The sequence below is a fragment of the Phyllobates terribilis genome, unplaced genomic scaffold (genome assembly GCF_046119375.1).
Source record: "Phyllobates terribilis strain yellow unplaced genomic scaffold, ASM4611937v1 Scaffold_8__6_contigs__length_399053987, whole genome shotgun sequence".
NCBI classification, from domain to species: domain Eukaryota; kingdom Metazoa; phylum Chordata; class Amphibia; order Anura; family Dendrobatidae; genus Phyllobates; species Phyllobates terribilis.
The window spans coordinates 75,796,181-75,940,359 of record NW_027362768.1 but is presented as its reverse complement, the minus strand read 5'-3'; positions in this window follow the sequence as shown (position 1 = coordinate 75,940,359).

Below are 144,179 nucleotides of genomic sequence, written 5' to 3'. Positions count from 1 at the left end.
AGCGTTCCGATTTCAATTCCAGAGCGATTCGCCCGATGAATCCTTCATATTTAGTCGTTTTCAGCCAATTTTCTGAATTTTTGAAAATTTCACTTTTTTGTGAAAATATCCACTAAATAAGGGAATAATATGTGTGAGGGTATGCCAGGAGAGTTCCAAATGTGTGTGGGTAGAATATATATCCCACGGGGGTAAAATTGAAAAAAGTTGAAAAAAAATTTTTTTTGTACTTAGTCATTTTTCTGGCGTTTATCAGACTTTCAGATAGAAGAAATGTCAGTGAGCATTTCAATTTCAGTTCCAGAGCGATTCGCCCGATGAATCCTTCATATTTAGTTGTTTTCAGCCAATTTTCAGAATTTTTGAAAATTTCACTTTTTTGTGAAAATATCCACTAAATGAGGGAATAATATGTGTGAGGGTAAGCCAGGAGAGTTCCAAATGTGTGTGGGGAGAATATATATCCCATGGGGGTAAAATTGAAAAAAGTTGAAAAAAAAATTTTTTTGTACTTAGTCATTTTTCTGGCGTTTATCAGACTTTCAGATAGAAGAAATGTCAGTGAGCATTCCGATTTCAGTTCCAGAGCGATTCGCCCGATGAATCCTTCATATTTAGTCGTTTTCAGCCAATTTTCAGAATTTTTGAAAATTTCACTTTTTTGTGAAAATGTCCACTAAATGAGGGAATAATATGTGTGAGGGTAAGCCAGGAGAGTTCCAAATGTGTGTGGGTAGAATATATATCCCATGGGGTAAAATTGAAAAAAGTTGAAAAAAATTTTTTTTTGGACTTAGTCATTTTTCCGGCGTTTATCAGACTTTAAGAGAGGGGAAATGTCAGTGAGCATTCAGATTTCAGTTCCAGAGTGATTCGACCGATGAGTCCTTCATATTTAGTCGTTTTCAGCCAATTTTCTGAATTTTTGAAAATTTCAATTTTTGTGAAAATATCCACTAAATGAGGGAATAATATGTGTGAGGGTATGCCAGTAGAGTTCCAAATGTGTGTGGGTAGAATATATATCCCACGGGGGTAAAATTGAAAAAAGTTGAAAAAAAAATTTTTTTGTACTTAGTCATTTTTCTGGCGTTTATCAGACTTTCAGATACGGGAAATGTCAGTGAGCATTCCGATTTCAGTTCCAGAGCGATTCGCCCGATGAATCCTTCATATTTAGTCGTTTTCAGCCAATTTTCAGAATTTTTGAAAATTTCACTTTTTTGTGAAAATATCCACTAAATGAGGGAATAATATGTGTGAGGGTATGCCAGGAGTGTTCCAAATGTGTGTGGGTAGAATATATATCCCATGGGGGTAAAATTGAAAAAAGTTGAAAAAAATTTTTTTTTGGACTTAGTCATTTTTTCAGCGTTTACAAGACTTTCAGATAGGGGAAATGTCAGTGAGCGTTCTGATTTCAGTTCCAGAGCGATTCGAACGATGAATCCTTCATATTTTGTCGTTTTCAGCCAATTTTCTGAATTTTTGAAAATTTCACTTTTTTGTGAAAATATCCACTAAATGAGGGAATAATATGTGTGAGGGTACGCCAGGAGAGTTCCAAATGTGTGTGGGTAGAATATATATCCCACGGGGGTAAAATTTAAAAAAGTTGAAAAAAAATTTTTTTTTGTACTTAGTCAGTTTTCCGGCGTTTATCAGACTTTCAGATAGGGGAAATGTCAGTGAGCGTTCCGATTTCAGTTCCAGAGCGATTCGCCTGATGAATCCTTCATATTTAGTCGTTTTCAGCCAATTTTCAGAATTTTTGAAAATTTCACTTTTTTGTGAAAATATCCACTAAATAAGGGAATAATATGTGTGAGGGTACCACAGGAGATTTACAAATGTGTGTGGGTAGAATATATATCCCACGGGGGTAAAATTGAAAAAAGTTGAAAAGATTTTTTTTTTGGACTGTCATTTTTTCGGCGTTTATCAGACTTTCAGATAGGGGAAATGTCAGTGAGCGTTCCGATTTCAATTCCAGAGCGATTCGCCCGATGAATCCTTCATATTTAGTCGTTTTCAGCCAATTTTCTGAATTTTTGAAAATTTCACTTTTTTGTGAAAATATCCACTAAATAAGGGAATAATATGTGTGAGGGTATGCCAGGAGAGTTCCAAATGTGTGTGGGTAGAATATATATCCCACGGGGGTAAAATTGAAAAAAATTGAAAAAAAATTTTTTTTGTACTTAGTCATTTTTCTGGCGTTTATCAGACTTTCAGATAGAAGAAATGTCAGTGAGCATTTCAATTTCAGTTCCAGAGCGATTCGCCCGATGAATCCTTCATATTTAGTTGTTTTCAGCCAATTTTCAGAATTTTTGAAAATTTCACTTTTTTGTGAAAATATCCACTAAATGAGGGAATAATATGTGTGAGGGTAAGCCAGGAGAGTTCCAAATGTGTGTGGGGAGAATATATATCCCATGGGGGTAAAATTGAAAAAAGTTGAAAAAAAAATTTTTTTGTACTTAGTCATTTTTCTGGCGTTTATCAGACTTTCAGATAGAAGAAATGTCAGTGAGCATTCCGATTTCAGTTCCAGAGCGATTCGCCCGATGAATCCTTCATATTTAGTCGTTTTCAGCCAATTTTCAGAATTTTTGAAAATTTCACTTTTTTGTGAAAATGTCCACTAAATGAGGGAATAATATGTGTGAGGGTAAGCCAGGAGAGTTCCAAATGTGTGTGGGTAGAATATATATCCCATGGGGTAAAATTGAAAAAAGTTGAAAAAAATTTTTTTTTGGACTTAGTCAGTTTTCCGGCGTTTATCAGACTTTCAGATAGGGGAAATGTCAGTGAGCATTCCGATTTCAGTTCCAGAGTGATTCGACCGATGAGTCCTTTATATTTAGTCGTTTTCAGCCAATTGTCTGAATCTTTGAAAATTTCAATTTTTGTGAAAATATCCACTAAATGAGGGAATAATATGTGTGAGGGTATGCCAGTAGAGTTCCAAATGTGTGTGGGTAGAATATATATCCCACGGGGGTAAAATTGAAAAAAGTTGAAAAAAAAAATTTTTTGTACTTAGTCATTTTTCTGGCGTTTATCAGACTTTCAGATAGGGGAAATGTCAGTGAGCATTCCGATTTCATTTCCAGAGCGATTCGCCCGATGAATCCTTCATATTTAGTCGTTTTCAGCCAATTGTCTGAATTTTTGAAAATTTCACTTTTTTGTGAAAATATCCACTAAATGAGGGAATAATATGTGTGAGGGTATGCCAGGAGAGTTCCAAATGTGTGTGGGTAGAATATATATCCCACGGGGGTAAAATTGAAAAAAGTTGAAAAAAAATTTTTTTTGTACTTAGTCAGTTTTCCGGCGTTTATCAGACTTTCAGACAGGGGAAATGTCAGTGAGCGTTCCGATTTCAGTTCCAGAGCGATTCGCCTGATGAATCCTTCATATTTAGTCGTTTTCAGCCAATTTTCAGAATTTTTGAAAATTTCACTTTTTTGTGAAAATATCCACTAAATAAGGGAATAATATGTGTGAGGGTACCACATTAGAGTTACAAATGTGTGTGGGTAGAATATATATCCCACGGGGGTAAAATTGAAAAAAGTTGAAAAGATTTTTTTTTTGGACTTAGTCATTTTTTCGGCGTTTATCAGATTTTCAGATAGGGGAAATGTCAGTGAGCGTTCCGATTTCAATTCCAGAGCGATTCGCCCGATGAATCCTTCATATTTAGTCGTTTTCAGCCAATTTTCTGAATTTTTGAAAATTTCACTTTTTTGTGAAAATATCCACTAAATAAGGGAATAATATGTGTGAGGGTATGCCAGGAGAGTTCCAAATGTGTGTGGGTAGAATATATATCCCACGGGGGTAAAATTGAAAAAAGTTGAAAAAAAATTTTTTTTGTACTTAGTCATTTTTCTGGCGTTTATCAGACTTTCAGATAGAAGAAATGTCAGTGAGCATTCCGATTTCAGTTCCAGAGTGATTCGACCGATGAGTCCTTTATATTTAGTCGTTTTTAGCCAATTTTCTGAATTTTTGAAAATTTCAATTTTTGTGAAAATATCCACTAAATGAGGGAATAATATGTGTGAGGGTATGCCAGTAGAGTTCCAAATGTGTGTGGGTAGAATATATATCCCACGGGGGTAAAATTGAAAAAAGTTGAAAAAAAAAATTTTTTGTACTTAGTCATTTTTCTGGCGTTTATCAGACTTTCAGATAGGGGAAATGTCAGTGAGCATTCCGATTTCAGTTCCAGAGCGATTCGCCCGATGAATCCTTCATATTTAGTCGTTTTCAGCCAATTTTCTGAATTTTTGAAAATTTCACTTTTTTGTGAAAATATCCACTAAATGAGGGAATAATATGTGTGAGGGTACGCCAGGAGAGTTCCAAATGTGTGTGGGTAGAATATATATCCCACGGGGGTAAAATTGAAAAAAGTTGAAAAAAAATTTTTTTTGGACTTAGTCATTTTTCCAGCGTTTATCAGACTTTCAGATAGGGGAAATGTCAGTGAGCGTTCCGATTTCAGTTCCAGAGCGATTCGCCCGATGAATCCTTCATATTTAGTCGTTTTCAGCCAATTTTCTGAATTTTTGAAAATTTCAATTTTTGTGAAAATATCCACTAAATGAGGGAATAATATATGTGAGGGTACCACAGGAGAATTCCAAATGTGTGTGGGTAGAATATATATCCCACGGGGGTAAAATTGAAAAAAGTTGAAAAAAATTTTTTTTTGGACTTAGTCATTTTTCTGGCGTTTATCAGACTTTCAGATAGGGGAAATGTCAGTGAGCATTCCGATTTCAGTTCCAGAGCGATTCGCCCGATGAATCATTCATATTTAGTCGTTTTCAGCCAATTTTCAGAATTTTTGAAAATTTCACTTTTTTGTGAAAATATCCACTAAATGAGGGAATAATATGTGTGAGGGTATGCCAGGAGTGTTCCAAATGTGTGTGGGTAGAATATATATCCCATGGGGGTAAAATTGAAAAAAGTTGAAAAAAATTTTTTTTTGGACTTAGTCATTTTTTCAGCGTTTACAAGACTTTCAGATAGGGGAAATGTCAGTGAGCGTTCTGATTTCAGTTCCAGAGCGATTCGAACGATGAATCCTTCATATTTAGTCGTTTTCAGCCAATTTTCTGAATTTTTTAAAATTTCACTTTTTTGTGAAAGTATCCACTAAATGAGGGAATAATATGTGTGAGGGTACGCCAGGAGAGTTCCAAATGTGTGTGGGTAGAATATATATCCCACGGGGGTAAAATTGAAAAAAGTTGAAAAAAAAAATTTTTTGTACTTAGTCATTTTTCTGGCGTTTATCAGACTTTCAGATAGAAGAAATGTCAGTGAGCATTCCGATTTCAGTTCCAGAGTGATTCGACCGATGAGTCCTTTATATTTAGTCGTTTTCAGCCAATTTTCTGAATTTTTGAAAATTTCAATTTTTGTGAAAATATCCACTAAATGAGGGAATAATATGTGTGAGGGTATGCCAGTAGAGTTCCAAATGTGTGTGGGTAGAATATATATCCCACGGGGGTAAAATTGAAAAAAGTTGAAAAAAAAAATTTTTTGTACTTAGTCATTTTTCTGGCGTTTATCAGACTTTCAGATAGGGGAAATGTCAGTGAGCATTCCGATTTCAGTTCCAGAGCGATTCACCCGATGAATCCTTCATATTTAGTCGTTTTCAGCCAATTTTCTGAATTTTTGAAAATTTCACTTTTTTGTGAAAATATCCACTAAATGAGGGAATAATATGTGTGAGGGTAAGCCAGGAGAGTTCCAAATGTGTGTGGGGAGAATATATATCCCATGGGGGTAAAATTGAAAAAAGTTGAAAAAAATTTTTTTTTTGGACTTAGTCATTTTTCCGGCATTTATCAGACTTTAAGAGAGGGGAAATGTCAGTGAGCATTCCGATTTAAGTTCCAGAGTGATTCGACCGATGAGTCCTTCATATTTAGTCGTTTTCAGCCAATTTTCTGAATTTTTGAAAATTTCAATTTTTGTGAAAATATCCACTAAATGAGGGAATAATATATGTGAGGGTACCACAGGAGAAATCCAAATGTGTGTGGGTAGAATATATATCCCACGGGGGTAAAATTGAAAAAAGTTGAAAAGATTTTTTTTTTGGACTTAGTCATTTTTTCGGCGTTTATCAGACTTTCAGATAGGGGAAATGTCAGTGAGCATTCCGATTTCAGTTCCAGAGCGATTCGACCGATGAGTCCTTCATATTTAGTCGTTTTCAGCCAATTTTCTGAATTTTTGAAAAGTTCACTTTTTTGTGAAAATATCCACTAAATAAGGGAATAATATGTGTGAGGGTATGCCAGTAGAGTTCGAAATGCGTGTGGGTAGAATATATATCCCACGGGGGTAAAATTGAAAAAAGTTGAAAAAAATTTTTTTTTGGACTTAGTCATTTTTCTGGCGTTTATCAGACTTTCAGATAGGGGAAATGTCAGTGAGCATTCCGATTTCAGTTCCAGAGCGATTCGCCCGATGAATCCTTCATATTTAGTCGTTTTCAGCCAATTTTCTGAATTTTTGAAATTTTCAGTTTTTTGTGAAAATATCCACTAAATGAGGGAATAATATGTGTGAGGGTATGCCAGTAGAGTTCGAAATGTGTGTGGGTAGAATATATATCCCACGGGGGTAAAATTGAAAAAAGTTGAAAAAAAATTTTTTTTGTACTTAGTCAGTTTTCCGGCGTTTATCAGACTTTCAGACAGGGGAAATGTCAGTGAGCGTTCCGATTTCAGTTCCAGAGCGATTCGTCTGATGAATCCTTCATATTTAGTCGTTTTCAGCCAATTTTCTGAATTTTTGAAATTTTCAGTTTTTTGTGAAAATATCCACTAAATGAGGGAATAATATGTGTGAGGGTATGCCAGTAGAGTTCGAAATGCGTGTGGGTAGAATATATATCCCACGGGGGTAAAATTGAAAAAAGTTGAAAAAAATTTTTTTTTGGACTTAGTCATTTTTCTGGCGTTTATCAGACTTTCAGATAGGGGAAATGTCAGTGAGCATTCCGATTTCAGTTCCAGAGCGATTCGCCCGATGAATCCTTCATATTTAGTCGTTTTCAGCCAATTTTCTGAATTTTTGAAATTTTCAGTTTTTTGTGAAAATATCCACTAAATGAGGGAATAATATGTGTGAGGGTATGCCAGTAGAGTTCGAAATGTGTGTGGGTAGAATATATATCCCACGGGGGTAAAATTGAAAAAAGTTGAAAAAAAATTTTTTTTGTACTTAGTCAGTTTTCCGGCGTTTATCAGACTTTCAGACAGGGGAAATGTCAGTGAGCGTTCCGATTTCAGTTCCAGAGCGATTCGCCTGATGAATCCTTCATATTTAGTCGTTTTCAGCCAATTTTCAGAATTTTTGAAAATTTCACTTTTTTGTGAAAATATCCACTAAATAAGGGAATAATATGTGTGAGGGTACCACAGGAGAGTTCCAAATGTGTGTGGGTAGAATATATATCCCACGGGGGTAAAATTTAAAAAAGTTGAAAAAAAATTTTTTTTTGTACTTAGTCAGTTTTCCGGCGTTTATCAGACTTTCAGATAGGGGAAATGTCAGTGAGCGTTCCGATTTCAGTTCCAGAGCGATTCGCCTGATGAATCCTTCATATTTAGTCGTTTTCAGCCAATTTTCAGAATTTTTGAAAATTTCACTTTTTTGTGAAAATATCCACTAAATAAGGGAATAATATGTGTGAGGGTACCACAGGAGATTTACAAATGTGTGTGGGTAGAATATATATCCCACGGGGGTAAAATTGAAAAAAGTTGAAAAGATTTTTTTTTTGGACTTAGTCATTTTTTCGGCGTTTATCAGACTTTCAGATAGGGGAAATGTCAGTGAGCATTCCGATTTCAGTTCCAGAGCGATTCGACCGATGAGTCCTTCATATTTAGTCGTTTTCAGCCAATTTTCTGAATTTTTGAAAAGTTCACTTTTTTGTGAAAATATCCACTAAATAAGGGAATAATATGTGTGAGGGTACGCCAGGAGAGTTCCAAATGTGTGTGGGTAGAATATATATCCCACGGGGGTAAAATTGAAAAAAGTTGAAAAAAAATTTTTTTTGTACTTAGTCATTTTTCTGGCGTTTATCAGACTTTCAGATAGAAGAAATGTCAGTGAGCATTTCAATTTCAGTTCCAGAGCGATTCGCCCGATGAATCCTTCATATTTAGTTGTTTTCAGCCAATTTTCAGAATTTTTGAAAATTTCACTTTTTTGTGAAAATATCCACTAAATGAGGGAATAATATGTGTGAGGGTAAGCCAGGAGAGTTCCAAATGTGTGTGGGGAGAATATATATCCCATGGGGGTAAAATTGAAAAAAGTTGAAAAAAATTTTTTTTTTGGACTTAGTCATTTTTCCGGCATTTATCAGACTTTAAGAGAGGGGAAATGTCAGTGAGCATTCCGATTTAAGTTCCAGAGTGATTCGACCGATGAGTCCTTCATATTTAGTCGTTTTCAGCCAATTTTCTGAATTTTTGAAATTTTCAGTTTTTTGTGAAAATATCCACTAAATGAGGGAATAATATGTGTGAGGGTATGCCAGTAGAGTTCGAAATGCGTGTGGGTAGAATATATATCCCACGGGGGTAAAATTGAAAAAAGTTGAAAAAAATTTTTTTTTGGACTTAGTCATTTTTCTGGCGTTTATCAGACTTTCAGATAGGGGAAATGTCAGTGAGCATTCCGATTTCAGTTCCAGAGCGATTCGCACGATGAATCCTTCATATTTAGTCGTTTTCAGCCAATTTTCTGAATTTTTGAAATTTTCAGTTTTTTGTGAAAATATCCACTAAATGAGGGAATAATATGTGTGAGGGTATGCCAGTAGAGTTCGAAATGTGTGTGTGTAGAATATATATCCCACGGGGGTAAAATTGAAAAAAGTTGAAAAAAAATTTTTTTTGTACTTAGTCAGTTTTCCGGCGTTTATCAGACTTTCAGACAGGGGAAATGTCAGTGAGCGTTCCGATTTCAGTTCCAGAGCGATTCGCCTGATGAATCCTTCATATTTAGTCGTTTTCAGCCAATTTTCAGAATTTTTGAAAATTTCACTTTTTTGTGAAAATATCCACTAAATAAGGGAATAATATGTGTGAGGGTACCACAGGAGAGTTCCAAATGTGTGTGGGTAGAATATATATCCCACGGGGGTAAAATTTAAAAAAGTTGAAAAAAAATTTTTTTTTGTACTTAGTCAGTTTTCCGGCGTTTATCAGACTTTCAGATAGGGGAAATGTCAGTGAGCGTTCCGATTTCAGTTCCAGAGCGATTCGCCTGATGAATCCTTCATATTTAGTCGTTTTCAGCCAATTTTCAGAATTTTTGAAAATTTCACTTTTTTGTGAAAATATCCACTAAATAAGGGAATAATATGTGTGAGGGTACCACAGGAGATTTACAAATGTGTGTGGGTAGAATATATATCCCACGGGGGTAAAATTGAAAAAAGTTGAAAAGATTTTTTTTTTGGACTTAGTCATTTTTTCGGCGTTTATCAGACTTTCAGATAGGGGAAATGTCAGTGAGCATTCCGATTTCAGTTCCAGAGCGATTCGACCGATGAGTCCTTCATATTTAGTCGTTTTCAGCCAATTTTCTGAATTTTTGAAAAGTTCACTTTTTTGTGAAAATATCCACTAAATAAGGGAATAATATGTGTGAGGGTATGCCAGTAGAGTTCGAAATGCGTGTGGGTAGAATATATATCCCACGGGGGTAAAATTGAAAAAAGTTGAAAAAAATTTTTTTTTGGACTTAGTCATTTTTCTGGCGTTTATCAGACTTTCAGATAGGGGAAATGTCAGTGAGCATTCCGATTTCAGTTCCAGAGCGATTCGCCCGATGAATCCTTCATATTTAGTCGTTTTCAGCCAATTTTCTGAATTTTTGAAATTTTCAGTTTTTTGTGAAAATATCCACTAAATAAGGGAATAATATGTGTGAGGGTACCACAGGAGAGTTCCAAATGTGTGTGGGTAGAATATATATCCCACAGGGGTAAAATTTAAAAAAGTTGAAAAAAAATTATTTTTTGTACTTAGTCAGTTTTCCGGCGTTTATCAGACTTTCAGATAGGGGAAATGTCAGTGAGCGTTCCGATTTCAGTTCCAGAGCGATTCGCCTGATGAATCCTTCATATTTAGTCGTTTTCAGCCAATTTTCAGAATTTTTGAAAATTCCACTTTTTTGTGAAAATATCCACTAAATAAGGGAATAATATGTGTGAGGGTACCACAGGAGATTTACAAATGTGTGTGGGTAGAATATATATCCCACGGGGGTAAAATTGAAAAAAGTTGAAAAGATTTTTTTTTTGGACTTAGTCATTTTTTCGGCGTTTATCAGACTTTCAGATAGGGGAAATGTCAGTGAGCATTCCGATTTCAGTTCCAGAGCGATTCGACCGATGAGTCCTTCATGTTTAGTCGTTTTCAGCCAATTTTCTGAATTTTTGAAAAGTTCACTTTTTTGTGAAAATATCCACTAAATAAGGGAATAATATGTGTGAGGGTACGCCAGGAGAGTTCCAAATGTGTGTGGGTAGAATATATATCCCACGGGGGTAAAATTGAAAAAAGTTGAAAAAAAATTTTTTTTGTACTTAGTCATTTTTCTGGCGTTTATCAGACTTTCAGATAGAAGAAATGTCAGTGAGCATTTCAATTTCAGTTCCAGAGCGATTCGCCCGATGAATCCTTCATATTTAGTTGTTTTCAGCCAATTTTCAGAATTTTTGAAAATTTCACTTTTTTGTGAAAATATCCACTAAATGAGGGAATAATATGTGTGAGGGTAAGCCAGGAGAGTTCCAAATGTGTGTGGGGAGAATATATATCCCATGGGGGTAAAATTGAAAAAAGTTGAAAAAAATTTTTTTTTTGGACTTAGTCATTTTTCCGGCATTTATCAGACTTTAAGAGAGGGGAAATGTCAGTGAGCATTCCGATTTAAGTTCCAGAGTGATTCGACCGATGAGTCCTTCATATTTAGTCGTTTTCAGCCAATTTTCTGAATTTTTGAAAATTTCAATTTTTGTGAAAATATCCACTAAATGAGGGAATAATATATGTGAGGGTACCACAGGAGAATTCCAAATGTGTGTGGGTAGAATATATATCCCACGGGGGTAAAATTGAAAAAAGTTGAAAAAAATTTTTTTTTGGACTTAGTCATTTTTCTGGCGTTTATCAGACTTTCAGATAGGGGAAATGTCAGTGAGCATTCCGATTTCAGTTCCAGAGCGATTCGTCTGATGAATCCTTCATATTTAGTCGTTTTCAGCCAATTTTCTGAATTTTTGAAATTTTCAGTTTTTTGTAAAAATATCCACTAAATGAGGGAATAATATGTGTGAGGGTATGCCAGTAGAGTTCCAAATGTGTGTGGTTAGAATATATATCCCACGGGGGTAAAATTGAAAAAAGTTGAAAAAAATTTTTTTTTGGACTTAGTCATTTTTCTGGCGTTTATCAGACTTTCAGATAGGGGAAATGTCAGTGAGCATTCCGATTTCAGTTCCAGAGCGATTCGCCCGATGAATCCTTCATATTTAGTCGTTTTCAGCCAATTTTCTGAATTTTTGAAATTTTCAGTTTTTTGTGAAAATATCCACTAAATGAGGGAATAATATGTGTGAGGGTATGCCAGTAGAGTTCGAAATGTGTGTGGGTAGAATATATATCCCACGGGGGTAAAATTGAAAAAAGTTGAAAAAAAATTTTTTTTGTACTTAGTCAGTTTTCCGGCGTTTATCAGACTTTCAGACAGGGGAAATGTCAGTGAGCGTTCCGATTTCAGTTCCAGAGCGATTCGCCTGATGAATCCTTCATATTTAGTCGTTTTCAGCCAATTTTCAGAATTTTTGAAAATTTCACTTTTTTGTGAAAATATCCACTAAATAAGGGAATAATATGTGTGAGGGTATGCCAGGAGAGTTCCAAATGTGTGTGGGTAGAATATATATCCCACGGGGGTAAAATTGAAAAAAGTTGAAAAAAATTTTTTTTTGTACTTAGTCAGTTTTCCGGCGTTTATCAGACTTTCAGACAGGGGAAATGTCAGTGAGCGTTCCGATTTCAGTTCCAGAGCGATTCGCCTGATGAATCCTTCATATTTAGTCGTTTTCAGCCAATTTTCAGAATTTTTGAAAATTTCACTTTTTTGTGAAAATATCCACTAAATAAGGGAATAATATGTGTGAGGGTACCACATTAGAGTTACAAATGTGTGTGGGTAGAATATATATCCCACGGGGGTAAAATTGAAAAAAGTTGAAAAGATTTTTTTTTTGGACTTAGTCATTTTTTCGGCGTTTATCAGATTTTCAGATAGGGGAAATGTCAGTGAGCGTTCCGATTTCAATTCCAGAGCGATTCGCCCGATGAATCCTTCATATTTAGTCGTTTTCAGCCAATTTTCTGAATTTTTGAAAATTTCACTTTTTTGTGAAAATATCCACTAAATAAGGGAATAATATGTGTGAGGGTATGCCAGGAGAGTTCCAAATGTGTGTGGGTAGAATATATATCCCACGGGGGTAAAATTGAAAAAAGTTGAAAAAAAATTTTTTTTGTACTTAGTCATTTTTCTGGCGTTTATCAGACTTTCAGATAGAAGAAATGTCAGTGAGCATTCCGATTTCAGTTCCAGAGTGATTCGACCGATGAGTCCTTTATATTTAGTCGTTTTCAGCCAATTTTCTGAATTTTTGAAAATTTCAATTTTTGTGAAAATATCCACTAAATGAGGGAATAATATGTGTGAGGGTATGCCAGTAGAGTTCCAAATGTGTGTGGGTAGAATATATATCCCACGGGGGTAAAATTGAAAAAAGTTGAAAAAAAAAATTTTTTGTACTTAGTCATTTTTCTGGCGTTTATCAGACTTTCAGATAGGGGAAATGTCAGTGAGCATTCCGATTTCAGTTCCAGAGCGATTCGCCCGATGAATCCTTCATATTTAGTCGTTTTCAGCCAATTTTCTGAATTTTTGAAAATTTCACTTTTTTGTGAAAATATCCACTAAATGAGGGAATAATATGTGTGAGGGTAAGCCAGGAGAGTTCCAAATGTGTGTGGGGAGAATATATATCCCATGGGGGTAAAATTGAAAAAAGTTGAAAAAAATTTTTTTTTTGGACTTAGTCATTTTTCCGGCATTTATCAGACTTTAAGAGAGGGGAAATGTCAGTGAGCATTCTGATTTAAGTTCCAGAGTGATTCGACCGATGAGTCCTTCATATTTAGTCGTTTTCAGCCAATTTTCTGAATTTTTGAAAATTTCAATTTTTGTGAAAATATCCACTAAATGAGGGAATAATATATGTGAGGGTACCACAGGAGAATTCCAAATGTGTGTGGGTAGAATATATATCCCACGGGGGTAAAATTGAAAAAAGTTGAAAAAAATTTTTTTTTGGACTTAGTCATTTTTCTGGCGTTTATCAGACTTTCAGATAGGGGAAATGTCAGTGAGCATTCCGATTTCAGTTCCAGAGTGATTCGACCGATGAGTCCTTTATATTTAGTCGTTTTCAGCCAATTTTCTGAATTTTTGAAAATTTCAATTTTTGTGAAAATATCCACTAAATGAGGGAATAATATGTGTGAGGGTATGCCAGGAGAGTTCCAAATGTGTGTGGGTAGAATATATATCCCACGGGGGTAAAATTGAAAAAAGTTGAAAAGATTTTTTTTTTGGACTTAGTCATTTTTTTGGCGTTTATCAGATTTTCAGATAGGGGAAATGTCAGTGAGCGTTCCGATTTCAATTCCAGAGCGATTCGCCCGATGAATCCTTCATATTTAGTCGTTTTCAGCCAATTTTCTGAATTTTTGAAAATTTCACTTTTTTGTGAAAATATCCACTAAATAAGGGAATAATATGTGTGAGGGTATGCCAGGAGAGTTCCAAATGTGTGTGGGTAGAATATATATCCCATGGGGGTAAAATTGAAAAAAGTTGAAAAAAAAATTTTTTTGTACTTAGTCATTTTTCTGGCGTTTATCAGACTTTCAGATAGAAGAAATGTCAGTGAGCATTCCGATTTCAGTTCCACAGCGATTCGCCCGATGAATCCTTCATATTTAGTCGTTTTCAGCCAATTTTCAGAATTTTTGAAAATTTCACTTTTTTGTGAAAATGTCCACTAAATGAGGGAATAATATGTGTGACGGTAAGCCAGGAGAGTTCCAAATGTGTGTGGGTAGAATATATATCCCATGGGGGTAAAATTGAAAAAAGTTGAAAAAAATTTTTTTTTGGACTTAGTCATTTTTCCGGCGTTTATCTGACTTTAAGAGAGGGGAAATGTCAGTGAGCATTCAGATTTCAATTCCAGAGCGATTCGCCCGATGAATCCTTCATATTTAGTCGTTTTCAGCCAATTTTCTGAATTTTTGAAAATTTCACTTTTTTGTGAAAATATCCACTAAATAAGGGAATAATATGTGTGAGGGTACACCAGGAGAGTTCCAAATGTGTGTGGGTAGAATATATATCCCACGGGGGTAAAATTGACAAAAGTTGAAAAAAAATTTTTATTGTACTTAGTCATTTTTCTGGCGTTTATCAGACTTTCAGATAGAAGAAATGTCAGTGAGCATTTCAATTTCAGTTCCAGAGCGATTCGCCCGATGAATCCTTCATATTTAGTTGTTTTCAGCCAATTTTCAGAATTTTTGAAAATTTCACTTTTTTGTGAAAATTTCCACTAAATGAGGGAATAATATGTGTGAGGGTAAGCCAGGAGAGTTCCAAATGTGTGTGGGGAGAATATATATCCCATGGGGGTAAAATTGAAAAAAGTTGAAAAAAATTTTTTTTTTGGACTTAGTCATTTTTCCGGCATTTATCAGACTTTAAGAGAGGGGAAATGTCAGTGAGCATTCCGATTTAAGTTCCAGAGTGATTCGACCGATGAGTCCTTCATATTTAGTCGTTTTCAGCCAATTTTCTGAATTTTTGAAATTTTCAGTTTTTTGTGAAAATATCCACTAAATGAGGGAATAATATGTGTGAGGGTATGCCAGTAGAGTTCCAAATGTGTGTGGGTAGAATATATATCCCACGGGGGTAAAATTGAAAAAAGTTGAAAAAAATTTTTTTTTGGACTTAGTCATTTTTCTGGCGTTTATCAGACTTTCAGATAGGGGAAATGTCAGTGAGCATTCCGATTTCAGTTCCAGAGCGATTCGCCCGATGAATCCTTCATATTTAGTCGTTTTCAGCCAATTTTCTGAATTTTTGAAATTTTCAGTTTTTTGTGAAAATATCCACTAAATGAGGGAATAATATCTGTGAGGGTATGCCAGTAGAGTTCGAAATGTGTGTGGGTAGAATATATATCCCACGGGGGTAAAATTGAAAAAAGTTGAAAAAAAATTTTTTTTGTACTTAGTCAGTTTTCCGGCGTTTATCAGACTTTCAGACAGGAGAAATGTCAGTGAGCGTTCCGATTTCAGTTCCAGAGCGATTCGCCTGATGAATCCTTCATATTTAGTCGTTTTCAGCCAATTTTCAGAATTTTTGAAAATTTCACTTTTTTGTGAAAATATCCACTAAATAAGGGAATAATATGTGTGAGGGTACCACAGGAGAGTTCCAAATGTGTGTGGGTAGAATATATATCCCAGGGGGGTAAAACTGAAAAAAGTTGAAAAAAAATTTTTTTTGTACTTAGTCATTTTTCTGGCGTTTATCAGACTTTCAGATAGAAGAAATGTCAGTGAGCATTCCGATTTCAGTTCCAGAGTGATTCGACCGATGAGTCCTTTATATTTAGTCGTTTTCAGCCAATTTTCTGAATTTTTGAAAATTTCAATTTTTGTGAAAATATCCACTAAATGAGGGAATAATATGTGTGAGGGTATGCCAGTAGAGTTCCAAATGTGTGTGGGTAGAATATATATCCCACGGGGGTAAAATTGAAAAAAGTTAAAAAAAAAATTTTTTGTACTTAGTCATTTTTCTGGCGTTTATCAGACTTTCAGATAGGGGAAATGTCAGTGAGCATTCCGATTTCAGTTCCAGAGCGATTCGCCCGATGAATCCTTCATATTTAGTCGTTTTCAGCCAATTTTCTGAATTTTTGAAATTTTCAGTTTTTTGTGAAAATATCCACTAAATGAGGGAATAATATCTGTGAGGGTATGCCAGTAGAGTTCGAAATGTGTGTGGGTAGAATATATATCCCACGGGGGTAAAATTGAAAAAAGTTGAAAAAAAATTTTTTTTGTACTTAGTCAGTTTTCCGGCGTTTATCAGACTTTCAGACAGGGGAAATGTCAGTGAGCGTTCCGATTTCAGTTCCAGAGCGATTCGCCTGATGAATCCTTCATATTTAGTCGTTTTCAGCCAATTTTCAGAATTTTTGAAAATTTCACTTTTTTGTGAAAATATCCACTAAATAAGGGAATAATATGTGTGAGGGTACCACAGGAGAGTTCCAAATGTGTGTGGGTAGAATATATATCCCAGGGGGGTAAAACTGAAAAAAGTTGAAAAAAAATTTTTTTTGTACTTAGTCATTTTTCTGGCGTTTATCAGACTTTCAGATAGAAGAAATGTCAGTGAGCATTCCGATTTCAGTTCCAGAGTGATTCGACCGATGAGTCCTTTATATTTAGTCGTTTTCAGCCAATTTTCTGAATTTTTGAAAATTTCAATTTTTGTGAAAATATCCACTAAATGAGGGAATAATATGTGTGAGGGTATGCCAGTAGAGTTCCAAATGTGTGTGGGTAGAATATATATCCCACGGGGGTAAAATTGAAAAAAGTTAAAAAAAAAAATTTTTTGTACTTAGTCATTTTTCTGGCGTTTATCAGACTTTCAGATAGGGGAAATGTCAGTGAGCATTCCGATTTCAGTTCCAGAGCGATTCGCCCGATGAATCCTTCATATTTAGTCGTTTTCAGCCAATTTTCTGAATTTTTGAAAATTTCACTTTTTTGTGAAAATATCCACTAAATGAGGGAATAATATGTGTGAGGGTATGCCAGGAGAGTTCCAAATGTGTGTGGGTAGAATATATATCCCACGGGGGTAAAATTGAAAAAAGTTGAAAAAAAATTTTTTTTGTACTTAGTCAGTTTTCCGGCGTTTATCAGACTTTCAGACAGGGGAAATGTCAGTGAGCGTTCCGATTTCAGTTCCAGAGCGATTCGCCTGATGAATCCTTCATATTTAGTCGTTTTCAGCCAATTTTCAGAATTTTTGAAAATTTCACTTTTTTGTGAAAATATCCACTAAATAAGGGAATAATATGTGTGAGGGTACCACATTAGAGTTACAAATGTGTGTGGGTAGAATATATATCCCACGGGGGTAAAATTGAAAAAAGTTGAAAAAAAATTTTTTTTGTACTTAGTCAGTTTTCTGGCGTTTATCAGACTTTCAGACAGGGGAAATGTCAGTGAGCGTTCCGATTTCAGTTCCAGAGCGATTCGCCTGATGAATCCTTCATATTTAGTCGTTTTCAGCCAATTTTCAGAATTTTTGAAAATTTCACTTTTTTGTGAAAATATCCACTAAATAAGGGAATAATATGTGTGAGGGTACCACAGGAGAGTTCCAAATGTGTGTGGGTAGAATATATATCCCACGGGGGTAAAATTTAAAAAAGTTGAAAAAAAATTTTTTTTTGTACTTAGTCAGTTTTCCGGCGTTTATCAGACTTTCAGATAGGGGAAATGTCAGTGAGAGTTCCGATTTCAGTTCCAGAGCGATTCGCCTGATGAATCCTTCATATTTAGTCGTTTTCAGCCAATTTTCAGAATTTTTGAAAATTTCACTTTTTTGTGAAAATATCCACTAAATAAGGGAATAATATGTGTGAGGGTACCACAGGAGATTTACAAATGTGTGTGGGTAGAATATATATCCCACGGGGGTAAAATTGAAAAAAGTTGAAAAGATTTTTTTTTTGGACTTAGTCATTTTTTCGGCGTTTATCAGACTTTCAGATAGGGGAAATGTCAGTGAGCATTCCGATTTCAGTTCCAGAGCGATTCGACCGATGAGTCCTTCATATTTAGTCGTTTTCAGCCAATTTTCTGAATTTTTGAAAATTTCACTTTTTTGTGAAAATATCCACTAAATAAGGGAATAATATGTGTGAGGGTACCACAGGAGAGTTCCAAATGTGTGTGGGTAGAATATATATCCCAGGGGGGTAAAACTGAAAAAAGTTGAAAAAAAAATTTTTTTGTACTTAGTCATTTTTCTGGCATTTATCAGACTTTCAGATAGAAGAAATGTCAGTGAGCATTCCGATTTCAGTTCCAGAGTGATTCGACCGATGAGTCCTTTATATTTAGTCGTTTTCAGCCAATTTTCTGAATTTTTGAAAATTTCAATTTTTGTGAAAATATCCACTAAATGAGGGAATAATATGTGTGAGGGTATGCCAGTAGAGTTCCAAATGTGTGTGGGTAGAATATATATCCCACGGGGGTAAAATTGAAAAAAGTTGAAAAAAAAAATTTTTTGTACTTAGTCATTTTTCTGGCGTTTATCAGACTTTCAGATAGGGGAAATGTCAGTGAGCATTCCGATTTCAGTTCCAGAGCGATTCGCCCAATGAATCCTTCATATTTAGTCGTTTTCAGCCAATTTTCTGAATTTTTGAAAATTTCACTTTTTTGTGAAAATATCCACTAAATGAGGGAATAATATGTGTGAGGGTATGCCAGGAGAGTTCCAAATGTGTGTGGGTAGAATATATATCCCACGGGGGTAAAATTGAAAAAAGTTGAAAAAAAATTTTTTTTGTACTTAGTCAGTTTTCCGGCGTTTATCAGACTTTCAGACAGGGGAAATGTCAGTGAGCGTTCCGATTTCAGTTCCAGAGCGATTCGCCTGATGAATCCTTCATATTTAGTCGTTTTCAGCCAATTTTCAGAATTTTTGAAAATTTCACTTTTTTGTGAAAATATCCACTAAATAAGGGAATAATATGTGTGAGGGTACCACAGGAGAGTTCCAAATGTGTGTGGGTAGAATATATATCCCACGGGGGTAAAATTTAAAAAAGTTGAAAAAAAATTTTTTTTTGTACTTAGTCAGTTTTCCGGCGTTTATCAGACTTTCAGATAGGGGAAATGTCAGTGAGCGTTCCGATTTCAGTTCCAGAGCGATTCGCCTGATGAATCCTTCATATTTAGTCGTTTTCAGCCAATTTTCAGAATTTTTGAAAATTTCACTTTTTTGTGAAAATATCCACTAAATAAGGGAATAATATGTGTGAGGGTACCACAGGAGATTTACAAATGTGTGTGGGTAGAATATATATCCCACGGGGGTAAAATTGAAAAAAGTTGAAAAGATTTTTTTTTTGGACTTAGTCATTTTTTCGGCGTTTATCAGACTTTCAGATAGGGGAAATGTCAGTGAGCATTCCGATTTCAGTTCCAGAGCGATTCGACCGATGAGTCCTTCATATTTAGTCGTTTTCAGCCAATTTTCTGAATTTTTGAAAATTTCACTTTTTTGTGAAAATATCCACTAAATAAGGGAATAATATGTGTGAGGGTACCACAGGAGAGTTCCAAATGTGTGTGGGTAGAATATATATCCCAGGGGGGTAAAACTGAAAAAAGTTGAAAAAAAATTTTTTTTGTACTTAGTCATTTTTCTGGCGTTTATCAGACTTTCAGATAGAAGAAATGTCAATGAGCATTCCGATTTCAGTTCCAGAGTGATTCGACCGATGAGTCCTTTATATTTAGTCGTTTTCAGCCAATTTTCTGAATTTTTGAAAATTTCAATTTTTGTGAAAATATCCACTAAATGAGGGAATAATATGTGTGAGGGTATGCCAGTAGAGTTCCAAATGTGTGTGGGTAGAATATATATCCCACGGGGGTAAAATTGAAAAAAGTTGAAAAAAAAAATTTTTTGTACTTAGTCATTTTTCTGGCGTTTATCAGACTTTCAGATAGGGGAAATGTCAGTGAGCATTCCGATTTCAGTTCCAGAGTGATTCGACCGATGAGTCCTTTATATTTAGTCGTTTTCAGCCAATTTTCTGAATTTTTGAAAATTTCAATTTTTGTGAAAATATCCACTAAATGAGGGAATAATATGTGTGAGGGTATGCCAGGAGAGTTCCAAATGTGTGTGGGTAGAATATATATCCCACGGGGGTAAAATTGAAAAAAGTTGAAAAGATTTTTTTTTTGGACTTAGTCATTTTTTCGGCGTTTATCAGATTTTCAGATAGGGGAAATGTCAGTGAGCGTTCCGATTTCAATTCCAGAGCGATTCGCCCGATGAATCCTTCATATTTAGTCGTTTTCAGCCAATTTTCTGAATTTTTGAAAATTTCACTTTTTTGTGAAAATATCCACTAAATAAGGGAATAATATGTGTGAGGGTATGCCAGGAGAGTTCCAAATGTGTGTGGGTAGAATATATATCCCATGGGGGTAAAATTGAAAAAAGTTGAAAAAAAAATTTTTTTGTACTTAGTCATTTTTCTGGCGTTTATCAGACTTTCAGATAGAAGAAATGTCAGTGAGCATTCCGATTTCAGTTCCACAGCGATTCGCCCGATGAATCCTTCATATTTAGTCGTTTTCAGCCAATTTTCAGAATTTTTGAAAATTTCACTTTTTTGTGAAAATGTCCACTAAATGAGGGAATAATATGTGTGACGGTAAGCCAGGAGAGTTCCAAATGTGTGTGGGTAGAATATATATCCCATGGGGGTAAAATTGAAAAAAGTTGAAAAAAATTTTTTTTTGGACTTAGTCATTTTTCCGGCGTTTATCTGACTTTAAGAGAGGGGAAATGTCAGTGAGCATTCAGATTTCAATTCCAGAGCGATTCGCCCGATGAATCCTTCATATTTAGTCGTTTTCAGCCAATTTTCTGAATTTTTGAAAATTTCACTTTTTTGTGAAAATATCCACTAAATAAGGGAATAATATGTGTGAGGGTACACCAGGAGAGTTCCAAATGTGTGTGGGTAGAATATATATCCCACGGGGGTAAAATTGACAAAAGTTGAAAAAAAATTTTTTTTGTACTTAGTCAGTTTTCCGGCGTTTATCAGACTTTCAGACAGGGGAAATGTCAGTGAGCGTTCCGATTTCAGTTCCAGAGCGATTCGCCTGATGAATCCTTCATATTTAGTCGTTTTCAGCCAATTCTCAGAATTTTTGAAAATTTCACTTTTTTGTGAAAATATCCACTAAATAAGGGAATAATATGTGTGAGGGTACCACAGGAGAGTTCCAAATGTGTGTGGGTAGAATATATATCCCAGGGGGGTAAAACTGAAAAAAGTTGAAAAAAAATTTTTTTTGTACTTAGTCATTTTTCTGGCGTTTATCAGACTTTCAGATAGAAGAAATGTCAGTGAGCATTCCGATTTCAGTTCCAGAGTGATTCGACCGATGAGTCCTTTATATTTAGTCGTTTTCAGCCAATTTTCTGAATTTTTGAAAATTTCAATTTTTGTGAAAATATCCACTAAATGAGGGAATAATATGTGTGAGGGTATGCCAGTAGAGTTCCAAATGTGTGTGGGTAGAATATATATCCCACGGGGGTAAAATTGAAAAAAGTTAAAAAAAAAAATTTTTTGTACTTAGTCATTTTTCTGGCGTTTATCAGACTTTCAGATAGGGGAAATGTCAGTGAGCATTCCGATTTCAGTTCCAGAGCGATTCGCCCGATGAATCCTTCATATTTAGTCGTTTTCAGCCAATTTTCTGAATTTTTGAAAATTTCACTTTTTTGTGAAAATATCCACTAAATGAGGGAATAATATGTGTGAGGGTATGCCAGGAGAGTTCCAAATGTGTGTGGGTAGAATATATATCCCACGGGGGTAAAATTGAAAAAAGTTGAAAAAAAATTTTTTTTGTACTTAGTCAGTTTTCCGGCGTTTATCAGACTTTCAGACAGGGGAAATGTCAGTGAGCGTTCCGATTTCAGTTCCAGAGCGATTCGCCTGATGAATCCTTCATATTTAGTCGTTTTCAGCCAATTTTCAGAATTTTTGAAAATTTCACTTTTTTGTGAAAATATCCACTAAATAAGGGAATAATATGTGTGAGGGTACCACATTAGAGTTACAAATGTGTGTGGGTAGAATATATATCCCACGGGGGTAAAATTGAAAAAAGTTGAAAAAAAATTTTTTTTGTACTTAGTCAGTTTTCTGGCGTTTATCAGACTTTCAGACAGGGGAAATGTCAGTGAGCGTTCCGATTTCAGTTCCAGAGCGATTCGCCTGATGAATCCTTCATATTTAGTCGTTTTCAGCCAATTTTCAGAATTTTTGAAAATTTCACTTTTTTGTGAAAATATCCACTAAATAAGGGAATAATATGTGTGAGGGTACCACAGGAGAGTTCCAAATGTGTGTGGGTAGAATATATATCCCACGGGGGTAAAATTTAAAAAAGTTGAAAAAAAATTTTTTTTTGTACTTAGTCAGTTTTCCGGCGTTTATCAGACTTTCAGATAGGGGAAATGTCAGTGAGAGTTCCGATTTCAGTTCCAGAGCGATTCGCCTGATGAATCCTTCATATTTAGTCGTTTTCAGCCAATTTTCAGAATTTTTGAAAATTTCACTTTTTTGTGAAAATATCCACTAAATAAGGGAATAATATGTGTGAGGGTACCACAGGAGATTTACAAATGTGTGTGGGTAGAATATATATCCCACGGGGGTAAAATTGAAAAAAGTTGAAAAGATTTTTTTTTTGGACTTAGTCATTTTTTCGGCGTTTATCAGACTTTCAGATAGGGGAAATGTCAGTGAGCATTCCGATTTCAGTTCCAGAGCGATTCGACCGATGAGTCCTTCATATTTAGTCGTTTTCAGCCAATTTTCTGAATTTTTGAAAATTTCACTTTTTTGTGAAAATATCCACTAAATAAGGGAATAATATGTGTGAGGGTACCACAGGAGAGTTCCAAATGTGTGTGGGTAGAATATATATCCCAGGGGGGTAAAACTGAAAAAAGTTGAAAAAAAAATTTTTTTGTACTTAGTCATTTTTCTGGCATTTATCAGACTTTCAGATAGAAGAAATGTCAGTGAGCATTCCGATTTCAGTTCCAGAGTGATTCGACCGATGAGTCCTTTATATTTAGTCGTTTTCAGCCAATTTTCTGAATTTTTGAAAATTTCAATTTTTGTGAAAATATCCACTAAATGAGGGAATAATATGTGTGAGGGTATGCCAGTAGAGTTCCAAATGTGTGTGGGTAGAATATATATCCCACGGGGGTAAAATTGAAAAAAGTTGAAAAAAAAAATTTTTTGTACTTAGTCATTTTTCTGGCGTTTATCAGACTTTCAGATAGGGGAAATGTCAGTGAGCATTCCGATTTCAGTTCCAGAGCGATTCGCCCAATGAATCCTTCATATTTAGTCGTTTTCAGCCAATTTTCTGAATTTTTGAAAATTTCACTTTTTTGTGAAAATATCCACTAAATGAGGGAATAATATGTGTGAGGGTATGCCAGGAGAGTTCCAAATGTGTGTGGGTAGAATATATATCCCACGGGGGTAAAATTGAAAAAAGTTGAAAAAAAATTTTTTTTGTACTTAGTCAGTTTTCCGGCGTTTATCAGACTTTCAGACAGGGGAAATGTCAGTGAGCGTTCCGATTTCAGTTCCAGAGCGATTCGCCTGATGAATCCTTCATATTTAGTCGTTTTCAGCCAATTTTCAGAATTTTTGAAAATTTCACTTTTTTGTGAAAATATCCACTAAATAAGGGAATAATATGTGTGAGGGTACCACAGGAGAGTTCCAAATGTGTGTGGGTAGAATATATATCCCACGGGGGTAAAATTTAAAAAAGTTGAAAAAAAATTTTTTTTTGTACTTAGTCAGTTTTCCGGCGTTTATCAGACTTTCAGATAGGGGAAATGTCAGTGAGCGTTCCGATTTCAGTTCCAGAGCGATTCGCCTGATGAATCCTTCATATTTAGTCGTTTTCAGCCAATTTTCAGAATTTTTGAAAATTTCACTTTTTTGTGAAAATATCCACTAAATAAGGGAATAATATGTGTGAGGGTACCACAGGAGATTTACAAATGTGTGTGGGTAGAATATATATCCCACGGGGGTAAAATTGAAAAAAGTTGAAAAGATTTTTTTTTTGGACTTAGTCATTTTTTCGGCGTTTATCAGACTTTCAGATAGGGGAAATGTCAGTGAGCATTCCGATTTCAGTTCCAGAGCGATTCGACCGATGAGTCCTTCATATTTAGTCGTTTTCAGCCAATTTTCTGAATTTTTGAAAATTTCACTTTTTTGTGAAAATATCCACTAAATAAGGGAATAATATGTGTGAGGGTACCACAGGAGAGTTCCAAATGTGTGTGGGTAGAATATATATCCCAGGGGGGTAAAACTGAAAAAAGTTGAAAAAAAATTTTTTTTGTACTTAGTCATTTTTCTGGCGTTTATCAGACTTTCAGATAGAAGAAATGTCAATGAGCATTCCGATTTCAGTTCCAGAGTGATTCGACCGATGAGTCCTTTATATTTAGTCGTTTTCAGCCAATTTTCTGAATTTTTGAAAATTTCAATTTTTGTGAAAATATCCACTAAATGAGGGAATAATATGTGTGAGGGTATGCCAGTAGAGTTCCAAATGTGTGTGGGTAGAATATATATCCCACGGGGGTAAAATTGAAAAAAGTTGAAAAAAAAAATTTTTTGTACTTAGTCATTTTTCTGGCGTTTATCAGACTTTCAGATAGGGGAAATGTCAGTGAGCATTCCGATTTCAGTTCCAGAGTGATTCGACCGATGAGTCCTTTATATTTAGTCGTTTTCAGCCAATTTTCTGAATTTTTGAAAATTTCAATTTTTGTGAAAATATCCACTAAATGAGGGAATAATATGTGTGAGGGTATGCCAGGAGAGTTCCAAATGTGTGTGGGTAGAATATATATCCCACGGGGGTAAAATTGAAAAAAGTTGAAAAGATTTTTTTTTTGGACTTAGTCATTTTTTCGGCGTTTATCAGATTTTCAGATAGGGGAAATGTCAGTGAGCGTTCCGATTTCAATTCCAGAGCGATTCGCCCGATGAATCCTTCATATTTAGTCGTTTTCAGCCAATTTTCTGAATTTTTGAAAATTTCACTTTTTTGTGAAAATATCCACTAAATAAGGGAATAATATGTGTGAGGGTATGCCAGGAGAGTTCCAAATGTGTGTGGGTAGAATATATATCCCATGGGGGTAAAATTGAAAAAAGTTGAAAAAAAAATTTTTTTGTACTTAGTCATTTTTCTGGCGTTTATCAGACTTTCAGATAGAAGAAATGTCAGTGAGCATTCCGATTTCAGTTCCACAGCGATTCGCCCGATGAATCCTTCATATTTAGTCGTTTTCAGCCAATTTTCAGAATTTTTGAAAATTTCACTTTTTTGTGAAAATGTCCACTAAATGAGGGAATAATATGTGTGACGGTAAGCCAGGAGAGTTCCAAATGTGTGTGGGTAGAATATATATCCCATGGGGGTAAAATTGAAAAAAGTTGAAAAAAATTTTTTTTTGGACTTAGTCATTTTTCCGGCGTTTATCTGACTTTAAGAGAGGGGAAATGTCAGTGAGCATTCAGATTTCAATTCCAGAGCGATTCGCCCGATGAATCCTTCATATTTAGTCGTTTTCAGCCAATTTTCTGAATTTTTGAAAATTTCACTTTTTTGTGAAAATATCCACTAAATAAGGGAATAATATGTGTGAGGGTACACCAGGAGAGTTCCAAATGTGTGTGGGTAGAATATATATCCCACGGGGGTAAAATTGACAAAAGTTGAAAAAAAATTTTTTTTGTACTTAGTCATTTTTCTGGCGTTTATCAGACTTTCAGATAGAAGAAATGTCAGTGAGCATTTCAATTTCAGTTCCAGAGCGATTCGCCCGATGAATCCTTCATATTTAGTTGTTTTCAGCCAATTTTCAGAATTTTTGAAAATTTCACTTTTTTGTGAAAATTTCCACTAAATGAGGGAATAATATGTGTGAGGGTAAGCCAGGAGAGTTCCAAATGTGTGTGGGGAGAATATATATCCCATGGGGGTAAAATTGAAAAAAGTTGAAAAAAATTTTTTTTTTGGACTTAGTCATTTTTCCGGCATTTATCAGACTTTAAGAGAGGGGAAATGTCAGTGAGCATTCCGATTTAAGTTCCAGAGTGATTCGACCGATGAGTCCTTCATATTTAGTCGTTTTCAGCCAATTTTCTGAATTTTTGAAATTTTCAGTTTTTTGTGAAAATATCCACTAAATGAGGGAATAATATGTGTGAGGGTATGCCAGTAGAGTTCCAAATGTGTGTGGGTAGAATATATATCCCACGGGGGTAAAATTGAAAAAAGTTGAAAAAAATTTTTTTTTGGACTTAGTCATTTTTCTGGCGTTTATCAGACTTTCAGATAGGGGAAATGTCAGTGAGCATTCCGATTTCAGTTCCAGAGCGATTCGCCCGATGAATCCTTCATATTTAGTCGTTTTCAGCCAATTTTCTGAATTTTTGAAATTTTCAGTTTTTTGTGAAAATATCCACTAAATGAGGGAATAATATCTGTGAGGGTATGCCAGTAGAGTTCGAAATGTGTGTGGGTAGAATATATATCCCACGGGGGTAAAATTGAAAAAAGTTGAAAAAAAATTTTTTTTGTACTTAGTCAGTTTTCCGGCGTTTATCAGACTTTCAGACAGGGGAAATGTCAGTGAGCGTTCCGATTTCAGTTCCAGAGCGATTCGCCTGATGAATCCTTCATATTTAGTCGTTTTCAGCCAATTTTCAGAATTTTTGAAAATTTCACTTTTTTGTGAAAATATCCACTAAATAAGGGAATAATATGTGTGAGGGTACCACAGGAGAGTTCCAAATGTGTGTGGGTAGAATATATATCCCAGGGGGGTAAAACTGAAAAAAGTTGAAAAAAAATTTTTTTTGTACTTAGTCATTTTTCTGGCGTTTATCAGACTTTCAGATAGAAGAAATGTCAGTGAGCATTCCGATTTCAGTTCCAGAGTGATTCGACCGATGAGTCCTTTATATTTAGTCGTTTTCAGCCAATTTTCTGAATTTTTGAAAATTTCAATTTTTGTGAAAATATCCACTAAATGAGGGAATAATATGTGTGAGGGTATGCCAGTAGAGTTCCAAATGTGTGTGGGTAGAATATATATCCCACGGGGGTAAAATTGAAAAAAGTTAAAAAAAAAATTTTTTGTACTTAGTCATTTTTCTGGCGTTTATCAGACTTTCAGATAGGGGAAATGTCAGTGAGCATTCCGATTTCAGTTCCAGAGCGATTCGCCCGATGAATCCTTCATATTTAGTCGTTTTCAGCCAATTTTCTGAATTTTTGAAATTTTCAGTTTTTTGTGAAAATATCCACTAAATGAGGGAATAATATCTGTGAGGGTATGCCAGTAGAGTTCGAAATGTGTGTGGGTAGAATATATATCCCACGGGGGTAAAATTGAAAAAAGTTGAAAAAAAATTTTTTTTGTACTTAGTCAGTTTTCCGGCGTTTATCAGACTTTCAGACAGGGGAAATGTCAGTGAGCGTTCCGATTTCAGTTCCAGAGCGATTCGCCTGATGAATCCTTCATATTTAGTCGTTTTCAGCCAATTTTCAGAATTTTTGAAAATTTCACTTTTTTGTGAAAATATCCACTAAATAAGGGAATAATATGTGTGAGGGTACCACAGGAGAGTTCCAAATGTGTGTGGGTAGAATATATATCCCAGGGGGGTAAAACTGAAAAAAGTTGAAAAAAAATTTTTTTTGTACTTAGTCATTTTTCTGGCGTTTATCAGACTTTCAGATAGAAGAAATGTCAGTGAGCATTCCGATTTCAGTTCCAGAGTGATTCGACCGATGAGTCCTTTATATTTAGTCGTTTTCAGCCAATTTTCTGAATTTTTGAAAATTTCAATTTTTGTGAAAATATCCACTAAATGAGGGAATAATATGTGTGAGGGTATGCCAGTAGAGTTCCAAATGTGTGTGGGTAGAATATATATCCCACGGGGGTAAAATTGAAAAAAGTTAAAAAAAAAAATTTTTTGTACTTAGTCATTTTTCTGGCGTTTATCAGACTTTCAGATAGGGGAAATGTCAGTGAGCATTCCGATTTCAGTTCCAGAGCGATTCGCCCGATGAATCCTTCATATTTAGTCGTTTTCAGCCAATTTTCTGAATTTTTGAAAATTTCACTTTTTTGTGAAAATATCCACTAAATGAGGGAATAATATGTGTGAGGGTATGCCAGGAGAGTTCCAAATGTGTGTGGGTAGAATATATATCCCACGGGGGTAAAATTGAAAAAAGTTGAAAAAAAATTTTTTTTGTACTTAGTCAGTTTTCCGGCGTTTATCAGACTTTCAGACAGGGGAAATGTCAGTGAGCGTTCCGATTTCAGTTCCAGAGCGATTCGCCTGATGAATCCTTCATATTTAGTCGTTTTCAGCCAATTTTCAGAATTTTTGAAAATTTCACTTTTTTGTGAAAATATCCACTAAATAAGGGAATAATATGTGTGAGGGTACCACATTAGAGTTACAAATGTGTGTGGGTAGAATATATATCCCACGGGGGTAAAATTGAAAAAAGTTGAAAAAAAATTTTTTTTGTACTTAGTCAGTTTTCTGGCGTTTATCAGACTTTCAGACAGGGGAAATGTCAGTGAGCGTTCCGATTTCAGTTCCAGAGCGATTCGCCTGATGAATCCTTCATATTTAGTCGTTTTCAGCCAATTTTCAGAATTTTTGAAAATTTCACTTTTTTGTGAAAATATCCACTAAATAAGGGAATAATATGTGTGAGGGTACCACAGGAGAGTTCCAAATGTGTGTGGGTAGAATATATATCCCACGGGGGTAAAATTTAAAAAAGTTGAAAAAAAATTTTTTTTTGTACTTAGTCAGTTTTCCGGCGTTTATCAGACTTTCAGATAGGGGAAATGTCAGTGAGAGTTCCGATTTCAGTTCCAGAGCGATTCGCCTGATGAATCCTTCATATTTAGTCGTTTTCAGCCAATTTTCAGAATTTTTGAAAATTTCACTTTTTTGTGAAAATATCCACTAAATAAGGGAATAATATGTGTGAGGGTACCACAGGAGATTTACAAATGTGTGTGGGTAGAATATATATCCCACGGGGGTAAAATTGAAAAAAGTTGAAAAGATTTTTTTTTTGGACTTAGTCATTTTTTCGGCGTTTATCAGACTTTCAGATAGGGGAAATGTCAGTGAGCATTCCGATTTCAGTTCCAGAGCGATTCGACCGATGAGTCCTTCATATTTAGTCGTTTTCAGCCAATTTTCTGAATTTTTGAAAATTTCACTTTTTTGTGAAAATATCCACTAAATAAGGGAATAATATGTGTGAGGGTACCACAGGAGAGTTCCAAATGTGTGTGGGTAGAATATATATCCCAGGGGGGTAAAACTGAAAAAAGTTGAAAAAAAAATTTTTTTGTACTTAGTCATTTTTCTGGCGTTTATCAGACTTTCAGATAGAAGAAATGTCAGTGAGCATTCCGATTTCAGTTCCAGAGCGATTCGCCCGATGAATCCTTCATATTTAGTCGTTTTCAGCCAATTTTCTGAATTTTTGAAAATTTCACTTTTTTGTGAAAATATCCACTAAATGAGGGAATAATATGTGTGAGGGTATGCCAGGAGAGTTCCAAATGTGTGTGGGTAGAATATATATCCCACGGGGGTAAAATTGAAAAAAGTTGAAAAAAAATTTTTTTTGTACTTAGTCAGTTTTCCGGCGTTTATCAGACTTTCAGACAGGGGAAATGTCAGTGAGCGTTCCGATTTCAGTTCCAGAGCGATTCGCCTGATGAATCCTTCATATTTAGTCGTTTTCAGCCAATTTTCAGAATTTTTGAAAATTTCACTTTTTTGTGAAAATATCCACTAAATAAGGGAATAATATGTGTGAGGGTACCACATTAGAGTTACAAATGTGTGTGGGTAGAATATATATCCCACGGGGGTAAAATTGAAAAAAGTTGAAAAAAAATTTTTTTTGTACTTAGTCAGTTTTCTGGCGTTTATCAGACTTTCAGACAGGGGAAATGTCAGTGAGCGTTCCGATTTCAGTTCCAGAGCGATTCGCCTGATGAATCCTTCATATTTAGTCGTTTTCAGCCAATTTTCAGAATTTTTGAAAATTTCAATTTTTGTGAAAATATCCACTAAATGAGGGAATAATATGTGTGAGGGTATGCCAGTAGAGTTCCAAATGTGTGTGGGTAGAATATATATCCCACGGGGGTAAAATTGAAAAAAGTTGAAAAAAAAATTTTTTTGTACTTAGTCATTTTTCTGGCGTTTATCAGACTTTCAGATAGGGGAAATGTCAGTGAGCATTCCGATTTCAGTTCCAGAGCGATTCGCCCGATGAATCCTTCATATTTAGTCGTTTTCAGCCAATTTTCTGAATTTTTGAAAATTTCACTTTTTTGTGAAAATATCCACTAAATGAGGGAATAATATGTGTGAGGGTATGCCAGGAGAGTTCCAAATGTGTGTGGGTAGAATATATATCCCACGGGGGTAAAATTGAAAAAAGTTGAAAAAAAATTTTTTTTGTACTTAGTCAGTTTTCCGGCGTTTATCAGACTTTCAGACAGGGGAAATGTCAGTGAGCATTCCGATTTCAGTTCCAGAGCGATTCGCCTGATGAATCCTTCATATTTAGTCGTTTTCAGCCAATTTTCAGAATTTTTGAAAATTTCACTTTTTTGTGAAAATATCCACTAAATAAGGGAATAATATGTGTGAGGGTACCACATTAGAGTTACAAATGTGTGTGGGTAGAATATATATCCCACGGGGGTAAAATTGAAAAAAGTTGAAAAGATTTTTTTTTTGGACTTAGTCATTTTTTCGGCGTTTATCAGATTTTCAGATAGGGGAAATGTCAGTGAGCGTTCCGATTTCAATTCCAGAGCGATTCGCCTGATGAATCCTTCATATTTAGTCGTTTTCAGCCAATTTTCTGAATTTTTGAAAATTTCACTTTTTTGTGAAAATATCCACTAAATAAGGGAATAATATGTGTGAGGGTACCACATTAGAGTTACAAATGTGTGTGGGTAGAATATATATCCCATGGGGGTAAAATTGAAAAAAGTTGAAAAAAATTTTTTTTTTGGACTTAGTCATTTTTCCGGCATTTATCAGACTTTAAGAGAGGGGAAATGTCAGTGAGCATTCCGATTTAAGTTCCAGAGTGATTCGACCGATGAGTCCTTCATATTTAGTCGTTTTCAGCCAATTTTCTGAATTTTTGAAAATTTCAATTTTTGTGAAAATATCCACTAAATGAGGGAATAATATATGTGAGGGTACCACAGGAGAATTCCAAATGTGTGTGGGTAGAATATATATCCCACGGGGGTAAAATTGAAAAAAGTTGAAAAAAATTTTTTTTTGGACTTAGTCATTTTTCTGGCGTTGATCAGACTTTCAGATAGGGGAAATGTCAGTGAGCATTCCGATTTCAGTTCCAGAGCGATTCGCCCGATGAATCCTTCATATTTAGTCGTTTTCAGCCAATTTTCAGAATTTTTGAAAATTTCACTTTTTTGTGAAAATATCCACTAAATAAGGGAATAATATGTGTGAGGGTACCACAGGAGAGTTACAAATGTGTGTGGGTAGAATATATATCCCACGGGGGTAAAATTGAAAAAAGTTGAAAAGATTATTTTTTTGGACTTAGTCATTTTTTCGGCGTTTATCAGATTTTCAGATAAGGGAAATGACAGTGAGCGTTCCGATTTCAATTCCAGGGCGATTCGCCCAATGAATCCTTCATATTTAGTCGTTTTCAGCCAATTTTCTGAATTTTTGAAATTTTCACTTTTTTGGGAAAATATCCACTAAATGAGGGAATAATATGTGTGAGGGTATGCCAGTAGAGTTGCAAATGTGTGTGGGTAGAATATATATCCCACGGGGGTAAAATTGAAAAAAGTTGAAAAAAACATTTTTTTGTACTTAGTCATTTTTCTGGCGTTTATCAGACTTTCAGATAGGGGAAATGTCAGTGAGCATTCCGATTTCAGTTCCAGAGCGATTCGCCCGATGAATCCTTCATATTTAGTCGTTTTCAGCCAATTTTCAGAATTTTTGAAAATTTCACTTTTTTGTGAAAATATCCACTAAATGAGGGAATAATATGTGTGAGGGTACGCCAGGAGAGTTCCAAATGTGTGTGGGTAGAATATATATCCCATGGGGGTAAAATTGAAAAAAGTTGAAAAAAAATTTTTTTTGGACTTAGTCATTTTTCCGGCGTTTATCAGACTTTCAGAGAGGGGAAATGTCAGTGAGCATTTCGATTTCAGTTCCAGAGCGATTTGACCGATGAGTCCCTCATATTTAGTCGTTTTTAGCCAATTTTCTGAATTTTTGAAAATTTCAATTTTTGTGAAAATATCCACTAAATGAGGGAATAATATGTGTGAGGGTACCACAGGAGAATTCCAAATGTGTGTGGGTAGAATATATATCCCACGGGGGTAAAATTGAAAAAAGTTGAAAAATTTTTTTTTTTGTGCTTAGTCATTTTTTCAGCGTTTACAAGACTTTCAGATAGGGGAAATGTCAGTGAGCGTTCCGATTTCAGGTCCAGAGCGATTCGCCCGATGAATCCTTCATATTTAGTCGTTTTCAGCCAATTTTCTGAATTTTTGAAAATTTCACTTTTTTGTGAAAATATCCACTAAATGAGGGAATAATATGTGTGAGGGTACGCCAGGAGAGTTCCAAATGTGTGTGGGTAGAATATATATCCCACGGGGGTAAAATTGAAAAAAGTTGAAAAAAAATTTTTTTTGTACTTAGTCAGTTTTCCGGCGTTTATCAGACTTTCAGACAGGGGAAATGTCAGTGAGCGTTCCGATTTCAGTTCCAGAGCGATTCGCCTGATGAATCCTTCATATTTAGTCGTTTTCAGCCAATTTTCTGAATTTTTGAAAATTTCAATTTTTGTGAAAATATCCACTAAATGAGGGAATAATATGTGTGAGGGTACCACAGGAGAATTCCAAATGTGTGTGGGTAGAATATATATCCCACGGGGGTAAAATTGAAAAAAGTTGAAAAAAATTTTTTTTTGTGCTTAGTCATTTTTTCAGCGTTTATCAGATTTTCAGATAAGGGAAATGTCAGTGAGCGTTCCGATTTCAATTCCAGAGCGATTCGCCCGATGAATCCTTCATATTTAGTCGTTTTCAGCCAATTTTCAGAATTTTTGAAATTTTCAGTTTTTTGTGAAAATATCCACTAAATGAGGGAATAATATGTGTGAGGGTTTGCCAGTAGAGTTACAAATGTGTGTGGGTAGAATATATATCCCACGGGGGTAAAATTGAAAAAAGTTGAAAAAAATTTTTTTTTGTACTTAGTCATTTTTCCGGCGTTTATCAGACTTTCAGATAGGGGAAATGTCATTGAGCATTCCGATTTCAGTTCCAGAGCGATTCGCCCGATGAATCCTTCATATTTAGTCGTTTTCAGCCAATTTTCAGAATTTTTGAAAATTTCACTTTTTTGTGAAAATATCCACTAAATAAGGGAATAATATGTGTGAGGGTACCACATGAGAGTTACAAATGTGTGTGGGTAGAATATATATCCCACGGGGGTAAAATTGAAAAAAGTTGAAAAAATTTTTTTTTTGTGCTTAGTCATTTTTTCAGCGTTTACAAGACTTTCAGATAGGGGAAATGTCAGTGAGCGTTCCGATTTCAGGTCCAGAGCGATTCGCCCGATGAATCCTTCATATTTAGTCGTTTTCAGCCAATTTTCTGAATTTTTGAAAATGTCACTTTTTTGTGAAAATATCCACTAAATGAGGGAATAATATGTGTGAGAGTACGCCAGTAGAGTTCCAAATGTGTGTGGGTAGAATATATATCCCACAGGGGTAAAATTAAAAAAAGTTGAAAAATTTTTTTTTTTGTACTTAGTCATTTTTCCGGCGTTTATCAGACTTTCAGATAGGGGAAATGTCAGTGAGCGTTCCGATTTCAGTTCCAGAGCGATTCGCCCGATGAATCCTTCATATTTAGTCGTTTTCAGCCAATTTTCAGAATTTTTGAAAATGTCACTTTTTTGTGAAAATATCCACTAAATGAGGGAATAATATGTGTGAGAGTACGCCAGTAGAGTTCCAAATGTGTGTGGGTAGAATATATATCCCACAGGGGTAAAATTAAAAAAAGTTGAAAAATTTTTTTTTTTGTACTTAGTCATTTTTCCGGCGTTTATCAGACTTTCAGATAGGGGAAATGTCAGTGAGCGTTCCGATTTCAGTTCCAGAGCGATTCGCCCGATGAATCCTTCATATTTAGTCGTTTTCAGCCAATTTTCAGAATTTTTGAAAATTTCACTTTTTTGTGAAAATATCCACTAAATGAGGGAATAATATGTGTGAGGGTACGCCAGGAGAGTTCCAAATGTGTGTGGGTAGAATATATATCCCATGGGGGTAAAATTGAAAAAAGTTGAAAAAAATTTTTTTTTGGACTTAGTCATTTTTTCAGCGTTTACAAGACTTTCAGATAGGGGAAATGTCAGTGAGCGTTCCGATTTCAGTTCCAGAGCGATTCGCCCGATGAATCCTTCATATTTAGTCGTTTTCAGCCAATTTTCTGAATTTTTGAAAATTTCACTTTTTTGTGAAAATATCCACTAAATGAGGGAATAATATGTGTGAGGGTACGCCAGGAGAGTTCCAAATGTGTGTGGGAAGAATATATATCCCATGGGGGTAAAATTGAAAAAAGTTGAAAAAAATTTTTTTTTGGACTTAGTCATTTTTCCGGCGTTTATCAGACTTTCAGAGAGGGGAAATGTCAGTGAGCATTCCGATTTCAGTTACAGAGCGATTCGACCGATGAGTCCTTCATATTTATTCGTTTTTAGCCAATTTTCTGAATTTTTGAAAATTTCAATTTTTGTGAAAATATCCACTAAATGAGGGAATAATATGTGTGAGGGTACCACAGGAGAATTCCAAATGTGTGTGGGTAGAATATATATCCCACGGGGGTAAAATTGAAAAAAGTTGAAAAATTTTTTTTTTTGTGCTTAGTCATTTTTTCAGCGTTTACAAGACTTTCAGATAGGGGAAATGTCAGTGAGCATTCCGATTTCAGGTCCAGAACGATTCGCCCGATGAATCCTTCATATTTAGTCGTTTTCAGCCAATTTTCTGAATTTTTGAAAATTTCACTTTTTTGTGAAAATATCCACTAAATGAGGGAATAATATGTGTGAGGGTACGCCAGGAGAGTTCCAAATGTGTGTGGGTAGAATATATATCCCACGGGGGTAAAATTGAAAAAAGTTGAAAAAAAATTTTTTTTGTACTTAGTCAGTTTTCCGGCGTTTATCAGACTTTCAGACAGGGGAAATGTCAGTGAGCGTTCCGATTTCAGTTCCAGAGCGATTCGCCTGATGAATCCTTCATATTTATTCGTTTTCAGCCAATTTTCTGAATTTTTGAAAATTTCAATTTTTGTGAAAATATCCACTAAATGAGGGAATAATATGTGTGAGGGTACCACAGGAGAATTCCAAATGTGTGTGGGTAGAATATATATCCCACGGGGGTAAAATTGAAAAAAGTTGAAAAAATTTTTTTTTGTGCTTAGTCATTTTTTCAGCGTTTATCAGATTTTCAGATAAGGGAAATGTCAGTGAGCGTTCCGATTTCAATTCCAGAGCGATTCGCCCGATGAATCCTTCATATTTAGTCGTTTTCAGCCAATTTTCAGAATTTTTGAAATTTTCAGTTTTTTGTGAAAATATCCACTAAATGAGGGAATAATATGTGTGAGGGTATGCCAGTAGAGTTACAAATGTGTGTGGGTAGAATATATATCCCACGGGGGTAAAATTGAAAAAAGTTGAAAAAAATTTTTTTTTGTACTTAGTCATTTTTCCGGCGTTTATCAGACTTTCAGATAGGGGAAATGTCATTGAGCATTCCGATTTCAGTTCCAGAGCGATTCGCCCGATGAATCCTTCATATTTAGTCGTTTTCAGCCAATTTTCAGAATTTTTGAAAATTTCACTTTTTTGTGAAAATATCCACTAAATAAGGGAATAATATGTGTGAGGGTACCACAGGAGAGTTACAAATGTGTGTGGGTAGAATATATATCCCACGGGGGTAAAATTGAAAAAAGTTGAAAAAATTTTTTTTTTGTGCTTAGTCATTTTTTCAGCGTTTACAAGACTTTCAGATAGGGGAAATGTCAGTGAGCGTTCCGATTTCAGGTCCAGAGCGATTCGCCCGATGAATCCTTCATATTTAGTCGTTTTCAGCCAATTTTCTGAATTTTTGAAAATGTCACTTTTTTGTGAAAATATCCACTAAATGAGGGAATAATATGTGTGAGAGTACGCCAGTAGAGTTCCAAATGTGTGTGGGTAGAATATATATCCCACAGGGGTAAAATTAAAAAAAGTTGAAAAATTTTTTTTTTTGTACTTAGTCATTTTTCCGGCGTTTATCAGACTTTCAGATAGGGGAAATGTCAGTGAGCGTTCCGATTTCAGTTCCAGAGCGATTCGCCCGATGAATCCTTCATATTTAGTCGTTTTCAGCCAATTTTCAGAATTTTTGAAAATTTCACTTTTTTGTGAAAATATCCACTAAATGAGGGAATAATATGTGTGAGGGTACGCCAGGAGAGTTCCAAATGTGTGTGGGTAGAATATATATCCCATGGGGGTAAAATTGAAAAAAGTTGAAAAAAATTTTTTTTTGGACTTAGTCATTTTTTCAGCGTTTACAAGACTTTCAGATAGGGGAAATGTCAGTGAGCGTTCCGATTTCAGTTCCAGAGCGATTCGCCCGATGAATCCTTCATATTTAGTCGTTTTCAGCCAATTTTCTGAATTTTTGAAAATTTCACTTTTTTGTGAAAATATCCACTAAATGAGGGAATAATATGTGTGAGGGTACGCCAGGAGAGTTCCAAATGTGTGTGGGAAGAATATATATCCCATGGGGGTAAAATTGAAAAAAGTTGAAAAAAAATTTTTTTTGGACTTAGTCATTTTTCCGGCGTTTATCAGACTTTCAGAGAGGGGAAATGTCAGTGAGCATTCCGATTTCAGTTACAGAGCGATTCGACCGATGAGTCTTTCATATTTATTCGTTTTTAGCCAATTTTCTGAATTTTTGAAAATTTCAATTTTTGTGAAAATATCCACTAAATGAGGGAATAATATGTGTGAGGGTACCACAGGAGAATTCCAAATGTGTGTGGGTAGAATATATATCCCACGGGGGTAAAATTGAAAAAAGTTGAAAAATTTTTTTTTTTGTGCTTAGTCATTTTTTCAGCGTTTACAAGACTTTCAGGTAGGGGAAATGTCAGTGAGCGTTCCGATTTCAGGTCCAGAACGATTCGCCCGATGAATCCTTTATATTTAGTCGTTTTCAGCCAATTTTCAGAATTTTTGAAAATTTCACTTTTTTGTGAAAATATCCACTAAATGAGGGAATAATATGTGTGAGGGTACGCCAGGAAAGTTCCAAATGTGTGTGGGTAGAATATATATCCCATGGGGGTAAAATTTTAAAAAGTTGAAAAAAATTTTTTTTTGGACTTAGTCAATTTTCCGGTGTTTATCAGACTTTCAGATAGGGGAAATGTCAGTGAGCGTTCCGATTTCAGTTCCAGAGCGATTAGCCTGATGAATCCTTCATATTTAGTCGTTTTCAGCCAATTTTCAGAATTTTTGAAAATTTCACTTTTTTGTGAAAATATCCACTAAATAAGGGAATAATATGTGTGAGGGTACCACAGGAGAGTTACAAATGTGTGTGGGTAGAATATATATCCCACGGGGGTAAAATTGAAAAAAGTTGAAAAGATTTTTTTTTTGGACTTAGTCATTTTTTCGGCGTTTATCAGATTTTCAGATAAGGGAAATGTCAGTGAGCGTTCCGATTTCAATTCCAGAGCGATTCGCCCGATGAATCCTTCATATTTAGTCGTTTTCAGCCAATTTTCTGAATTTTTGAAAATTTCACTTTTTTGGGAAAATATCCACTAAATGAGGGAATAATATGTGTGAGGGTATGCCAGTAGAGTTGCAAATGTGTGTGGGTAGAATATATATCACTCGGGGGTAAAATTGAAAAAAGTTGAAAAAAACATTTTTTTGTACTTAGTCATTTTTCTGGCGTTTATCAGACTTTCAGATAGGGGAAATGTCAGTGAGCATTCCGATTTCAGTTCCAGAGCGATTCGCCCGATGAATTCTTCATATTTAGTCGTTTTCAGCCAATTTTCAGAATTTTTGAAAATTTCACTTTTTTGTGAAAATATCCACTAAATGAGGGAATAATATGTGTGAGGGTACGCCAGGAGAGTTCCAAATGTGTGTGGGTAGAATATATATCCCATGGGGGTAAAATTGAAAAAAGTTGAAAAAAAATTTTTTTTGGACTTAGTCATTTTTCCGGCGTTTATCAGACTTTCAGAGAGGGGAAATGTCAGTGAGCATTTCGATTTCAGTTCCAGAGCGATTCGACCGATGAGTCCTTCATATTTAGTCGTTTTTAGCCAATTTTCTGAATTTTTGAAAATTTCAATTTTTGTGAAAATATCCACTAAATGAGGGAATAATATGTGTGAGGGTACCACAGGAGAATTCCAAATGTGTGTGGGTAGAATATATATCCCACGGGGGTAAAATTGAAAAAAGTTGAAAAAATTTTTTTTTGTGCTTAGTCATTTTTTCAGCGTTTACAAGACTTTCAGATAGGGGAAATGTCAGTGAGCGTTCCGATTTCAGGTCCAGAGCGATTCGCCCGATGAATCCTTCATATTTAGTCGTTTTCAGCCAATTTTCTGAATTTTTGAAAATTTCACTTTTTTGTGAAAATATCCACTAAATGAGGGAATAATATGTGTGAGGGTACGCCAGGAGAGTTCCAAATGTGTGTGGGTAGAATATATATCCCACGGGGGTAAAATTGAAAAAAGTTGAAAAAAAATTTTTTTTGTACTTAGTCAGTTTTCCGGCGTTTATCAGACTTTCAGACAGGGGAAATGTCAGTGAGCATTCCGATTTCAGTTCCAGAGCGATTCGCCTGATGAATCCTTCATATTTAGTCGTTTTCAGCCAATTTTCTGAATTTTTGAAAATTTCAATTTTTGTGAAAATATCCACTAAATGAGGGAATAATATGTGTGAGGGTACCACAGGAGAATTCCAAATGTGTGTGGGTAGAATATATATCCCACGGGGGTAAAATTGAAAAAAGTTGAAAAAAATTTTTTTTTGTGCTTAGTCATTTTTTCAGCGTTTATCAGATTTTCAGATAAGGGAAATGTCAGTGAGCATTCCGATTTCAATTCCAGAGCGATTCGCCTGATGAATCCTTCATATTTAGTCGTTTTCAGCCAATTTTCTGAATTTTTGAAAATGTCACTTTTTTGTGAAAATATCCACTAAATGAGGGAATAATATGTGTGAGGGTATGCCAGTAGAGTTCCAAATGTGTGTGGGTAGAATATATATCCCACGGGGGTAAAATTGAAAAAGGTTGAAAAAAAAATTTTTTGTACTTAGTCATTTTTCTGGCGTTTATCAGACTTTCAGATAAGGGAAATGTCAGTGAGCGTTCCGATTTCAATTCCAGAGCGATTCGCCCGATGAATCCTTCATATTTAGTCGTTTTCAGCCAATTTTCTGAATTTTTGAAATTTTCAGTTTTTTGTGAAAATATCCACTAAATGAGGGAATAATATGTGTGAGGGTAAGCCAGGAGAGTTCCAAATGTGTGTGGGTAGAATATATATCCCATGGGGGTAAAATTGAAAAAAGTTGAAAAAAATTTTTTTTTGGACTTAGTCATTTTTCCGGCGTTTATCAGACTTTAAGAGAGGGGAAATGTCAGTGAGCATTCCGAATTCAGTTCCAGAGTGATTCGACCGATGAGTACTTCATATTTAGTCGTTTTCAGCCAATTTTCTGAATTTTTGAAAATTTCACTTTTTTGTGAAAATATCCACTAAATGAGGGAATAATATGTGTGAGGGTACGCCAGGAGAGTTCCAAATGTGTGTGGGTAGAATATATATCCCACGGGGGTAAAATTGAAAAAAGTTGAAAAAAAATTTTTTTTGTACTTAGTCAGTTTTCCGGCGTTTATCAGACTTTCAGACAGGGGAAATGTCAGTGAGCGTTCCGATTTCAGTTCCAGAGCGATTCGCCTGATGAATCCTTCATATTTAGTCGTTTTCAGCCAATTTTCTGAATTTTTGAAAATTTCAATTTTTGTGAAAATATCCACTAAATGAGGGAATAATATGTGTGAGGGTACCACAGGAGAATTCCAAATGTGTGTGGGTAGAATATATATCCCACGGGGGTAAAATTGAAAAAAGTTGAAAAAATTTTTTTTTTGTGCTTAGTCATTTTTTCAGCGTTTATCAGATTTTCAGATAAGGGAAATGTCAGTGAGCGTTCCGATTTCAATTCCAGAGCGATTCGCCTGATGAATCCTTCATATTTAGTCGTTTTCAGCCAATTTTCTGAATTTTTGAAAATGTCACTTTTTTGTGAAAATATCCACTAAATGAGGGAATAATATGTGTGAGGGTATGCCAGTAGAGTTCCAAATGTGTGTCGGTAGAATATATATCCCACGGGGGTAAAATTGAAAAAGGTTGAAAAAAAAATTTTTTGTACTTAGTCATTTTTCTGGCGTTTATCAGACTTTCAGATAGGGGAAATTTCAGTGAGCATTCCGATTTCAGTTCCAGAGCGATTCGCCCGATGAATCCTTCATATTTAGTCGTTTTCAGCCAATTTTCAGAATTTTTGAAAATTTCACTTTTTTTGTGAAAATATCCACTAAATAAGGGAATATTATGTGTGAGGGTACCACAGGAGAGTTACAAATGTGTGTGGGTAGAATATATATCCCACGGGGGTAAAATTGAAAAAAGTTGAAAAGATTATTTTTTTGGACTTAGTCATTTTTTCGGCGTTTATCAGATTTTCAGAAAAGGGAAATGACAGTGAGCGTTCCGATTTCAATTCCAGGGCGATTCGCCCAATGAATCCTTCATATTTAGTCGTTTTCAGCCAATTTTCTGAATTTTTGAAATTTTCACTTTTTTGGGAAAATATCCACTAAATGAGGGAATAATATGTGTGAGGGTATGCCAGTAGAGTTGCAAATGTGTGTGGGTAGAATATATATCCCACGGGGGTAAAATTGAAAAAAGTTGAAAAAAACATTTTTTTGTACTTAGTCATTTTTCTGGCGTTTATCAGACTTTCAGATAGGGGAAATGTCAGTGAGCATTCCGATTTCAGTTCCAGAGCGATTCGCCCGATGAATCCTTCATATTTAGTCGTTTTCAGCCAATTTTCAGAATTTTTGAAAATTTCACTTTTTTGTGAAAATATCCACTAAATGAGGGAATAATATGTGTGAGGGTACGCCAGGAGAGTTCCAAATGTGTGTGGGTAGAATATATATCCCATGGGGGTAAAATTGAAAAAAGTTGAAAAAAAATTTTTTTTGGACTTAGTCATTTTTCCGGCCTTTATCAGACTTTCAGAGAGGGGAAATGTCAGTGAGCATTTCGATTTCAGTTCCAGAGCGATTCGACCGATGAGTCCTTCATATTTAGTCGTTTTTAGCCAATTTTCTGAATTTTTGAAAATTTCAATTTTTGTGAAAATATCCACTAAATGAGGGAATAATATGTGTGAGGGTACCACAGGAGAATTCCAAATGTGTGTGGGTAGAATATATATCCCACGGGGGTAAAATTGAAAAAAGTTGAAAAAAATTTTTTTTTGTGCTTAGTCATTTTTTCAGCGTTTACAAGACTTTCAGATAGGGGAAATGTCAGTGAGCGTTCCGATTTCAGGTCCAGAGCGATTCGCCCGATGAATCCTTCATATTTAGTCGTTTTCAGCCAATTTTCTGAATTTTTGAAAATTTCACTTTTTTGTGAAAATATCCACTAAATGAGGGAATAATATGTGTGAGGGTACGCCAGGAGAGTTCCAAATGTGTGTGGGTAGAATATATATCCCACGGGGGTAAAATTGAAAAAAGTTGAAAAAAAATTTTTTTTGTACTTAGTCAGTTTTCCGGCGTTTATCAGACTTTCAGACAGGGGAAATGTCAGTGAGCGTTCCGATTTCAGTTCCAGAGCGATTCGCCTGATGAATCCTTCATATTTAGTCGTTTTCAGCCAATTTTCTGAATTTTTGAAAATTTCAATTTTTGTGAAAATATCCACTAAATGAGGGAATAATATGTGTGAGGGTACCACAGGAGAATTCCAAATGTGTGTGGGTAGAATATATATCCCACGGGGGTAAAATTGAAAAAAGTTGAAAAAATTTTTTTTTTGTGCTTAGTCATTTTTTCAGCGTTTATCAGATTTTCAGATAAGGGAAATGTCAGTGAGCGTTCCGATTTCAATTCCAGAGCGATTCGCCTGATGAATCCTTCATATTTAGTCGTTTTCAGCCAATTTTCTGAATTTTTGAAAATGTCACTTTTTTGTGAAAATATCCACTAAATGAGGGAATAATATGTGTGAGGGTATGCCAGTAGAGTTCCAAATGTGTGTGGGTAGAATATATATCCCACGGGGGTAAAATTGAAAAAGGTTGAAAAAAAAATTTTTTGTACTTAGTCATTTTTCTGGCGTTTATCAGACTTTCAGATAGGGGAAATTTCAGTGAGCATTCCGATTTCAGTTCCAGAGCGATTCGCCCGATGAATCCTTCATATTTAGTCGTTTTCAGCCAATTTTCAGAATTTTTGAAAATTTCACTTTTTTGTGAAAATATCCACTAAATGAGGGAATAATATGTGTGAGGGTACACCAGGAGAGTTCCAAATGTGTGTGGGTAGAATATATATCCCATGGGGGTAAAATTGAAAAAAGTTGAAAAAAATTTTTTTTTGGACTTAGTCATTTTTTCAGCGTTTACAAGACTTTCAGATCGGGGAAATGGCAGTGAGCGTTCCGATTTCAATTCCAGAGCGATTCGCCCGATGAATCCTTCATATTTAGTCGTTTTCAGCCAATTTTCAGAATTTTTGAAATTTTCATTTTTTTGTGAAAATATCCACTAAATGAGGGAATAATATGTGTGAGGGTATGCCAGTAGAGTTACAAATGTGTGTGGGTAGAATATATATCCCACGGGGGTAAAATTGAAAAAAGTTGAAAAAAATTTTTTTTGTACTTAGTCATTTTTCCGGCGTTTATCAGACTTTCAGATAGGGGAAATGTCATTGAGCATTCCGATTTCAGTTCCAGAGCGATTCGCCCGATGAATCCTTCATATTTAGTCGTTTTCAGCCAATTTTCAGAATTTTTGAAAATTTCACTTTTTTGTGAAAATATCCACTAAATAAGGGAATAATATGTTTGAGGGTACCACAGGAGAGTTACAAATGTGTGTGGGTAGAATATATATCCCACGGGGGTAAAATTGAAAAAAGTTGAAAAAATTTTTTTTTTGTGCTTAGTCATTTTTTCAGCGTTTACAAGACTTTCAGATAGGGGAAATGTCAGTGAGCGTTCCGATTTCAGGTCCAGAGCGATTCGCCCGATGAATCCTTCATATTTAGTCGTTTTCAGCCAATTTTCAGAATTTTTGAAAATTTCACTTTTTTGTGAAAATATCCACTAAATGAGGGAATAATATGTGTGAGGGTACGCCAGGAGAGTTCCAAATGTGTGTGGGTAGAATATATATCCCATGGGGGTAAAATTGAAAAAAGTTGAAAAAAATTTTTTTTTGGACTTAGTCATTTTTCCGGCGTTTATCAGACTTTCAGAGAGGGGAAATGTCAGTGAGCATTCCGATTTCAGTTACAGAGCGATTCGACCGATGAGTCCTTCATATTTATTCGTTTTTAGCCAATTTTCTGAATTTTTGAAAATTTCAATTTTTGTGAAAATATCCACTAAATGAGGGAATAATATGTGTGAGGGTACCACAGGAGAATTCCAAATGTGTGTGGGTAGAATATATATCCCACGGGGGTAAAATTGAAAAAAGTTGAAAAATTTTTTTTTGTGCTTAGTCATTTTTTCAGCGTTTACAAGACTTTCAGATAGGGGAAATGTCAGTGAGCGTTCCGATTTCAGGTCCAGAACGATTCGCCCGATGAATCCTTCATATTTAGTCGTTTTCAGCCAATTTTCTGAATTTTTGAAAATGTCACTTTTTTGTGAAAATATCCACTAAATGAGGGAATAATATGTGTGAGGGTACGCCAGTAGAGTTCCAAATGTGTGTGGGTAGAATATATATCCCACAGGGGTAAAATTAAAAAAAGTTGAAAAAATTTTTTTTTTGTACTTAGTCATTTTTCCGGCGTTTATCAGACTTTCAGATAGGGGAAATGTCAGTGAGCGTTCCGATTTCAGTTCCAGAGCGATTCGCCCGATGAATCCTTCATATTTAGTCGTTTTCAGCCAATTTTCAGAATTTTTGAAAATTTCACTTTTTTGTGAAAATATCCACTAAATGAGGGAATAATATGTGTGAGGGTATGCCAGTAGAGTTCCAAATGTGTGTGGGTAGAATATATATCCCACGGGGGTAAAATTGAAAAAAGATGAAAAAAAATTTTTTTTGTACTTAGTCATTTTTCTGGCGTTTATCAGACTTTCAGATAGGGGAAATGTCAGTGAGCGTTCCGATTTCAATTCCAGAGCGATTCGCCCGATGAATCCTTCATATTTAGTAGTTTTCAGCCAATTTTCTGAATTTTTGAAAATTTCACTTTTTTGTGAAAATATCCACTAAATGAGGGAATAATATGTGTGAGGGTACGCCAGGAGAGTTCCAAATGTGTGTGGGTAGAATATATATCCCATGGGGGTAAAATTGAAAAAAGTTGAAAAAAAGATTTTTTTTGGACTTAGTCATTTTTTCAGCGTTTACAAGACTTTCAGATAGGGGAAATGTCAGTGAGCGTTCCGATTTCAGTTCCAGAGCGATTCGCCCGATGAATCCTTCATATTTAGTCGTTTTCAGCCAATTTTCTGAATTTTTGAAAATTTCACTTTTTTGTGAAAATATCCACTAAATGAGGGAATAATATGTGTGAGGGTACGCCAGGAGAGTTCCAAATGTGTGTGGGTAGAATATATATCCCATGGGGGTAAAATTGAAAAAAGTTGAAAAAAAATTTTTTTTGGACTTAGTCATTTTTCCGGAGTTTATCAGACTTTCAGAGAGGGGAAATGTCAGTGAGCATTCCGATTTCAGTTCCAGAGCGATTAGACCGATGAGTCCTTCATATTTAGTCGTTTTTAGCCAATTTTCTGAATTTTTGAAAATTTCAATTTTTGTGAAAATATCCACTAAATGAGGGAATAATATGTGTGAGGGTACCACAGGAGAATTCCAAATGTGTGTGGGTAGAATATATATCCCACGGGGGTAAAATTGAAAAAAGTTGAAAAAATTTTTTTTTTGTGCTTAGTCATTTTTTCAGCGTTTACAAGACTTTCAGATAGGGGAAATGTCAGTGAGCGTTCCGATTTCAGGTCCAGAGCGATTCGCCCGATGAATCCTTCATATTTAGTCGTTTTCAGCCAATTTTCTGAATTTTTGAAAATGTCACTTTTTTGTGAAAATATCCACTAAATGAGGGAATAATATGTGTGAGAGTACGCCAGTAGAGTTCCAAATGTGTGTGGGTAGAATATATATCCCACAGGGGTAAAATTAAAAAAAGTTGAAAAAATTTTTTTTTTGTACTTAGTCATTTTTCCGGCGTTTATCAGACTTTCAGATAGGGGAAATGTCAGTGAGCGTTCCGATTTCAGTTCCAGAGCGATTCGCCCGATGAATCCTTCATATTTAGTCGTTTTCAGCCAATTTTCAGAATTTTTGAAAATTTCACTTTTTTGTGAAAATATCCACTAAATGAGGGAATAATATGTGTGAGGGTATGCCAGTAGAGTTCCAAATGTGTGTGGGTAGAATATATATCCCACGGGGGTAAAATTGAAAAAAGTTGAAAAAAAGATTTTTTTTCGACTTAGTCATTTTTTCAGCGTTTACAAGACTTTCAGATAGGGGAAATGTCAGTGAGCGTTCCGATTTCAGTTCCAGAGCGATTCGCCCGATGAATCCTTCATATTTAGTCGTTTTCAGCCAATTTTCTGAATTTTTGAAAATTTCACTTTTTTGTGAAAATATCCACTAAATGAGGGAATAATATGTGTGAGGGTACGCCAGGAGAGTTCCAAATGTGTGTGGGTAGAATATATATCCCATGGGGGTAAAATTGAAAAAAGTTGAAAAAAAATTTTTTTTGGACTTAGTCATTTTTCCGGAGTTTATCAGACTTTCAGAGAGGGGAAATGTCAGTGAGCATTCCGATTTCAGTTCCAGAGCGATTCGACCAATGAGTCCTTCATATTTAGTCGTTTTCAGCCAATTTTCTGAATTTTTGAAAATTTCAATTTTTGTGAAAATATCCACTAAATGAGGGAATAATATGTGTGAGGGTACCACAGGAGAGTTCCAAATGTGTGTGGGTAGAATATATATCCCACGGGGGTAAAATTGAAAAAAGTTGAAAAGATTTTTTTTTTGGACTTAGTCATTTTTTCGGCGTTTATCAGATTTTCAGATAGGGGAAATGTCAGTGAGCGTTCCGATTTCAATTCCAGAGCGATTCGCCCGATGAATCCTTCATATTTAGTCGTTTTCAGCCAATTTTCTGAATTTTTGAAAATTTCTCTTTTTTGTTAAAATATCCACTAAATAAGGGAATAATATGTGTGAGGGTACCACAGGAGAGTTCCAAATGTGTGTGGGTAGAATATATATCCCACGGGGGTAAAATTGAAAAAAGTTGAAAAGATTTTTTTTTTGGACTTAGTCATTTTTTCGGCGTTTATCAGATTTTCAGATAGGGGAAATGTCAGTGAGCGTTCCGATTTCAATTCCAGAGCGATTCGCCCGATGAATCCTTCATATTTAGTCGTTTTCAGCCAATTTTCTGAATTTTTGAAATTTTCAGTTTTTTGTGAAAATATCCACTAAATGAGGGAATAATATGTGTGAGGGTATGCCAGTAGAGTTCCAAATGTGTGTGGGTAGAATATATATCCCACGGGGGTAAAATTGAAAAAAGTTGAAAAAAAGATTTTTTTTTGACTTAGTCATTTTTTCAGCGTTTACAAGACTTTCAGATAGGGGAAATGTCAGTGAGCGTTCCGATTTCAGTTCCAGAGCGATTCGCCCGATGAATCCTTCATATTTAGTCGTTTTCAGCCAATTTTCTGAATTTTTGAAAATTTCACTTTTTTGTGAAAATATCCACTAAATGAGGGAATAATATGTGTGAGGGTACGCCAGGAGAGTTCCAAATGTGTGTGGGTAGAATATATATCCCATGGGGGTAAAATTGAAAAAAGTTGAAAAAAAATTTTTTTTGGACTTAGTAATTTTTCCGGAGTTTATCAGACTTTCAGAGAGGGGAAATGTCAGTGAGCATTCCGATTTCAGTTCCAGAGCGATTCGACCAATGAGTCCTTCATATTTAGTCGTTTTCAGCCAATTTTCTGAATTTTTGAAAATTTCAATTTTTGTGAAAATATCCACTAAATGAGGGAATAATATGTGTGAGGGTACCACAGGAGAGTTCCAAATGTGTGTGGGTAGAATATATATCCCACGGGGGTAAAATTGAAAAAAGTTGAAAAGATTTTTTTTTTGGACTTAGTCATTTTTTCGGCGTTTATCAGATTTTCAGATAGGGGAAATGTCAGTGAGCGTTCCGATTTCAATTCCAGAGCGATTCGCCCGATGAATCCTTCATATTTAGTCGTTTTCAGCCAATTTTCTGAATTTTTGAAATTTTCAGTTTTTGTGAAAATATCCACTAAATGAGGGAATAATATGTGTGAGGGTATGCCAGTAGAGTTCCAAATGTGTGTGGGTAGAATATATATCCCACGGGGGTGAAATTAAAAAAAGTTGAAAAAAAATTTTTTTTGTACTTAGTCATTTTTCTGGCGTTTATCAGACTTTCAGATAGGGGAAATGTCAGTGAGCATTCCGATTTCAGTTCCAGAGTGATTCGCCCGATGAATCCTTCATATTTAGTCGTTTTCAGCCAATTTTCAGAATTTTTGAAAATTTCACTTTTTTGTGAAAATATCCACTAAATGAGGGAATAATATGTGTGAGGGTACGCCAGGAGAGTTCCAAATGTGTGTGGGTAGAATATATATCCCATGGGGGTAAAATTGAAAAAAGTTGAAAAAAATTTTTTTTTGGACTTAGTCATTTTTTCAGCGTTTACAAGACTTTCAGATAGGGGAAATGTCAGTGAGCGTTCCGATTTCAGTTCCAGAGCGATTCGCCCGATGAATCCTTCATATTTAGTCGTTTTCAGCCAATTTTCTGAAATTTGAAAATTTCACTTTTTTGTGAAAATATCCACTAAATGAGGGAATAATATGTGTGAGGGTACGCCAGGAGAGTTCCAAATGTGTGTGGGTAGAATATATATCCCATGGGGGTAAAATTGAAAAAAGTTGAAAAAAAATTTTTTTTGTACTTAGTCATTTTTCTGGCGTTTATCAGACTTTCAGATAGGGGAAATGTCAGTGAGCATTCCGATTTCAGTTCCAGAGCGATTCGACCGATGAGTCCTTCATATTTAGTCGTTTTCAGCCAATTTTCTGAATTTTTGAAAATTTCAATTTTTGTGAAAATATCCACTAAATGAGGGAATAATATGTGTGAGGGTACCACAGGAGAGTTCCAAATGTGTGTGGGTAGAATATATATCCCACGGGGGTAAAATTGAAAAAAGTTGAAAAGATTTTTTTTTTGGACTTAGTCATTTTTTCGGCGTTTATCAGATTTTCAGATAGGGGAAATGTCAGTGAGCGTTCCGATTTCAATTCCAGAGCGATTCGCCCGATGAATCCTTCATATTTAGTCGTTTTCAGCCAATTTTCTTAATTTTTAAAAATTTCCCTTTTTTTTTAAAATATCCACTAAATAAGGGAATAATATGTGTGAGGGTACCACCGGAGAGTTCCAAATGTGTGTGGGTAGAATATATATCCCACGGGGGTAAAATTGAAAAAAGTTGAAAAGATTTTTTTTTTGGACTTAGTCATTTTTTCGGCGTTTATCAGATTTTCAGATAGGGGAAATGTCAGTGAGCGTTCCGATTTCAGTTCCAGAGCGATTCGCCCGATGAAACCTTCATATTTAGTCATTTTCAGCCAATTTTCTGAATTTTTGAAAATTTCACTTTTTTGTGAAAATATCCACTAAATGAGGGAATAATATGTGTGAGGGTACGCCAGGAGAGTTCCAAATGTGTGTGGGTAGAATATATATCCCATGGGGGTAAAATTGAAAAGAGTTGAAAAAAATTTTTTTTTGGACTTAGTCATTTTTCCGGCGTTTATCAGACTTTCAGAGAGGGGAAATGTCAGTGAGCATTCCGATTTCAGTTCCAGAGCGATTCGACCGATGAGTCCTTCATATTTAGTCGTTTTTAGCCAATTTTCTGAATTTTTGAAAATTTCAATTTTTGTGAAAATATCCACTAAATGAGGGAATAATATGTGTGAGGGTATGCCAGTAGAGTTCCAAATGTGTGTGGGTAGAATATATATCCCACGGGGGTAAAATTGAAAAAAGTTGAAAAAAAGATTTTTTTTGGACTTAGTCATTTTTTCAGCGTTTACAAGACTTTCAGATAGGGGAAATGTCAGTGAGCGTTCCGATTTCAGTTCCAGAGCGATTCGCCCGATGAATCCTTCATATTTAGTCGTTTTCAGCCAATTTTCTGAATTTTTGAAAATTTCACTTTTTTGTGAAAATATCCACTAAATGAGGGAATAATATGTGTGAGGGTACGCCAGGAGAGTTCCAAATGTGTGTGGGTAGAATATATATCCCATGGGGGTAAATTTGAAAAAAGTTGAAAAAAAATTTTTTTTGGACTTAGTCATTTTTCCGGAGTTTATCAGACTTTCAGAGAGGGGAAATGTCAGTGAGCATTCCGATTTCAGTTCCAGAGCGATTCGACCAATGAGTCCTTCATATTTAGTCGTTTTCAGCCAATTTTCTGAATTTTTGAAAATTTCAATTTTTGTGAAAATATCCACTAAATGAGGGAATAAAATGTGTGAGGGTACCACAGGAGAGTTCCAAATGTGTGTGGGTAGAATATATATCCCACGGGGGTAAAATTGAAAAAAGTTGAAAAGATTTTTTTTTTGGACTTAGTCATTTTTTCGGCGTTTATCAGATTTTCAGATAGGGGAAATGTCAGTGAGCGTTCCGATTTCAATTCCAGAGCGATTCGCCCGATGAATCCTTCATATTTAGTCGTTTTCAGCCAATTTTCTGAATTTTTGAAAATTTCACTTTTTTGTTAAAATATCCACTAAATAAGGGAATAATATGTGTGAGGGTACCACAGGAGAGTTCCAAATGTGTGTGGGTAGAATATATATCCCACGGGGGTAAAATTGAAAAAAGTTGAAAAGATTTTTTTTTTGGACTTAGTCATTTTTTCGGCGTTTATCAGATTTTCAGATAGGGGAAATGTCAGTGAGCGTTCCGATTTCAATTCCAGAGCGATTCGCCCGATGAATCCTTCATATTTAGTCGTTTTCAGCCAATTTTCTGAATTTTTGAAATTTTCAGTTTTTTGTGAAAATATCCACTAAATGAGGGAATAATATGTGTGAGGGTATGCCAGTAGAGTTCCAAATGTGTGTGGGTAGAATATATATCCCACGGGGGTAAAATTAAAAAAAGTTGAAAAAAAATTTTTTTTGTACTTAGTCATTTTTCTGGCGTTTATCAGACTTTCAGATAGGGGAAATGTCAGTGAGCATTCCGATTTCAGTTCCAGAGTGATTCGCCCGATGAATCCTTCATATTTAGTCGTTTTCAGCCAATTTTCAGAATTTTTGAAAATTTCACTTTTTTGTGAAAATATCCACTAAATGAGGGAATAATATGTGTGAGGGTACGCCAGGAGAGTTCCAAATGTGTGTGGGTAGAATATATATCCCATGGGGGTAAAATTGAAAAAAGTTGAAAAAAAATTTTTTTGGACTTAGTCATTTTTTCAGCGTTTACAAGACTTTCAGATAGGGGAAATGTCAGTGAGCGTTCCGATTTCAGTTCCAGAGCGATTCGCCCGATGAATCCTTCATATTTAGTCGTTTTCAGCCAATTTTCTGAAATTTGAAAATTTCACTTTTTTGTGAAAATATCCACTAAATGAGGGAATAATATGTGTGAGGGTACGCCAGGAGAGTTCCAAATGTGTGTGGGTAGAATATATATCCCATGGGGGTAAAATTGAAAAAAGTTGAAAAAAAATTTTTTTTGGACTTAGTCATTTTTCCGGCGTTTATCAGACTTTCAGAGAGGGGAAATGTCAGTGAGCATTCCGATTTCAGTTCCAGAGCGATTCGACCGATGAGTCCTTCATATTTAGTCGTTTTCAGCCAATTTTCTGAATTTTTGAAAATTTCAATTTTTGTGAAAATATCCACTAAATGAGGGAATAATATGTGTGAGGGTACCACAGGAGAGTTCCAAATGTGTGTGGGTAGAATATATATCCCACGGGGGTAAAATTGAAAAAAGTTGAAAAGATTTTTTTTTTGGACTTAGTCATTTTTTCGGCGTTTATCAGATTTTCAGATAGGGGAAATGTCAGTGAGCGTTCCGATTTCAATTCCAGAGCGATTCGCCCGATGAATCCTTCATATTTAGTCGTTTTCAGCCAATTTTCTGAATTTTTAAAAATTTCACTTTTTTGTTAAAATATCCACTAGATAAGGGAATAATATGTGTGAGGGTACCACCGGAGAGTTCCAAATGTGTGTGGGTAGAATATATATCCCACGGGGGTAAAATTGAAAAAAGTTGAAAAGAAGATTTTTTTTGGACTTAGTCATTTTTCCAGAGTTTATCAGACTTTCAGAGAGGGGAAATGTCAGTGAGCATTCCGATTTCAGTTCCAGAGCGATTCGACCGATGAGTCCTTCATATTTAGTCGTTTTCAGCCAATTTTCTGAATTTTTGAAAATTTCAATTTTTGTGAAAATATCCACTAAATGAGGGAATAATATGTGTGAGGGTACCACAGGAGAATTCCAAATGTGTGTGGGTAGAATATATATCCCACGGGGGTAAAATTGAAAAAAGTTGAAAAATTTTTTTTTTTGTGCTTAGTCATTTTTTCAGCGTTTACAAGACTTTCAGATAGGGGAAATGTCAGTGAGCGTTCCGATTTCAGTTCCAGAGCGATTCGCCTGATGAATCCTTCATATTTAGTCGTTTTCAGCCAATTTTCTGAATTTTTGAAAATTTCACTTTTTTGTGAAAATATCCACTAAATAAGGGAATAATATGTGTGAGGGTACCACAGGAGAGTTCCAAATGTGTGTGGGTAGAATATATATCCCACGGGGGTAAAATTGAAAAAAGTTGAAAAGATTTTTTTTTTGGACTTAGTCATTTTTTCGGCGTTTATCAGATTTTCAGATAGGGGAAATGTCAGTGAGCGTTCCGATTTCAATTCCTGAGCGATTCGCCCGATGAATCCTTCATATTTAGTCGTTTTCAGCCAATTTTCTGAATTTTTGAAATTTTCAGTTTTTTGTGAAAATATCCACTAAATGAGGGAATAATATGTGTGAGGGTATGCCAGTAGAGTTCCAAATGTGTGTGGGTAGAATATATATCCCACGGGGGTAAAATTGAAAAAAGTTGAAAAAAAATTTTTTTTGTACTTAGTCATTTTTCTGGCGTTTATCAGACTTTCAGATAGGGGAAATGTCAGTGAGCATTCCGATTTCAGTTCCAGAGCGATTCGCCCGATGAATCCTTCATATTTAGTCGTTTTCAGCCAATTTTCAGAATTTTTGAAAATTTCACTTTTTTGTGAAAATATCCACTAAATGAGGGAATAATATGTGTGAGGGTAAGCCAGGAGAGTTCCAAATGTGTGTGGGTAGAATATATATCCCATGGGGGTAAAATTGAAAAAAGTTGAAAAAAAATTTTTTTTGTACTTAGTCATTTTTCTGGCGTTTATCAGACTTTCAGATAGGGGAAATGTCAGTGAGCGTTCCGATTTCAATTCCAGAGCGATTCGCCCGATGAATCCTTCATATTTAGTCGTTTTCAGCCAATTTTCAGAATTTTTGAAAATTTCACTTTTTTGTGAAAATATCCACTAAATAAGGGAATAATATGTGTGAGGGTACCACAGGAGAGTTCCAAATGTGTGTGGGTAGAATATATATCCCACGGGGGTAAAATTGAAAAAAGTTGAAAAGATTTTTTTTTTGGACTTAGTCATTTTTTCAGCGTTTACAAGACTTTCAGATAGGGGAAATGTCATTGAGCATTCCGATTTCAGTTCCAGAGCGATTCGCCCAATGAATCCTTCATATTTAGTCGTTTTCAGCCAATTTTCTGAATTTTTGAAATTTTCACTTTTTTGTGAAAATATCCACTAAATGAGGGAATAATATGTGTGAGGGTATGCCAGTAGAGTTCCAAATGTGTGTGGGTAGAATATATATCCCACGGGGGTAAAATTGAAAAAAGTTGAAAAAAAAATTTTTTTTGGACTTAGTCATTTTTCCGGCGTTTATCAGACTTTCAGAGAGGGGAAATGTCAGTGAGCATTCCGATTTCAGTTCCAGAGCGATTCGACCGATGAGTCCTTCATATTTAGTCGTTTTCAGCCAATTTTCTGAATTTTTTGAAAATTTCAATTTTTGTGAAAATATCCACTAAATGAGGGAATAATATGTGTGAGGGTACCACAGGAGAATTCCAAATGTGTGTGGGTAGAATATATATCCCACGGGGGTAAAATTGAAAAAAGTTGAAAAATTTTTTTTTTGTGCTTAGTCATTTTTTCAGCGTTTACAAGACTTTCAGATAGGGGAAATGTCAGTGAGCGTTCCGATTTCAGTTCCAGAGCGATTCGCCCGATGAATCCTTCATATTTAGTCGTTTTCAGCCAATTTTCAGAATTTTTGAAAATGTCACTTTTTTGTGAAAATATCCACTAAATGAGGGAATAATATGTGTGAGGGTATGCCAGGAGAGTTCCAAATGTGTGTGGGTAGAATATATAGCCCATGGGGGTAAAATTGAAAAAAGTTGAAAAAAATTTTTTTTTGGACTTAGTCATTTTTTCAGCGTTTACAAGACTTTCAGATAGGGGAAATGTCAGTGAGCGTTCCGATTTCAGTTCCAGAGCGATTCGCACGATGAATCCTTCATATTTAGTCGTTTTCAGCCAATTTTCTGAATTTTTGAAAATGTCACTTTTTTGTGAAAATATCCACTAAATGAGGGAATAATATGTGTGAGGGTATGCCAGTAGAGTTCCAAATGTGTGTGGGTAGAATATATATCCCACGGGGGTAAAATTGAAAAAAGTTGAAAAATAATTTTTTTTGTACTTAGTCATTTTTCTGGCGTTTATCAGACTTTCAGATAGGGGAAATGTCAGTGAGCATTCCGATTTCAGTTCCAGAGCGATTCGACCGATGAGTCCTTCATATTTAGTCGTTTTCAGCCAATTTTCTGAATTTTTTGAAAATTTCAATTTTTGTGAAAATATCCACTAAATGAGGGAATAATATGTGTGAGGGTACGCCAGTAGAGTTCCAAATGTGTGTGGGTAGAATATATATCCCACAGGGGTAAAATTAAAAAAAGTTGAAAAAATTTTTTTTTTGTACTTAGTCATTTTTCCGGCGTTTATCAGACTTTCAGATAGGGGAAATGTCAGTGAGCGTTCCGATTTCAGTTCCAGAGCGATTCGCCTGATGAATCCTTCATATTTAGTCGTTTTCAGCCAATTTTCAGAATTTTTGAAAATTTCACTTTTTTGTGAAAATATCCACTAAATAAGGGAATAATATGTGTGAGGGTATGCCAGGAGAGTTCCAAATGTGTGTGGGTAGAATATATATCCCATGGGGGTAAAATTGAAAAAAGTTGAAAAAAATTTTTTTTTGGACTTAGTCATTTTTTCAGCGTTTACAAGACTTTCAGATAGGGGAAATGTCAGTGAGCGTTCCGATTTCAGTTCCAGAGCGATTTGCCCGATGAATCCTTCATATTTAGTCGTTTTCAGCCAATTTTCTGAATTTTTGAAAATGGCACTTTTTTGTGAAAATATCCACTAAATGAGGGAATAATATGTGTGAGGGTATGCCAGTAGAGTTCCAAATGTGTGTGGGTAGAATATATATCCCACGGGGGTAAAATTGAAAAAAGTTGAAAAAAAATTTTTTTTGTACTTAGTCATTTTTCTGGCGTTTATCAGACTTTCAGATAGGGGAAATGTCAGTGAGCATTCCGATTTCAGTTCCAGAGCGATTCGCCCGATGAATCCTTCATATTTAGTCGTTTTCAGCCAATTTTCAGAATTTTTGAAAATTTCACTTTTTTGTGAAAATATCCACTAAATGAGGGAATAATATGAGTGAGGGTACGCCAGGAGAGTTCCAAATGTGTGTGGGTAGAATATATATCCCATGGGGGTAAAATTGAAAAAAGTTGAAAAAAAATTTTTTTTGTACTTAGTCATTTTTCCGGCGTTTATCAGACTTTCAGAGAGGGGAAATGTCAGTGAGCATTCCGATTTCAGTTCCAGAGCGATTCGACCGATGAGTCCTTCATATTTAGTCGTTTTCAGCCAATTTTCTGAATTTTTGAAAATTTCAATTTTTGTGAAAATATCCACTAAATGAGGGAATAATATGTGTGAGGGTACCACAGGAGAATTCCAAATGTGTGTGGGTAGAATATATATCCCACGGGGGTAAAATTGAAAAAAGTTGAAAAATTTTTTTTTTTTGTGCTTAGTCATTTTTTCAGCGTTTACAAGACTTTCAGATAGGGGAAATGTCAGTGAGCGTTCCGATTTCAGTTCCAGAGCGATTCGCCCGATGAATCCTTCATATTTAGTCGTTTTCAGCCAATTTTCTGAATTTTTGAAAATGTCACTTTTTTGTGAAAATATCCACTAAATGAGGGAATAATATGTGTGAGGGTACGCCAGTAGAGTTCCAAATATGTGTGGGTAGAATATATATCCCACAGGGGTAAAATTAAAAAAAGTTGAAAAATTTTTTTTTTTGTACTTAGTCATTTTTCCGGCGTTTATCAGACTTTCAGATAGGGGAAATGTCAGTGAGCGTTCCGATTTCAGTTCCAGAGCGATTCGCCTGATGAATCCTTCATATTTAGTCGTTTTCAGCCAATTTTCAGAATTTTTGAAAATTTCACTTTTTTGTGAAAATATCCACTAAATAAGGGAATAATATGTGTGAGGGTACCACAGGAGAGTTCCAAATGTGTGTGGGTAGAATATATATCCCACGGGGGTAAAATTGAAAAAAGTTGAAAAAAAATTTTTTTTGTACTTAGTCATTTTTCTGGCGTTTATCAGACTTTCAGATAGGGGAAATGTCAGTGAGCATTCCGATTTCAGTTCCAGAGCGATTCGCCCGATGAATCCTTCATATTTAGTCGTTTTCAGCCAATTTTCAGAATTTTTGAAAATTTCACTTTTTTGTGAAAATATCCACTAAATGAGGGAATAATATGTGTGAGGGTAAGCCAGGAGAGTTCCAAATGTGTGTGGGTAGAATATATATCCCATGGGGGTAAAATTGAAAAAAGTTGAAAAAAAATTTTTTTTGTACTTAGTCATTTTTCTGGCGTTTATCAGACTTTCAGATAGGGGAAATGTCAGTGAGCGTTCCTATTTCAATTCCAGAGCGATTCGCCCGATGAATCCTTCATATTTAGTCGTTTTCAGCCAATTTTCTGAATTTTTGAAAATTTCACTTTTTTGTGAAAATATCCACTAAATAAGGGAATAATATGTGTGAGGGTACCACAGGAGAGTTCCAAATGTGTGTGGGTAGAATATATATCCCACGGGGGTAAAATTGAAAAAAGTTGAAAAGATTTTTTTTTTGGACTTAGTCATTTTTTCAGCGTTTACAAGACTTTCAGATAGGGGAAATGTCATTGAGCATTCCGATTTCAGTTCCAGAGCGATTCGCCCAATGAATCCTTCATATTTAGTCGTTTTCAGCCAATTTTCTGAATTTTTGAAAATGTCACTTTTTTGTGAAAATATCCACTAAATGAGGGAATAATATGTGTGAGGGTATGCCAGTAGAGTTCCAAATGTGTGTGGGTAGAATATATATCCCACAGGGGTAAAATTAAAAAAAGTTGAAAAAATTTTTTTTTGTACTTAGTCATTTTTCCGGCGTTTATCAGACTTTCAGATAGGGGAAATGTCAGTGAGCGTTCCGATTTCAGTTCCAGAGCGATTCGCCTGATGAATCCTTCATATTTAGTCGTTTTCAGCCAATTTTCAGAATTTTTGAAAATTTCACTTTTTTGTGAAAATATCCACTAAATAAGGGAATAATATGTGTGAGGGTACCACAGGAGAGTTCCAAATGTGTGTGGGTAGAATATATATCCCACGCGGGTAAAATTGAAAAAAGTTGAAAAGATTTTTTTTTTGGACTTAGTCATTTTTTCGGCGTTTATCAGATTTTCAGATAGGGGAAATGTCAGTGAGCGTTCCGATTTCAGTTCCAGAGCGATTCGCCCGATGAATCCTTCATATTTAGTCGTTTTCAGCCAATTTTCTGAATTTTTGAAAATGTCACTTTTTTGTGAAAATATCCACTAAATGAGGGAATAATATGTGTGAGGGTATGCCAGTAGAGTTCCAAATGTGTGTGGGTAGAATATATATCCCACGGGGGTAAAATTGAAAAAAGTTGAAAAAAAATTTTTTTTGTACTTAGTCATTTTTCTGGCGTTTATCAGACTTTCAGATAGGGGAAATGTCAGTGAGCATTCCGATTTCAGTTCCAGAGCGATTCGACCGATGAGTCCTTCATATTTAGTCGTTTTCAGCCAATTTTCTGAATTTTTGAAAATTTCAATTTTTGTGAAAATATCCACTAAATGAGGGAATAATATGTGTGAGGGTACCACAGGAGAATTCCAAATGTGTGTGGGTAGAATATATATCCCACGGGGGTAAAATTGAAAAAAGTTGAAAAAATTTTTTTTTTGTGCTTAGTCATTTTTTCAGCGTTTACAAGACTTTCAGATAGGGGAAATGTCAGTGAGCGTTCCGATTTCAGTTCCAGAGCGATTCGCCTGATGAATCCTTCATATTTAGTCGTTTTCAGCCAATTTTCTGAATTTTTGAAATTTTCACTTTTTTGTGAAAATATCCACTAAATGAGGGAATAATATGTGTGAGGGTATGCCAGTAGAGTTCCAAATGTGTGTGGGTAGAATATATATCCCACGGGGGTAAAATTGAAAAAAGTTGAAAAAAAAATTTTTTTTGGACTTAGTCATTTTTCCGGCGTTTATCAGACTTTCAGAGAGGGGATATGTCAGTGAGCATTCCGATTTCAGTTCCAGAGCGATTCGACCGATGAGTCCTTCATATTTAGTCGTTTTCAGCCAATTTTCTGAATTTTTTGAAAATTTCAATTTTTGTGAAAATATCCACTAAATGAGGGAATAATATGTGTGAGGGTACGCCAGTAGAGTTCCAAATGTGTGTGGGTAGACTATATATCCCACAGGGGTAAAATTAAAAAAAGTTGAAAAAAATTTTTTTTTGTACTTAGTCATTTTTCCGGCGTTTATCAGACTTTCAGATAGGGGAAATGTCAGTGAGCGTTCCGATTTCAGTTCCAGAGCGATTCGCCTGATGAATCCTTCATATTTAGTCGTTTTCAGCCAATTTTCAGAATTTTTGAAAATTTCACTTTTTTGTGAAAATATCCACTAAATAAGGGAATAATATGTGTGAGGGTACCACAGGAGAGTTCCAAATGTGTGTGGGTAGAATATATATCCCACGGGGGTAAAATTGAAAAAAGTTGAAAAGATTTTTTTTTGGGACTTAGTCATTTTTTCGGCGTTTATCAGATTTTCAGATAGGGGAAATGTCAGTGAGCGTTCCGATTTCAAATCCAGAGCGATTCGCCCGATGAATCCTTCATATTTAGTCGTTTTCAGCCAATTTTCTGAATTTTTGAAAATGTCACTTTTTTGTGAAAATATCCACTAAATGAGGGAATAATATGTGTGAGGGTATGCCAGTAGAGTTCCAAATGTGTGTGGGTAGAATATATATCCCACGGGGGTAAAATTGAAAAAAGTTGAAAAAAAATTTTTTTTGTACTTAGTCATTTTTCTGGCGTTTATCAGACTTTCAGATAGGGGAAATGTCAGTGAGCATTCCGATTTCAGTTCCAGAGCGATTCGACCGATGAGTCCTTCATATTTAGTCGTTTTCAGCCAATTTTCTGAATTTTTGAAAATTTCAATTTTTGTGAAAATATCCACTAAATGAGGGAATAATATGTGTGAGGGTACCACAGGAGAATTCCAAATGTGTGTGGGTAGAATATATATCCCACGGGGGTAAAATTGAAAAAAGTTGAAAAAATTTTTTTTTTGTGCTTAGTCATTTTTTCAGCGTTTACAAGACTTTCAGATAGGGGAAATGTCAGTGAGCGTTCCGATTTCAGTTCCAGAGCGATTCGCCTGATGAATCCTTCATATTTAGTCGTTTTCAGCCAATTTTCTGAATTTTTGAAATTTTCACTTTTTTGTGAAAATATCCACTAAATGAGGGAATAATATGTGTGAGGGTATGCCAGTAGAGTTCCAAATGTGTGTGGGTAGAATATATATCCCACGGGGGTAAAATTGAAAAAAGTTGAAAAAAAAATTTTTTTTGGACTTAGTCATTTTTCCGGCGTTTATCAGACTTTCAGAGAGGGGATATGTCAGTGAGCATTCCGATTTCAGTTCCAGAGCGATTCGACCGATGAGTCCTTCATATTTAGTCATTTTCAGCCAATTTTCTGAATTTTTTGAAAATTTCAATTTTTGTGAAAATATCCACTAAATGAGGGAATAATATGTGTGAGGGTACGCCAGTAGAGTTCCAAATGTGTGTGGGTAGAATATATATCCCACAGGGGTAAAATTAAAAAAAGTTGAAAAAAATTTTTTTTTGTACTTAGTCATTTTTCCGGCGTTTATCAGACTTTCAGATAGGGGAAATGTCAGTGAGCGTTCCGATTTCAGTTCCAGAGCGATTCGCCTGATGAATCCTTCATATTTAGTCGTTTTCAGCCAATTTTCAGAATTTTTGAAAATTTCACTTTTTTGTGAAAATATCCACTAAATAAGGGAATAATATGTGTGAGGGTACCACAGGAGAGTTCCAAATGTGTGTGGGTAGAATATATATCCCACGGGGGTAAAATTGAAAAAAGTTGAAAAGATTTTTTTTTGGGACTTAGTCATTTTTTCGGCGTTTATCAGATTTTCAGATAGGGGAAATGTCAGTGAGCGTTCCGATTTCAAATCCAGAGCGATTCGCCCGATGAATCCTTCATATTTAGTCGTTTTCAGCCAATTTTCTGAATTTTTGAAATTTTCAGTTTTTTGTGAAAATATCCACTAAATGAGGGAATAATATGTGTGAGGGTATGCCAGTAGAGTTCCAAATGTGTGTGGGTAGAATATATATCCCACGGGGGTAAAATTGAAAAAAGTTGAAAAAAAAATTTTTTTGTACTTAGTCATTTTTCTGGCGTTTATCAGACTTTCAGATAGGGGAAATGTCAGTGAGCATTCCGATTTCAGTTCCAGAGCGATTCGCCCGATGAATCCTTCATATTTAGTCGTTTTCAGCCAATTTTCAGAATTTTTGAAAATTTCACTTTTTTGTGAAAATATCCATTAAATGAGGGAATAATATGTGTGAGGGTATGCCAGGAGAGTTCCAAATGTGTGTGGGTAGAATATATATCCCATGGGGGTAAAATTGAAAAAAGTTGAAAAAAATTTTTTTTTGGACTTAGTCATTTTTTCAGCGTTTACAAGACTTTCAGATAGGGGAAATGTCAGTGAGCGTTCCGATTTCAGTTCCAGAGCGATTCGCCCGATGAATCCTTCATATTTAGTCGTTTTCAGCCAATTTTCTGAATTTTTGAAAATTTCAATTTTTGTGAAAATATCCACTAAATGAGGGAATAATATGTGTGAGGGTACCACAGGAGTATTCCAAATGTGTGTGGGTAGAATATATATCCCACGGGGGTAAAATTGAAAAAAGTTGAAAAAATTTTTTTTTGGACTTAGTCATTTTTTCAGCGTTTACAAGACTTTCAGATAGGGGAAATGTCAGTGAGCGTTCCGATTTCAGTTCCAGAGCGATTCGCCCGATGAATCCTTCATATTTAGTCGTTTTCAGCCAATTTTCTGAATTTTTGAAAATGGCACTTTTTTGTGAAAATATCCACTAAATGAGGGAATAATATGTGTGAGGGTATGCCAGTAGAGTTCCAAATGTGTGTGGGTAGAATATATATCCCACGGGGGTAAAATTGAAAAAAGTTGAAAAAAAATTTTTTTTGTACTTAGTCATTTTTCTGGCGTTTATCAGACTTTCAGATAGGGGAAATGTCAGTGAGCGTTCCGATTTCAGTTCCAGAGCGATTCGCCCGATGAATCCTTCATATTTAGTCGTTTTCAGCCAATTTTCTGAATTTTTGAAAATGTCACTTTTTTGTGAAAATATCCACTAAATGAGGGAATAATATGTGTGAGGGTACGCCAGTAGAGTTCCAAATATGTGTGGGTAGAATATATATCCCACAGGGGTAAAATTAAAAAAAGTTGAAAAAAATTTTTTTTTGTGCTTAGTCATTTTTTCAGCGTTTACAAGACTTTCAGATAGGGGAAATGTCAGTGAGCATTCCGATTTCAGTTCCAGAGCGATTCGCCCGATGAATCCTTCATATTTAGTCGTTTTCAGCCAATTTTCTGAATTTTTGAAAATGTCACTTTTTTGTGAAAATATCCACTAAATGAGGGAATAATATGTGTGAGGGTATGCCAGTAGAGTTCCAAATGTGTGTGGGTAGAATATATATCCCACGGGGGTAAAATTGAAAAAAAATTTTTTTTGTACTTAGTCAGTTTTCCGGCATTTATCAGACTTTCAGATAGGGGAAATGTCAGTGAGCGTTCCGATTTCAGTTCCAGAGCGATTCGACCGATGAGTCCTTCATATTTAGTCGTTTTCAGCCAATTTTCTGAATTTTTTGAAAATTTCAATTTTTGTGAAAATATCCACTAAATGAGGGAATAATATGTGTGAGGGTACCACAGGAGAATTCCAAATGTGTGTGGGTAGAATATATATCCCACGGGGGTAAAATTGAAAAAAGTTGAAAAATTTTTTTTTTTGTGCTTAGTCATTTTTTCAGCGTTTACAAGACTTTCAGATAGGGGAAATGTCAGTGAGCGTTCCGATTTCAGTTCCAGAGCGATTCGCCCGATGAATCCTTCATATTTAGTCGTTTTCAGCCAATTTTCTGAATTTTTGAAAATGTCACTTTTTTGTGAAAATATCCACTAAATGAGGGAATAATATGTGTGAGGGTATGCCAGTAGAGTTCCAAATGTGTGTGGGTAGAATATATATCCCACAGGGGTAAAATTAAAAAAAGTTGAAAAAATTTTTTTTTTGTACTTAGTCATTTTTCTGGCGTTTATCAGACTTTCAGATAGGGGAAATGTCAGTGAGCATTCCGATTTCAGTTCCAGAGCGATTCGCCCGATGAATCCTTCATATTTAGTCGTTTTCAGCCAATTTTCAGAATTTTTGAAAATTTCACTTTTTTGTGAAAATATCCAATAAATGAGGGAATAATATGTGTGAGGGTACGCCAGGAGAGTTCCAAATGTGTGTGGGTAGAATATATATCCCATGGGGGTAAAATTGAAAAAAGTTGAAAAAAAATTTTTTTTGTACTTAGTCATTTTTCCGGCGTTTATCAGACTTTCAGAGAGGGGAAATGTCAGTGAGCATTCCGATTTCAGTTCCAGAGCGATTCGACCGATGAGTCCTTCATATTTAGTCGTTTTCAGCCAATTTTCTGAATTTTTGAAAATTTCAATTTTTGTGAAAATATCCACTAAATGAGGGAATAATATGTGTGAGGGTACCACAGGAGAATTCCAAATGTGTGTGGGTAGAATATATATCCCACGGGGGTAAAATTGAAAAAAGTTGAAAAATTTTTTTTTTTTGTGCTTAGTCATTTTTTCAGCGTTTACAAGACTTTCAGATAGGGGAAATGTCAGTGAGCGTTCCGATTTCAGTTCCAGAGCGATTCGCCCGATGAATGCTTCATATTTAGTCGTTTTCAGCCAATTTTCTGAATTTTTGAAAATGTCACTTTTTTGTGAAAATATCCACTAAATGAGGGAATAATATGTGTGAGGGTACGCCAGTAGAGTTCCAAATATGTGTGGGTAGAATATATATCCCACAGGGGTAAAATTAAAAAAAGTTGAAAAATTTTTTTTTTGTACTTAGTCATTTTTCCGGCGTTTATCAGACTTTCAGATAGGGGAAATGTCAGTGAGCGTTCCGATTTCAGTTCCAGAGCGATTCGCCTGATGAATCCTTCATATTTAGTCGTTTTCAGCCAATTTTCAGAATTTTTGAAAATTTCACTTTTTTGTGAAAATATCCACTAAATAAGGGAATAATATGTGTGAGGGTACCACAGGAGAGTTCCAAATGTGTGTGGGTAGCATATATATCCCACGGGGGTAAAATTGAAAAAAGTTGAAAAGATTTTTTTTTTGGACTTAGTCATTTTTTCAGCGTTTACAAGACTTTCAGATAGGGGAAATGTCATTGAGCATTCCGATTTCAGTTCCAGAGCGATTCGCCCAATGAATCCTTCATATTTAGTCGTTTTCAGCCAATTTTCTGAATTTTTGAAATTTTCACTTTTTTGTGAAAATATCCACTAAATGAGGGAATAATATGTGTGAGGGTATGCCAGTAGAGTTCCAAATGTGTGTGGGTAGAATATATATCCCACGGGGGTAAAATTGAAAAAAGTTGAAAAAAAAATTTTTTTTGGACTTAGTCATTTTTCCGGCGTTTATCAGACTTTCAGAGAGGGGAAATGTCAGTGAGCATTCCGATTTCAGTTCCAGAGCGATTCGACCGATGAGTCCTTCATATTTAGTCGTTTTCAGCCAATTTTCTGAATTTTTTGAAAATTTCAATTTTTGTGAAAATATCCACTAAATGAGGGAATAATATGTGTGAGGGTACCACAGGAGAATTCCAAATGTGTGTGGGTAGAATATATATCCCACGGGGGTAAAATTGAAAAAAGTTGAAAAAATTTTTTTTTTGTGCTTAGTCATTTTTTCAGCGTTTACAAGACTTTCAGATAGGGGAAATGTCAGTGAGCGTTCCGATTTCAGTTCCAGAGCGATTCGCCCGATGAATCCTTCATATTTAGTCGTTTTCAGCCAATTTTCTGAATTTTTGAAAATGTCACTTTTTTGTGAAAATATCCACTAAATGAGGGAATAATATGTGTGAGGGTATGCCAGTAGAGTTCCAAATGTGTGTGGGTAGAATATATATCCCACAGGGGTAAAATTAAAAAAAGTTGAAAAAATTTTTTTTTTGTACTTAGTCATTTTTCCGGCGTTTATCAGACTTTCAGATAGGGGAAATGTCAGTGAGCGTTCCGATTTCAGTTCCAGAGCGATTCGCCTGATGAATCCTTCATATTTAGTCGTTTTCAGCCAATTTTCAGAATTTTTGAAAATTTCACTTTTTTGTGAAAATATCCACTAAATAAGGGAATAATATGTGTGAGGGTACCACAGGAGAGTTCCAAATGTGTGTGGGTAGAATATATATCCTACGCGGGTAAAATTGAAAAAAGTTGAAAAGATTTTTTTTTTGGACTTAGTCATTTTTTCGGCGTTTATCAGATTTTCAGATAGGGGAAATGTCAGTGAGCGTTCCGATTTCAGTTCCAGAGCGATTCGCCCGATGAATCCTTCATATTTAGTCGTTTTCAGCCAATTTTCTGAATTTTTGAAAATGTCACTTTTTTGTGAAAATATCCACTAAATGAGGGAATAATATGTGTGAGGGTATGCCAGTAGAGTTCCAAATGTGTGTGGGTAGAATATATATCCCACGGGGGTAAAATTGAAAAAAGTTGAAAAAAAATTTTTTTTGTACTTAGTCATTTTTCTGGCGTTTATCAGACTTTCAGATAGGGGAAATGTCAGTGAGCATTCCGATTTCAGTTCCAGAGCGATTCGACCGATGAGTCCTTCATATTTAGTCGTTTTCAGCCAATTTTCTGAATTTTTGAAAATTTCAATTTTTGTGAAAATATCCACTAAATGAGGGAATAATATGTGTGAGGGTACCACAGGAGAATTCCAAATGTGTGTGGGTAGAATATATATCCCACGGGGGTAAAATTGAAAAAAGTTGAAAAAATTTTTTTTTTGTGCTTAGTCATTTTTTCAGCGTTTACAAGACTTTCAGATAGGGGAAATGTCAGTGAGCGTTCCGATTTCAGTTCCAGAGCGATTCGCCTGATGAATCCTTCATATTTAGTCGTTTTCAGCCAATTTTCTGAATTTTTGAAATTTTCACTTTTTTGTGAAAATATCCACTAAATGAGGGAATAATATGTGTGAGGGTATGCCAGTAGAGTTCCAAATGTGTGTGGGTAGAATATATATCCCACGGGGGTAAAATTGAAAAAAGTTGAAAAAAAAATTTTTTTTGGACTTAGTCATTTTTCCGGCGTTTATCAGACTTTCAGAGAGGGGATATGTCAGTGAGCATTCCGATTTCAGTTCCAGAGCGATTCGACCGATGAGTCCTTCATATTTAGTCGTTTTCAGCCAATTTTCTGAATTTTTTGAAAATTTCAATTTTTGTGAAAATATCCACTAAATGAGGGAATAATATGTGTGAGGGTACGCCAGTAGAGTTCCAAATGTGTGTGGGTAGACTATATATCCCACAGGGGTAAAATTAAAAAAAGTTGAAAAAAATTTTTTTTTGTACTTAGTCATTTTTCCGGCGTTTATCAGACTTTCAGATAGGGGAAATGTCAGTGAGCGTTCCGATTTCAGTTCCAGAGCGATTCGCCTGATGAATCCTTCATATTTAGTCGTTTTCAGCCAATTTTCAGAATTTTTGAAAATTTCACTTTTTTGTGAAAATATCCACTAAATAAGGGAATAATATGTGTGAGGGTACCACAGGAGAGTTCCAAATGTGTGTGGGTAGAATATATATCCCACGGGGGTAAAATTGAAAAAAGTTGAAAAGATTTTTTTTTGGGACTTAGTCATTTTTTCGGCGTTTATCAGATTTTCAGATAGGGGAAATGTCAGTGAGCGTTCCGATTTCAAATCCAGAGCGATTCGCCCGATGAATCCTTCATATTTAGTCGTTTTCAGCCAATTTTCTGAATTTTTGAAAATGTCACTTTTTTGTGAAAATATCCACTAAATGAGGGAATAATATGTGTGAGGGTATGCCAGTAGAGTTCCAAATGTGTGTGGGTAGAATATATATCCCACGGGGGTAAAATTGAAAAAAGTTGAAAAAAAATTTTTTTTGTACTTAGTCATTTTTCTGGCGTTTATCAGACTTTCAGATAGGGGAAATGTCAGTGAGCATTCCGATTTCAGTACCAGAGCGATTCGACCGATGAGTCCTTCATATTTAGTCGTTTTCAGCCAATTTTCTGAATTTTTGAAAATTTCAATTTTTGTGAAAATATCCACTAAATGAGGGAATAATATGTGTGAGGGTACCACAGGAGAATTCCAAATGTGTGTGGGTAGAATATATATCCCATGGGGGTAAAATTGAAAAAAGTTGAAAAAAAATTTTTTTTGGACTTAGTCATTTTTTCAGCGTTTACAAGACTTTCAGATAGGGGAAATGTCAGTGAGCGTTCCGATTTCAGTTCCAGAGCGATTCGCCCGATGAATCCTTCATATTTAGTCGTTTTCAGCCAATTTTCTGAATTATTGAAAATGGCACTTTTTTGTGAAAATATCCACTAAATGAGGGAATAATATGTGTGAGGGTATGCCAGTAGAGTTCCAAATGTGTGTGGGTAGAATATATATCCCACGGGGGTAAAATTGAAAAAAGTTGAAAAAAAATTTTTTTTGTACTTAGTCATTTTTCTGGCGTTTATCAGACTTTCAGATAGGGGAAATGTCAGTGAGCATTCCGATTTCAGTTCCAGAGCGATTCACCCGATGAATCCTTCATATTTAGTCGTTTTCAGCCAATTTTCAGAATTTTTGAAAATTTCACTTTTTTGTGAAAATATCCACTAAATGAGGGAATAATATGTGTGAGGGTACGCCAGGAGAGTTCCAAATGTGTGTGGGTAGAATATATATCCCATGGGGGTAAAATTGAAAAAAGTTGAAAAAAAATTTTTTTTGGACTTAGTCATTTTTCCGGCGTTTATCAGACTTTCAGAGAGGGGAAATGTCAGTGAGCATTCCGATTTCAGTTCCAGAGCGATTCGACCGATGAGTCCTTCATATTTAGTCGTTTTCAGCCAATTTTCTGAATTTTTGAAAATTTCAATTTTTGTGAAAATATCCACTAAATGAGGGAATAATATGTGTGAGGGTACCACAGGAGAATTCCAAATGTGTGTGGGTAGAATATATATCCCACGGGGGTAAAATTGAAAAAAGTTGAAAAAATTTTTTTTTGGACTTAGTCATTTTTTCAGCGTTTACAAGACTTTCAGATAGGGGAAATGTCAGTGAGCGTTCCGATTTCAGTTCCAGAGCGATTCGCCCGATGAATCCTTCATATTTAGTCGTTTTCAGCCAATTTTCTGAATTTTTGAAAATGGCACTTTTTTGTGAAAATATCCACTAAATGAGGGAATAATATGTGTGAGGGTATGCCAGTAGAGTTCCAAATGTGTGTGGGTAGAATATATATCCCACGGGGGTAAAATTGAAAAAAGTTGAAAAAAAATTTTTTTTGTACTTAGTCATTTTTCTGGCGTTTATCAGACTTTCAGATAGGGGAAATGTCAGTGAGCGTTCCGATTTCAGTTCCAGAGCGATTCGCCCGATGAATCCTTCATATTTAGTCGTTTTCAGCCAATTTTCTGAATTTTTGAAAATGTCACTTTTTTGTGAAAATATCCACTAAATGAGGGAATAATATGTGTGAGGGTACGCCAGTAGAGTTCCAAATATGTGTGGGTAGAATATATATCCCACAGGGGTAAAATTAAAAAAAGTTGAAAAAAATTTTTTTTTGTGCTTAGTCATTTTTTCAGCGTTTACAAGACTTTCAGATAGGGGAAATGTCAGTGAGCATTCCGATTTCAGTTCCAGAGCGATTCGCCCGATGAATCCTTCATATTTAGTCGTTTTCAGCCAATTTTCTGAATTTTTGAAAATGTCACTTTTTTGTGAAAATATCCACTAAATGAGGGAATAATATGTGTGAGGGTATGCCAGTAGAGTTCCAAATGTGTGTGGGTAGAATATATATCCCACGGGGGTAAAATTGAAAAAAAATTTTTTTTGTACTTAGTCAGTTTTCCGGCATTTATCAGACTTTCAGATAGGGGAAATGTCAGTGAGCGTTCCGATTTCAGTTCCAGAGCGATTCGCCTGATGAATCCTTCATATTTAGTCGTTTTCAGCCAATTTTCTGAATTTTTTAAAATTTCACTTTTTTGTGACAATATCCACTAAATAAGGGAATAATATGTGTGAGGGTACCACAGGAGAGTTCCAAATGTGTGTGGGTAGAATATATATCCCACGGGGGTAAAATTGAAAAAAGTTGAAAAGATTTTTTTTTTGGACTTAGTCATTTTTTCGGCGTTTATCAGATTTTCAGATAGGGGAAATGTAGGTGAGCGTTCCGATTTCAGTTCCAGAGCGATTCGCCCGATGAATCCTTCATATTTAGTCGTTTTCAGCCAATTTTCAGAATTTTTGAAAATTTCACTTTTTTGTGAAAATATCCACTAAATAAGGGAATAATATGTGTGAGGGTACCACAGGAGAGTTCCAAATGTGTGTGGGTAGAATATATATCCCACGGGGGTAAAATTGAAAAAAGTTGAAAAGATTTTTTTTTTGAACTTAGTCATTTTTTCGGCGTTTATCAGATTTTCAGATAGGGGAAATGTCAGTGAGCGTTCCGATTTCAGTTCCAGAGCGATTTGCCCGATGAATCCTTCATATTTAGTCATTTTCAGCCAATTTTCTGAATTTTTGAAATTTTCATTTTTTTGTGAAAATATCCACTAAATGAGGGAATAATATGTGTGAGGGTATGCCAGTAGAGTTCCAAATGTGTGTGGGTAGAATATATATCCCACGGGGGTAAAATTGAAAAAAGTTGAAAAAAATTTTTTTTTGCACTTAGTCATTTTTTCAGCGTTTATCAGACTTTCAGATAGGGGAAATGTCAGTGAGCGTTCCGATTTCAGTTCCAGAGCGATTCGCCCGATGAATCCTTCATATTTAGTCGTTTTCAGCCAATTTTCTGAATTTTTGAAAATTTCACTGTTTTGTGAAAATATCCACTAAATAAGGGAATAATATGTGTGAGGGTACGCCAGGAGAGTTCCAAATGTGTGTGGGTAGAATATATATCCCACGGGGGTAAAATTGAAAAAAGTTGAAAAGATTTTTTTTTTGGACTTAGTCATTTTTTCAGCGTTTACAAGACTTTCAGATAGGGGAAATGTCATTGAGCATTCCGATTTCAGTTCCAGAGTGATTCGCCCGATGAATCCTTCATATTTAGTCGTTTTCAGCCAAGTTTCTGAATTTTTGAAATTTTCACTTTTTTGTGAAAATATCCACTAAATGAGGGAATAATATGTGTGAGGGTATGCCAGTAGAGTTCCAAATGTGTGTGGGTAGAATATATATCCCACGGGGGTAAAATTGAAAAAAGTTGAAAAAAATTTTTTTTTGTACTTAGTCATTTGTCCGGCGTTTATCAGATTTTCAGATAGGGGAAATGTCAGTGAGCGTTCCGATTTCAGTTCCAGGGCGATTCGCCCGATGAATCCTTCATATTTAGTCATTTTCAGCCAATTTTCTGAATTTTTGAAAATTTCACTTTTTTGTGAAAATATCCACTAAATAAGGGAATAATATGTGTGAGGGTACCACAGGAGAGTTCCAAATGTGTGTGGGTAGAATATATATCCCACGGGGGTAAAATTGAAAAAAGTTGAAAAAATTTTTTTTTTTGTGCTTAGTCATTTTTTCAGCGTTTACTAGACTTTCAGATAGGGGAAATGTCAGTGAGCGTTCCGATTTCAGTTCCAGAGCGATTCGCCCGATGAATCCTTCATATTTAGTCGTTTTCAGCCAATTTTCTGAATTTTTGAAAATGTCACTTTTTTGTGAAAATATCCACTAAATGAGGGAATAATATGTGTGAGGGTACGCCAGTAGAGTTCCAAATGTGTGTGGGTAGAATATATATCCCACAGGGGTAAAATTAAAAAAAGTTGAAAAAATTTTTTTTTTGTACTTAGTCATTTTTCCGGCGTTTATCAGACTTTCAGATAGGGGAAATGTCAGTGAGCGTTCCGATTTCAGTTCCAGAGCGATTCGCCTGATGAATCCTTCATATTTAGTCGTTTTCAGCCAATTTTCAGAATTTTTGAAAATTTCACTTTTTTGTGAAAATATCCACTAAATAAGGGAATAATATGTGTGAGGGTACCACAGGAGAGTTCCAAATGTGTGTGGGTAGAATATATATCCCACGGGGGTAAAATTGAAAAAAGTTGAAAAGATTTTTTTTTTGGACTTAGTCATTTTTTCGGCGTTTATCAGATTTTCAGATAGGGGAAATGTCAGTGAGCGTTCCGATTTCAATTCCAGAGCGATTCGCCTGATGAATCCTTCATATTTAGTCGTTTTCAGCCAATTTTCTGAATTTTTTAAAATTTCACTTTTTTGTGACAATATCCACTAAATAAGGGAATAATATGTGTGAGGGTACCACAGGAGAGTTCCAAATGTGTGTGGGTAGAATATATATCCCACGGGGGTAAAATTGAAAAAAGTTGAAAAGATTTTTTTTTTGGACTTAGTCATTTTTTCGGCGTTTATCAGATTTTCAGATAGGAGAAATGTAGGTGAGCGTTCCGATTTCAGTTCCAGAGCGATTCGCCCGATGAATCCTTCATATTTAGTCGTTTTCAGCCAATTTTCAGAATTTTTGAAAATTTCACTTTTTTGTGAAAATATCCACTAAATAAGGGAATAATATGTGTGAGGGTACCACAGGAGAGTTCCAAATGTGTGTGGGTAGAATATATATCCCACGGGGGTAAAATTGAAAAAAGTTGAAAAGATTTTTTTTTTGAACTTAGTCATTTTTTCGGCGTTTATCAGATTTTCAGATAGGGGAAATGTCAGTGAGCGTTCCGATTTCAGTTCCAGAGCGATTTGCCCGATGAATCCTTCATATTTAGTCATTTTCAGCCAATTTTCTGAATTTTTGAAATTTTCATTTTTTTGTGAAAATATCCACTAAATGAGGGAATAATATGTGTGAGGGTATGCCAGTAGAGTTCCAAATGTGTGTGGGTAGAATATATATCCCACGGGGGTAAAATTGAAAAAAGTTGAAAAAAATTTTTTTTTGCACTTAGTCATTTTTTCAGCGTTTATCAGACTTTCAGATAGGGGAAATGTCAGTGAGCGTTCCGATTTCAGTTCCAGAGCGATTCGCCCGATGAATCCTTCATATTTAGTCATTTTCAGCCAATTTTCAGAATTTTTGAAAATTTCACTTTTTTGTGAAAATATCCACTAAATAAGGGAATAATATGTGTGAGGGTACGCCAGGAGAGTTCCAAATGTGTGTGGGTAGAATATATATCCCACGGGGGTAAAATTGAAAAAAGTTGAAAAGATTTTTTTTTTGGACTTAGTCATTTTTTCAGCGTTTACAAGACTTTCAGATAGGGGAAATGTCATTGAGCATTCCGATTTCAGTTCCAGAGTGATTCGCCCGATGAATCCTTCATATTTAGTCGTTTTCAGCCAAGTTTCTGAATTTTTGAAATTTTCACTTTTTTGTGAAAATATCCACTAAATGAGGGAATAATATGTGTGAGGGTACCACAGGAGAGTTCCAAATGTGTGTGGGTAGAATATATATCCCACGGGGGTAAAATTGAAAAAAGTTGAAAAAATTTTTTTTTTTGTGCTTAGTCATTTTTTCAGCGTTTACTAGACTTTCAGATAGGGGAAATGTCAGTGAGCGTTCCGATTTCAGTTCCAGAGCGATTCGCCCGATGAATCCTTCATATTTAGTCGTTTTCAGCCAATTTTCTGAATTTTTGAAAATGTCACTTTTTTGTGAAAATATCCACTAAATGAGGGAATAATATGTGTGAGGGTACGCCAGTAGAGTTCCAAATGTGTGTGGGTAGAATATATATCCCACAGGGGTAAAATTAAAAAAAGTTGAAAAAATTTTTTTTTTGTACTTAGTCATTTTTCCGGCGTTTATCAGACTTTCAGATAGGGGAAATGTCAGTGAGCGTTCCGATTTCAGTTCCAGAGCGATTCGCCTGATGAATCCTTCATATTTAGTCGTTTTCAGCCAATTTTCAGAATTTTTGAAAATTTCACTTTTTTGTGAAAATATCCACTAAATAAGGGAATAATATGTGTGAGGGTACCACAGGAGAGTTCCAAATGTGTGTGGGTAGAATATATATCCCACGGGGGTAAAATTGAAAAAAGTTGAAAAGATTTTTTTTTTGGACTTAGTCATTTTTTCGGCGTTTATCAGATTTTCAGATAGGGGAAATGTCAGTGAGCGTTCCGATTTCAATTCCAGAGCGATTCGCCTGATGAATCCTTCATATTTAGTCGTTTTCAGCCAATTTTCTGAATTTTTTAAAATTTCACTTTTTTGTGACAATATCCACTAAATAAGGGAATAATATGTGTGAGGGTACCACAGGAGAGTTCCAAATGTGTGTGGGTAGAATATATATCCCACGGGGGTAAAATTGAAAAAAGTTGAAAAGATTTTTTTTTTGGACTTAGTCATTTTTTCGGCGTTTATCAGATTTTCAGATAGGAGAAATGTAGGTGAGCGTTCCGATTTCAGTTCCAGAGCGATTCGCCCGATGAATCCTTCATATTTAGTCGTTTTCAGCCAATTTTCAGAATTTTTGAAAATTTCACTTTTTTGTGAAAATATCCACTAAATAAGGGAATAATATGTGTGAGGGTACCACAGGAGAGTTCCAAATGTGTGTGGGTAGAATATATATCCCACGGGGGTAAAATTGAAAAAAGTTGAAAAGATTTTTTTTTTGAACTTAGTCATTTTTTCGGCGTTTATCAGATTTTCAGATAGGGGAAATGTCAGTGAGCGTTCCGATTTCAGTTCCAGAGCGATTTGCCCGATGAATCCTTCATATTTAGTCATTTTCAGCCAATTTTCTGAATTTTTGAAATTTTCATTTTTTTGTGAAAATATCCACTAAATGAGGGAATAATATGTGTGAGGGTATGCCAGTAGAGTTCCAAATGTGTGTGGGTAGAATATATATCCCACGGGGGTAAAATTGAAAAAAGTTGAAAAAAATTTTTTTTTGCACTTAGTCATTTTTTCAGCGTTTATCAGACTTTCAGATAGGGGAAATGTCAGTGAGCGTTCCGATTTCAGTTCCAGAGCGATTCGCCCGATGAATCCTTCATATTTAGTCATTTTCAGCCAATTTTCAGAATTTTTGAAAATTTCACTTTTTTGTGAAAATATCCACTAAATAAGGGAATAATATGTGTGAGGGTACGCCAGGAGAGTTCCAAATGTGTGTGGGTAGAATATATATCCCACGGGGGTAAAATTGAAAAAAGTTGAAAAGATTTTTTTTTTGGACTTAGTCATTTTTTCAGCGTTTACAAGACTTTCAGATAGGGGAAATGTCATTGAGCATTCCGATTTCAGTTCCAGAGTGATTCGCCCGATGAATCCTTCATATTTAGTCGTTTTCAGCCAAGTTTCTGAATTTTTGAAATTTTCACTTTTTTGTGAAAATATCCACTAAATGAGGGAATAATATGTGTGAGGGTACCACAGGAGAGTTCCAAATGTGTGTGGGTAGAATATATATCCCACGGGGGTAAAATTGAAAAAAGTTGAAAAAATTTTTTTTTTTGTGCTTAGTCATTTTTTCAGCGTTTACTAGACTTTCAGATAGGGGAAATGTCAGTGAGCGTTCCGATTTCAGTTCCAGAGCGATTCGCCCGATGAATCCTTCATATTTAGTCGTTTTCAGCCAATTTTCTGAATTTTTGAAAATGTCACTTTTTTGTGAAAATATCCACTAAATGAGGGAATAATATGTGTGAGGGTACGCCAGTAGAGTTCCAAATGTGTGTGGGTAGAATATATATCCCACAGGGGTAAAATTAAAAAAAGTTGAAAAAATTTTTTTTTTGTACTTAGTCATTTTTCCGGCGTTTATCAGACTTTCAGATAGGGGAAATGTCAGTGAGCGTTCCGATTTCAGTTCCAGAGCGATTCGCCTGATGAATCCTTCATATTTAGTCGTTTTCAGCCAATTTTCAGAATTTTTGAAAATTTCACTTTTTTGTGAAAATATCCACTAAATAAGGGAATAATATGTGTGAGGGTACCACAGGAGAGTTCCAAATGTGTGTGGGTAGAATATATATCCCACGGGGGTAAAATTGAAAAAAGTTGAAAAGATTTTTTTTTTGGACTTAGTCATTTTTTCGGCGTTTATCAGATTTTCAGATAGGGGAAATGTCAGTGAGCGTTCCGATTTCAATTCCAGAGCGATTCGCCTGATGAATCCTTCATATTTAGTCGTTTTCAGCCAATTTTCTGAATTTTTTAAAATTTCACTTTTTTGTGCCAATATCCACTAAATAAGGGAATAATATGTGTGAGGGTACCACAGGAGAGTTCCAAATGTGTGTGGGTAGAATATATATCCCACGGGGGTAAAATTGAAAAAAGTTGAAAAGATTTTTTTTTTGGACTTAGTCATTTTTTCGGCGTTTATCAGATTTTCAGATAGGAGAAATGTAGGTGAGCGTTCCGATTTCAGTTCCAGAGCGATTCGCCCGATGAATCCTTCATATTTAGTCGTTTTCAGCCAATTTTCACAATTTTTGAAAATTTCACTTTTTTGTGAAAATATCCACTAAATAAGGGAATAATATGTGTGAGGGTACCACAGGAGAGTTCCAAATGTGTGTGGGTAGAATATATATCCCACGGGGGTAAAATTGAAAAAAGTTGAAAAGATTTTTTTTTTGAACTTAGTCATTTTTTCGGCGTTTATCAGATTTTCAGATAGGGGAAATGTCAGTGAGCATTCCGATTTCAGTTCCAGAGCGATTTGCCCGATGAATCCTTCATATTTAGTCATTTTCAGCCAATTTTCTGAATTTTTGAAATTTTCATTTTTTTGTGAAAATATCCACTAAATGAGGGAATAATATGTGTGAGGGTATGCCAGTAGAGTTCCAAATGTGTGTGGGTAGAATATATATCCCACGGGGGTAAAATTGAAAAAAGTTGAAAAAAATTTTTTTTTGCACTTAGTCATTTTTTCAGCGTTTATCAGACTTTCAGATAGGGGAAATGTCAGTGAGCGTTCCGATTTCAGTTCCAGAGCGATTCGCCCGATGAATCCTTCATATTTAGTCATTTTCAGCCAATTTTCAGAATTTTTGAAAATTTCACTTTTTTGTGAAAATATCCACTAAATAAGGGAATAATATGTGTGAGGGTACGCCAGGAGAGTTCCAAATGTGTGTGGGTAGAATATATATCCCACGGGGGTAAAATTGAAAAAAGTTGAAAAGATTTTTTTTTTGGACTTAGTCATTTTTTCAGCGTTTACAAGACTTTCAGATAGGGGAAATGTCATTGAGCATTCCGATTTCAGTTCCAGAGTGATTCGCCCGATGAATCCTTCATATTTAGTCGTTTTCAGCCAAGTTTCTGAATTTTTGAAATTTTCACTTTTTTGTGAAAATATCCACTAAATGAGGGAATAATATGTGTGAGGGTACCACAGGAGAGTTCCAAATGTGTGTGGGTAGAATATATATCCCACGGGGGTAAAATTGAAAAAAGTTGAAAAAATTTTTTTTTTTGTGCTTAGTCATTTTTTCAGCGTTTACTAGACTTTCAGATAGGGGAAATGTCAGTGAGCGTTCCGATTTCAGTTCCAGAGCGATTCGCCCGATGAATCCTTCATATTTAGTCGTTTTCAGCCAATTTTCTGAATTTTTGAAAATGTCACTTTTTTGTGAAAATATCCACTAAATGAGGGAATAATATGTGTGAGGGTACGCCAGTAGAGTTCCAAATGTGTGTGGGTAGAATATATATCCCACAGGGGTAAAATTAAAAAAAGTTGAAAAAATTTTTTTTTTGTACTTAGTCATTTTTCCGGCGTTTATCAGACTTTCAGATAGGGGAAATGTCAGTGAGCGTTCCGATTTCAGTTCCAGAGCGATTCGCCTGATGAATCCTTCATATTTAGTCGTTTTCAGCCAATTTTCAGAATTTTTGAAAATTTCACTTTTTTGTGAAAATATCCACTAAATAAGGGAATAATATGTGTGAGGGTACCACAGGAGAGTTCCAAATGTGTGTGGGTAGAATATATATCCCACGGGGGTAAAATTGAAAAAAGTTGAAAAGATTTTTTTTTTGGACTTAGTCATTTTTTCGGCGTTTATCAGATTTTCAGATAGGGGAAATGTCAGTGAGCGTTCCGATTTCAATTCCAGAGCGATTCGCCCGATGAATCCTTCATATTTAGTCGTTTTCAGCCAATTTTCTGAATTTTTGAAATTTTCAGTTTTTTGTGAAAATATCCACTAAATGAGGGAATAATATGTGTGAGGGTATGCCAGTAGAGTTCCAAATGTGTGTGGGTAGAATATATATCCCACGGGGGTAAAATTGAAAAAAGTTGAAAAAAATTTTTTTTTGTACTTAGTCATTTTTCTGGCGTTTATCAGACTTTCAGATAGGGGAAATGTCAGTGAGCATTCCGATTTCAGTTCCAGAGCGATTCGCCCGATGAATCCTTCATATTTAGTCGTTTTCAGCCAATTTTCAGAATTTTTGAAAATTTCACTTTTTTGTGAAAATATCCACTAAATGAGGGAATAATATGTGTGAGGGTATGCCAGTAGAGTTCCAAATGTGTGTGGGTAGAATATATATCCCACGGGGGTAAAATTGAAAAAAGTTGAAAAAAATTTTTTTTTGTACTTAGTCATTTTTCCGGCGTTTATCATGCTTTCAGATAGGGGAAATGTCAGTGAGCGTTCCGATTTCAGTTCCAGAGCGATTCGCCCGATGAATCCTTCATATTTAGTAGTTTTCAGCCAATTTTCAGAATTTTTGAAAATTTCACTTTTTTGTGAAAATATCTACTAAATAAGGGAATAATATGTGTGAGGGTACCACAGGAGAGTTCCAAATGTGTGTGGGTAGAATATATATCCCACGGGGGTAAAATTGAAAAAAGTTGAAAAGATTTTTTTTTTTGAACTTAGTCATTTTTTCGGCGTTTATCAGATTTTCAGATAGGGGAAATGTCAGTGAGCGTTCCGATTTCAATTCCAGAGCGATTCGCCCGATGAATCCTTCATATTTAGTCGTTTTCAGCCAATTTTCTGAATTTTTGAAAATTTCACTTTTTTGTGAAAATATCCACTAAATAAGGGAATAATATGTGTGAGGGTACCACAGGAGAATTCCAAATGTGTGTGGATAGAATATATATCCCATGGGGGTAAAATTGAAAAAAGTTGAAAAAAATTTTTTTTTGGACTTAGTCATTTTTTCAGCGTTTGCAAGACTTTCAGATAGGGGAAATGTCAGTGAGCGTTCCGATTTCAGTTCCAGAGCGATTCGCCCGATGAATCCTTCATATTTAGTCGTTTTCAGCCAATTTTCTGAATTTTTGAAAATTTCAGATTTTTGTGAAAATATACACTAAATGAGGGAATAATATGTGTGAGGGTATGCCAGGAGAGTTCCAAATGTGTGTGGGTAGAATATATATCCCACGGGGGTAAAATTGAAAAAAGTTGAAAAAAAATTTTTTTTGTACTTAGTCAGTTTTCCGGCATTTATCAGACTTTCAGATAGGGGAAATGTCAGTGAGCGTTCCGATTTCAGTTCCAGAGCGATTCGCCTGATGAATCCTTCATATTTAGTTGTTTTCAGCCAATTTTCTGAATTTTTTAAAATTTCACTTTTTTGTGACAATATCCACTAAATAAGGGAATAATATGTGTGAGGGTACCACAGGAGAGTTCCAAATGTGTGTGGGTAGAATATATATCCCACGGGGTAAAATTGAAAAAAGTTGAAAAGATTTTTTTTTGAACTTAGTCATTTTTTCGGCGTTTATCAGATTTTCAGATAGGGGAAATGTCAGTGAGCGTTCCGATTTCAGTTCCAGAGCGATTTGCCCGATGAATCCTTCATATTTAGTCATTTTCAGCCAATTTTCTGAATTTTTGAAAATTTCACTTTTTTGTGAAAATATCCACTAAATAAGGGAATAATATGTGTGAGGGTACCACAGGAGAGTTCCAAATGTGTGTGGGTAGAATATATATCCCACGGGGGTAAAATTGAAAAAAGTTGAAAAGATTTTTTTTTGGACTTAGTCATTTTTTCAGCGTTTACAAGACTTTCAGATAGGGGAAATGTCAGTGAGCGTTCCGATTTCAGTTCCAGAGCGAATCGCCCGATGAATCCTTCATATTTAGTCGTTTTCAGCCAATTTTCTGAATTTTTGAAATTTTCATTTTTTTGTGAAAATATCCACTAAATGAGGGAATAATATGTGTGAGGGTATGCCAGTAGAGTTCCAAATGTGTGTGGGTAGAATATATATCCCACGGGGGTAAAATTGAAAAAAGTTGAAAAAAATTTTTTTTTGTACTTAGTCATTTTTCCGGCGTTTATCATGCTTTCAGATAAGGGAAATGTCAGTGAGCGTTCCGATTTCAGTTCCAGAGCGATTCGCCCGATGAATCCTTCATATTTAGTCGTTTTCAGCCAATTTTCAGAATTTTTGAAAATTTCACTTTTTTGTGAAAATATCCACTAAATAAGGGAATAATATGTGTGAGGGTACCACAGGAGAGTTCCAAATGTGTGTGGGTAGAATATATATCCCACAGGGGTAAAATTGAAAAAAGTTGAAAAGATTTTTTTTTTTGAACTTAGTCATTTTTTCGGCGTTTATCAGATTTTCAGATAGGGGAAATGTCAGTGAGCGTTCCGATATCAGTTCCAGGGCGATTCGCCCGATGAATCCTTCATATTTAGTCATTTTCAGCCAATTTTCTGAATTTTTGAAAATTTCACTTTTTTGTGAAAATATCCACTAAATAATGGAATAATATGTGTGAGGGTACCACAGGAGAGTTCCAAATGTGTGTGGGTAGAATACATATCCCACGGGGGTAAAATTGAAAAAAGTTGAAAAGATTTTTTTTTTGGACTTATTCATTTTTTCAGCGTTTACAAGACTTTCAGATAGGGGAAATGTCATTGAGCGTTCCGATTTCAGTTCCAGAGCGATTCGCCCGTTGAATCCTTCATATTTAGTCGTTTTCAGCCAATTTTCAGAATTTTTGAAAATTTCACTTTTTTGTGAAAATATCCACTAAATGAGGGAATAATATGTGTGAGGGTACGCCAGTAGAGTTCCAAATGTGTGTGGGTAGAATATATATCCCACGGGGGTAAAATTGAAAAAAGTTGAAAAAAATTTTTTTTTGTACTTAGTCATTTTTCCGGCGTTTATCAGACTTTCAGATAGGGGAAATGTCAGTGAGCGTTCCGATTTCAGTTCCAGAGCGAATCGCCTGATGAATCCTTCATATTTAGTCGTTTTCAGCCAATTTTCTGAATTTTTGAAAATTTCACTTTTTTGTGAAAATATCCACTAAATAAGGGAATAATATGTGTGAGGGTACCACAGGAGAGTTCCAAATGTGTGTGGGTAGAATATATATCCCACGGGGGTAAAATTGAAAAAAGTTGAAAAGATTTTTTTTTGGACTTAGTCATTTTTTCAGCGTTTACAAGACTTTCAGATAGGGGAAATGTCAGTGAGCATTCCGATTTCAGTTCCAGAGCGATTCGCCCGATGAATCCTTCATATTTAGTCATTTTCAGCCAATTTTCTGAATTTTTGAAATTTTCATTTTTTTGTGAAAATATCCACTAAATGAGGGAATAATATGTGTGAGGGTATGCCAGTAGAGTTCCAAATGTGTGTGGGTAGAATATATATCCCACGGGGGTAAAATTGTAAAAAGTTGAAAAAAATTTTTTTTTGCACTTAGTCATTTTTTCAGCGTTTATCAGACTTTCAGATAGGGGAAATGTCAGTGAGCGTTCCGATTTCAGTTCCAGAGCGATTCGCCCGATGAATCCTTCATATTTAGTCGTTTTCAGCCAATTTTCTGAATTTTTGAAAATTTCACTGTTTTGTGAAAATATCCACTAAATAAGGGAATAATATGTGTGAGGGTACGCCAGGAGAGTTCCAAATGTGTGTGGGTAGAATATATATCCCACGGGGGTAAAATTGAAAAAAGTTTAAAAAAATTTTTTTTTTGACTTAGTCATTTTTCCGGCGTTTATCAGACTTTCAGATAGGGGAAATGTCAGTGAGCGTTCCGATTTTAGTTCCAGAGCGATTCGCCCGATGAATCCTTCATATTTAGTCATTTTCAGCCAATTTTCAGAATTTTTGAAAATTTCACTTTTTTGTGAAAATATCCACTAAATAAGGGAATAATATGTGTGAGGGTACCACAGGAGAGTTCCAAATGTGTGTGGGTAGAATATATATCCCACGGGGGTAAAATTGAAAAAAGTTGAAAAGATTTTTTTTTTGGACTTAGTCATTTTTTCAGCGTTTACAAGACTTTCAGATAGGGGAAATGTCATTGAGCATTCCGATTTCAGTTCCAGAGCGATTCGCCTGATGAATCCTTCATATTTAGTCGTTTTCAGCCAATTTTCTGAATTTTTGAAAATGTCACTTTTTTGTGAAAATATCCACTAAATGAGGGAATAATATGTGTGAGGGTACACCAGTAGAGTTCCAAATGTGTGTGGGTAGAATATATATCCCACGGGGGTAAAATTGAAAAAAGTTGAAAAAATTTTTTTTTTGTACTTAGTCATTTTTCCGGCGTTTATCAGACTTTCAGATAGGGGAAATGTCAGTGAGCATTCCGATTTCAGTTCCAGAGCGATTCGCCTGATGAATCCTTCATATTTAGTGGTTTTCAGCCAATTTTCAGAATTTTTGAAAATTTCACTTTTTTGTGAAAATATCCACTAAATAAGGGAATAATATGTGTGAGGGTACACCAGGAGAGTTCCAAATGTCTGTGGGTAGAATATATATCCCACGGGGGTAAAATTGAAAAAAGTTGAAAAGATTTTTTTTTTGAACTTAGTCATTTTTTCGGCGTTTATCAGATTTTCAGATAGGGGAAATGTCAGTGAGCGTTCCGATTTCAGTTCCAGAGCGATTTGCCCGATGAATCCTTCATATTTAGTCGTTTTCAGACAATTTTCAGAATTTTTGAAAATTTCACTTTTTTGTGAAAATGTCCACTAAATTAGGGAATAATATGTGTGAGGGTATGCCAGGAGAGTTCCAAATGTGTGTGGGTAGAATATATATCCCACGGGGGTAAAATTGAAAAAAGTTGAAAAAAATTTTTTTTTGCACTTAGTCATTTTTTCAGCGTTTACAAGACTTTCAGATAGGGGAAATGTCGATGAGCGTTCCGATTTCAGTTCCAGAGCGATTCGCCCGATGAATCCTTCATATTTAGTCGTTTTCAGCCAATTTTCTGAATTTTTGAAAATTTCACTTTTTTGTGAAAATATCCACTAAATAAGGGAATAATATGTGTGAGGGTACCACAGGAGAGTTCCAATGTGTGTGGGTAGAATATATATCCAACGGGGGTAAAATTGAAAAAAGTTGAAAAGATTTTTTTTTTGGACTTAGTCATTTTTTTGGCGTTTATCAGATTTTCAGATAGGGGAAATGTCAGTGAGCGTTCCGATTTCAGTTCCAGAGCGATTCGCCCGATGAATCCTTCATATTTAGTCGTTTTCAGACAATTTTCAGAATTTTTGAAAATTTCACTTTTTTGTGAAAATATCCACTAAATGAGGGAATAATATGTGTGAGGGTACGCCAGGAGAGTTCCAAATGTGTGTGGTTAGAATATATATCCCACGGGGGTAAAATTGAAAAAAGTTGAAAAAATTTTTTTTTTGCTCTTAGTCATTTTTTCAGCGTTTATCAGACTTTCAGATAGGGGAAATGTCAGTGAGCGTTCCGACTTCAGTTCCAGAGCAATTCGCCCGATGAATCATTCATATTTAGTCGTTTTCAGCCAATTTTCTGAATTTTTCAAAATTTCACTTTTTTGTGAAAATATCCACTAAATAAGGGAATAATATGTGTGAGGGTACGCCAGGAGAGTTCCAAATGTGTGTGGGTAGAATATATATCCCACGGGTGTAAAATTGAAAAAAGTTGAAAAGATTTTTTTTTTGGACTTAGTCATTTTTTCAGCATTTACAAGACTTTCAGATAGGGGAAATGTCAGTGAGCGTTCCGATTTCAGTTCCAGAGCGATTCGCCCGATGAATCCTTCATATTTAGTCGTTTTCAGCCAATTTTCTGAATATTTGAAAATTCACTTTTTTGTGAAAATATCCACTAAACGAGGGAATAATATGTGTGAGGGTACGCCAGGAGAATTCCAAATGTGTGTGGGTAGAATATATATCCCACGGGGGTAAAAGTAAAAAAAGTTGAAAAGATTTTTTTTTTGGACTTAGTCATTTTTCCGGCGTTTATCAGACTTTCAGATAGGGGAAATTTCAGTGAGCATTCCGATTTCAATTCCAGAGCGATTTGCCCGATGAATCCTTCATATTTAGTCGTTTTCAGCCAATTTTCAGAATTTTTGAAAATTTCAATTTTTGTGAAAATATCCACTAAATGAGGGAATAATATGTGTGAGGGTACCACAGGAGAATTCCAAATGTGTGTGGGTAGAATATATATCCCACGGGGGTAAAAGTAAAAAAAGTTGAAAAGATTTTTTTTTTGGACTTAGTCATTTTTTCGGCGTTTATCAGATTTTCAGATAGGGGAAATGTCAGTGAGCGTTCCGATTTCAGTTCCAGAGCGATTCGCCCCATAAATCCTTCATATTTAGTCGTTTTCAGCCAATTTTCAGAATTTTTGAAAATTTCACTTTTTTGTGAAAATATCCGCTAAATAAGGGAATAATATGTGTGAGGGTACCACAGGAGAGTTCCAAATGTGTGTGGGTAGAATATATATCCCACGGGGGTAAAATTGAAAAAAGTTGAAAAAAAATTTCTTTTGGACTTAGTCATTTTTCCGGCGTTTATCAGACTTTCAGATAGGGGAAATGTCAGTGAGCATTCCGATTTCAGTTCCAGAGCGATTCTCTGATGAATCCTTCATATTTAGTCGTTTTCAGACAATTTTCAGAATTTTTGAAAATTTCACTTTTTTGTGAAAATGTCCACTAAATGAGGGAATAATATGTGTGAGGGTATGCCAGGAGAGTTCCAAATGTGTGTGGGTAGAATATATATCCCACGGGGGTAAAATTGAAAAAAGGTGCAAAAAATTTTTTTTTGCACTTAGTCATTTTTTCAGCGTTTACAAGACTTTCAGATAGGGGAAATGTCAGTGAGCGTTCCGATTTCAGTTCCAGAGCGATTCGCCCGATGAAACCTTCATATTTAGTCGTTTTCAGTCAATTTTCAGAATTTTGGAAAATTTCACTTTTTTGTGAAAATGTCTACTAAATGAGGGAATAATATGTGTGAGGGTACGCCAGGAGAGTTCCAAATGTGTGTGGGTAGAATATATATCCCACGGGGGTAAAATTGAAAAAAGTTGAAAACATTTTTTTTTTTGCGCTTAGTCATTTTTTCAGCATTTACAAGACTTTCAGATAGGGGAAATGTCAGTGAGCGTTCCGATTTCAGTTCCAGAGCGATTCGCCCGATGAATCCTTCATATTTAGTCGTTTTCAGCCAATTTTCTGAATTTTTGAAAATTCACTTTTTTGTGAAAATATCCACTAAACGAGGGAATAATATGTGTGAGGGTACGCCAGGAGAGTTCCAAATGTGTGTGGGTAGAATATATATCCCACGGGGGTAAAATTGAAAAAAGTTGAAAAAAATTTTTTTTTGGACTTAGTCATATTTCCGGCATTTATCAGACTTTCAGATAGGGGAAATGTCAGTGAGCATTCCGATTTCAATTCCAGAGCGAGTTGCCCGATGAATCCTTCATATTTAGTCGTTTTCAGCCAATTTTCAGAATTTTTGAAAATATCAATTTTTGTGAAAATATCCACTAAATGAGGGAATAATATGTGTGAGGGTACCACAGGAGAATTCCAAATGTGTGTGGGTAGAATATATATCCCACGGGGGTAAAATTGAAAAAAGTTGAAAAGATTTTTTTTTTGGACTTAGTCATTTTTTTGGCGTTTATCAGATTTTCAGATAGGGGAAATGTCAGTGAGCGTTCCGATTTCAGTTCCAGAGCGATTCGCCCGATGAATCCTTCATATTTAGTCGTTTTCAGCCAATTTTCTGAATTTTTGAAAATTTAACTTTTTTGTGAAAATATCCACTAAATGAGGGAATAATATGTGTGAGGGTACGCCAGGAGAGTTCCAAATATGTGTGGGTAGAATATACATCCCACGGGGGTAAAATTGAAAAAAGTTGAAAAGATTTTTTCTTTGGACTTAGTCATTTTTTCAGCGTTTACAAGACTTTCCGATAGGGGAAATGTCAGTGAGCGTTCCGATTTCAGTTCCAGAGCGATTCGACCGATGAGTCCTTCATATTTAGTCGTTTTCAGCCAATTTTCTGAATTTTTGAAAATTTCAATTTTTGTGAAAATATCCACTAAATGAGGGAATAATATGTGTGAGGGTATCACAGGAGAGTTCCAAATGTGTGTGGGTAGAATATATATCCCACGGGGGTAAAATTGAAAAAAGTTGAAAAGATTTTTTTTTTGGACTTAGTCATTTTTTCAGCGTTTACAAGACTTTCAGATAGGGGAAATGTCGATGAGCGTTCCGATTTCAGTTCCAGAGCGATTCGCCCGATGAATCCTTCATATTTAGTCGTTTTCAGCCAATTTTCTGAATTTTTGAAAATTTCACTTTTTTGTGAAAATATCCACTAAATAAGGGAATAATATGTGTGAGGGTACCACAGGAGAGTTCAAAATGTGTGTGGGTAGAATATATATCCAACGGGGGTAAAATTGAAAAAAGTTGAAAAGATTTTTTTTTTGGACTTAGTCATTTTTTCGGCGTTTATCAGATTTTCAGATAGGGGAAATGTCAGTGAGCGTTCCGATTTCAGTTCCAGAGCGATTCGCCCGATGAATCCTTCATATTTAGTCGTTTTCAGACAATTTTCAGAATTTTTGAAAATTTCACTTTTTTGTGAAAATATCCACTAAATGAGGGAATAATATGTGTGAGGGTACGCCAGGAGAGTTCCAAATGTGTGTGGTTAGAATATATATCCCACGGGGGTAAAATTGAAAAAAGTTGAAAAAATTTTTTTTTTGCTCTTAGTCATTTTTTCAGCGTTTATCAGACTTTCAGATAGGGGAAATGTCAGTGAGCGTTCCGACTTCAGTTCCAGAGCAATTCGCCCGATGAATCATTCATATTTAGTCGTTTTCAGCCACTTTTCTGAATTTTTCAAAATTTCACTTTTTTGTGAAAATATCCACTAAATAAGGGAATAATATGTGTGAGGGTACGCCAGGAGAGTTCCAAATGTGTGTGGGTAGAATATATATCCCACGGGTGTAAAATTGAAAAAAGTTGAAAAGATTTTTTTTTTGGACTTAGTCATTTTTTCAGCATTTACAAGACTTTCAGATAGGGGAAATGTCAGTGAGTGTTCCGATTTCAGTTCCAGAGCAATTCGCCCGATGAATCCTTCATATTTAGTCGTTTTCAGCCAATTTTCTGAATATTTGAAAATTCACTTTTTTGTGAAAATATCCACTAAACGAGGGAATAATATGTGTGAGGGTACGCCAGGAGAGTTCCAAATGTGTGTGGGTCGAATATATATCCCACGGGGGTAAAATTGAAAAAAGTTGAAAAAAATTTTTTTTTGGACTTAGTCATTTTTCCGGCGTTTATCAGACTTTCAGATAGGGGAAATGTCAGTGAGCATTCCGATTTCAATTCCAGAGCGATTTGCCCGATGAATCCTTCATATTTAGTCGTTTTCAGCCAATTTTCAGAATTTTTGAAAATTTCAATTTTTGTGAAAATATCCACTAAATGAGGGAATAATATGTGTGAGGGTACCACAGGAGAATTCCAAATGTGTGTGGGTAGAATATATATCCCACGGGGGTAAAAGTAAAAAAAAGTTGAAAAGATTTTTTTTTTGGACTTAGTCATTTTTTCTGCGTTTATCAGATTTTCAGATAGGGGAAATGTCAGTGAGCGTTCCGATTTCATTTCCAGAGCGATTCGCCCGATCAATCCTTCATATTTAATCGTTTTCAGCCAATTTTCAGAATTTTTGAAAATTTCACTTTTTTGTGAAAATATCCGCTAAATAAGGGAATAATATGTGTGAGGGTACCACAGGAGAGTTCCAAATGTGTGTGGGTAGAATATATATCCCACGGGGGTAAAATTGAAAAAAGTTGAAAAAAAATTTCTTTTGGACTTAGTCATTTTTCCGGCGTTTATCAGACTTTCAGATAGGGGAAATGTCAGTGAGCATTCCGATTTCAGTTCCAGAGCGATTCGCCCAATGAATCCTTCATATTTAGTCGTTTTCAGACAATTTTCAGAATTTTTGAAAATTTCACTTTTTTGTGAAAATGTCCACTAAATGAGGGAATAATATGTGTGAGGGTATGCCAGGAGAGTTCCAAATGTGTGTGGGTAGAATATATATCCCACGGGGGTAAAATTGAAAAAAGGTGAAAAAAATTTTTTTTTGCACTTAGTCATTTTTTCAGCGTTTACAAGACTTTCAGATAGGGGAAATGTCAGTGAGCGTTCCGATTTCAGTTCCAGAGCGATTCGCCCGATGAATCCTTCATATTTAGTCGTTTTCAGTCAATTTTCAGAATTTTGGAAAATTTCACTTTTTTGTGAAAATGTCCACTAAATGAGGGAATAATATGTGTGAGGGTACGCCAGGAGAGTTCCAAATGTGTGTGGGTAGAATATATATCCCACGGGGGTAAAATTGAAAAAAGTTAAAAACATTTTTTTTTTGCGCTTAGTCATTTTTTCAGCATTTACAAGACTTTCAGATAGGGGAAATGTCAGTGAGCGTTCCGATTTCAGTTCCAGAGCGATTCGCCCGATGAATCCTTCATATTTAGTCGTTTTCAGCCAATTTTCTGAATTTTTGAAAATTCACTTTTTTGTGAAAATATCCACTAAACGAGGGAATAATATGTGTGAGGGTACGCCAGGAGAGTTCCAAATGTGTGTGGGTAGAATATATATCCCACGGGGGTAAAATTGAAAAAAGTTGAAAAAAATTTTTTTTTGGACTTAGTCATATTTCCGGCATTTATCAGACTTTCAGATAGGGGAAATGTCAGTGAGCATTCCGATTTCAATTCCAGAGCGAGTTGCCCGATGAATCCTTCATATTTAGTCGTTTTCAGGCAATTTTCAGAATTTTTGAAAATTTCAATTTTTGTGAAAATATCCTCTAAATGAGGGAATAATATGTGTGAGGGTACCACAGGAGAATTCCAAATGTGTGTGGGTAGAATATATATCCCACGGGGGTAAAATTGAAAAAAGTTGAAAAAAATTATTTTTTGGACTTAGTCTTTTTTCCGGCGTTTATCAGACTTTCAGATAGGGGAAATGTCAGTGAGCGTTCCGATTTCAATTCCAGAGCGATTCGCCCGATGAATCCTTCATATTTAGTCGTTTTCAGCCAATTTTCAGAATTTTTGAAAATGTCACTTTTTTGTGAAAATGTCCACTAAATGAGGGAATAATATGTGTGAGGGTACGCCAGGAGAGTTCCAAATGTGTGTGGGTAGAATATATATCCCACGGTGGTAAAATTGAAAAAAGTTGAAAAAATTTTTTTTTGGACTTAGTAATTTTTCCGACGTTTATCAGACTTTCAGATAGGGGAAATGTCAGTGAGCGTTCCGATTTCAGTTCCAGAGCGATTCGACTGATGAGTCCTTCATATTTAGTCGTTTTCAGCCAATTTTCTGAATTTTTGAAAATTTCAATTTTTGTGAAAATATCCACTAAATGAGGGAATAATATGTGTGAGGGTATCACAGGAGAGTTCCAAATGTGTGTGGGTAGAATATATATCCCACGGGGGTAAAATTGAAAAAAGTTGAAAAGATTTTTTTTTTGGACTTAGTCATTTTTTCGGCGTTTATCAGATTTTCAGATAGGGGAAATGTCAGTGAGCGTTCCGATTTCAGTTCCAGAGCGATTCGCCCGATGAATCCTTCATATTTAGTCGTTTTCAGCCAATTTTCTGAATTTTTGAAAATTTCACTTTTTTGTGAAAATATCCACTAAATGAGGGAATAATATGTGTGAGGGTACGCCAGGAGAGTTCCAAATATGTGTGGGTAGAATATACATCCCACGGGGGTAAAATTGAAAAAAGTTGAAAAGATTTTTTCTTTGGACTCAGTCATTTTTTCAGCGTTTACAAGACTTTCAGATAGGGGAAATGTCAGTGAGCATTCCGATTTCAGTTCCAGAGCGATTCGACCGATGAGTCTTTCATATTTAGTCGTTTTCAGCCAATTTTCTGAATTTTTGAAAATTTCAATTTTTGTGAAAATATCCACTAAATGAGGGAATAATATGTGTGAGGGTATCACAGGAGAGTTCCAAATGTGTGTGGGTAGAATATATATCCCACGGGGGTAAAATTGAAAAAAGTTGAAAAGATTTTTTTTTTGGACTTAGTCAGTTTTCCGGCGTTTATCAGACTTTCAGATAGGGGAAATGTCAGTGAGCATTCCGATTTCAGTTCCAGAGCGATTCGCCCGATGAATCCTTCATATTTAGTCGTTTTCAGACAATTTTCAGAATTTTTGAAAATTTCACTTTTTTGTGAAAATGTCCACTAAATTAGGGAATAATATGTGTGAGGGTATGCCAGGAGAGTTCCAAATGTGTGTGGGTAGAATATATATCCCACGGGGGTAAAATTGAAAAAAGTTGAAAAAAATTTTTTTTTGCACTTAGTCATTTTTTCAGCGTTTACAAGACTTTCAGATAGGGGAAATGTCGATGAGCGTTCCGATTTCAGTTCCAGAGCGATTCGCCCGATGAATCCTTCATATTTAGTCGTTTTCAGCCAATTTTCTGAATTTTTGAAAATTTCACTTTTTTGTGAAAATATCCACTAAATAAGGGAATAATATGTGTGAGGGTACCACAGGAGAGTTCAAAATGTGTGTGGGTAGAATATATATCCAACGGGGGTAAAATTGAAAAAAGTTGAAAAGATTTTTTTTTTGGACTTAGTCATTTTTTCGGCGTTTATCAGATTTTCAGATAGGGGAAATGTCAGTGAGCGTTCCGATTTCAGTTCCAGAGCGATTCGCCCGATGAATCCTTCATATTTAGTCGTTTTCAGACAATTTTCAGAATTTTTGAAAATTTCACTTTTTTGTGAAAATATCCACTAAATGAGGGAATAATATGTGTGAGGGTACGCCAGGAGAGTTCCAAATGTGTGTGGTTAGAATATATATCCCACGGGGGTAAAATTGAAAAAAGTTGAAAAAATTTTTTTTTTGCTCTTAGTCATTTTTTCAGCGTTTATCAGACTTTCAGATAGGGGAAATGTCAGTGAGCGTTCCGACTTCAGTTCCAGAGCAATTCGCCCGATGAATCATTCATATTTAGTCGTTTTCAGCCAATTTTCTGAATTTTTCAAAATTTCACTTTTTTGTGAAAATATCCACTAAATAAGGGAATAATATGTGTGAGGGTACGCCAGGAGAGTTCCAAATGTGTGTGGGTAGAATATATATCCCACGGGTGTAAAATTGAAAAAAGTTGAAAAGATTTTTTTTTTGGACTTAGTCATTTTTTCAGCATTTACAAGACTTTCAGATAGGGGAAATGTCAGTGAGTGTTCCGATTTCAGTTCCAGAGCGATTCGCCCGATGAATCCTTCATATTTAGTCGTTTTCAGCCAATTTTCTGAATATTTGAAAATTCACTTTTTTGTGAAAATATCCACTAAATGAGGGAATAATATGTGTGAGGGTACGCCAGGAGAGTTCCAAATGTGTGTGGGTCGAATATATATCCCACGGGGGTAAAATTGAAAAAAGTTGAAAAAAATTTTTTTTTGGACTTAGTCATTTTTCCGGCGTTTATCAGACTTTCAGATAGGGGAAATGTCAGTGAGCATTCCGATTTCAATTCCAGAGCGATTCGCCCCATAAATCCTTCATATTTAGTCGTTTTCAGCCAATTTTCAGAATTTTTGAAAATTTCACTTTTTTGTGAAAATATCCACTAAATAAGGGAATAATATGTGTGAGAGTACCACAGGAGAGTTCCAAATGTGTGTGGGTAGAATATATATCCCACGGTGGTAAGAATGAAAAAAGTTGAAAAGATTTTTTTTTTGGACTTAGTCATTTTTTCAGCGTTTACAAGACTTTCAGATAGGGGAAATGTCAGTGAGCGTTCCGATTTCATTTCCAGAGCGATTCGCCCGATCAATACTTCATATTTAATCGTTTTCAGCCAATTTTCAGAATTTTTGAAAATTTCACTTTTTTGTGAAAATATCCGCTAAATAAGGGAATAATATGTGTGAGGGTACCACAGGAGAGTTCCAAATGTGTGTGGGTAGAATATATATCCCACGGGGGTAAAATTGAAAAAAGTTGAAAAAAAATTTCTTTTGGACTTAGTCATTTTTCCGGCGTTTATCAGACTTTCAGATAGGGGAAATGTCAGTGAGCATTCCGATTTCAGTTCCAGAGCGATTCGCCCGATGAATCCTTCATATTTAGTCGTTTTCAGACAATTTTCAGAATTTTTGAAAATTTCACTTTTTTGTGAAAATGTCCACTAAATGAGGGAATAATATGTGTGAGGGTATGCCAGGAGAGTTCCAAATGTGTGTGGGTAGAATATATATCCCACGGGGGTAAAATTGAAAAAAGTTGAAAAGATTTTTTTTTTGGACTTAGTCATTTTTTTGGCGTTTATCAGATTTTCAGATAGGGGAAATGTCAGTGAGCGTTCCGATTTCAGTTCCAGAGCGATTCGCCCAATGAATCCTTCATATTTAGTCGTTTTCAGCCAATTTTCTGAATTTTTGAAAATTTAACTTTTTTGTGAAAATATCCACTAAATGAGGGAATAATATGTGTGAGGGTACGCCAGGAGAGTTCCAAATATGTGTGGGTAGAATATACATCCCACGGGGGTAAAATTGAAAAAAGTTGAAAAGATTTTTTCTTTGGACTTAGTCATTTTTTCAGCGTTTACAAGACTTTCAGATAGGGGAAATGTCAGTGAGCGTTCCGATTTCAGTTCCAGAGCGATTCGCCCGAGGAATCCTTCATATTAAGTCGTTTTCAGCCAAGTTTCAGAATTTTTGAAAATTTCACTTTTTTGTGAAAATATCCACTAAATGAAGGAATAATATGTGTGAGGGTATACCAGTAGAGTTCCAAATGTGTGTGGGTAGAATATATATCCCACGGGGGTAAAATTGAAAAAAGTTGAAAAAAATTTTTTTTTGGACTTAGTCATTTTTCCGGAGTTTATCAGACTTTCAGATAGGGGAAATGTCAGTGAGCATTCCGATTTCAATTCCAGAGCGATTTGCCCGATAAATCCTTCATATTTAGTCGTTTTCAGCCAATTTTCAGAATTTTTGAAAATTTCAATTTTTGTGAAAATATCCTCTAAATGAGGGAATAATATGTGTGAGGGTACCACAGGAGAATTCCAAATGTGTGTGGGTAGAATATATATCCCACGGGGGTAAAATTGAAAAAAGTTGAAAAAAATTTTTTTTTGGACTTAGTCTTTTTTCCGGCGTTTATCAGACTTTCAGATAGGGGAAATGTCAGTGAGCGTTCCGATTTCAATTCCAGAGCGATTCGCCCGATGAATCCTTCATATTTAGTCGTTTTCAGCCAATTTTCAGAATTTTTGAAAATGTCACTTTTTTGTGAAAATGTCCACTAAATGAGGGAATAATATGTGTGAGGGTACGCCAGGAGAGTTCCAAATGTGTGTGGGTAGAATATATATCCCACGGTGGTAAAATTGAAAAAAGTTGAAAAAATTTTTTTTTGGACTTAGTAATTTTTCCGACGTTTATCAGACTTTCAGATAGGGGAAATGTCAGTGAGCGTTCCGATTTCAGTTCCAGAGCGATTCGCCCGATGAATCCTTCATATTTAGTCGTTTTCAGACAATTTTCAGAATTTTTGAAAATTTCACTTTTTTGTGAAAATGTCCACTAAATGAGGGAATAATATGTGTGAGGGTATGCCAGGAGAGTTCCAAATGTGTGTGGGTAGAATATATATCCCACGGGGGTAAAATTGAAAAAAGTTGAAAAGATTTTTTTTTTGGACTTAGTCATTTTTTTGGCGTTTATCAGATTTTCAGATAGGGGAAATGTCAGTGAGCGTTCCGATTTCAGTTCCAGAGCGATTCGCCCGATGAATCCTTCATATTTAGTCGTTTTCAGCCAATTTTCTGAATTTTTGAAAATTTAACTTTTTTGTGAAAATATCCACTAAATGAGGGAATAATATGTGTGAGGGTACGCCAGGAGAGTTCCAAATATGTGTGGGTAGAATATACATCCCACGGGGGTAAAATTGAAAAAAGTTGAAAAGATTTTTTCTTTGGACTTAGTCATTTTTTCAGCGTTTACAAGACTTTCAGATAGGGGAAATGTCAGTGAGCGTTCCGATTTCAGTTCCAGAGCGATTCGCCCGAGGAATCCTTCATATTAAGTCGTTTTCAGCCAAGTTTCAGAATTTTTGAAAATTTCACTTTTTTGTGAAAATATCCACTAAATGAAGGAATAATATGTGTGAGGGTATACCAGTAGAGTTCCAAATGTGTGTGGGTAGAATATATATCCCACGGGGGTAAAATTGAAAAAAGTTGAAAAAAATTTTTTTTTGGACTTAGTCATTTTTCCGGAGTTTATCAGACTTTCAGATAGGGGAAATGTCAGTGAGCATTCCGATTTCAATTCCAGAGCGATTTGCCCGATAAATCCTTCATATTTAGTCGTTTTCAGGCAATTTTCAGAATTTTTGAAAATTTCAATTTTTGTGAAAATATCCTCTAAATGAGGGAATAATATGTGTGAGGGTACCACAGGAGAATTCCAAATGTGTGTGGGTAGAATATATATCCCACGGTGGTAAAATTGAAAAAAGTTGAAAAAATTTTTTTTTGGACTTAGTAATTTTTCCGACGTTTATCAGACTTTCAGATAGGGGAAATGTCAGTGAGCGTTCCGATTTCAGTTCCAGAGCGATTCGACCGATGAGTCCTTCATATTTAGTCGTTTTCAGCCAATTTTCTGAATTTTTGAAAATTTCAATTTTTGTGAAAATATCCACTAAATGAGGGAATAATATGTGTGAGGGTATCACAGGAGAGTTCCAAATGTGTGTGGGTAGAATATATATCCCACGGGGGTAAAATTGAAAAAAGTTGAAAAGATTTTTTTTTTGGACTTAGTCATTTTTTCGGCGTTTATCAGATTTTCAGATAGGGGAAATGTCAGTGAGCGTTCCGATTTCAGTTCCAGAGCGATTCGCCCGATGAATCCTTCATATTTAGTCGTTTTCAGCCAATTTTCTGAATTTTTGAAAATTTCACTTTTTTGTGAAAATATCCACTAAATGAGGGAATAATATGTGTGAGGGTACGCCAGGAGAGTTCCAAATATGTGTGGGTAGAATATACATCCCACGGGGGTAAAATTGAAAAAAGTTGAAAAGATTTTTTCTTTGGACTCAGTCATTTTTTCAGCGTTTACAAGACTTTCAGATAGGGGAAATGTCAGTGAGCATTCCGATTTCAGTTCCAGAGCGATTCGACCGATGAGTCTTTCATATTTAGTCGTTTTCAGCCAATTTTCTGAATTTTTGAAAATTTCAATTTTTGTGAAAATATCCACTAAATGAGGGAATAATATGTGTGAGGGTATCACAGGAGAGTTCCAAATGTGTGTGGGTAGAATATATATCCCACGGGGGTAAAATTGAAAAAAGTTGAAAAGATTTTTTTTTTGGACTTAGTCATTTTTTCGGCGTTTATCAGATTTTCAGATAGGGGAAATGTCAGTGAGCGTTCCGATTTCAGTTCCAGAGCGATTTGCCCGATGAATCCTTCATATTTAGTCGTTTTCAGTCAATTTTCAGAATTTTGGAAAATTTCACTTTTTTGTGAAAATGTCCACTAAATGAGGGAATAATATGTGTGAGGGTATGCCAGGAGAGTTCCATATGTGTGTGGGTAGAATATATATCCCACGGGGGTAAAATTGAAAAAAGTTGAAAACATTTTTTTTTTGCGCTTAGTCATTTTTTCAGCATTTACAAGACTTTCAGATAGGGGAAATGTCAGTGAGCGTTCCGATTTCAGTTCCAGAGCGATTCGCCCGATGAATCCTTCATATTTAGTCGTTTTCAGCCAATTTTCTGAATTTTTGAAAATTCACTTTTTTGTGAAAATATCCACTAAACGAGGGAATAATATGTGTGAGGGTACGCCAGGAGAGTTCCAAATGTGTGTGGGTAGAATATATATCCCACGGGGGTAAAATTGAAAAAAGTTGAAAAAAATTTTTTTTTGGACTTAGTCATATTTCCGGCATTTATCAGACTTTCAGATAGGGGAAATGTCAGTGAGCATTCCGATTTCAATTCCAGAGCGAGTTGCCCGATGAATCCTTCATATTTAGTCGTTTTCAGCCAATTTTCAGAATTTTTGAAAATTTCAATTTTTGTGAAAATATCCACTAAATGTGGGAATAATATGTGTGAGGGTACGCCAGGAGAGTTCCAAATATGTGTGGGTAGAATATACATCCCACGGGGGTAAAATTGAAAAAAGGTGAAAAGATTTTTTCTTTGGACTTAGTCATTTTTTCAGCGTTTACAAGACTTTCAGATAGGGGAAATGTCAGTGAGCGTTCCGATTTCAGTTCCAGAGCGATTCGCCCGATGAATCCTTCATATTAAGTCGTTTTCAGCCAAGTTTCAGAATTTTTGAAAATTTCACTTTTTTGTGAAAATATCCACTAAATGAAGGAATAATATGTGTGAGGGTATACCAGTAGAGTTCCAAATGTGTGTGGGTAGAATATATATCCCACGGGGGTAAAATTGAAAAAAGTTGAAAAAAATTTTTTTTTGGACTTAGTCATTTTTCCGGAGTTTATCAGACTTTCAGATAGGGGAAATGTCAGTGAGCATTCCGATTTCAATTCCAGAGCGATTTGCCCGATAAATCCTTCATATTTAGTCGTTTTCAGCCAATTTTCAGAATTTTTGAAAATTTCAATTTTTGTGAAAATATCCACTAAATGAGGGAATAATATGTGTGAGGGTACCACAGGAGAATTCCAAATGTGTGTGGGTAGAATATATATCCCATGGGGGTAAAATTGAAAAAAGTTGAAAAAAATTTTTTTTTGGACTTAGTCTTTTTTCCGGCGTTTATCAGACTTTCAGATAGGGGAAATGTCAGTGAGCGTTCCGATTTCAATTCCAGAGCGATTCGCCCGATGAATCCTTCATATTTAGTCGTTTTCAGCCAATTTTCAGAATTTTTGAAAATTTCACTTTTTTGTGAAAATGTCCACTAAATGAGGGAATAATATGTGTGAGGGTACGCCAGGAGAGTTCCAAATGTGTGTGGGTAGAATATATATCCCACGGGGGTAAAATTGAAAAAAGTTGAAAAGATTTTTTTTTTGGACTTAGTCATTTTTTCGGCGTTTATCAGATTTTCAGATAGGGGAAATGTCAGTGAGCATTCCGATTTCAGTTCCAGAGCGATTCGCCCGATGAATCCTTCATATTTAGTCGTTTTCAGCCAATTTTCTGAATTTTTGAAAATTTCACTTTTTTGTGAAAATATCCACTAAATGAGGGAATAATATGTGTGAGGGTACGCCAGGAGAGTTCCAAATATGTGTGGGTAGAATATACATCCCACGGGGGTAAAATTGAAAAAAGTTGAAAAGATTTTTTCTTTGGACTCAGTCATTTTTTCAGCGTTTACAAGACTTTCAGATAGGGGAAATGTCAGTGAGCATTCCGATTTCAGTTCCAGAGCGATTCGACCGATGAGTCTTTCATATTTAGTCGTTTTCAGCCAATTTTCTGAATTTTTGAAAATTTCAATTTTTGTGAAAATATCCACTAAATGAGGGAATAATATGTGTGAGGGTATCACAGGAGAGTTCCAAATGTGTGTGGGTAGAATATATATCCCACGGGGGTAAAATTGAAAAAAGTTGAAAAGATTTTTTTTTTGGACTTAGTCATTTTTTCGGCGTTTATCAGATTTTCAGATAGGGGAAATGTCAGTGAGCGTTCCGATTTCAGTTCCAGAGCGATTTGCCCGATGAATCCTTCATATTTAGTCGTTTTCAGTCAATTTTCAGAATTTTGGAAAATTTCACTTTTTTGTGAAAATGTCCACTAAATGAGGGAATAATATGTGTGAGGGTATGCCAGGAGAGTTCCATATGTGTGTGGGTAGAATATATATCCCACGGGGGTAAAATTGAAAAAAGTTGAAAACATTTTTTTTTTGCGCTTAGTCATTTTTTCAGCATTTACAAGACTTTCAGATAGGGGAAATGTCAGTGAGCGTTCCGATTTCAGTTCCAGAGCGATTCGCCCGATGAATCCTTCATATTTAGTCGTTTTCAGCCAATTTTCTGAATTTTTGAAAATTCACTTTTTTGTGAAAATATCCACTAAACGAGGGAATAATATGTGTGAGGGTACGCCAGGAGAGTTCCAAATGTGTGTGGGTAGAATATATATCCCACGGGGGTAAAATTGAAAAAAGTTGAAAAAAATTTTTTTTTGGACTTAGTCATATTTCCGGCATTTATCAGACTTTCAGATAGGGGAAATGTCAGTGAGCATTCCGATTTCAATTCCAGAGCGAGTTGCCCGATGAATCCTTCATATTTAGTCGTTTTCAGCCAATTTTCAGAATTTTTGAAAATTTCAATTTTTGTGAAAATATCCACTAAATGTGGGAATAATATGTGTGAGGGTACGCCAGGAGAGTTCCAAATATGTGTGGGTAGAATATACATCCCACGGGGGTAAAATTGAAAAAAGGTGAAAAGATTTTTTCTTTGGACTTAGTCATTTTTTCAGCGTTTACAAGACTTTCAGATAGGGGAAATGTCAGTGAGCGTTCCGATTTCAGTTCCAGAGCGATTCGCCCGATGAATCCTTCATATTAAGTCGTTTTCAGCCAAGTTTCAGAATTTTTGAAAATTTCACTTTTTTGTGAAAATATCCACTAAATGAAGGAATAATATGTGTGAGGGTATACCAGTAGAGTTCCAAATGTGTGTGGGTAGAATATATATCCCACGGGGGTAAAATTGAAAAAAGTTGAAAAAAATTTTTTTTTGGACTTAGTCATTTTTCCGGAGTTTATCAGACTTTCAGATAGGGGAAATGTCAGTGAGCATTCCGATTTCAATTCCAGAGCGATTTGCCCGATAAATCCTTCATATTTAGTCGTTTTCAGCCAATTTTCAGAATTTTTGAAAATTTCAATTTTTGTGAAAATATCCACTAAATGAGGGAATAATATGTGTGAGGGTACCACAGGAGAATTCCAAATGTGTGTGGGTAGAATATATATCCCATGGGGGTAAAATTGAAAAAAGTTGAAAAAAATTTTTTTTTGGACTTAGTCTTTTTTCCGGCGTTTATCAGACTTTCAGATAGGGGAAATGTCAGTGAGCGTTCCGATTTCAATTCCAGAGCGATTCGCCCGATGAATCCTTCATATTTAGTCGTTTTCAGCCAATTTTCAGAATTTTTGAAAATTTCACTTTTTTGTGAAAATGTCCACTAAATGAGGGAATAATATGTGTGAGGGTACGCCAGGAGAGTTCCAAATGTGTGTGGGTAGAATATATATCCCACGGGGGTAAAATTGAAAAAAGTTGAAAAGATTTTTTTTTTGGACTTAGTCATTTTTTCGGCGTTTATCAGATTTTCAGATAGGGGAAATGTCAGTGAGCATTCCGATTTCAGTTCCAGAGCGATTCGCCCGATGAATCCTTCATATTTAGTCGTTTTCAGCCAATTTTCTGAATTTTTGAAAATTTCACTTTTTTGTGAAAATATCCACTAAATGAGGGAATAATATGTGTGAGGGTACGCCAGGAGAGTTCCAAATATGTGTGGGTAGAATATACATCCCACGGGGGTAAAATTGAAAAAAGTTGAAAAGATTTTTTCTTTGGACTCAGTCATTTTTTCAGTGTTTACAAGACTTTCAGATAGGGGAAATGTCAGTGAGCGTTCCGATTTCAGTTCCAGAGCGATTCGCCCGATCAATCCTTCATATTTAATCGTTTTCAGCCAATTTTCAGAATTTTTGAAAATTTCACTTTTTTGTGAAAATATCCGCTAAATAAGGGAATAATATGTGTGAGGGTACCACAGGAGAGTTCCAAATGTTTGTGGGTAGAATATATATCCCACGGAGGTAAAATTGAAAAAAGTTGAAAAAAAATTTTTTTTGGACTTAGTCATTTTTCCGGCGTTTATCAGACTTTCAGATAGGGGAAATGTCAGTGAGCGTTCCGATTTCAGTTCCAGAGCGATTCGCCCGATGAATCCTTCATATTTAGTCGTTTTCAGCCAATTTTCTGAATTTTTGAAAATTTCACTTTTTTGTGAAAATATCCACTAAATAAGGGAATAATATGTGTGAGGGTACCACAGGAAAGTTCCAAATGTGTGTGGGTAGAATATATATCCCACGGGGGTAAAATTGAAAAAAGTTGAAAAGATTTTTTTTTTGGACTTAGTCATTTTTTCGGCGTTTATCAGATTTTCAGATAGGGGAAATGTCGGTGAGCATTCCGATTTCAGTTCCAGAGCGATTCGCCCGATTAATCCTTCATATTTAGTCGTTTTCAGTCAATTTTCAGAATTTTGGAAAATTTCACTTTTTTGTGAAAATGTCCACTAAATGAGGGAATAATATGTGTGAGGGTATGCCAGGAGAGTTCCATATGTGTGTGGGTAGAATATATATCCCACGGGGGTAAAATTGAAAAAAGTTGAAAACATTTTTTTTTGCGCTTAGTCATTTTTTCAGCATTTACAAGACTTTCAGATAGGGGAAATGTCAGTGAGCGTTCCGATTTCAGTTCCAGAGCGATTCGACCGATGAGTCCTTCATATTTAGTCGTTTTCAGCCAATTTTCTGAATTTTTGAAAATTTCAATTTTTGTGAAAATATCCACTAAATGAGGGAATAATATGTGTGAGGGTATCACAGGAGAGTTCCAAATGTGTGTGGGTAGAATATATATCCCACGGGGGTAAAATTGAAAAAAGTTGAAAAGATTTTTTTTTTGGACTTAGTCATTTTTTCGGCGTTTATCAGATTTTCAGATAGGGGAAATGTCAGTGAGCATTCCGATTTCAGTTCCAGAGCGATTCGCACGATGAATCCTTCATATTTAGTCATTTTCAGACAATTTTCTGAATTTTTGAAAATTTCACTTTTTTGTGAAAATATCCACTAAATAAGGGAATAATATGTGTGAGGGTATGCCAGGAGAGTTCCATATGTGTGTGGGTAGAATATATATCCCACGGGGGTAAAATTGAAAAAAGTTGAAAACATTTTTTTTTGCGCTTAGTCATTTTTTCAGCATTTACAAGACTTTCAGATAGGGGAAATGTCAGTGAGCGTTCCGATTTCAGTTCCAGAGCGATTCGCCCGATGAATCCTTCATATTTAGTCGTTTTCAGCCAATTTTCTGAATTTTTGAAAATTTCAATTTTTTGTGAAAATATCCACTAAATAAGGGAATAATATGTGTGAGGGTACGCCAGGAGAGTTCCAAATGTGTGTGGGTAGAATATATATCCCACGGGGGTAAAATTGAAAAAAGTTGAAAAAAAATTTTTTTTGGGCTTAGTCAGTTTTCCGGCGTTTATCAGACTTTCAGATAGGGGAAATGTCAGTGAGCGTTCCGATTTCAGTTCCAGAGCGATTCGCCCGATGAATCCTTCATATTTAGTCGTTTTCAGCCAATTTTCTGAATTTTTGAAAATTTCACTTTTTTGTGAAAATATCCACTAAATAAGGGAATAATATGTGTGAGGGTACGCCAGGAGAGTTCCAAATGTGTGTGGGTAGAATATATATCCCACGGGGGTAAAATTGAAAAAAGTTGAAAAAAAATTTTTTTTGCACTTAGTCATTTTTTCAGCGTTTATCAGACTTTCAGATAGGGGAAATGTCAGTGAGCATTCCGATTTCAGTTCCAGAGCGATTCACCCAATGAATCCTTCATATTTAGTCGTTTTCAGCCAATTTTCTGAATTTTTGAAAATTTCACTTTTTTGTGAAAATATCCACTAAATGAGGGAATAATATGTGTGAGGGTATCACAGGAGAGTTCCAAATGTGTGTGGGTAGAATATATATCCCACGGGGGTAAAATTGAAAAAAGTTGAAAAGATTTTTTTTTTGGACTTAGTCATTTTTTCGGCGTTTATCAGATTTTCAGATAGGGGAAATGTCAGTGAGCGTTCCGATTTCAGTTCCAGAGCGATTCGCACGATGAATCCTTCATATTTAGTCATTTTCAGACAATTTTCTGAATTTTTGAAAATTTCACTTTTTTGTGAAAATATCCACTAAATAAGGGAATAATATGTGTGAGGGTACGCCAGGAGAGTTCCAAATATGAGTGGGTAGAATATACATCCCACGGGGGTAAAATTGAAAAAAGTTGAAAAGATTTTTTCTTTGGACTTAGTCATTTTTTCAGCGTTTACAAGACTTTCAGATAGGGGAAATGTCAGTGAGCGTTCCGATTTCAGTTCCAGAGCGATTCGACCGATGAGTCCTTCATATTTAGTCGTTTTCAGCCAATTTTCTGAATTTTTGAAAATTTCAATTTTTGTGAAAATATCCACTAAATGAGGGAATAATATGTGTGAGGGTATCACAGGAGAGTTCCAAATGTGTGTGGGTAGAATATATATCCCACGGGGGTAAAATTGAAAAAAGTTGAAAAGATTTTTTTTTTGGACTTAGTCATTTTTTCGGCGTTTATCAGATTTTCAGATAGGGGAAATGTCAGTGAGCGTTCCGATTTCAGTTCCAGAGCGATTCGCACGATGAATCCTTCATATTTAGTCATTTTCAGACAATTTTCTGAATTTTTGAAAATTTCACTTTTTTGTGAAAATATCCACTAAATAAGGGAATAATATGTGTGAGGGTACCACAGGAGAGTTCCAAATGTGTGTGGGTAGAATATATATCCCACGGGGGTAAAATTGAAAAAAGTTGAAAAGATTTTTTTTTTGGACTTAGTCATTTTTTCAGCGTTTATCAGATTTTCAGATAGGGGAAATGTCGGTGAGCGTTCCGATTTCAGTTCCAGAGCGATTTGCCCGATGAATCCTTCATATTTAGTCGTTTTCAGTCAATTTTCAGAATTTTGGAAAATTTCACTTTTTTGTGAAAATGTCCACTAAATGAGGGAATAATATGTGTGAGGGTATGCCAGGAGAGTTCCATATGTGTGTGGGTAGAATATATATCCCACGGGGGTAAAATTGAAAAAAGTTGAAAACATATTTTTTTTGCGCTTAGTCATTTTTTCAGCATTTACAAGACTTTCAGATAGGGGAAATGTCAGTGAGCGTTCCGATTTCAGTTCCAGAGCGATTCGCCCGATGAATCCTTCATATTTAGTCGTTTTCAGCAAATTTTCTGAATTTTTGAAAATTTCAATTTTTTGTGAAAATATCCACTAAATAAGGCAATAATATGTGTGAGGGTACGCCAGGAGAGTTCCAAATGTGTGTGGGTAGAATATATATCCCACGGGGGTAAAATTGAAAAAAGTTGAAAAAAAATTTTTTTTGCACTTAGTCATTTTTTCAGCGTTTATCAGACTTTCAGATAGGGGAAATGTCAGTGAGCATTCCGATTTCAGTTCCAGAGCGATTCACCCAATGAATCCTTCATATTTAGTCGTTTTCAGCCAATTTTCAGAATTTTTGAAAATTTCACTTTTTTGTGAAAATGTCCACTAAATGAGGGAATAATATGTGTGAGGGTACGCCAGGAGAGTTCCAAATGTGTGTGGGTAGAATATATATCCCACGGTGGTAAAATTGAAAAAAGTTGAAAAAATTTTTTTTTGGACTTAGTAATTTTTCCGACGTTTATCAGACTTTCAGATAGGGGAAATGTCAGTGAGCGTTCCGATTTCAGTTCCAGAGCGATTCGACCGATGAGTCCTTCATATTTAGTCGTTTTCAGCCAATTTTCTGAATTTTTGAAAATTTCAATTTTTGTGAAAATATCCACTAAATGAGGGAATAATATGTGTGAGGGTATCACAGGAGAGTTCCAAATGTGTGTGGGTAGAATATATATCCCACGGGGGTAAAATTGAAAAAAGTTGAAAAGATTTTTTTTTTTGGACTTAGTCATTTTTTCGGCGTTTATCAGATTTTCAGATAGGGGAAATGTCAGTGAGCGTTCCGATTTCAGTTCCAGAGCGATTCGCACGATGAATCCTTCATATTTAGTCATTTTCAGACAATTTTCTGAATTTTTGAAAATTTCACTTTTTTGTGAAAATATCCACTAAATAAGGGAATAATATGTGTGAGGGTATGCCAGGAGAGTTCCATATGTGTGTGGGTAGAATATATATCCCACGGGGGTAAAATTGAAAAAAGTTGAAAACATTTTTTTTTGCGCTTAGTCATTTTTTCAGCATTTACAAGACTTTCAGATAGGGGAAATGTCAGTGAGCGTTCCGATTTCAGTTCCAGAGCGATTCGCCCGATGAATCCTTCATATTTAGTCGTTTTCAGCCAATTTTCTGAATTTTTGAAAATTTCAATTTTTTGTGAAAATATCCACTAAATAAGGGAATAATATGTGTGAGGGTACGCCAGGAGAGTTCCAAATGTGTGTGGGTAGAATATATATCCCACGGGGGTAAAATTGAAAAAAGTTGAAAAAAAATTTTTTTTGGGCTTAGTCAGTTTTCCGGCGTTTATCAGACTTTCAGATAGGGGAAATGTCAGTGAGCGTTCCGATTTCAGTTCCAGAGCGATTCGCCCGATGAATCCTTCATATTTAGTCGTTTTCAGCCAATTTTCTGAATTTTTGAAAATTTCACTTTTTTGTGAAAATATCCACTAAATGAGGGAATAATATGTGTGAGGGTATCACAGGAGAGTTCCAAATGTGTGTGGGTAGAATATATATCCCACGGGGGTAAAATTGAAAAAAGTTGAAAAGATTTTTTTTTTGGACTTAGTCATTTTTTCGGCGTTTATCAGATTTTCAGATAGGGGAAATGTCAGTGAACGTTCCGATTTCAGTTCCAGAGCGATTCGCACGATGAATCCTTCATATTTAGTCATTTTCAGACAATTTTCTGAATTTTTGAAAATTTCACTTTTTTGTGAAAATATCCACTAAATAAGGGAATAATATGTGTGAGGGTACCACAGGAGAGTTCCAAATGTGTGTGGGTAGAATATATATCCCACGGGGGTAAAATTGAAAAAAGTTGAAAAGATTTTTTTTTTGGACTTAGTCATTTTTTCAGCGTTTATCAGATTTTCAGATAGGGGAAATGTCGGTGAGCGTTCCGATTTCAGTTCCAGAGCGATTTGCCCGATGAATCCTTCATATTTAGTCGTTTTCAGTCAATTTTCAGAATTTTGGAAAATTTCACTTTTTTGTGAAAATGTCCACTAAATGAGGGAATAATATGTGTGAGGGTATGCCAGTAGAGTTCCATATGTGTGTGGGTAGAATATATATCCCACGGGGGTGAAATTGAAAAAAGTTGAAAACATTTTTTTTTTTGCGCTTAGTCATTTTTTCAGCATTTACAAGACTTTCAGATAGGGGAAATGTCAGTGAGCGTTCCGATTTCAGTTCCAGAGCGATTCGCCCGATGAATCCTTCATATTTAGTCGTTTTCAGCAAATTTTCTGAATTTTTGAAAATTTCAATTTTTTGTGAAAATATCCACTAAATAAGGGAATAATATGTGTGAGGGTACGCCAGGAGAGTTCCAAATGTGTGTGGGTAGAATATATATCCCACGGGGGTAAAATTGAAAAAAGTTGAAAAAAAATTTTTTTGGGGCTTAGTCAGTTTTCCGGCGTTTATCAGACTTTCAGATAGGGGAAATGTCAGTGAGCGTTCCGATTTCAGTTCCAGAGCGATTCGCCCGATGAATCCTTCATATTTAGTCGTTTTCAGCCAATTTTCTGAATTTTTGAAAATTTCACTTTTTTGTGAAAATATCCACTAAATAAGGCAATAATATGTGTGAGGGTACGCCAGGAGAGTTCCAAATGTGTGTAGGTAGAATATATATCCCACGGGGGTAAAATTGAAAAAAGTTGAAAAAAAATTTTTTTTGCACTTAGTCATTTTTTCAGCGTTTATCAGACTTTCAGATAGGGGAAATGTCAGTGAGCATTCCGATTTCAGTTCCAGAGCGATTCACCCAATGAATCCTTCATATTTAGTCGTTTTCAGCCAATTTTCAGAATTTTTGAAAATTTCACTTTTTTGTGAAAATGTCCACTAAATGAGGGAATAATATGTGTGAGGGTACGCCAGGAGAGTTCCAAATGTGTGTGGGTAGAATATATATCCCACGGTGGTAAAATTGAAAAAAGTTGAAAAAATTTTTTTTTGGACTTAGTAATTTTTCCGACGTTTATCAGACTTTCAGATAGGGGAAATGTCAGTGAGCGTTCCGATTTCAGTTCCAGAGCGATTCGACCGATGAGTCCTTCATATTTAGTCGTTTTCAGCCAATTTTCTGAATTTTTGAAAATTTCAATTTTTGTGAAAATATCCACTAAATGAGGGAATAATATGTGTGAGGGTATCACAGGAGAGTTCAAAATGTGTGTGGGTAGAATATATATCCCACGGGGGTAAAATTGAAAAAAGTTGAAAAGATTTTTTTTTGGACTTAGTCATTTTTTCGGCGTTTATCAGATTTTCAGATAGGGGAAATGTCAGTGAGCGTTCCGATTTCAGTTCCAGAGCGATTCGCACGATGAATCCTTCATATTTAGTCATTTTCAGACAATTTTCTGAATTTTTGAAAATTTCACTTTTTTGTGAAAATATCCACTAAATAAGGGAATAATATGTGTGAGGGTACGCCAGGAGAGTTCCAAATGTGTGTGGGTAGAATATATATCCCACGGGGGTAAAATTGAAAAAAGTTGAAAAAAAATTTTTTTTGGGCTTAGTCAGTTTTCCGGCGTTTATCAGACTTTCAGATAGGGGAAATGTCAGTGAGCGTTCCGATTTCAGTTCCAGAGCGATTCGCCCGATGAATCCTTCATATTTAGTCGTTTTCAGCCAATTTTCTGAATCTTTGAAAATTTCACTTTTTTGTGAAAATATCCACTAAATAAGGGAATAATATGTGTGAGGGTACGCCAGGAGAGTTCCAAATGTGTGTGGGTAGAATATATATCCCACGGGGGTAAAATTGAAAAAAGTTGAAAAAAATTTTTTTTTGGACTTAGTCATTTTTCCGGCGTTTATCAGACTTTCAGATAGGGGAAATGTCAGTGAGCATAACGATTTCAGTTCCAGAGCGATTCGCCCGATGAATCCTTCATATTTAGTCGTTTTCAGCCAATTTTCAGAATTTTTGAAAATTTCACTTTTTTGTGAAAATATCCACTAAATGAGGGAATAATATGTGTGAGGGTACGCCAGGAGAGTTCCAAATGTGTGTGGGTAGAATATATATCCCACGGGGGTAAAATTGAAAAAAGTTTAAAAAAATTTTTTTTTGGACTTAGTCATTTTTCCGGCGTTTATCAGACTTTCAGATATGGGAAATGTCAGTGAGCATTCCGATTTCAGTTCCAGAGCGATTCGCCCGATGAATCCTTCATATTTAGTCGTTTTCAGCCAATTTTCAGAATTTTTGAAAATTTCACTTTTTTGAGAAAATATCCACTAAATGAGGGAATAATATGTGTGAGGGTACGCCAGGAGAGTTCCAAATGTGTGTGGGTAGAATATATATCCCACGGGGGTAAAATTGAAAAAAGTTGAAAAAAAATTTTTTGGGGACTTAGTCATTTTTCCGGTGTTTATCAGATTTTCAGATAGGGGAATTGTCAGTGAGCATTCCGATTTCAGTTCCAGAGCGATTCTCCCGATGATTACTTCATATTTAGACGTTTTCAGCCAATTTTCTGAATTTTTGAAAATTTCACTTTTTTGTGAAAATATCCACTAAATGAGGGAATAATATGTGTGAGGGTACGCCAGGAGAGTTCCAAATGTGTGTGGGTAGAATATATATCCCACGGGGGTAAAATTGAAAAAAGTTTAAAAAAATTTTTTTTTGGACTTAGTCATTTTTCCGGCGTTTATCAGACTTTCAGATAGGGGAAATGTCAGTGAGCATTCCGATTTCAGTTCCAGAGCGATTCGCCCGATGAATCCTTCATATTTAGTCGTTTTCAGCCAATTTTCAGAATTTTTGAAAATTTCACTTTTTTGTGAAAATATCCACTAAATGAGGGAATAATATGTGTGAGGGTATCACAGGAGAGTTCCAAATGTGTGTGGGTAGAATATATATCCCACGGGGGTAAAATTGAAAAAAGTTGAAAAGATTTTTTTTTTGGACTTAGTCATTTTTTCGGCGTTTATCAGATTTTCAGATAGGGGAAATGTCAGTGAGCGTTCCGATTTCAGTTCCAGAGCGATTCGCACGATGAATCCTTCATATTTAGTCATTTTCAGACAATTTTCTGAATTTTTGAAAATTTCACTTTTTTGTGAAAATATCCACTAAATAAGGGAATAATATGTGTGAGGGTACGCCAGGAGAGTTCCAAATATGAGTGGGTAGAATATACATCCCACGGGGGTAAAATTGAAAAAAGTTGAAAAGATTTTTTCTTTGGACTTAGTCATTTTTTCAGCGTTTACAAGACTTTCAGATAGGGGAAATGTCAGTGAGCGTTCCGATTTCAGTTCCAGAGCGATTCGACCGATGAGTCCTTCATATTTAGTCGTTTTCAGCCAATTTTCTGAATTTTTGAAAATTTCAATTTTTGTGAAAATATCCACTAAATGAGGGAATAATATGTGTGAGGGTATCACAGGAGAGTTCCAAATGCGTGTGGGTAGAATATATATCCCACGGGGGTAAAATTGAAAAAAGTTGAAAAGATTTTTTTTTGGACTTAGTCATTTTTTCGGCGTTTATCAGATTTTCAGATAGGGGAAATGTCAGTGAGCGTTCTGATTTCAGTTCCAGAGCGATTCGCACGATGAATCCTTCATATTTAGTCATTTTCAGACAATTTTCTGAATTTTTGAAAATTTCACTTTTTTGTGAAAATATCCACTAAATAAGGGAATAATATGTGTGAGGGTACGCCAGGAGAGTTCCAAATGTGTGTGGGTAGAATATATATCCCACGGGGGTAAAATTGAAAAAAGTTGAAAAAAATTTTTTTTTGGACTTAGTCATTTTTCCGGCGTTTATCAGACTTTCAGATAGGGGAAATGTCAGTGAGCATAACGATTTCAGTTCCAGAGCGATTCGCCCGATGAATCCTTCATATTTAGTCGTTTTCAGCCAATTTTCAGAATTTTTGAAAATTTCACTTTTTTGTGAAAATATCCACTAAATGAGGGAATAATATGTGTGAGGGTACGCCAGGAGAGTTCCAAATGTGTGTGGGTAGAATATATATCCCACGGGGGTAAAATTGAAAAAAGTTTAAAAAAATTTTTTTTTGGACTTAGTCATTTTTCCGGCGTTTATCAGACTTTCAGATATGGGAAATGTCAGTGAGCATTCCGATTTCAGTTCCAGAGCGATTCGCCCGATGAATCCTTCATATTTAGTCGTTTTCAGCCAATTTTCAGAATTTTTGAAAATTTCACTTTTTTGAGAAAATATCCACTAAATGAGGGAATAATATGTGTGAGGGTACGCCAGGAGAGTTCCAAATGTGTGTGGGTAGAATATATATCCCACGGGGGTAAAATTGAAAAAAGTTGAAAAAAAAATTTTTTTGGACTGAGTCATTTTTCCGGCGTTTATCAGACTTTCAGATAGGGGAAATGTCAGTGAGCATTCCGATTTCAGTTCCAGAGCGATTCGCCCGATGAATCCTTCATATTTAGTCGTTTTCAGCAATTTTCTGAATTTTTGAAAATTTCACTTTTTTGTGAAAATATTCACTAAATGAGGGAATAATATGTGTGAGGGTATGCCAGGAGAGTTCCAAATGTGTGTGGGTAGAATATATATCCCACGGGGGTAAAATTGAAAAAAGTTGCAAAAAAATTTTTTTGGGACTTAGTCATTTTTCCGGCATTTATCAGACTTTCAGATAGGGGAAATGTCAGTGAGCGTTCCGATTTCAGTTCCAGAGCGATTCGCCCGATGATTACTTCATATTTAGTCGTTTTCAGCCAATTTTCAGAATTTTTGAAAATTTCCCTTTTTTGTGAAAATATCCACTAAATGAGGGAATAATATGTGTGAGGGTATCACAGGAGAGTTCCAAATGTGAGTGGGTAGAATATATATACCACGGGGGTAAAATTGAAAAAAGTTGAAAAAAAATTTTTTGGGGACTTAGTCATTTTTCCGGTGTTTATCAGATTTTCAGATAGGGGAATTGTCAGTGAGCATTCCGATTTCAGTTCCAGAGCGATTCTCCCGATGATTACTTCATATTTAGACGTTTTCAGCCAATTTTCTGAATTTTTGAAAATTTCACTTTTTTGTGAAAATATCCACTAAATGAGGGAATAATATGTGTGAGGGTACGCCAGGAGAGTTCCAAATATGAGTGGGTAGAATATACATCCCACGGGGGTAAAATTGAAAAAAGTTTAAAAAAATTTTTTTTTGGACTTAGTCATTTTTCCGGCGTTTATCAGACTTTTAGATAGGGGAAATGTCAGTGAGCATTCCGATTTCAGTTCCAGAGCGATTCGCCCGATGAATCCTTCATATTTAGTCGTTTTCAGCCAATTTTCAGAATTTTTGAAAATTTCACTTTTTTGTGAAAATATCCACTAAATGAGGGAATAATATGTGTGAGGGTATCACAGGAGAGTTCCAAATGTGTGTGGGTAGAATATATATCCCACGGGGGTAAAATTGAAAAAAGTTGAAAAGATTTTTTTTTTGGACTTAGTCATTTTTTCGGCGTTTATCAGATTTTCAGATAGGGGAAATGTCAGTGAGCGTTCCGATTTCAGTTCCAGAGCGATTCGCACGATGAATCCTTCATATTTAGTCATTTTCAGACAATTTTCTGAATTTTTGAAAATTTCACTTTTTTGTGAAAATATCCACTAAATAAGGGAATAATATGTGTGAGGGTACGCCAGGAGAGTTCCAAATATGAGTGGGTAGAATATACATCCCACGGGGGTAAAATTGAAAAAAGTTGAAAAGATTTTTTCTTTGGACTTAGTCATTTTTTCAGCGTTTACAAGACTTTCAGATAGGGGAAATGTCAGTGAGCGTTCCGATTTCAGTTCCAGAGCGATTCGACCGATGAGTCCTTCATATTTAGTCGTTTTCAGCCAATTTTCTGAATTTTTGAAAATTTCAATTTTTGTGAAAATATCCACTAAATGAGGGAATAATATGTGTGAGGGTATCACAGGAGAGTTCCAAATGTGTGTGGGTAGAATATATATCCCACGGGGGTAAAATTGAAAAAAGTTGAAAAGATTTTTTTTTGGACTTAGTCATTTTTTCGGCGTTTATCAGATTTTCAGATAGGGGAAATGTCAGTGAGCGTTCTGATTTCAGTTCCAGAGCGATTCGCACGATGAATCCTTCATATTTAGTCATTTTCAGACAATTTTCTGAATTTTTGAAAATTTCACTTTTTTGTGAAAATATCCACTAAATAAGGGAATAATATGTGTGAGGGTACGCCAGGAGAGTTCCAAATGTGTGTGGGTAGAATATATATCCCACGGGGGTAAAATTGAAAAAAGTTGAAAAAAAATTTTTTTTGGGCTTAGTCAGTTTTCCGGCGTTTATCAGACTTTCAGATAGGGGAAATGTCAGTGAGCGTTCCGATTTCAGTTCCAGAGCGATTCGCCCGATGAATCCTTCATATTTAGTCGTTTTCAGCCAATTTTCTGAATTTTTGAAAATTTCACTTTTTTGTGAAAATATCCACTAAATAAGGGAATAATATGTGTGAGGGTACGCCAGGAGAGTTCCAAATGTGTGTGGGTAGAATATATATCCCACGGGGGTAAAATTGAAAAAAGTTGAAAAAAATTTTTTTTTGGACTTAGTCATTTTTCCGGCGTTTATCAGACTTTCAGATAGGGGAAATGTCAGTGAGCATAACGATTTCAGTTCCAGAGCGATTCGCCCGATGAATCCTTCATATTTAGTCGTTTTCAGCCAATTTTCAGAATTTTTGAAAATTTCACTTTTTTGTGAAAATATCCACTAAATGAGGGAATAATATGTGTGAGGGTACGCCAGGAGAGTTCCAAATGTGTGTGGGTAGAATATATATCCCACGGGGGTAAAATTGAAAAAAGTTTAAAAAAATTTTTTTTTGGACTTAGTCATTTTTCCGGCGTTTATCAGACTTTCAGATAGGGGAAATGTCAGTGAGCATTCCGATTTCAGTTCCAGAGCGATTCGCCCGATGAATCCTTCATATTTAGTCGTTTTCAGCCAATTTTCAGAATTTTTGAAAATTTCACTTTTTTGAGAAAATATCCACTAAATGAGGGAATAATATGTGTGAGGGTACGCCAGGAGAGTTCCAAATGTGTGTGGGTAGAATATATATCCCACGGGGGTAAAATTGAAAAAAGTTGAAAAAAAAATTTTTTTGGACTGAGTCATTTTTCCGGCGTTTATCAGACTTTCAGATAGGGGAAATGTCAGTGAGCATTCCGATTTCAGTTCCAGAGCGATTCGCCCGATGAATCCTTCATATTTAGTCGTTTTCAGCAATTTTCTGAATTTTTGAAAATTTCACTTTTTTGTGAAAATATCCACTAAATGAGGGAATAATATGTGTGAGGGTATGCCAGGAGAGTTCCAAATGTGTGTGGGTAGAATATATATCCCACGGGGGTAAAATTGAAAAAAGTTGCAAAAAAATTTTTTTGGGACTTAGTCATTTTTCCGGCGTTTATCAGACTTTCAGATAGGGGAAATGTCAGTGAGCGTTCCGATTTCAGTTCCAGAGCGATTCGCCCGATGATTACTTCATATTTAGTCGTTTTCAGCCAATTTTCAGAATTTTTGAAAATTTCCCTTTTTTGTGAAAATATCCACTAAATGAGGGAATAATATGTGTGAGGGTACGCCAGGAGAGTTCCAAATGTGAGTGGGTAGAATATATATACCACGGGGGTAAAATTGAAAAAAGTTGAAAAAAAATTTTTTGGGGACTTAGTCATTTTTCCGGTGTTTATCAGATTTTCAGATAGGGGAATTGTCAGTGAGCATTCCGATTTCAGTTCCAGAGCGATTCTCCCGATGATTACTTCATATTTAGACGTTTTCAGCCAATTTTCTGAATTTTTGAAAATTTCACTTTTTTGTGAAAATATCCACTAAATGAGGGAATAATATGTGTGAGGGTACGCCAAGAGAGTTCCAAATGTGTGTGGGTAGAATATATATCCCACGGGGTTAAAATTGAAAAAAGTTAAAAAAAAATTTTTTTTGGACTTAGTCATTTTTCCGGCGTTTATCAGACTTTCAGATAGGGGAAATGTCAGTGAGCATTCCGATTTCAGTTCCAGAGCGATTCGCCCGATGAATCCTTCATATTTAGTCGTTTTCAGCCAATTTTCTGAATTTTTGAAAATTTCACTTTTTTGTGAAAATATCCACTAAATGAGGGAATAATATGTGTGAGGGTACGCCAGGAGAGTTCCAAATGTGTGTGGGTAGAATATATATCCCACGGGGGTAAAATTGAAAAAAGTTTAAAAAAATTTTTTTTTGGACTTAGTCATTTTTCCGGCGTTTATCAGACTTTCAGATAGGGGAAATGTCAGTGAGCATTCCGATTTCAGTTCCAGAGCGATTCGCCCGATGAATCCTTCATATTTAGTCGTTTTCAGCCAATTTCCAGAATTTTTGAAAATTTCACTTTTTTGTGAAAATATCCACTAAATGAGGGAATAATATGTGTGAGGGTATCACAGGAGAGTTCCAAATGTGTGTGGGTAGAATATATATCCCACGGGGGTAAAATTGAAAAAAGTTGAAAAGATTTTTTTTTTGGACTTAGTCATTTTTTCGGCGTTTATCAGATTTTCAGATAGGGGAAATGTCAGTGAGCGTTCCGATTTCAGTTCCAGAGCGATTCGCACGATGAATCCTTCATATTTAGTCATTTTCAGACAATTTTCTGAATTTTTGAAAATTTCACTTTTTTGTGAAAATATCCACTAAATAAGGGAATAATATGTGTGAGGGTACGCCAGGAGAGTTCCAAATATGAGTGGGTAGAATATACATCCCACGGGGGTAAAATTGAAAAAAGTTGAAAAGATTTTTTCTTTGGACTTAGTCATTTTTTCAGCGTTTACAAGACTTTCAGATAGGGGAAATGTCAGTGAGCGTTCCGATTTCAGTTCCAGAGCGATTCGACCGATGAGTCCTTCATATTTAGTCGTTTTCAGCCAATTTTCTGAATTTTTGAAAATTTCAATTTTTGTGAAAATATCCACTAAATGAGGGAATAATATGTGTGAGGGTATCACAGGAGAGTTCCAAATGTGTGTGGGTAGAATATATATCCCACGGGGGTAAAATTGAAAAAAGTTGAAAAGATTTTTTTTTGGACTTAGTCATTTTTTCGGCGTTTATCAGATTTTCAGATAGGGGAAATGTCAGTGAGCATTCTGATTTCAGTTCCAGAGCGATTCGCACGATGAATCCTTCATATTTAGTCGTTTTCAGCCAATTTTCAGAATTTTTGAAAATTTCCCTTTTTTGTGAAAATATCCACTAAATGAGGGAATAATATGTGTGAGGGTACGCCAGGAGAGTTCCAAATGTGTGTGGGTAGAATATATATCCCACGGGGGTAAAATTGAAAAAAGTTTAAAAAAATTTTTTTTTGGACTTAGTCATTTTTCCGGCGTTTATCAGACTTTCAGATAGGGGAAATGTCAGTGAGCATTCCGATTTCAGTTCCAGAGCGATTCGCCCGATGAATCCTTCATATTTAGTCGTTTTCAGCCAATTTTCAGAATTTTTGAAAATTTCACTTTTTTGTGAAAATATCCACTAAATGAGGGAATAATATGTGTGAGGGTACGCCAGGAGAGTTCCAAATGTGTGTGGGTAGAATATATATCCCACGGGGGTAAAATTGAAAAAAGTTTAAAAAAAAATTTTTTTGGACTGAGTCATTTTTCCGGCGTTTATCAGACTTTCAGATAGGGGAAATGTCAGTGAGCATTCCGATTTCAGTTCCAGAGCGATTCGCCCGATGAATCCTTCATATTTAGTCGTTTTCAGCAATTTTCTGCATTTTTGAAAATTTCACTTTTTTGTGAAAATATCCACTAAATGAGGGAATAATATGTGTGAGGGTATGCCAGGAGAGTTCCAAATGTGAGTGGGTAGAATATATATACCACGGGGGTAAAATTGAAAAAAGTTGAAAAAAAATTTTTTTTGGACTTAGTCCTTTTTCCGGCGTTTATCAGACTTTCAGATAGGGGAAATGTCAGTGAGCGTTCCGATTTCAGTTCCAGAGCGATTCGCCCGATGAATCCTTCATATTTAGTCGTTTTCAGCCAATTTTCTGAATTTTTGAAAATTTCACTTTTTTGTGAAAATATCCACTAAATAAGGGAATAATATGTGTGAGGGTATGCCAGGAGAGTTCCAAATGTGTGTGGGTAGAATATATATCCCACGGGGGTAAAATTGAAAAAAGTTGAAAAAAAATTTTTTTTGCACTTAGTCATTTTTTCAGCGTTTATCAGACTTTCAGATAGGGGAAATGTCAGTGAGCATTCCGATTTCAGTTCCAGAGCGATTCACCCAATGAATCCTTCATATTTAGTCGTTTTCAGCCAATTTTCAGAATTTTTGAAAATTTCACTTTTTTGTGAAAATGTCCACTAAATGAGGGAATAATATGTGTGAGGGTACGCCAGGAGAGTTCCAAATGTGTGTGGGTAGAATATATATCCCACGGTGGTAAAATTGAAAAAAGTTGAAAAAATTTTTTTTTGGACTTAGTAATTTTTCCGACGTTTATCAGACTTTCAGATAGGGGAAATGTCAGTGAGCGTTCCGATTTCAGTTCCAGAGCGATTCGACCGATGAGTCCTTCATATTTAGTCGTTTTCAGCCAATTTTCTGAATTTTTGAAAATTTCAATTTTTGTGAAAATATCCACTAAATGAGGGAATAATATGTGTGAGGGTATCACAGGAGAGTTCCAAATGTGTGTGGGTAGAATATATATCCCACGGGGGTAAAATTGAAAAAAGTTGAAAAGATTTTTTTTTGGACTTAGTCATTTTTTCGGCGTTTATCAGATTTTCAGATAGGGGAAATGTCAGTGAGCGTTCCGATTTCAGTTCCAGAGCGATTCGCACGATGAATCCTTCATATTTAGTCATTTTCAGACAATTTTCTGAATTTTTGAAAATTTCACTTTTTTGTGAAAATATCCACTAAATAAGGGAATAATATGTGTGAGGGTACGCCAGGAGAGTTCCAAATGTGTGTGGGTAGAATATATATCCCACGGGGGTAAAATTGAAAAAAGTTGAAAAAAAATTTTTTTTGGGCTTAGTCAGTTTTCCGGCGTTTATCAGACTTTCAGATAGGGGAAATGTCAGTGAGCGTTCCGATTTCAGTTCCAGAGCGATTCGCCCGATGAATCCTTCATATTTAGTCGTTTTCAGCCAATTTTCTGAATTTTTGAAAATTTCACTTTTTTGTGAAAATATCCACTAAATAAGGGAATAATATGTGTGAGGGTACACCAGGAGAGTTCCAAATGTGTGTGGGTAGAATATATATCCCACGGGGGTAAAATTGAAAAAAATTTTTTTTTGGACTTAGTCATTTTTCCGGCGTTTATCAGACTTTCAGATAGGGGAAATGTCAGTGAGCATAACGATTTCAGTTCCAGAGCGATTCGCCCGATGAATCCTTCATATTTAGTCGTTTTCAGCCAATTTTCAGAATTTTTGAAAATTTCACTTTTTTGTGAAAATATCCACTAAATGAGGGAATAATATGTGTGAGGGTACGCCAGGAGAGTTCCAAATGTGTGTGGGTAGAATATATATCCCACGGGGGTAAAATTGAAAAAAGTTTAAAAAAATTTTTTTTTGGACTTAGTCATTTTTCCGGCGTTTATCAGACTTTCAGATAGGGGAAATGTCAGTGAGCATTCCGATTTCAGTTCCAGAGCGATTCGCCCGATGAATCCTTCATATTTAGTCGTTTTCAGCCAATTTTCAGAATTTTTGAAAATTTCACTTTTTTGTGAAAATATCCACTAAATGAGGGAATAATATGTGTGAGGGTACGCCAGGAGAGTTCCAAATGTGTGTGGGTAGAATATATATCCCACGGGGGTAAAATTGAAAAAAGCTTAAAAAAATTTTTTTTTGGACTTAGTCATTTTTCCGGCGTTTATCAGACTTTCAGATAGGGGAAATGTCAGTGAGCATTCCGATTTCAGTTCCAGAGCGATTCGCCCGATGAATCCTTCATATTTAGTCGTTTTCAGCCAATTTTCAGAATTTTTGAAAATTTCACTTTTTTGTGAAAATATCCACTAAATGAGGGAATAATATGTGTGAGGGTACGCCAGGAGAGTTCCAAATGTGTGTGGGTAGAATATATATCCCACGGGGGTAAAATTGAAAAAAGTTGAAAAAAAAATTTTTTTGGACTGAGTCATTTTTCCGGCGTTTATCAGACTTTCAGATAGGGGAAATGTCAGTGAGCATTCCGATTTCAGTTCCAGAGCGATTCGCCCGATGAATCCTTCATATTTAGTCGTTTTCAGCAATTTTCTGCATTTTTGAAAATTTCACTTTTTTGTGAAAATATCCACTAAATGAGGGAATAATATGTGTGAGGGTATGCCAGGAGAGTTCCAAATGTGAGTGGGTAGAATATATATACCACGGGGGTAAAATTGAAAAAAGTTGAAAAAAAATTTTTTTTGGACTTAGTCATTTTTCCGGCGTTTATCAGACTTTCAGATAGGGGAAATGTCAGTGAGCATTCCGATTTCAGTTCCAGAGCGATTCGCCCGATGATTACTTCATATTTAGTCGTTTTCAGCCAATTTTCTGAATTTTTGAAAATTTCCCTTTTTTGTGAAAATATCCACTAAATGAGGGAATAATATGTGTGAGGGTACGCCAGGAGAGTTCCAAATGTGTGTGGGGAGAATATATATCCCACGGGGGTAAAATTGAAAAAAGTTTAAAAAAATTTTTTTTTGGACTTAGTCATTTTTTCAGCGTTTATCAGACTTTCAGATAGGAGAAATGTCAGTGAGCGTTCCGATTTCAGTTCCAGAGCGATTCACCCGATGAATCCTTCATATTTAATCGTTTTCAGCAATTTTCTGAATTTTTGAAAATTTCACTTTTTTGTGAAAATATCCACTAAATGAGGGAATAATATGTGTGAGGGTACGCCAGGAGAGTTCCAAATGTGTGTGGGTAGAATATATATCCCACGGGGGTAAAATTGAAAAAAGTTGAAAAAAAATTTTTTGGGGACTTAGTAATTTTTCCGGTGTTTATCAGATTTTCAGATAGGGGAAATGTCAGTGAGCGTTCCGGTTTCAGTTCCAGAGCGATTCTCCCGATGATTACTTCATATTTAGGCGTTTTCAGCCAATTTTCTGAATTTTTGAAAATTTCCCTTTTTTGTGAAAATATCCACTAAATGAGGGAATAATATGTGTGAGGGTACGCCAGGAGAGTTCCAAATGTGTGTGGGGAGAATATATATCCCACGGGGGTAAAATTGAAAAAAGTTTAAAAAAATTTTTTTTTGGACTTAGTCATTTTTTCATCGTTTATCAGATTTTCAGATAGGAGAAATGTGAGTGATTGTTCCGATTTCAGTTCCAGAGCGATTCGCCCGATGAATCCTTCATATTTAGTCGTTTTCAGCCAATTTTCAGAATTTTTGAAAATTTCACTTTTTTGTGAAAATATCCACTAAATGAGGGAATAATATGTGTGAGGGTACGCCAGGAGAGTTCCAAATGTGTGTGGGTAGAATATATATCCCACGGGGGTAAAATTGAAAAAAGTTGAAAAAAAAATTTTTTTGGACTGAGTCATTTTTCCGGCGTTTATCAGACTTTCAGATAGGGGAAATGTCAGTGAGCATTCCGATTTCAGTTCCAGAGCGATTCGCCCGATGAATCCTTCATATTTAGTCGTTTTCAGCAATTTTCTGCATTTTTGAAAATTTCACTTTTTTGTGAAAATATCCACTAAATGAGGGAATAATATGTGTAAGGGTACGCCAGTAGAGTTCCAAATGTGTGTGGGGAGAATATATATCCCACGGGGGTAAAATTGAAAAAAGTTGAAAAAAAATTTTTTGGGGACTTAGTAATTTTTCCGGTGTTTATCAGATTTTCAGATAGGGGAAATGTCAGTGAGCGTTCCGGTTTCAGTTCCAGAGCGATTCGCCCGATGATTACTTCATATTTAGGCGTTTTCAGCCAATTTTCTGAATTTTTGAAAATTTCCCTTTTTTGTGAAAATATCCACTAAATGAGGGAATAATATGTGTGAGGGTACGCCAGGAGAGTTCCAAATGTGTGTGGGGAGAATATATATCCCACGGGGGTAAAATTGAAAAAAGTTGCAAAAAAATTTTTTTTGGACTTAGTCATTTTTCCGGCGTTTATCAGACTTTCAGATAGGGGAAATGTCAGTGAGCGTTCCGATTTCAGTTTCAGAGCGATTCGCCCGATGATTACTTCATATTTAGTCGTTTTCAGCCAATTTTCTGAATTTTTGAAAATTTCCCTTTTTTGTGAAAATATCCACTAAATGAGGGAATAATATGTGTGAGGGTACGCCAGGAGAGTTCCAAATGTGTGTGGGTAGAATGTATATCCCACGGGAGTAAAATTGAAAAAAGTTGAAAAAAAAATTTTTTTGGACTGAGTCATTTTTCTGGCGTTTATCAGACTTTCAGATAGGGGAAATGTCAGTGAGCATTCCGATTTCAGTTCCAGAGTGATTCGCCCGATGATTACTTCATATTTAGTCGTTTTCAGCCAATTTTCTGAATTTTTGAAAATTTCCCTTTTTTGTGAAAATATCCACTAAATGAGGGAATAATATGTGTGAGGGTATGCCAGGAGAGTTCCAAATGTGTGTGGGGAGAATATATATCCCACGGGGGTAAAATTGAAAAAAGTTTAAAAAAATTTTTTTTTGGACTTAGTCATTTTTTCAGCGTTTATCAGACTTTCAGATAGGAGAAATGTCAGTGAGCGTTCCGATTTCAGTTCCAGAGCGATTCACCCGATGAATCCTTCATATTTAGTCGTTTTCAGCAATTTTCTGAATTTTTGAAAATTTCCCTTTTTTGTGAAAATATCCACTAAATGAGGGAATAATATGTGTGAGGGTACGCCAGGAGAGTTCCAAATGTGTGTGGGTAGAATATATATCCCACGGGGGTAAAATTGAAAAAAGCTTAAAAAAATTTTTTTTTGGACTTAGTCATTTTTCCGGCGTTTATCAGACTTTCAGATAGGGGAAATGTCAGTGAGCATTCCGATTTCAGTTCCAGAGCGATTCGCCCGATGAATCCTTCATATTTAGTCGTTTTCAGCCAATTTTCAGAATTTTTGAAAATTTCACTTTTTTGTGAAAATATCCACTAAATGAGGGAATAATATGTGTGAGGGTACGCCAGGAGAGTTCCAAATGTGTGTGGGTAGAATATATATCCCACGGGGGTAAAATTGAAAAAAGTTGAAAAAAAAATTTTTTTGGACTGAGTCATTTTTCCGGCGTTTATCAGACTTTCAGATAGGGGAAATGTCAGTGAGCATTCCGATTTCAGTTCCAGAGCGATTCGCCCGATGAATCCTTCATATTTAGTCGTTTTCAGCAATTTTCTGCATTTTTGAAAATTTCACTTTTTTGTGAAAATATCCACTAAATGAGGGAATAATATGTGTGAGGGTATGCCAGGAGAGTTCCAAATGTGAGTGGGTAGAATATATATACCACGGGGGTAAAATTGAAAAAAGTTGAAAAAAAATTTTTTTTGGACTTAGTCATTTTTCCGGCGTTTATCAGACTTTCAGATAGGGGAAATGTCAGTGAGCATTCCGATTTCAGTTCCAGAGCGATTCGCCCGATGATTACTTCATATTTAGTCGTTTTCAGCCAATTTTCTGAATTTTTGAAAATTTCCCTTTTTTGTGAAAATATCCACTAAATGAGGGAATAATATGTGTGAGGGTACGCCAGGAGAGTTCCAAATGTGTGTGGGGAGAATATATATCCCACGGGGGTAAAATTGAAAAAAGTTTAAAAAAATTTTTTTTTGGACTTAGTCATTTTTTCAGCGTTTATCAGACTTTCAGATAGGAGAAATGTCAGTGAGCGTTCCGATTTCAGTTCCAGAGCGATTCACCCGATGAATCCTTCATATTTAATCGTTTTCAGCAATTTTCTGAATTTTTGAAAATTTCACTTTTTTGTGAAAATATCCACTAAATGAGGGAATAATATGTGTGAGGGTACGCCAGGAGAGTTCCAAATGTGTGTGGGTAGAATATATATCCCACGGGGGTAAAATTGAAAAAAGTTGAAAAAAAATTTTTTGGGGACTTAGTAATTTTTCCGGTGTTTATCAGATTTTCAGATAGGGGAAATGTCAGTGAGCGTTCCGGTTTCAGTTCCAGAGCGATTCTCCCGATGATTACTTCATATTTAGGCGTTTTCAGCCAATTTTCTGAATTTTTGAAAATTTCCCTTTTTTGTGAAAATATCCACTAAATGAGGGAATAATATGTGTGAGGGTACGCCAGGAGAGTTCCAAATGTGTGTGGGGAGAATATATATCCCACGGGGGTAAAATTGAAAAAAGTTTAAAAAAATTTTTTTTTGGACTTAGTCATTTTTTCATCGTTTATCAGATTTTCAGATAGGAGAAATGTGAGTGATTGTTCCGATTTCAGTTCCAGAGCGATTCGCCCGATGAATCCTTCATATTTAGTCGTTTTCAGCCAATTTTCAGAATTTTTGAAAATTTCACTTTTTTGTGAAAATATCCACTAAATGAGGGAATAATATGTGTGAGGGTACGCCAGGAGAGTTCCAAATGTGTGTGGGTAGAATATATATCCCACGGGGGTAAAATTGAAAAAAGTTGAAAAAAAAATTTTTTTGGACTGAGTCATTTTTCCGGCGTTTATCAGACTTTCAGATAGGGGAAATGTCAGTGAGCATTCCGATTTCAGTTCCAGAGCGATTCGCCCGATGATTACTTCATATTTAGGCGTTTTCAGCCAATTTTCTGAATTTTTGAAAATTTCCCTTTTTTGTGAAAATATCCACTAAATGAGGGAATAATATGTGTGAGGGTACGCCAGGAGAGTTCCAAATGTGTGTGGGGAGAATATATATCCCACGGGGGTAAAATTGAAAAAAGTTTAAAAAAATTTTTTTTTGGACTTAGTCATTTTTCCGGCGTTTATCAGACTTTCAGATAGGGGAAATGTCAGTGAGCTTTCCGATTTCAGTTCCAGAGCCATTCGCCCGATGATTACTTCATATTTAGTCGTTTTCAGCCAATTTTCTGAATTTTTGAAAATTTCATTTTTTTGTGAAAATATCCACTAAATGAGGGAATAATATGTGTGAGGGTACGCCAGGAGAGTTCCAAATGTGTGTGGGTAGAATGTATATCCCACGGGAGTAAAATTGAAAAAAGTTGAAAAAAAAATTTTTTTGGACTGAGTCATTTTTCCGGCGTTTATCAGACTTTCAGATAGGGGAAATGTCAGTGAGCATTCCGATTTCAGTTCCAGAGTGATTCGCCCGATGATTACTTCATATTTAGTCGTTTTCAGCCAATTTTCTGAATTTTTGAAAATTTCCCTTTTTTGTGAAAATATCCACTAAATGAGGGAATAATATGTGTGAGGGTACGCCAGGAGAGTTCCAAATGTGTGTGGGGAGAATATATATCCCACGGGGGTAAAATTGAAAAAAGTTTAAAAAAATTTTTTTTTGGACTTAGTCATTTTTTCAGCGTTTATCAGACTTTCAGATAGGAGAAATGTCAGTGAGCGTTCCGATTTCAGTTCCAGAGCGATTCACCCGATGAATCCTTCATATTTAGTCGTTTTCAGCAATTTTCTGAATTTTTGAAAATTTCCCTTTTTTGTGAAAATATCCACTAAATGAGGGAATAATATGTGTGAGGGTATGCCAGGAGAGTTCCAAATGTGTGTGGGGAGAATATATATCCCACGGGGGTAAAATTGAAAAAAGTTTAAAAAAATTTTTTTTTGGACTTAGTCATTTTTCCGGCGTTTATCAGACTTTCAGATAGGGGAAATGTCAGTGAGCTTTCCGATTTCAGTTCCAGAGCCATTCGCCCGATGATTACTTCATATTTAGTCGTTTTCAGCCAATTTTCTGAATTTTTGAAAATTTCCCTTTTTTGTGAAAATATCCACTAAATGAGGGAATAATATGTGTGAGGGTACGCCAGGAGAGTTCCAAATGTGTGTGGGGAGAATATATATCCCACGGGGGTAAAATTGAAAAAAGTTTAAAAAAATTTTTTTTTGGACTTAGTCATTTTTTCAGCGTTTATTAGACTTTCAGATAGGAGAAATGTCAGTGAGCGTTCCGATTTCAGTTCCAGAGCGATTCACCCGATGAATCCTTCATATTTAATCGTTTTCAGCAATTTTCTGAATTTTTGAAAATTTCACTTTTTTGTGAAAATATCCACTAAATGAGGGAATAATATGTGTGAGGGTATGCCAGGAGAGTTCCAAATGTGTGTGGGTAGAATATATATCCCACGGGGGTAAAATTGAAAAAAGTTGAAAAAAAATTTTTTGGGGACTTAGTAATTTTTCCGGTGTTTATCAGATTTTCAGATAGGGGAAATGTCAGTGAGCGTTCCGGTTTCAGTTCCAGAGCGATTCGCCCGATGATTACTTCATATTTAGGCGTTTTCAGCCAATTTTCTGAATTTTTGAAAATTTCCCTTTTTTGTGAAAATATCCACTAAATGAGGGAATAATATGTGTGAGGGTATGCCAGGAGAGTTCCAAATGTGTGTGGGGAGAATATATATCCCACGGGGGTAAAATTGAAAAAAGTTTAAAAAAATTTTTTTTTGGACTTAGTCATTTTTCCGGCGTTTATCAGACTTTCAGATAGGGGAAATGTCAGTGAGCATTCCGATTTCAGTTCCAGAGCGATTCGCCCGATGAATCCTTCATATTTAGTCGTTTTCAGCCAATTTTCAGAATTTTTGAAAATTTCACTTTTTTGTGAAAATATCCACTAAATGAGGGAATAATATGTGTGAGGGTACGCCAGGAGAGTTCCAAATGTGAGTGGGTAGAATATATATACCACGGGGGTAAAATTGAAAAAAGTTGAAAAAAAATTTTTTTTGGACTTAGTCATTTTTCCGGCGTTTATCAGACTTTCAGATAGGGGAAATGTCAGTGAGCATTCCGATTTCAGTTCCAGAGCGATTCGCCCGATGATTACTTCATATTTAGTCGTTTTCAGCCAATTTTCTGAATTTTTGAAAATTTCCCTTTTTTGTGAAAATATCCACTAAATGAGGGAATAATATGTGTGAGGGTACGCCAGGAGAGTTCCAAATGTGTGTGGGGAGAATATATATCCCATGGGGGTAAAATTGAAAAAAGTTTAAAAAAATTTTTTTTTGGACTTAGTCATTTTTCCGGCGTTTATCAGACTTTCAGATAGGGGAAATGTCAGTGAGCGTTCCGATTTCAGTTCCAGAGCGATTCGCCCGATGAATCCTTCATATTTAGTCGTTTTCAGCCAATTTTCTGAATTTTTTAAAATTTCACTTTTTTGCGAAAATATCCACTAAATGAGGGAATAATATGTGTGAGGGTACGCCAGGAGAGTTCCAAATGTGTGTGGGTAGAATATATATCCCACGGGGGTAAAATTGAAAAAAGTTTAAAAAAAATTTTTTTTGGACTTAGTTTTCCGGCGTTTATCAGACTTTCAGATAGGGGAAATGTCAGTGAGCGTTACGATTTCAGTTCCAGAGCGATTCGACCGATGAATCGTTCATATTTAGTCGTTTTCAGCCAATTTTCTGAATTTTTGAAAATTTCACTTTTTTGTGAAAATATCCACTAAATGAGGGAATAATATGTGTGAGGGTACGCCAGGAGAGTTCCAAATGTGTGTGGGTAGAATATATATCCCACGGGGGTAAAATTGAAAAAAGTTGCAAAAAAATTTTTTTTTTGGACCTAGTCATTTTTTCAGCGTTTATCAGACTTTCAGATAGGAGAAATGTCAGTGAGCGTTCCGATTTCAGTTCCAGAGCGATTCGCCCGATGAATCCTTCATATTTAGTCGTTTTCAGCCAATTTTCAGAATTTTTAAAAATTTCACTTTTTTGTGAAAATATCCACTAAATGAGGGAATAATATGTGTGAGGGTACGCCAGGAGAGTTCCAAATGTGTGTGGGTAGAATTTATATCCCACGGGGGTAAAATTGAAAACAGTTGAAAAAAAAATTTTTTTGGACTTAGTCATTTTTCCGGCGTTTATCAGACTTTCAGATAGGGGAAATATCAGTGAGCGTTCCGATTTCAGTTCCAGAGCGATTCGCCCGATGATTACTTCATATTTAGTCGTTTTCAGCCAATTTTCAGAATTTTTGAAAATTTCCCTTTTTTGTGAAAATATCCAGTAAATGAGGGAATAATATGTGTGAGGGTACGCCAGGAGAGTTCCAAATGTGTGTGGGTAGAATATATATCCCACGGGGGTAAAATTGAAAAAAGTTTAAAAAAATTTTTTTTTGGACTTAGTCATTTTTCCGGCGTTTATCAGACTTTCAGATAGGGGAAATGTCAGTGAGCGTTCCGATTTCAGTTCCAGAGCGATTCACCCGATGAATCCTTCATATTTAATCGTTTTCAGCAATTTTCTGAATTTTTGAAAATTTCACTTTTTTGTGAAAATATCCACTAAATGAGGGAATAATATGTGTGAGGGTACGCCAGGAGAGTTCCAAATGTGTGTGGGTAGAATATATATCCCACGGGGGTAAAATTGAAAAAAGTTGAAAAAAAATTTTTTGGGGACTTAGTAATTTTTCCGGTGTTTATCAGATTTTCAGATAGGGGAAATGTCAGTGAGCGTTCCGGTTTCAGTTCCAGAGCGATTCGCCCGATGATTACTTCATATTTAGGCGTTTTCAGCCAATTTTCTGAATTTTTGAAAATTTCCCTTTTTTGTGAAAATATCCACTAAATGAGGGAATAATATGTGTGAGGGTACGCCAGGAGAGTTCCAAATGTGTGTGGGGAGAATATATATCCCACGGGGGTAAAATTGAAAAAAGTTTAAAAAAATTTTTTTTTTGGACTTAGTCATTTTTTCAGCGTTTATCAGACTTTCAGATAGGAGAAGTGTCAGTGAGCGTTCCGATTTCAGTTCCAGAGCGATTCACCCGATGAATCCTTCATATTTAGTCGTTTTCAGCAATTTTCTGAATTTTTGAAAATTTCCCTTTTTTGTGAAAATATCCACTAAATGAGGGAATAATATGTGTGAGGGTATGCCAGGAGAGTTCCAAATGTGTGTGGGGAGAATATATATCCCACGGGGGTAAAATTGAAAAAAGTTTAAAAAAATTTTTTTTTGGACTTAGTCATTTTTCCGGCGTTTATCAGACTTTCAGATAGGGGAAATGTCAGTGAGCTTTCCGATTTCAGTTCCAGAGCCATTCGCCCGATGATTACTTCATATTTAGTCGTTTTCAGCCAATTTTCTGAATTTTTGAAAATTTAGTTTTTTTGTGAAAATATCCACTAAATGAGGGAATCATATGTGTGAGGGTACGCCAGGAGAGTTCCAAGTGTGTGTGGGTAGAATATATATCCCACGGGGGTAAAATTGAAAAAAGTTTAAAAAAATTTTTTTTTGGACTTAGTCATTTTTCCGGCGTTTATCAGACTTTCAGATAGGGGAAATGTCAGTGAGCATTCCTATTTCAGTACCAGAGCGATTCACCCGATGAATCCTTCATATTTAGTCGTTTTCAGCCAATTTTCTGAATTTTTAAAAATTTCACTTTTTTGTGAAAATATCCACTAAATGAGGGAATAATATGTGTGAGGGTACGCCAGGAGAGTTCCAAATGTGTGTGGGTAGAATATATATCCCACGGGGGTAAAATTGAAAAAAGTTGAAAAAAAAATTTTTTTGGACTTAGTCATTTTTCCGGCGTTTATCAGACTTTCAGATAGGGGAAATGTCAGTGAGCGTTCCGATTTCAGTTCCAGAGCGATTCGCCCGATGAATCCTTCATATTTAGTCGTTTTCAGCCAATTTTCTGAATTTTTTAAAATTTCACTTTTTTGCGAAAATATCCACTAAATGAGGGAATAATATGTGTGAGGGTACGCCAGGAGAGTTCCAAATGTGTGTGGGTAGAATATATATCCCACGGGGGTAAAATTGAAAAAAGTTTAAAAAAAATTTTTTTTGGACTTAGTTTTCCGGCGTTTATCAGACTTTCAGATAGGGGAAATGTCAGTGAGCGTTACGATTTCAGTTCCAGAGCGATTCGACCGATGAATCGTTCATATTTAGTCGTTTTCAGCCAATTTTCTGAATTTTTTTAAATTTCACTTTTTTGGGAAAATATCCACTAAATGAGGGAATAATATGTGTGAGGGTACACGAGGAGAGTTCCAAGTGTGTGTGGGTAGAATATATATCCCACGGGGGTAAAATTGAAAAAAGTTTAAAAAAATTTTTTTTTGGACTTAGTTTTCCGCCGTTTATCAGACTTTCAGATAGGGGAAATGTCAGTGAGCATTCCGATTTCAGTTCCAGAGCGATTCGCCCGATGAATCCTTCATATTTAGTCGTTTTCAGCCAATTTTCTGAATTTTTGAAAATTTCACTTTTTTGTGAAAATATCCACTAAATGAGGGAATAATATGTGTGAGGGTACGCCAGGAGAGTTCCAAATGTGTGTGGGTAGAATATATATCCCACGGGGGTAAAATTGAAAAAAGTTGCAAAAAAAATTTTTTTTTTGGACCTAGTCATTTTTTCAGCGTTTATCAGACTTTCAGATAGGAGAAATGTCAGTGAGCGTTCCGATTTCAGTTCCAGAGCGATTCGCCCGATGAATCCTTCATATTTAGTCGTTTTCAGCCAATTTTCAGAATTTTTAAAAATTTCACTTTTTTGTGAAAATATCCACTAAATGAGGGAATAATATGTGTGAGGGTACGCCAGGAGAGTTCCAAATGTGTGTGGGTAGAATTTATATCCCACGGGGGTAAAATTGAAAAAAGTTGAAAAAAAAATTTTTTTGGACTTAGTCATTTTTCCGGCGTTTATCAGACTTTCAGATAGGGGAAATGTCAGTGAGCGTTCCGATTTCAGTTTCAGAGCGATTCGCCCGATGATTACTTCATATTTAGTCGTTTTCAGCCAATTTTCTGAATTTTTGAAAATTTCCCTTTTTTGTGAAAATATCCACTAAATGAGGGAATAATATGTGTGAGGGTATGCCAGGAGAGTTCCAAATGTGTGTGGGGAGAATATATATCCCACGGGGGTAAAATTGAAAAAAGTTTAAAAAAATTTTTTTTTGGACTTAGTCATTTTTCCGGCGTTTATCAGACTTTCAGATAGGGGAAATATCAGTGAGCGTTCCGATTTCAGTTCCAGAGCGATTCGCCCGATGATTACTTCATATTTAGTCGTTTTCAGCCAATTTTCTGAATTTTTGAAAATTTCCCTTTTTTGTGAAAATATCCACTAAATGAGGGAATAATATGTGTGAGGGTATGCCAGGAGAGTTCCAAATGTGTGTGGGGAGAATATATATCCCACGGGGGTAAAATTGAAAAAAGTTTAAAAAAATTTTTTTTTGGACTTAGTCATTTTTCCGGCGTTTATCAGACTTTCAGATAGGGGAAATATCAGTGAGCGTTCCGATTTCAGTTCCAGAGCGATTCGCCCGATGATTACTTCATATTTAGTCGTTTTCAGCCAATTTTCAGAATTTTTGAAAATTTCCCTTTTTTGTGAAAATATCCACTAAATGAGGGAATAATATGTGTGAGGGTACGCCAGGAGAGTTCCAAATGTGTGTGGGTAGAATATATATCCCACGGGGGTAAAATTGAAAAAAGTTGCAAAAAAAATTTTTTTTTTGGACCTAGTCATTTTTTCAGCGTTTATCAGACTTTCAGATAGGAGAAATGTCAGTGAGCGTTCCGATTTCAGTTCCAGAGCGATTCGCCCGATGAATCCTTCATATTTAGTCGTTTTCAGCCAATTTTCAGAATTTTTAAAAATTTCACTTTTTTGTGAAAATATCCACTAAATGAGGGAATAATATGTGTGAGGGTACGCCAGGAGAGTTCCAAATGTGTGTGGGTAGAATTTATATCCCACGGGGGTAAAATTGAAAAAAGTTGAAAAAAAAATTTTTTTGGACTTAGTCATTTTTCCGGCGTTTATCAGACTTTCAGATAGGGGAAATGTCAGTGAGCGTTCCGATTTCAGTTTCAGAGCGATTCGCCCGATGATTACTTCATATTTAGTCGTTTTCAGCCAATTTTCTGAATTTTTGAAAATTTCCCTTTTTTGTGAAAATATCCACTAAATGAGGGAATAATATGTGTGAGGGTATGCCAGGAGAGTTCCAAATGTGTGTGGGGAGAATATATATCCCACGGGGGTAAAATTGAAAAAAGTTTAAAAAAATTTTTTTTTGGACTTAGTCATTTTTCCGGCGTTTATCAGACTTTCAGATAGGGGAAATATCAGTGAGCGTTCCGATTTCAGTTCCAGAGCGATTCGCCCGATGATTACTTCATATTTAGTCGTTTTCAGCCAATTTTCTGAATTTTTGAAAATTTCCCTTTTTTGTGAAAATATCCACTAAATGAGGGAATAATATGTGTGAGGGTATGCCAGGAGAGTTCCAAATGTGTGTGGGGAGAATATATATCCCACGGGGGTAAAATTGAAAAAAGTTTAAAAAAATTTTTTTTTGGACTTAGTCATTTTTCCGGCGTTTATCAGACTTTCAGATAGGGGAAATATCAGTGAGCGTTCCGATTTCAGTTCCAGAGCGATTCGCCCGATGATTACTTCATATTTAGTCGTTTTCAGCCAATTTTCAGAATTTTTGAAAATTTCCCTTTTTTGTGAAAATATCCACTAAATGAGGGAATAATATGTGTGAGGGTACGCCAGGAGAGTTCCAAATGTGTGTGGGTAGAATATATATCCCACGGGGGTAAAATTGAAAAAAGTTTAAAAAAATTTTTTTTTGGACTTAGTCATTTTTCCGGCGTTTATCAGACTTTCAGATAGGGGAAATGTCAGTGAGCATTCCGATTTCAGTTCCAGAGCGATTCGCCCGATGAATCCTTCATATTTAGTCGTTTTCAGCCAATTTTCAGAATTTTTGAAAATTTCACTTTTTTGTGAAAATATCCACTAAATGAGGGAATAATATGTGTGAGGGTACGCCAGGAGAGTTCCAAATGTGAGTGGGTAGAATATATATACCACGGGGGTAAAATTGAAAAAAGTTGAAAAAAAATTTTTTTTGGACTTAGTCATTTTTCCGGCGTTTATCAGACTTTCAGATAGGGGAAATGTCAGTGAGCATTCCGATTTCAGTTCCAGAGCGATTCGCCCGATGATTACTTCATATTTAGTCGTTTTCAGCCAACTTTCTGAATTTTTGAAAATTTCCCTTTTTTGTGAAAATATCCACTAAATGAGGGAATAATATGTGTGAGGGTACGCCAGGAGAGTTCCAAATGTGTGTGGGGAGAATATATATCCCACGGGGGTAAAATTGAAAAAAGTTGAAAAAAAATTTTTTGGGGACTTAGTAATTTTTCCGGTGTTTATCAGATTTTCAGATAGGGGAAATGTCAGTGAGCGTTCCGGTTTCAGTTCCAGAGCGATTCGCCCGATGATTACTTCATATTTAGGCGTTTTCAGCCAATTTTCTGAATTTTTGAAAATTTCCCTTTTTTGTGAAAATATCCACTAAATGAGGGAATAATATGTGTGAGGGTACGCCAGGAGAGTTCCAAATGTGTGTGGGGAGAATATATATCCCACGGGGGTAAAATTGAAAAAAGTTTAAAAAAATTTTTTTTTGGGACTTAGTCATTTTTCCGGCCTTTATCAGACTTTCAGATAGGGGAAATGTCAGTGAGCGTTCCTATTTCAGTACCAGAGCGATTCACCCGATGAATCCTTCATATTTAGTCGTTTTCAGCCAATTTTCTGAATTTTTAAAAATTTCACTTTTTTGTGAAAATATCCACTAAATGTGGGAATAATATGTGTGAGGGTACGCCAGGAGAGTTCCAAATGTGTGTGGGTAGAATATATATCCCACGGGGGTAAAATTGAAAAAAGTTTAAAAAAAATTTTTTTTGGACTTAGTTTTCCGCCGTTTATCAGACTTTCAGATAGGGGAAATGTCAGTGAGCGTTACGATTTCAGTTCCAGAGCGATTCGACCGATGAATCGTTCATATTTAGTCGTTTTCAGCCAATTTTCTGAATTTTTTTAAATTTCACTTTTTTGGGAAAATATCCACTAAATGAGGGAATAATATGTGTGAGGGTACACGAGGAGAGTTCCAAGTGTGTGTGGGTAGAATATATATCCCACGGGGGTAAAATTGAAAAAAGTTTAAAAAAATTTTTTTTTGGACTTAGTTTTCCGCCGTTTATCAGACTTTCAGATAGGGGAAATGTCAGTGAGCGTTCCGATTTCAGTTCCAGAGCGATTCGCCCGATGATTACTTCGTATTTAGTCGTTTTCAGCCAAATTTCTGAATTTTTGAAAATTTCACTTTGTTGTGAAAATATCCACTAAATGAGGGAATAATATGTGTGAGGGTACGCCAGGAGAGTTCCAAATGTGTGTGGGTAGAATATATATCCCACGGGGGTAAAATTGAAAAAAGTTTAAAAAAATTTTTTTTTGGACTTAGTCATTTTTCCGGCGTTTATCAGACTTTCAGATAGGGGAAATGTCAGTGAGCATTCCGATTTCAGTTCCAGAGCAATTTGCCCGATGAATCCTTCATATTTAGTCGTTTTCAGCCAATTTTCTGAATTTTTGAAAATTTCACTTTTTTGTGAAAATATCCACTAAATGAGGGAATAATATGTGTGAGGGTACGCCAGGAGAGTTCCAAATGTGTGTGGGTAGAATATATATCCCACGGGGGTAAAATTGAAAAAAGTTGAAAAAAAAATTTTTTTGGACTTAGTCATTTTTCCGGCGTTTATCAGACTTTCAGATAGGGGAAATGTCAGTGAGCATTCCGATTTCAGTTCCAGAGCGATTCTCCCGATGAATCCTTCATATTTAGTCGTTTTCAGCCAATTTTCTGAATTTTTGAAAATTTCACTTTTTTGTGAAAATATCCACTAAATGAGGGAATAATATGTGTGAGGGTACACCAGGAGAGTTCCAAATGTGTGTGGGTAGAATATATATCCCACGGGGGTAAAATTTAAAAAAGTTGCAAAAAAATTTTTTTTTGGACTTAGTCATTTTTTCAGCGTTTATCAGACTTTCAGATAGGAGAAATGTCAGTGAGCATTCCGATTTCAGTTCCAGAGTGATTCGCCCGATGAATCCTTCATATTTTGTCGTTTTCAGCCAAATTTCAGAATTTTTGAAAATTTCACTTTTTTGTGAAAATATCCACTGAATGAGGGAATAATATGTGTGAGGGTACGCCAGGAGAGTTCTAAATGTGTGTGGGTAGCATATATATCCCACAGGGGTTAAATTGAAAAAAGTTGAAAAAAAATTTTTTTGGGACTTAGTCATTTTTCCGGCGTTTATCAGACTTTCAGATAGGGGAAATGTCAGTGAGCGTTCCTATTTCAGTACCAGAGCGATTCACCCGATGAATCCTTCATATTTAGTCGTTTTCAGCCAATTTTCTGAATTTTTAAAAATTTCACTTTTTTGTGAAAATATCCACTAAATGAGGGAATAATATGTGTGAGGGTACGCCAGGAGAGTTCCAAATGTGTGTGGGTAGAATATATATCCCACGGGGGTAAAATTGAAAAAAGTTTAAAAAAATTTTTTTTGGACTTAGTTTTCCGCCGTTTATCAGACTTTCAGATAGGGGAAATGTCAGTGAGCGTTCCGATTTCAGTTCCAGAGCGATTCGCCCGATGAATCCTTCATATTTAGTCGTTTTCAGCCAATTTTCTGAATTTTTAAAAATTTCAGTTTTTTGTGAAAATATCCACTAAATGAGGGAATAATATGTGTGAGGGTACGCCAGGAGAGTTCCAAATGTGTTTGGGTAGAATATATATCCCACGGGGGTAAAATTGAAAAAAGTTTAAAAAAAATTTTTTTTGGACTTAGTTTTCCGGCGTTTATCAGACTTTCAGATAGGGGAAATGTCAGTGAGCGTTACGATTTCAGTTCCAGAGCGATTCGACCGATGAATCGTTCATATTTAGTCGTTTTCAGCCAATTTTCTGAATTTTTTTAAATTTCACTTTTTTGGGAAAATATCCACTAAATGAGGGAATAATATGTGTGAGGGTACACGAGGAGAGTTCCAAGTGTGTGTGGGTAGAATATATATCCCACGGGGGTAAAATTGAAAAAAGTTTAAAAAAATTTTTTTTTGGACTTAGTTTTCCGCCGTTTATCAGACTTTCAGATAGGGGAAATGTCAGTGAGCGTTCCGATTTCAGTTCCAGAGCGATTCGCCCGATGATTACTTCGTATTTAGTCGTTTTCAGCCAAATTTCTGAATTTTTGAAAATTTCACTTTTTTGTGAAAATATCCACTAAATGAGGGAATAATATGTGTGAGGGTACGCCAGGAGAGTTCCAAATGTGTTTGGGTAGAATATATATCCCACGGGGGTAAAATTGAAAAAGTTGAAAAAAATTTTTTTTGGACTTAGTCTTTTTTCCGGCGTTTATCAGACTTTCAGATAGGGGAAATGTCAGTGAGCGTTCCGATTTCAGTTCCAGAGCGATTCGCCTGATGATTACTTCGTATTTAGTCGTTTTCAGCCAAATTTCAGAATTTTTGAAAATTTCACTTTTTTGTGAAAATATCCACTAAATGAGGGAATAATATGTGTGAGGGTACGCCAGGAGAGTTCTAAATGTGTGTGGGTAGCATATATATCCCACAGGGGTTAAATTGAAAAAAGTTGAAAAAAAAATTTTTTGGGACTTAGTCATTTTTCCGGCGTTTATCAGACTTTCAGATAGGGGAAATGTCAGTGAGCGTTCCTATTTCAGTACCAGAGCGATTCACCCGATGAATTCTTCATATTTAGTCGTTTTCAGCCAATTTTCTGAATTTTTAAAAATTTCACTTTTTTGTGAAAGTATCCACTAAATGAGGGAATAATATGTGTGAGGGTACGCCAGGAGAGTTCCAAATGTGTGTGGGTAGAATATATATCCCACGGGGGTAAAATTGAAAAAAGTTTAAAAAAAATTTTTTTTGGACTTAGTTTTCCGCCGTTTATCAGACTTTCAGATAGGGGAAATGTCAGTGAGCGTTACGATTTCAGTTCCAGAGCGATTCGACCGATGAATCGTTCATATTTAGTCGTTTTCAGCCAATTTTCTGAATTTTTTTAAATTTCACTTTTTTGGGAAAATATCCACTAAATGAGGGAATAATATGTGTGAGGGTACACGAGGAGAGTTCCAAGTGTGTGTGGGTAGAATATATATCCCACGGGGGTAAAATTGAAAAAAGTTTAAAAAAATTTTTTTTTGGACTTAGTTTTCCGCCGTTTATCAGACTTTCAGATAGGGGAAATGTCAGTGAGCATTCCGATTTCAGTTCCAGAGCGATTCGCCCGATGAATCCTTCATATTTAGTCGTTTTCAGCCAATTTTCTGAATTTTTGAAAATTTCACTTTTTTGTGAAAATATCCACTAAATGAGGGAATAATATGTGTGAGGGTACGCCAGGAGAGTTCCAAATGTGTGTGGGTAGAATATATATCCCACGGGGGTAAAATTGAAAAAAGTTGCAAAAAAATTTTTTTTTTGGACCTAGTCATTTTTTCAGCGTTTATCAGACTTTCAGATAGGAGAAATGTCAGTGAGCGTTCCGATTTCAGTTCCAGAGCGATTCGCCCGATGAATCCTTCATATTTAGTCGTTTTCAGCCAATTTTCAGAATTTTTAAAAATTTCACTTTTTTGTGAAAATATCCACTAAATGAGGGAATAATATGTGTGAGGGTACGCCAGGAGAGTTCCAAATGTGTGTGGGTAGAATATATATCCCACGGGGGTAAAATTGAAAAAAGTTGAAAAAAAAATTTTTTTGGACTTAGTCATTTTTCCGGCGTTTATCAGACTTTCAGATAGGGGAAATGTCAGTGAGCATTCCGATTTCAGTTCCAGAGCGATTCTCCCGATGAATCCTTCATATTTAGTCGTTTTCAGCCAATTTTCTGAATTTTTGAAAATTTCACTTTTTTGTGAAAATATCCACTAAATGAGGGAATAATATGTGTGAGGGTACGCCAGGAGAGTTCCAAATGTGTGTGGGTAGAATATATATCCCACGGGGGTAAAATTTAAAAAAGTTGCAAAAAAATTTTTTTTTGGACTTAGTCATTTTTTCAGCGTTTATCAGACTTTCAGATAGGAGAAATGTCAGTGAGCATTCCGATTTCAGTTCCAGAGTGATTCGCCCGATGAATCCTTCATATTTTGTCGTTTTCAGCCAAATTTCAGAATTTTTGAAAATTTCACTTTTTTGTGAAAATATCCACTAAATGAGGGAATAATATGTGTGAGGGTACGCCAGGAGAGTTCTAAATGTGTGTGGGTAGCATATATATCCCACAGGGGTTAAATTGAAAAAAGTTGAAAAAAAATTTTTTTGGGACTTAGTCATTTTTCCGGCGTTTATCAGACTTTCAGATAGGGGAAATGTCAGTGAGCGTTCCTATTTCAGTACCAGAGCGATTCACCCGATGAATCCTTCATATTTAGTCGTTTTCAGCCAATTTTCTGAATTTTTAAAAATTTCACTTTTTTGTGAAAATATCCACTAAATGAGGGAATAATATGTGTGAGGGTACGCCAGGAGAGTTCCAAATGTGTGTGGGTAGAATATATATCCCACGGGGGTAAAATTGAAAAAAGTTTAAAAAAAATTTTTTTTGGACTTAGTTTTCCGCCGTTTATCAGACTTTCAGATAGGGGAAATGTCAGTGAGCGTTCCGATTTCAGTTCCAGAGCGATTCGCCCGATGAATCCTTCATATTTAGTCGTTTTCAGCCAATTTTCTGAATTTTTTAAAATTTCACTTTTTTGTGAAAATATCCACTAAATGAGGGAATAATATGTGTGAGGGTACGCCAGGAGAGTTCCAAATGTGTGTGGGTAGAATATATATCCCACGGGGGTAAAATTGAAAAAAGTTTAAAAAAAATTTTTTTTGGACTTAGTTTTCCGGCGTTTATCAGACTTTCAGATAGGGGAAATGTCAGTGAGCGTTACGATTTCAGTTCCAGAGCGATTCGACCGATGAATCGTTCATATTTAGTCGTTTTCAGCCAATTTTCTGAATTTTTTTAAATTTCACTTTTTTGGGAAAATATCCACTAAATGAGGGAATAATATGTGTGAGGGTACACGAGGAGAGTTCCAAGTGTGTGTGGGTAGAATATATATCCCACGGGGGTAAAATTGAAAAAAGTTTAAAAAAATTTTTTTTTGGACTTAGTTTTCCGCCGTTTATCAGACTTTCAGATAGGGGAAATGTCAGTGAGCGTTCCGATTTCAGTTCCAGAGCGATTCGCCCGATGATTACTTCGTATTTAGTCGTTTTCAGCCAAATTTGTGAATTTTTGAAAATTTCACTTTTTTGTGAAAATATCCACTAAATGAGGGAATAATATGTGTGAGGGTACGCCAGGAGAGTTCCAAATGTGTGTGGGTAGAATATATATCCCACGGGGGTAAAATTGAAAAAGTTGAAAAAAATTTTTTTTGGACTTAGTCTTTTTTCCGGCGTTTATCAGACTTTCAGATAGGGGAAATGTCAGTGAGCGTTCAAATTTCAGTTCCAGAGCGATTCGCCCGATGATTACTTCGTATTTAGTCGTTTTCAGCCAAATTTCTGAATTTTTGAAAATTTCACTTTTTTGTGAAAATATCCACTAAATGAGGGAATAATATGTGTGAGGGTACGCCAGGAGAGTTCCAAATGTGTGTGGGTAGAATATATATCCCACGGGGGTAAAATTGAAAAAAGTTTAAAAAAAATTTTTTTTGGACTTCGTTTTCCGCCGTTTATCAGACTTTCAGAGAGGGGAAATGTCAGTGAGCGTTCCGATTTCAGTTCCAGAGCGATTCGCCCAATGAATCCTTCATATTTAGTCGTTTTCAGCCAATTTTCTGAATTTTTTAAAATTTCACTTTTTCGTGAAAATATCCACTAAATGAGGGAATAATATGTGTGAGGGTACGCCAGGAGAGTTCCAAATGTGTGTGGGTAGAATATATATCCCACGGGGGTAAAATTGAAAAAAATTTTTTTTTGGACTTAGTCATTTTTCCGGCGTTTATCAGACTTTCAGATAGGGGAAATGTCAGTGAGCGTTACCATTTCAGTACCAGAGCGATTCGACCGATGAATCGTTCATATTTAGTCGTTTTCAGCCAATTTTCTGAATTTTTGAAAATTTCACTTTTTTGGGAAAATATCCACTAAATGAGGGAATAATATGTGTGAGGGTACGCCAGGAGAGTTCCAAGTGTGTGTGGGTAGAATATTTATCCCACGGGGGTAAAATTGAAAAAAGTTGAAAAAAAATTTTTTTTGGACTTAGTCATTTTTCCGGCGTTTATCAGACTTTCAGATAGGGGAAATGTCAGTGAGCGTTACCATTTCAGTTCCAGAGCGATTCGCCCGATGATTACTTCATATTTAGTCGTTTTCAGCCAATTTTCAGAATTTTTGAAAATTTCACTTTTTTGTGAAAATATCCACTAAATGAGGGAATAATATGTGTGAGGGTATGCCAGGAGAGTTCCAAGTGCGTGGGTAAAATTGAAAAAAGTTTTAAAAAAATTTTTTTTGGACTTAGTCATTTTTCCGGCGTTTATCAGACTTTCAGATAGGGGAAATGTCAGTGAGCATTCCGATTTCAGTTCCAGAGCGATTCTCCCGATGAATCCTTCATATTTAGTCGTTTTCAGCCAATTTTCTGAATTTTTGAAAATTTCACTTTTTTGTGAAAATATCCACTAAATGAGGGAATAATATGTGTGAGGGTACGCCAGGAGAGTTCCAAATGTGTGTGGGTAGAATATATATCCCACGGGGGTAAAATTTAAAAAAGTTGCAAAAAAATTTTTTTTTGGACTTAGTCATTTTTTCAGCGTTTATCAGACTTTCAGATAGGAGAAATGTCAGTGAGCATTCCGATTTCAGTTCCAGAGTGATTCGCCCGATGAATCCTTCATATTTTGTCGTTTTCAGCCAAATTTCAGAATTTTTGAAAATTTCACTTTTTTGTGAAAATATCCACTAAATGAGGGAATAATATGTGTGAGGGTACGCCAGGAGAGTTCTAAATGTGTGTGGGTAGCATATATATCCCACAGGGGTTAAATTGAAAAAAGTTGAAAAAAAATTTTTTTGGGACTTAGTCATTTTTCCGGCGTTTATCAGACTTTCAGATAGGGGAAATGTCAGTGAGCGTTCCTATTTCAGTACCAGAGCGATTCACCCGATGAATCCTTCATATTTAGTCGTTTTCAGCCAATTTTCTGAATTTTTAAAAATTTCACTTTTTTGTGAAAATATCCACTAAATGAGGGAATAATATGTGTGAGGGTACGCCAGGAGAGTTCCAAATGTGTGTGGGTAGAATATATATCCCACGGGGGTAAAATTGAAAAAAGTTTAAAAAAAATTTTTTTTGGACTTAGTTTTCCGCCGTTTATCAGACTTTCAGATAGGGGAAATGTCAGTGAGCGTTCCGATTTCAGTTCCAGAGCGATTCGCCCGATGAATCCTTCATATTTAGTCGTTTTCAGCCAATTTTCTGAATTTTTAAAAATTTCACTTTTTTGTGAAAATATCCACTAAATGAGGGAATAATATGTGTGAGGGTACGCCAGGAGAGTTCCAAATGTGTGTGGGTAGAATATATATCCCACGGGGGTAAAATTGAAAAAAGTTTAAAAAAAATTTTTTTTGGACTTCGTTTTCCGCCGTTTATCAGACTTTCAGAGAGGGGAAATGTCAGTGAGCGTTCCGATTTCAGTTCCAGAGCGATTCGCCCAATGAATCCTTCATATTTAGTCGTTTTCAGCCAATTTTCTGAATTTTTGAAAATTTCACTTTTTCGTGAAAATATCCACTAAATGAGGGAATAATATGTGTGAGGGTACGCCAGGAGAGTTCCAAATGTGTGTGGGTAGAATATATATCCCACGGGGGTAAAATTGAAAAAAAATTTTTTTTGGACTTAGTCATTTTTCCGGCGTTTATCAGACTTTCAGATAGGGGAAATGTCAGTGAGCGTTACCATTTCAGTACCAGAGCGATTCGACCGATGAATCGTTCATATTTAGTCGTTTTCAGCCAATTTTCTGAATTTTTGAAAATTTCACTTTTTTGGGAAAATATCCACTAAATGAGGGAATAATATGTGTGAGGGTACGCCAGGAGAGTTCCAAGTGTGTGTGGGTAGAATATTTATCCCACGGGGGTAAAATTGAAAAAAGTTGAAAAAAAATTTTTTTTGGACTTAGTCATTTTTCCGGCGTTTATCAGACTTTCAGATAGGGGAAATGTCAGTGAGCGTTACCATTTCAGTTCCAGAGCGATTCGCCCGATGATTACTTCATATTTAGTCGTTTTCAGCCAATTTTCAGAATTTTTGAAAATTTCACTTTTTTGTGAAAATATCCACTAAATGAGGGAATAATATGTGTGAGGGTATGCCAGGAGAGTTCCAAGTGCGTGGGTAAAATTGAAAAAAGTTTTAAAAAAATTTTTTTTGGACTTAGTCATTTTTCCGGCGTTTATCAGACTTTCAGATAGGGGAAATGTCAGTGAGCATTCCGATTTTAGTTCCAGAGCGATTCGCCCGATGAATCCTTCATATTTAGTCGTTTTCAGCCAATTTTCTGAATTTTTGAAAATTTCACTTTTTTGTGAAAATATCCACTAAATGAGGGAATCATATGTGTGAGGGTATGCCAGGAGAGTTCCAAGTGTGTGTGGGTAGAATATATATCCCACGGGGGTAAAATTGAAAAAAGTTTAAAAAAATTTTTTTTTGGACTTAGTCATTTTTCCGGCGTTTATCAGACTTTCAGATAGGGGAAATGTCAGTGAGCATTCCGATTTCAGTTCCAGAGCGATTCGCCCGATGAATCCTTCATATTTAGTCGTTTTCAGCCAATTTTCTGAATTTTTGAAAATTTCACTTTTTTGTGAAAATATCCACTAAATGAGGGAATAATATGTGTGAGGGTACGCCAGGAGAGTTCCAAATGTGTGTGGGTAGAATATATATCCCACGGGGGTAAAATTGAAAAAAGTTGAAAAAAAAATTTTTTTGGACTTAGTCATTTTTCCGGCGTTTATCAGACTTTCAGATAGGGGAAATGTCAGTGAGCATTCCGATTTCAGTTCCAGAGCGATTCTCCCGATGAATCCTTCATATTTAGTCGTTTTCAGCCAATTTTCTGAATTTTTGAAAATTTCACTTTTTTGTGAAAATATCCACTAAATGAGGGAATAATATGTGTGAGGGTACGCCAGGAGATTTCCAAATGTGTGTGGGTAGAATATATATCCCACGGGGGTAAAATTTAAAAAAGTTGCAAAAAAATTTTTTTTTGGACTTAGTCATTTTTTCAGCGTTTATCAGACTTTCAGATAGGAGAAATGTCAGTGAGCATTCCGATTTCAGTTCCAGAGTGATTCGCCCGATGAATCCTTCATATTTTGTCGTTTTCAGCCAAATTTCAGAATTTTTGAAAATTTCACTTTTTTGTGAAAATATCCACTAAATGAGGGAATAATATGTGTGAGGGTACGCCAGGAGAGTTCTAAATGTGTGTGGGTAGCATATATATCCCACAGGGGTTAAATTGAAAAAAGTTGAAAAAAAATTTTTTTGGGACTTAGTCATTTTTCCGGCGTTTATCAGACTTTCAGATAGGGGAAATGTCAGTGAGCGTTCCTATTTCAGTACCAGAGCGATTCACCCGATGAATCCTTCATATTTAGTCGTTTTCAGCCAATTTTCTGAATTTTTAAAAATTTCACTTTTTTGTGAAAATATCCACTAAATGAGGGAATAATATGTGTGAGGGTACGCCAGGAGAGTTCCAAATGTGTGTGGGTAGAATATATATCCCACGGGGGTAAAATTGAAAAAAGTTTAAAAAAAATTTTTTTTGGACTTAGTTTTCCGCCGTTTATCAGACTTTCAGATAGGGGAAATGTCAGTGAGCGTTCCGATTTCAGTTCCAGAGCGATTCGCCCGATGAATCCTTCATATTTAGTCGTTTTCAGCCAATTTTCTGAATTTTTAAAAATTTCACTTTTTTGTGAAAATATCCACTAAATGAGGGAATAATATGTGTGAGGGTACGCCAGGAGAGTTCCAAATGTGTTTGGGTAGAATATATATCCCACGGGGGTAAAATTGAAAAAAGTTTAAAAAAAATTTTTTTTGGACTTAGTTTTCCGGCGTTTATCAGACTTTCAGATAGGGGAAATGTCAGTGAGCGTTACGATTTCGGTTCCAGAGCGATTCGACCGATGAATCGTTCATATTTAGTCGTTTTCAGCCAATTTTCTGAATTTTTTTAAATTTCACTTTTTTGGGAAAATATCCACTAAATGAGGGAATAATATGTGTGAGGGTACACGAGGAGAGTTCCAAGTGTGTGTGGGTAGAATATATATCCCACGGGGGTAAAATTGAAAAAAGTTTAAAAAAATTTTTTTTTGGACTTAGTTTTCCGCCGTTTATCAGACTTTCAGATAGGGGAAATGTCAGTGAGCGTTCCGATTTCAGTTCCAGAGCGATTCGCCCGATGATTACTTCGTATTTAGTCGTTTTCAGCCAAATTTCTGAATTTTTGAAAATTTCACTTTTTTGTGAAAATATCCACTAAATGAGGGAATAATATGTGTGAGGGTACGCCAGGAGAGTTCCAAATGTGTGTGGGTAGAATATATATCCCACGGGGGTAAAATTGAAAAAGTTGAAAAAAATTTTTTTTGGACTTCGTCTTTTTTCCGGCGTTTATCAGACTTTCAGATAGGGGAAATGTCAGTGAGCGTTCAAATTTCAGTTCCAGAGCGATTCGCCTGATGATTACTTCGTATTTAGTCGTTTTCAGCCAAATTTCTGAATTTTTGAAAATTTCACTTTTTTGTGAAAATATCCACTAAATGAGGGAATAATATGTGTGAGGGTACGCCAGGAGAGTTCCAAATGTGTGTGGGTAGAATATATATCCCACGGGGGTAAAATTGAAAAAGTTGAAAAAAATTTTTTTTGGACTTCGTCTTTTTTCCGCCGTTTATCAGACTTTCAGATAGGGGAAATGTCAGTGAGCGTTCCGATTTCAGTTCCAGAGCGATTCTCCTGATGATTACTTCGTATTTAGTCGTTTTCAGCCAAATTTCAGAATTTTTGAAAATATCACTTTTTTGTGAAAATATCCACTAAATGAGGGAATAATATGTGTGAGGGTACGCCAGGAGAGTTCCAAGTGTGTGTGGGTAGAATATATATCCCACGGGGGTAAAATTGAAAAAAGTTGAAAAAATTTTTTTTTGGACTTAGTCTTTTTTCCGCCGTTTATCAGACTTTCAGATAGGGGAAATGTCAGTGAGCATTCCGATTTCAGTTCCAGAGCGATTCGCCCGATGAATCCTTCATATTTAGTCGTTTTCAGCCAATTTTCTGAATTTTTGAAAATTTCACTTTTTTGTGAAAATATCCACTAAATGAGGGAATAATATGTGTGAGGGTACGCCAGGAGAGTTCCAAATGTGTGTGGGTAGAATATATATCCCACGGGGGTAAAATTGAAAAAGTTGAAAAAAATTTTTTTTGGACTTCGTCTTTTTTCCGGCGTTTATCAGACTTTCAGATAGGGGAAATGTCAGTGAGCGTTCAAATTTCAGTTCCAGAGCGATTCGCCCGATGATTACTTCGTATTTAGTCGTTTTCAGCCAAATTTCAGAATTTTTGAAAATATCACTTTTTTGTGAAAATATCCACTAAATGAGGGAATAATATGTGTGAGGGTACGCCAGGAGAGTTCCAAGTGTGTGTGGGTAGAATATATATCCCACGGGGGTAAAATTGAAAAAAGTTGAAAAAATTTTTTTTTGGACTTAGTCTTTTTTCCGGCGTTTATCAGACTTTCAGATAGGGGAAATGTCAGTGAGCATTCCGATTTCAGTTCCAGAGCGATTCGCCCGATGAATCCTTCATATTTAGTCGTTTTCAGCCAATTTTCTGAATTTTTGAAAATTTCACTTTTTTGTGAAAATATCCACTAAATGAGGGAATAATATGTGTGAGGGTACGCCAGGAGAGTTCCAAATGTGTGTGGGTAGAATATATATCCCACGGGGGTAAAATTGAAAAAGTTGAAAAAAATTTTTTTTGGACTTCGTCTTTTTTCCGGCGTTTATCAGACTTTCAGATAGGGGAAATGTCAGTGAGCGTTCAAATTTCAGTTCCAGAGCGATTCGCCCGATGATTACTTCGTATTTAGTCGTTTTCAGCCAAATTTCAGAATTTTTGAAAATATCACTTTTTTGTGAAAATATCCACTAAATGAGGGAATAATATGTGTGAGGGTACGCCAGGAGAGTTCCAAGTGTGTGTGGGTAGAATATATATCCCACGGGGGTAAAATTGAAAAAAGTTGAAAAAATTTTTTTTTGGACTTAGTCTTTTTTCCGGCGTTTATCAGACTTTCAGATAGGGGAAATGTCAGTGAGCGTTCCGATTTCAGTTCCAGAGCGATTCGCCTGATGATTACTTCGTATTTAGTCGTTTTCAGCCAAATTTCTGAATTTTTGAAAATTTCACTTTTTTGTGAAAATATCCACTAAATGAGGGAATAATATGTGTGAGGGTACGCCAGGAGAGTTCCAAATGTGTGTGGGTAGAATACATATCCCACGGGGGTAAAATTGAAAAAAGTTGAAAAAAATTTTTTTTGGACTTAGTCTTTTTTCCGGCGTTTATCAGACTTTCAGATAGGGGAAATGTCAGTGAGCGTTCCGATTTCAGTTCCAGAGCGATTCGCCTGATGATTACTTCGTATTTAGTCGTTTTCAGCCAAATTTCTGAATTTTTGAAAATTTCACTTTTTTGTGAAAATATCCACTAAATGAGGGAATAATATGTGTGAGGGTACGCCAGGAGAGTTCCAAATGTGTGTGGGTAGAATACATATCCCACGGGGGTAAAATTGAAAAAAGTTGAAAAAAATTTTTTTTGGACTTAGTCTTTTTTCCGGCGTTTATCAGACTTTCAGATAGGGGAAATGTCAGTGAGCATTCCGATTTCAGTTCCAGAGCGATTCGCCCGATGAATCCTTCATATTTAGTCGTTTTCAGCCAATTTTCTGAATTTTTGAAAATTTCACTTTTTTGTGAAAATATCCACTAAATGAGGGAATAATATGTGTGAGGGTACGCCAGGAGAGTTCCAAATGTGTGTGGGTAGAATATATATCCCACGGGGGTAAAATTGAAAAAAGTTGAAAAAAAAATTTTTTTGGACTTAGTCATTTTTCCGGCGTTTATCAGACTTTCAGATAGGGGAAATGTCAGTGAGCATTCCGATTTCAGTTCCAGAGCGATTCTCCCGATGAATCCTTCATATTTAGTCGTTTTCAGCCAATTTTCTGAATTTTTGAAAATTTCACTTTTTTGTGAAAATATCCACTAAATGAGGGAATAATATGTGTGAGGGTACGCCAGGAGAGTTCCAAATGTGTGTGGGTAGAATATATATCCCACGGGGGTAAAATTGAAAAAAGTTTAAAAAAAATTTTTTTTGGACTTAGTTTTCCGCCGTTTATCAGACTTTCAGATAGGGGAAATGTCAGTGAGCGTTCCGATTTCAGTTCCAGAGCGATTCGCCCGATGAATCCTTCATATTTAGTCGTTTTCAGCCAATTTTC